The following is a 144,179-nucleotide window of genomic DNA, read 5'->3' as shown; positions in this document are numbered from 1 at the left end:
AAAGGAAGGTAACAGGTCACAGAAAGGAGAAGGTGATATGACCAAAGAAGCAGATATTGGAGTGATGTGACCACAAGCCAACAGCTTTAAGAAACTGGACAAGAAACAGATTCTCCCCTGAAGCATCTAGAACAATGCCAACTTCTTGTTTTCTGCCCTGTAAAACCCCTTTTGAATATTAGGCCTCCAGAACTGATAAAAGGAAAACATTTTTATTGTTTTAATTCACTAAATTTGCAGTAATTCATTACAGCAGCAATAGAAAATTAACACACTTCTTTTCGGAAAAAAGTGATCGACATTTATATATATAAATGTTTTAAGTAATTTAAGGTGAAAATCTATAGGTGCAGTTATTTTCTAAATATATGCTGAAATATATATTATATATTATACATATAGGCTGAAATATATATGATGAAAATATTTGTAATCTCTTTTGGCACATTATGAGTAGGAAAAACTTAAAACGCTATTAAGGTCTACTTCCTTATGATAGAAGTATTCCATAAAACAAAAGATAATTTTTGAGATGGAGCATAGATAGTTTTATTTAAAATCCACTGTACACAATTTATTTTTAATGATTTCATAAGCATATTCATTGAAATATATAACTATTTTGATTTATCATCTCACAGATTAGAATTATCTAGATATAATCAATCTTAGTAAATTAAGTCAATAGTTTGTTTAAAAACATTTCTCTTTTGTCTCGATCTTTTTCATTTTTTTAAACTGTAAGCATGTCTGAATTGGGGAAGAGGCGAAACAGAAAATGACTGTAATAAGAAATAATGATATAAAGAGTGAATTTTCTAGATATAAAATATGGTAATTATCATATATTAGCAAACATATTAAAACTTGAAAGAAACTAATTTACACTGAATAAAATCAATATTTACTGTTATATATGGGAAAAATCTTACTGATATTGAATTTTAACATCACTGAAATTATATAGCAGTTCTTTCTACTAAGGTTGATTATTCATTTTATCTTTTGAATAATAGCTTCCAGTTAATATGTATTTTTAAAAGAATAAATTATGAGCCTTTGTCTATTGGTAATTGCCATAATGAACAGCTATAAATTTAATAATACAAACAGTTGAAAACATTTTATTATTTCAAGTGTATTAACATAGATCCTACTGAGAAAGCCAAAAAATTGCCTTTACGAATTATGTTTCTGGAGAAACAAAGAGGAAAATGTTTGAGCAATCTGTGGAGAATCCTGTCTGAATCTATGAGGTAATGAAATTAAAAGCGAGTGTTTTAAGAAAGGAGGAAGACATGAGTCTGTTCAGGGCAGAAGAAATGATAAATGACCAAGAAATATATTTTAAAAATAGTAACAACCTTACTAGTAATGAAAGAAATACAAAATTTAAAATATTTTAAGATCTAATGTGTTGCTTATCAAACTGGGAAGTGATTTTTAACATGATGGTGAGCAGATTTATTATAATCAGATGGAGAGTGACACGTTTCCATTGTGACAGTGGTGGAGGGAGCTTCAAACTTTACAGACTATCTAAGGATGAACTGGCAACACTTTGTGCCTCCAGTTCCTAGCAGATATTTACTTTGAACATGCAACAACACGGCCCTCTTAATGCAGCAAGGAAAATCTGGGAAAGTTTCCTGAAAGGTAGGTTCCAATACCTTCTTTTAGCTGGATATAACCATATTCAGTTTCTATGAAGAGTGTGAACAATTCAGTGGTGGTCTTTCTCAACTACTGTATGAAATTATTTGTAAATATGATGCCTGAGGAGGATCATGACAAGCAGTTTCATTCTGTGTCATAACTAAAGGATAACCACAGAAAAGAGTTAAGAACCTGACACAGTGTTTGTAATGAAAAAGAGGTAATGGAGAGTGCAATACTTTCAATAACAATCATAAAAAGCCCATTGGCGGTAACTTGATGTGTGTGAAAATTATTTGTTTTCCACTAACATGAAACATAGACCATGTCTTTCAAGTAGCTGGATTTCATATACCTCCTGCCATGCTGTGTACACCACAAGTCCCTTGAAGTGCTCACATTTCTCCATGCAGCAGTAAGTCATTAGTGTTTCTGAGAGAGAAAGATGAAAAACTGGCAGGGGAGGAAGCATTAGGAAGTACATTTTTTAGTTATTAAAATATTGAACCAGAAAATCTAAATTTCATGGCATTTTATTTTTTTCAGTGTGAATGTGTATTTTTTTCTTTTGAGCATGTCTATTGGAGTATAATTGCTTTACAATGGTGTATTAGTTTCTGCTTTATAACAAAGTGAATCAGCTATACATATACATATAGCCCCATATCTCCTCCCTCTTGCGTCTCCCTCCGACAAGCTAGTTGATATGATTTCAATTTTCCTATATTTCCCAAGGCTTGATTTCTGATCCAAGATATGATCTATCCTGGAGATTGTTCCATGAGCACTTGAGAAGAAAGTAATTCTGTTGTTTTTGGATGGAATGTTCTACAAATAACAATTCAGTTCTTGTTGTTTAATGTGTCATTTATAGGTTGTGTTTCCTTATTTATTTTCATTTTGGAAGATCTGTCCATTGGTGAAATTGGGATGTTAAAGTCCCCTACTATGATTGTGTTACTGTCGATTCCCCCTTTTATGGCTGTTAGCATTTGCCTTATGTATTGAGGTGCTCCTATGCTGGATGCATAAATATTTACAATTGTCATATATTCTTCTTGGACTGATCCCTTGATCATTATGTAGTGTCCTTCTTTGTCTCTTGTAATAGTCTTTATTTTAAAGTCTATTTTGTCTGATATGAGAATTGCTGCTCCAGCTTTCTTTTGATTTCCATTTGCATGGAATATCTTTTTCTATCCCCTCACTTTCAGTCTGTATGTGTCCCTAGGTGTGAAGTTGGTCTCTTGTAGACAACATATATATGGGTCTTATTTTTGTATACATTCAGCCAGTCTATGTCTTTTGGTTGGAACATTTAATCCATTTACATTTAAGGTAATTATTGATATGTATGTTCCTATTACCATTTTCTTAATGTTTTGGGTTTGTTTTTGTGGGTCTTTTCCTTTCTCTTCTGTGTCCTGCCTAGAGAAGCTCCTTTAGCATTTGTTGTAGAGCTGGTTTGGTGGTGCTGTATTCTCTTAGCTTTTGCTTGTCTGTAAAGGTTTTAATTTCTACTTCAAATCTGAATGAGATCCTTGCTGGGTAGAGTAATCTTGATTGTAGGTTTTTCCCTTTCATCACTTTAAATATGTCCTGCCACTCCCTTTTGGTTTACAGAGTTTCTGCTGAAAGATTAGCTGTTACCCTTATGGGGATTCCCTTGTATGTTATTTGTTGCTTTTCCTTTGCTGCTTTTAATATTTTTTCTTTGTTTTTAATTTTTGATAGTTTGATTAATATGTGTCTTGGCGTGTTTCTCCTTGGATTTATCCTGTATGGGACTCTCTGCATTTCCTGGATTTGATTGACTATTTTCTTTCCCATATTAGGAAAGTTTTCAACTATAATCTCTTCAAATATTTTCTCAGTCACTTTCTTTTTCTCCTCTTCTTCTTGGACCCCTATAATTTGAATGTTGGTGCATTTAATGTTGCCCCAGAGGTCTCTAAGACTGTCCTCAATTCTTTTCATTCTTTTTTCTTTATTCTGCTCTGCTGTAGTTATTTTTACTATTTTATCTTCCAGGTCACTTATCTGTTATTCTGCTATTGATTCCTTCTAGAGAATTTTTAATTTCATTTACTGTGTTGTTCATCATTTGTTTGTTCTTTAGTTCTTCTAGGTTCTTGTTAAATATTTCTTTTATTTTCTCCATTCTATTTCCAAGATTTTGGATCATCCTTACTACCATAACTCTGAATTCTTTTTCAGGTAGACTGCCTATTTCCTCTTCATTTGTTTGATCTGGTGGGTTTTTATCTTGCTCCTTCATCTGGTGTATGTTTCTCTGTCTTCTCATTTTGCTTAACTTACTGTGTTTGGGGTCTCCTTTTTGCAGGCAGCAGGTTTGTAGTTCCTGTTGTTTTTGGTGTCTGCCCCCAGCGGTTAAGGATGGTTCAGTGGGTTGTGTAGGCTTCCTGGTCGAGGGGACTGGTACCTGTGTTCTGGTGGATGAGGCTGGATCTTGTCTTGCTGGTGAGCAGGACCATGTCAGGTGGTGTGTTTTGGGGTGTCTGACCTTATTATGATCTTAGGCAGCCTCTTTGTTAATGGATGCAGTTGTTTTCCTGTCTTGCTACTTGTTTTGCATAAGGTGTCCAGCACTGTAGCTTGCTGGTCGTTGAGTGGAGCTGTGTCTTAATGTTGAGGGGGAGATCTCTGGGGGATTTGATATTATGTGGAGCTAGGAGGACTCTGGTGAACCAATGTCCTGAACTTGGGTCTCCCACTTCAGAGGCACAGGCCTGACACCTGGCCAGAGCACGACAACCCTGTCCACCACATGGCTCTGAAGACAAGGGAGAAAAAAAGAAAGAAAGAAGGAAAATAAAATAAAGCTATTTAAAAAAAAATTATTAAAAATAAAAAAATTAAAAATAAAGAAAAAGAAGGAAGGAAAGAAGAGAGCAACCAAACCAGAATACAAATCCACCAATAATAACAAGTGCTAAAAACTATACTAAAAAAAAAAAAAGAAAAGGAAAAAAACCCAAAATAACAGACAGACAGACCCCTAGGACAAGTGGTAAAAGCAAAGCTATACAGTCAAAATCACACAAAGAAGCATACATATACACACTCACGAAAAGAGAAAAAGGGAAAAAAGTCTATATATAAAAATAAAGGAAGAGAGCAACAAAATCAACAAACAAATATACCAATGATAATAAACTCTAAATACTAAACTAAGATAAACATAAAACTAGAAACAAATTAGATGCAGAAAGAAAACCCCAAGTCTACAGTTCTTCCCAAAGTCCACCACCTCAATTTTTAGATGATTCCTTGTCAATTCAGGTATTCCAGAGATGCAGGGTGCATCAAGTTGATTGTGGAGATTTAATCCGCTGCTCCTGAGGCTGGTGGGAGAGATTTCCCTTTCTCTTCTTTGTTCCCACAGCTCCTGGGTTTCAGCTTTGGATGTGGCCCCACCTCTGCGTGTAGGATGCGTGAGGGTGTCTGTTCCCCGCCCAGACAGGACGGGCTTAAAGGAGCAGCTGATTAGGGAGCTCTGGCTCACTCAGGCTGGGGGGGTGGGGAGAGTGAGGGGTACGGAATGAGGGGCAAGCCTGCAGTGGCCCAGTGTGACATCGCAGCAGCCTGAGGTGTGCCCTGTGATCTCCCAGGGAAGCTGTCCCTGGATCATGGTACCCTGGCAATGGTGGGCTGCACAGGCTCCCGGGAGGGGAGGTGTGGAGAGTGACCTGTGCTTGCACACAGGCTTCTTGGTGGCTGCAGCAGCAGCCTTAGAGTTTCTTGCCCATCTCTGGTGTCTGTGCTGATAGCCGTAGCTAGTGCCCATCTCTGGAGCTCGTTTAGGTGATGCTCTGAATCCCCTCTCGTTGCACACCCTGAAACAATGGTCTCTTGCCTCTTAGGCAGGTTCGGACTTTTTCCCGGACTCCCTCCTGTCTAGCTGTGGTGCACTAGCCCCCTTCAGGCTGTGTTCACACAACCAACCCTAGTCCTCTCCCTGGGATCTGGTCTCCGAAGTCCGAGCCTCAGCTCCCAGATCCGACCTGCCCCTGTAGGGGAGCAGACAAGCCTTTCAGGCTGGTGAGTGCTGGTCGGCACTGATCCTTTCTGTGGGAATCTCTTAGCTTTGCCTTCTGCATCCCGATTGCTGTGCTCTACTCTGTGGCTCTGAAGCTTCTCCCCACCGACCCCATCTCCACCAGTGAAGGGGCTTCCTAGTGTGTGAAAACTTTTCCTCCTTCACAGCTCGCTCCCAGAGGTGCAGGTCCTGTCCCTATTCTTTTGTCTCTGTTCTTTCTTTTTTTTCTTTTGCCCTACCCAGGTACGTGGGGAGTTTCTCGCCTTTTGGGAAGTCTGAGGTCTTTTGCCAGCGTTCAGAAGGTGTTCTGTAGGAGTTGTTCCACATGTAGACGTATTTCTGATGTATTTGTGGGGAGGAAGGTGATCTCCACATCTTACTCCTCCGCCATCATGAAGGTTTCCTCCCATGACATATTTTAGACTCTTAAGATATAGAATGTTAGAAAAACACCATTCATTTCAGTAGTCTTATTTGAAAGATACAATCTTCTTCTTTTCAGTTTAAGAATTTTTCATGTGCTTTCATTATCTGCAGAATCTGTCTATATGGGTAGGTAGGATTTAGGGGATTCAGACATTGCATACAAATGAAGTGTTGGTGGAAACAACAATATCTGAAAAACTTTCTAAAAGACTTATGCCAATTGCATGGACATGTTGTATTTAACAATACTAGCACTACTTGAATCAGAACAAACCATAAAACCTGGCACTCAAGGAAACTATAGAAGCCCAGGTTCTTTCTTTGTGCAAACCATTTCTCACAACCTTACCCTTTAAGATCACCAGCTTATGTTGTCTTTCTTCTTTGGGTTTAATATTGCATTGATGTTCTCTTGCTGTATAACAAATTATCACAAACTTAGCGATTAACACACAAATGTACTATCTCTGTTTCTCTGGGTCTCTTGTCTAGGTATGGGTTCACTGGGCCTCTGCTTAGCGTCTCTCTCACGAGGCTGAAATCAAGCTGTTGGTTGTATTTCTTTTCTTTATGGAGCTCTGATCCTTTTTCAAGCTCACATGGATGTTGGCAGAATTCATTTCCTTGAAGCCATAGGCCAGATAGATGTTCCCGTTCTTTTGCTGGCTGTCAGTTTTTAAGCCTTTGCCATGTGGTTGCCTCCAATTTTCTGACTTCAAGAAGGGCCCACCTGATTACAACAGGCCCACCCAGATAATCTCCATTTTGATTAACTCAAAATCAATTGGTTAGTAGCCTACTTATGAGATTAATATTACATGTTCTTCCATCACTCAAGGGGTGGGGATTTTGCAAGATGTGCACATCAGGGGGTGTGAATCCTGGGCTATCTGCCTACCACAGATATGTAAGTGCATGTTTCTTGCTTGGCCTCAATATGCCATTACTACTTGAAATTCCACCTTGATATGAATGATGATACATTTGTTGTGCTTTATAGGAGGTGTTAATCAAACATTAATTTTGCCAATAAAACATAAAATTGGCTCTTTATAAAACTGCTGCCTCAAACTTTAGGGAAGGATCTGAAATTTTATACTTTGATTAAAGCTCTTGGTATGGTGTTTAAGTTTCCTTTTTGGCATTTTTCAGTGTAGAATAAAACTATCCATAAGATCCACTGGTGTGAATAAGGGGAAAAATGAGATTTTGATTCCTGTATTGTTAATAATAACTTGATTAAAAGCTTACTCTGTGATAAGTCCTGTACACGATGCCAAGATTTCTGCCACATAATCCTCATCTCAGTCTTTTGAAGTCAATATCATTATCCTAAATTACAGATGAAGAGGGAGAAGTTCAGAGAAGATGACACCTCTGAGAAGTGTCTAAGCTGGGTCTATATTCTTCCCTGTCTGCACCACATCCCTGATGATAAATTCATTCAGACAGAAACTGCTGTTCTAAAGCAGAAGTTACCCATGGAACCACACAGTCTTTGATCCTTGCATGGCATATTAGAGCAACTCTGAAATGGTTACTTTTAAAGTGTCTTCTGTGGAATGATGAAATTCTGGAAATGTGTTATAAGGGCTATCTGAGAGATAAAGGAAAGACTAAATAAATGACATTATCTCTTCAGATACATTGTGGCATTTGGGACAAGGGGAGGTTATTTTACTAAAATATGGTAGAAAATCAGCCCTATTGTTCAGCATCCTATTGTTTAAATAAATAAGAAAAAATATATAGAGAAAGAAAAATAAATATTTTTCTCTCCTCTCCATGTATATTTATATTATATACAGATATATTTCTTCCTCTCTCTCTCTATATATAGAGAAAGATATATATATATATATATAGAGAGAGAGAGAGAGAGAGAAAGATATATATATATATATATATATCCTCAATATTTCAATCATTTAGGAGTAAGTTGGAGATATTATTATGTCCCTTTACCTCTGAAATGCAATATATTCTAAGGCAGATCTAACATTTAAATAAGTATTCTTTTTCCTAATTAGGTAAAAATTAATTTTTGAACATTTGTTCTCTGGCTCTTTTTTGGCTGCTGTGACCAAACAGAGTAAACACACGTCGTCCACAGACAACGCTCTTAATTTTTTAAAATCACTTAGTAACATTTAAAAATCCTTCCTTGGATCTTATTACTGTTTCTTACATGGCTCAGGGTAAGGATACTGATCATTTTCTATGCCTGTGATAGATTGTTGTTATTCCTCAATGTGTTATCATTCTTGAATTTTTACCACCAGGTCCTGATCAACATGTTTTTATCCAATGGAATTTTCACATCCCTTCTCCTGGACCCTGTGCTGTACCTGTGTTGCTGCCTGTCTAGAGTATGCACACAGTTGATTGTAAGTACTACTAATAAATTATTTTCCAAAGTGTTTGCACAGTATCCACTTGTTCTATCAGTATATTGGTTCACCTTGCTCTATAATTGCAGCAACATATTTAAAATTTTTCAAATCTGTTAACTGTGAATTATTTTCTCATTGTACTTTTATTATGCAGCATTTCCTGATGTTGAGCATCATTCCTATATTTATTGTTCATTTGTGTTTTCTTTTGTGTAAAATTTTTTTTTATATAGTTTCTTAAGTTTTCTATTAGAGTGCTTCTTTTTATCTTAGTGATTTGCAAAATTTGTATATTTTCTCTACACTAATAGTTATCTGTTACATCTGCTGAAATATTGCCTCCTGGTTGAGGACTTGTCTTTTCACTTTCTTTATAGTATCTTAAGACAACAGAATTTTATAATTTTGTGATTTAATTTATCACTTTCCCCATGATAGTTTGCTTATCTTATTTATAAAATGAAACAAAATAAAACAAAAATCTTTCCTTTCCTCAGAGTCATGAGTATATTTCCTATATTGTTTTGAAGAATTTTAAACATCTGCATTTCACATTTCAGCTCGAAATCTATCTGGAATTTTTTTTTTTTTTTTTTTTTTTTTTTTTTTTTTTGCGGTACGCGGGCCTCTCACTGTTGTGGCCTCTCCCGTTGCGGAGCACAGGCTCCGGATGCGCAGGCTCCGGATGCACAGGCTCAGCGGCCATGGCTCACGGGCCCAGCAGCTCCGCGGCATGTGGGATATTCCCGGACCGGGGCACGAACCCGGGTCCCCTGCATTGGCAGGCAGACTCTCAACCACTGCGCCACCAGGGAAGCCCTATCTGTAATTTTAAGTACTTGTTAGATAAGTTAAAAAATTTTTTTTGCTTGTTTTATTAGGAAAACACCTTTATTAGGAAAGATTTATAGCACTGCTTTTAATACCTTTCTTCACTACTGATCATAAATACTGCCTCGTTTTATATGTGTAATCCACATATGTGAATCTATCTCTGACGTCTACTTATTCCTCTTGATCCATGTGACCATCCAATATGCCAATAGGAAGCTACCGCTGGCTCCCAACATCCAAACTTCCAGCAACAGAGGCCAGTGCTTAGTCCTCGATATGACACTATTTGTTGAGGAAGCCAACCAGAAACAAACCAGCTATTGCTTAAATACCATCTTTCTACCCAATACTTCTGTCTCATGCTTTTTTCCACAGGTAACAGACCTGCATCACAATTTGAAATCTCTTCCTAACCATTTCTTCTCCCAAGCTCTTTATATTTCACAAGTGTTTTCTCAAATAAATCTCTTGCCCATCTAATCTAGTCTTTCTGTCAGATGTCATGACCTGAAACATATGTTCCTTCTGAGAGCATCAGCTTAAATTTCTCCCAAATATCTGAAATCACTACCATTGGATAATTATTTTAGACCAAATTCTAAGCTCGTGTTTTTTTGAACCATAAATTTTGCTTTGCATAAATTTTGGTTAATGAAAATATAATTTCAGTTCTAATTATTTTCCTCTCATCTAAGAGACAATAGCCAAAGAGGTAAGTTTCCATACCATCTCCCTTTGGAACAATATATTATCTTTTTTTTTTTTAAGATTTTCAATTTTAAAATTTATTTATTAATTTAATTTATTTTATTTGAGTATAGTTGATTTACAATGTTGTGTTAGGTTTAGGTGTGCGTATGGCCGCTGAGCCTGCACATCCGGAGCCTGCGCTCAGCAACGGGAGAGGCCACAACAGTGAGAGGCCCGCGTACCGCAAAAAAAAAAAAAAGAAAAAAAAAAATTGGTCAAAGTTCTGACTTGACACTTCACCAAAAATACTACTACAGACACTTCATCAAAGGAGATATACAGATGGCAAATATGCAAATGGAAAGATGCTCAACACCATTATTAGAAAAGTCCAAATGAAAACCACAAGGAAATAGCACTATAAAACTATTAATCTGACTAAAAATTAAAAGACTAGCCATAAAAGTGTTGACAAAGTTGTGGAGAAAATGGAGCTCGCATCACTTCTCCTGGGAATGTAAAACGTTACAACCAGTTTAGAAAACAGTTCTGCAGTTTCCTAAAAAGTTAAATATACCCCTACAACATGATCTAACCATTCTGTTTGTTAGGTATTTACTTAAATGAAGTGAAAGCATATTTCTATACATAACCTTGTACATGAATGTACATTGCAGCTTTATTTGCAAGAGCCCCAAACTGGAAACAACCCAAGTGTATATTGGCTGGTAAATGGATGAACAAACTGTAGGATATTCCTACAATAGGATAATATTTAGCATAATAAAGAATGCACTATGCATACTTCAACATGGATGAATCTCAAAATAATTACTCTGAATGAAAGATATCAGACCAAAAAAGGGTACATATTTATGTTTTAAGATGGATAAAATTCCAGAAAGTGCAAACTAATCTATAGTGACAGAAAGCAAATCAGTTGTCCCCTGGGAAGGGAGGTAAAGGAGGGACTACAAAAAGTTCACAGGGAAATATCTGGGGAGATAGACAAATTCATTATCTTGAATGTGGTAAGCTTTCCATGAATTTATATTGTATATTTGTCAAAAGTCATAAAATCATGTACTTTAAATAGGTGCAGTTTATTGAATGTCAGTTATACATCAATAAGATTGTTTAAAACCCAGTTAAAAAAAAAAAACCAGATCTGGCTTCTGAGAAAATTAATTTCTTGCTTTACAGTCTTTGAATTAAAAATATGTTTAACAATATTTAGCCATTACTTTAGTTGCTTTTTATTGATAAGAATTTTCAGGATTTGTAGCCTCATAAACAGCCAGAAATGGAATCCGCTTCTGAGATTCTTTTCCACACAATCTCAGCCATGAGCTGTTGAAGAAATACTGATTTCTAAAACCAGAATATAAGAATACAATCATACCTGTGAGATCTCCCTAGTTTTGTTCCATAACAAAAATGTGCTGATGTAATTATGAAATCCTTGTTTACTCTTTTTCTTTTATTTTAAATCACACCTTATTAACCTTTCCATTCTTTTGGAAGCTACATCTATACTCAATGTTCCCCCTTTAACTGTTTTCTATTCATTAGAAATATACTAACCAGGACAGAGATATGGAGAAAAATCTTCGTAATTCCATCCAATGTTATCCTTAGTTGAAACTGAATCATCAGAATATTTGTTCAGCCTAATTCCAATTTGTCTAATACACTCTTGCCATATCCTTTATAGAAATTTACTTATCCTTATCTTGCTATACTGATTTATTAATTCTTTAAAAAGAAAGGATATTCAATGCTACTTTAACAGCTTCTAAGGTGCCTTCCAGTCCCTCCATTTATTAACAAATTCTAGAATTTTGGAAATTTTAGAAGCTAAGACTAAACCATTTTTCAAAATTCATGGATGCCTTCTTCCTCTACTAAACCCATATGTGTTTTCTTCAAAGATTATTGATCATGTTTCTATTATCATCTTAGCTCTTTGCCTGGAACAAAATTAACCAAGCTCATCATATGTACCCCATGAGGTTAACTCAGGGCTCCAAGTCTGAATTTTATGATTTCCTGAAAACTCTCGAGTAATACTTAATGGCAGTTACTTCTCATTTTAAACACACCGTTCTATCTTAATACCAAACTTTTAATCTCCACCGTATATTGAACATGGTACGAGATTTTCAATTTAAAATTAATGATTGTATCTCCCAAGTTTGGTTAGATAAGTATTTTAATTTAAATTTACTTTATAGAAAGTGTCAGATTTACAAACATGACGATTTCCTTTTATGCTAATGGATATTTTGATGTGAAAATCTGCTATATAAATTTTTTACTTGCTATATACTGACAAGAATTTTCATTTTAAATGATTTAGAGGGGGTGACAGTTTATTTTATGTGTCTACTTGATTGGTTCATGGGGGGCCCAGACAGTTGGCCAAAATATTCTGGGCGTTTATGCAAGGGTGTTTTTGGATGAGATTAACATTCTAATTGGTAGAATAAAGCAGATTACACACTGGCTTTTCCTGCCTGACAGCCTTCAAACTGGAACAACAGTTCTCCCTAGGTCTTTAGCCTGTCAGCCCACTCTGCAGATTGGATGTGCCAAGCCTCCATAATTGTGTGAACCAATTCCTTATTTTATATATATGTATATATACACATATATATATAATAAATCTATACATATTTTAAATGTATAAAGTGTACAATATATAAATAAATATAATATATTATATATATTATAATATAGAATATGTATAGCCTTATTATATATTATATATATTTATATATATAATCCATATATATATATATGTGTATATATATATATAGTCTCCTATTGATTCTGTTTCTTTGGAGAACCCTGACTAATACATAGGGATATTACCAAACAGGTGCAGAAAATACTGCAAGGTCTTCATAACTTGGGATCGTGCATTTTATCATGTATCTAATTCAAATTTCCTGAGTAGAATCTTTGTTTGGAACCGATTTTGTCCAGGCTTTCCTCTCTATTATATCTTTACTCTCCAGTTTGAGGATATTGACTTTAATTATTTTGAAACTTTTATTCATACTTAGACTCACATTCCATGAGTGTAAGTTACGGAATTTGAGTTATAGCATTTTCACTTTTCCTGTCTAAGGAAATTTATTGAATAAAACAAACCATTTAGAAAATAACATACAGCATATTTTGTAGTTTTGTAAAAACTATTTTAATGCTCAGCCCCAAGCAGAGATGGTATCTGTGTTTAATAACTGCTACTTCAAAGATATGCAGAAACACATTTGCATATGCTACGACTGGAAGAATTTATGTGTTTAGTTCATGGATATTAAAATTAATTGTAAAATGCCACTAAGGGAATTTGTCTTTTGATGTTGTCTGTAGGGGAAAATTTACATTTTGAGATTAAACATCGAAAAATGAAAAAACTGAAAGAATCTATGTTTTCATCCTGTGATTCGTGGGAAGGGCATAGATACATCTCAACACATTATTAATTGAGTGTTTTCAAGGATCTGTGTTTAGAATATGCCAGAGGAACACATTCTCAGTACTTTATGAAGAGCTCAATTTCTCTTCTTAATAAATAATGCTATGCCGGCTGCCTTTTGCTCTAAAAGAAATTATACCAGGTATGTGAATATTATGGAGATATTTACTGGTCATTCATCATTTAAAGGTTAGAAAAGGCTTTTAATTAGTAAATACATAATAAGAAACTTAAGGGAGTTGCCTAGCAAATTTCATCTCAGATAAAAGGACTTTTTTTCCATATTAATAAGAGTGAAAATCAGAGGCACAGTTGACCTCCTGCCCTAGAATCATCTCATCCTTTTTCGTAATTAAGTTTCCAAGTAATTTCATGGCCCTTAAGTAACACAATCTTCTGGGTTCTTAGTTCATGTCTAATTTTCTCCATTCAGTATTTCTGAAGAATGCTTCAGTCTCAGTGGACATGCCTTGCTAATCCTCCCCACAAAGTACTACCACATCACTGGCCCCTTGAAGTGCTGCCGACTCACGCATAGTGCTAAAGTAGCCTCATTTGAAGTGTGCTGAGGGAACAAAGAGAGCCACTTTATTGCCCAGTGGTTGCACAATAAAAAGGAACACAGATAACAGAATACTTGGGATGGTGTTTATGAGAAGGAAAATCATCTAGTTGAGAATTAGAAAGCACAGTCAGTTTTTGGGCTAAATTTAAGTGCACACCTGCTTTATCCTTAAGAGCCAGATACAGAGCTTAGTGGTTCCTATGAGTTCACCAGGAAGGCATAAACATTCTGAAGGAAAGGAGAAAATGAGAAGGTTTGTAGAAAGCAAGAAGAAGGTAGGGAGGAAAAAATAAAGGAATAAAAGAGATAGGTGTACAAATGAAAATGGTAGTGCGACAGCCTTGCAGTGGATATTCTGGTAGAAATGTCTGGCCCTTGTGTTACCAATCAAATTAAATAACTTACTCATGCCAATAAGAATAAAAATAACCTCAGTTTTGCAGGGCTCTTAATTGAGTCCTCTGATAAGATAATAGGTTATATTAAATTTTATCAGAAAGAGGGCAGTAAAAAATTGATGAGGATTGTCTCTGACAGTTTGTAAACTGTATCAAAGGCCTTCTATACTTATCTTGCTGGTAGGTATCAGGGATAGGAAATTAGTTTCCTAATCCAATAATGTATCCTTCTACTTAAGATTTCCATATACATCAAAGATATATCCTAACATGAAATATATGAAATAAAGTATGTCTGGGGAACACCAATTTATATGTCACATCTTCAGACAGGCCCTTCCCTCCTCTCCCACTGAAGGCCTTCTCTGGTCAATTTTTCTGGGAATTGGGATGGATTCCTGGGAATATAAGATCTCCTCAATCTCCTTTTTTGAAAACTAAAGTTCATTTACTCATGGAAGAGGAATCAGGCCCTAGAATGGGAGTACTTACTATGAAGGAGAACAGGAAATGGAAGACAGCTCACTGTGTATGAATTCAGAAAGATAAACGGTAGTTAAAACATTGGACTAAGCCAGCTTGATGAGTAAACCCTTTATTTACTGAGGAAACAGAAGATAATGAATTCATGAATATGCATTAGCTTTAACTGCACTCTTAAGATATGACTTCATGACTGTTGGACTAATAAGATGTTCAATTTTTATTTACTTGAGGAGAACCTAGTAAAGATGTGGGCAAATGGGCCTAGATCCAATCCAAGACTTTGTTTTCATGTGGAAAGGAGACTCGATTCTTTCTCCTTGTGATAAGAGGAAAAAATGTGAGAAAAAATCATAAATGTCTCCAGTATCTTGTACCTTATGGTGAACCCTGTGAGGGGTCACACGTAGGAAAGAAGTGTCTTGTTTATACAAGTCAAGTCATCAGAGGAGTGAATATTAGCCAGGGATCATCATCGAGTTCTGACTTACAACTTTGTCCATTTCATAAGTCATTTATTAAATATTTCATACAGTGGTGCCTACAGTAGTGTTAAGTGCTGAAATGAAAGAGAGCTCCTTATTCCTGTGAAGGTTACACTTCATCGGGGAAGATGAAGTATCCTAATATAATCCTCTTGGTATCTCATCAAAGTTTGGTAGGTACCAATATAAGACAATCTACAAGTAGGCAACCATTGATAAAAAAGAAAGTACATATTGCAAAACCTTTTATTATTCTTCTATGGTATTCTCTTTGAGTCCAAATGGGATAAATCTCAGACGGGCTCCTGGAGGAATACTTATCTCCATGATCTTTCCTTTCATCTCTTTTCTCTCTTGCTCCCCATCTCCACCATCATATTTTGTTTGTTTGTTTGTTTTTGTTTTTGTTTTTGTTTTTGTGGTACGCTGGCCCCTCACCACTGTGGCCTCTCCCGCTGCGGAGCACAGGCTCCGGACGCGCAGGCCCAGCGGCCATGGCTCACAGGGCCAGCCGCTCCGCGGCACGCAGGATCCTCCGGGACCGGGGCACGAACCTGCGCCCCCTGCATCGGCAGGCGTACTCTCAACCACTGCGCCACCAGGGAAGCCCTCCACCATCATATTTAATTAGTTTTCACAATGAAGCAACTAGAAGGCAAAGTTCTTCTTGCTAACATTGAATGTTTTCCATAGCAAAACTTCAATGTCTTATTAAACTAGTGAATCTTGTTTTATTTACTTTATCTTACTAGAGTCAAAGAGATGAATAGAAGGAAGAAGAAAATTCCATTTTCTCACATAAATAACTAAATAAAGACATTGAAGAAGGAAGTAAATATGATAGTAAAGTACATAGATATCTGATGCCTAAAGGATATAAATGAGAGAAAGATGGATGTGGGATGAAATTAATTGAAGAGATTTGATATGAATGTTTCTATTATAAGTTTTATTTTAGAAAAGGTAATATTTGTGTTGCTAGAAAGGAAAAAATTGAGGCAAAGGGAAAGAAAGATAAAAATGAAGGCCAGGAATGGCAGTTGAAGAGAAGCAAGTTATATAGAAAAGATTAGAAACTCTGGATGACTGGATTGAAAGGCCAAATGGAGAAAAAATAAGAAATTGACCTTTATTAGACAAAGTGATATGACTTTATAAAATGTTTTATATGCAATTTGTAATCAGTGAAGGTAATGGTGTTTTAGCTGGGTACACAACTACCTAGCTGAAGACTGCCAGTTTTTATCTCCTTTGTAACAATATGGGGTCTTACAATTACATTTTTCCCAGCGAAAATTGAGTGGAATTAATATGGGTAGTTTTCAGGTAACCTTCTATGACAGGAGCTTTTGTTATGTCAACTTGCCTAAGCTACAGTTCCGAAATGTTTAATCGAACACTAATCTATATGTTGCTGTGAAATGGCTTCTCAGATATAAATAAGCTCCCTAATCAGTTTACTTTGATAATCCTGGATAATTTGCATTTGCATGGGCCTGACAATCAGCTGGAAGGCCCTAAAGAAGAGCTAAGACTCCCAGATTTTCTGTGTGTGTGTGTGTGTGTGAGAGAGAGAGAGAAAGACAGAGAGAGAGAGAGAGAGAGAGAGAGAGTGTCAAGATAGCTTTTCAGATCTCTGAGGCATTCCTATAAGTAAGCATTGTAACCAATTGGGATTGGGTTAAAGAAGGACCCAGGCACTAGACTCTAGTATTATTCTGTATTGTATGAAGCGTATAACCTACTGGGATGCCTGTTGCCTATGGATTATCTGTGATTGGGCCACCAGGACTGTCTGTTGAAACCTCAAGTAGAAACAGTGACATGTTAAGAAGTGGAATGCAAATGTGTAGTTGTGGTACAGCAAAAATTCCCTTAGATAGACCCTTGAGCATTAATGCAGCACTTTCAGCCTAAGGTGGTATAAAAGACAGCAAGTCCTCAGTTTGGGGCTGCTCTGCCTAGAGGGTTTCTTACCCCTTATTGCATGTATTTAGAACTTTGAGCTCACATCCACAAGGAACTAGAAGGAATTGATAGTCATTTTCTCTTACAAATACTTTTATAACCTCTTGTATATTCTCTGCTGGTTTAGAAACAAACAAGTGAGAAACAATACAAAACAAAAAAAGCAATCAGCAAAACCTAAGTTATTATTTTTATCAATGGCAGCCTGCGGAGTTTGTCCTGGCTCATTCTGCTGAACCGTAAGGCTCCAGCAGAAGAGGAAAGGTGGGTTTTGTTTTAGTCATTGTCATATCACAGGTCTTGGTCAGTGTCTGTCACATTGTATGTTATATTAAGTATTTATTAAATAATTTGTGATTTAATATGGCCGTACTCCTCTTCTTTCCAATAGCTTACTGCCAATTTCCATAAGAAGCCCTATTGGCATATCAAATTTAATATTTCCCAAATTTGACTTATTATCAAACCTCTGAGCGTTCTTTATGATTTGCTATCCCATTAAATGGCAACTCAGGACCTAATAGGTCAAACTAAAACCACAGGAGTCTTCTTTCCCTGCTCAGCCACCTCCTTCATTTAGTCTCTAAATCTATCAACTGAGTTTCTCTATCTATCTATCCATCTATCTAACTATCTATCTATCTATCTATCTACCTATCTATCTATCTATCATCTATCTCTCGTCTATTATCTGTCATCCATCTGCCAAAATTTCATCTAGTTCACTATAGAATTCATACTGGGTACATTAATAGCCTCTTGGCAGGAAAGTTAATAAGCATCAGAATTGCTACCTTCCTAGGGAGTGTATAGTGTTTTGCACTATAGATCATTAGCGCTTCATTCTACTTCTCTTGCTTTGAGAGAGAGACAGAGAGAGACAGAGAGAGACAGAGAGAGAGAGAGAGAGAGAGAGAAGAAAATGGCATCCCAAATGCTTGCATAATGGGCTATCCCTTAAAAGTAACCTTAGTTAAATTTGCATCTAACTAGCAACACTTGTTACTGCTTCTTCCAAATTCCCATTAAAATTTTATAAAAACATGAACAAATTTTAAAAACTAAGGATGCAGCTCCAAAACTAGATCTGAGATTCAACCTATTAATAATATTTAGGAAACATTTCTACTAATGCCAAGTACAACGCATCTGATTTCAAAATCAACAAACAACCAAAAAAAATTCCATCAGATAAACATACAACAGTGGCGAAAGTGACATTCCTGTCTCCTGAAAGTCTATAAGAAGTGGATCCACTTCTTCCTCATGTATGGTCTTTGGCTCAAAAAAATAGGAGGAATGAATATAAAAAAATGGATACTATTCCTATAGTGTATACACTGTATTTTGAGTGACCCATAGTGCTTTGTCCTCACACCACCATCATTACCTTCATGGTACCTCTAAATAACCACCTGAAAATGCTAAATAACAAAATGCATCTGAACAAGACACAGAACAGTAGATGGAGGGTTGGGTGTGATGGCTAAGTCACTTCTCTGAAGGTATGGGATCCACAGTTATTATGCTATAGGTTGGCGCAGAGGTCATTGTACACTTGAGACTATCCTTTTTCTTGTCTAAAAATAGTAGTCAACACTTTTGTAATATTTCCTATGTGACAAGTGTTATTCTAAGCACTTTATGCATCTTAACTCAGTTAACTCTCAGAACAACCAATAAAGTAGGGATTATTATTTTTTTTTTTAATTTTTAAAAGAGGAGATTGAGTCATGAAAAGTTCAAGTAACTTGCTCAAGTTCAAATAGCTAGTAAATGAACTCAAGCTCTGGTTTCAAAATCCACACTGTTAACAACTACGTTATACTAATAGGATAATCTTGATCCAAGAACGCTCATTAGACACTAGAGATCAAGCTGGAAATTATGCATTGAAACATGCTTATTAAGCTGTGTCTATGAAGGAGATCTGATCAGGACTCAACTGAATGAGGACTCAGACCTCTTTTGTTAATAAGCAAAGCAACCAGCAAACTATACCGAGCACCCAATCATGGAAATATAATCTTGAAGAGTTACGGAAAGGATCATATAGCCCTCTGAAAGTTATTTACTCAGAGAATTATTCAGAAATCTATTAGCATCCTCAATAACACATAGAAAATCTACCTTGAGAGAAAAACAAATACCATGAAGAGGATATACACTGAGATGAAAAAATACCACTTTAATTTTATGTGTGGCATGGGTGACTGAAAAGAAACTAAATATATCACAACCGAATATAAATATCAAGGCACTATAAAGATGAGTAAACAATATAGAAAACTGAATGAGTAGTTTAGAGGTATAATTTATTTCCTACAGATTGCTTAAGAATGAATGAAAATAATCTGTGACAAGCTGGTACATATGGCAAAAACAAATATCTGAAACAGAAAATTTGGGATGAAAGCCATAATCAGAAACATGATTGAAGAAAACTGCAGTGAAATAGCCTCAGAGTATGGAAACCAAAAGAACTCACTGTAGTTCACACAAAAACTTTTAAAGATACCTTTCCAAGATATGTCCCAATGCAGAAAATTTGCTAAATGAATAAAAGCATAAAAACAACTATGAAACTACCACCCAGTGAAAACTGATACTAATATTATATATATATTAGAAATGAATACATTTTATTATTCTCCATTTATTGTCATATAGACTAGCTTCTTCACTTGAATTATTTAAAATATTTTCCTATTTACTAAATATACACTTACCAAAATAATTTCTAAGGTATCAGGTCATTAATTAGTCAATGAATCCTCAAATTTTCTTTAATATTAGCAAGGGTATAATAGACATTCTTGTAGCTACATTCTAGCATATAGCCATTAGTGTATCCTAAGAATAAGTTGAAATTGATGATTTATATAGTGTGCACATTCTTAGGAATTTTGACCTTAATCCTGAATATATTTAAAATGGATCAACTGGTTAACAAAAAGATTGTCTTAGCATCCAGTTTTCATGTGAAATATAAATATATATACATAAAGGACATCAAAATATAGTTTTCATTGTTATTTTGTTGCTTAGGACAAGTAGTTTCAGAATACAGGTTAAGGCTAAGTGTTTATATTCATCTTAATATTATAAATTCTGTAATAATAGGTATAATCAATTCCTATGTACTTCACTATAGTACTGGACTTGATAAAATGTTTTTGTACTCCTGTTGTCAGACCATAAACACTCCATATATCTTTCTCATAAATCACTTAATCAAATGCAATCATGTATTACTATGCATTATGCATTCAGGAAATTTTCTCATACATTTGTATAAATCCTGAAAACATTAATGTATCTGTTATATAGTTGCTGTCTAGGAGGTGCTATTGGTGTAAATACTACTTGTATATTTTAAAGGGACCTGGAAGTACATATTCATCTATATGTCAGGTTTCCACAATAGAATATTTAGTAAGTAGGGCAAAAGACGATTTTGATATTTTGAAATATATATTTTTTCTTATAACCTTATATTAGGTTGTAAAAAAATATCAGAGCGCATATCCTCTGTCACCCCAGAAAGCAGAAGTATGATCAAGCATATAAAAAAAAAGTAAGGAGAAATATGTTGGCTCATGGTAAAAAATATCACTTTCATTGTCTCTGCTACAACCGAACCTATGTGCCTCTCCATCTCTGGCTTCATCCAACATTTTCTCAAACTCCTCCAAAATTAATATCCCTGAACTTCACTCTGATTATGTCATTTCTGTGCTCAAAACTTTTAATAGCTCCTCAATAATCACCACACACTGTGGGCGGTTGGTCTAGCTTCTCTGTAATCTTATAGCAGCCGATGTTTCCTACCTATCCCCTCTCACTCATCTTTCTTGAAATTGAAACACTTTTAATGTTTGTGATCTAAGATTTCTTTCTGTCAGCTTTTGTCGATTTTATTCTCTCACTGTGAATTTTTACCCCACCTCTAATTCTACTAATCATCCTTTCCCTTTAAGATTGGCAGAATATCATAGTGCGGAAGTGTTGGTTTGAAACAGACTTTGGTTAAGGTTCCAGATCCACCACTGACATGCTATGTGGCTTTGAGATAGCATCTGACATTCCAAGCTTTGATCTCCTCATGAGTAATATTTAGAGGATGACAGTCTCTACTTCCCTGAGCACTTTACCACATCACTTTTCCAGGGACAGTATCTGGCACAGAGATATGGCTCAGGAAATGTTAGCTCTTGTTACTTTATCTAAAGCCTTAATGGAACACATCAGTTTTAATTTGTATTATGCTTTTGTGCATACAAGCCTTGCTTCTGTCCTCTTGTAGACTATGAACAACTGATGTCACCAATTGCGATTTATTACTTTTTAAATTGTCTTAATGCTTAGCATATCACCTGTCTCATAGTAAACCTAAATTAAATACTAGTTAAATAAAATAATCACTGAATCTATTAGAGTTGACTGATAAAGGAAAGTTTGCCTCACAGAGTTCTCAGCTACTGAAAGTGTTCAAGGAGAGGTTAGCTGATCCACACAGTGGAATAATGCAGAAGGTTAAAAAACTACAAGGAAGATAGTACAAGATGAACTCTCAGACAGAGTCTAATTTTAAGACTCTTAGAAAAGCAAAGAGGATGACACTACAGTTTAAAAAACAGACCAGAAAATAATTATTGAATGGCTTTACATCATCACAGTTTATTATGAGTGCACTGTGGTAATCTGGGTGAGGTGAGTGGGTTAGAGGGAAGTAGGAATCATGGATTTTGCGTTATTTTATCTAGGAATTATATTAAGAAAACATCATTTTCAAACATGATATTTGCTTAATAATGCCTGCTAAAAAGCTGCTGTCCAGTGGTAATCGGAAACAACTGAGAATCCTGAAATTTAGTTTTGTAATGAACTAATGGTGTGCCTTTGCCAATATCCCTTAAACTCTCAGGATCTGTTTTCTCATCTGTGAAACTTCTGCTTGAACCAGATAATCTTAGACTCTAAAGTGTAAAGAAGCAGTGAGAAAACTCCCAGCTCTCTAATATACAGAATGCTAAGTAGACCAAAAATTGTATTTCTTAAGAATAGTAGAAATTTAGAAGCACATAAATATTCAGCAAAAGATGTGGCCAAATTCCTGACAAGCAAACTCTGGTGTGTTTTCTCTTCAACCTAAATTAAACTGCAATTGTACCCCAAACAGCCTTATATGTCTGTGGGCTCCTGCCAATATGCAGTTGGATCTCTCTTCTGCAGCTGTCTGTGATGCTCCAAAGAGACAAGTGAATACTGTTGTCAAACAAAAAGTGGAGAAAATGGCATCATTAAAGCAGAATGAATAAATTACATTGGCCCTATAAGAGCATCTTTAACAAATGAACATAGACAACAGTTAAAGTATACACTTTTGATTTTGCAGGAATACAGCATCAAAGATTTTTAAAAGTGGACATTTTAATTTAATAATACATAATTTTATTTTAGTTCTATACATTAACTTTGCCATCGTTAGGCAGTTTTTATTAAATAAAACACTTTGAAAATTGAGTTTAATAAAAAGAGTCCTGAATGTGAAATATCTGGAATTTTAGTTCTCCTATTAAGGGTCTGTGTTATACAACTTTATTGGATCTTGATATCTTCATGTGTACGTAAATTAAGACTAGATTACATCTAAGGTCTTTCTAAAACTCTATGATTCTTTGATTCTGTAAGTGTTCCATTTAGTATTGTATATATATGCCAAAAATATTTTTTGTGTTGCATTCATTATAAAAATGTGTATATTATTATTTTCATATATTGTAAATTAGTTGAGGTTAAGATTATTAATAAAGACTGCTTGGTGCACACAGAGAATTTAAATGGTTCTGGGAAATGGAATTAGAAACTGAAGCAGGTGAAAGATTTGAATGTTAGCTGCAGGTGTCAGACAGGAGCAATGCAGATATTATTTACTTCAGTGCTGGAGTCATGGGAACAAATTAAGCACTTTTATGTTTGTCACAAGTGTATTTGAACTGTGTACTCACCTCAGATATTTAAGTTAAGATACGGCAACAGCAGCCATTGTTAATAGCAAGAATATGGGAACCGGCAGCAACAATTTAGCAGGTAGGTAGACACCAGTACAAAGAAGCACATAATTGGCACTGAACATTTAAATGAACAGGCACATGAAGTGAGCCTTTCAAAAAAGCTGTTAGGTTGTCATAACTTAGATGACTTCTGAAGGTTATGTTCAGAGAAATGACAAAGGCTCAGGGTGGCAGGTGGTCAGAGTGGGCAGCAGAAGTAGTTTTTTTTTTACTTGGAATGATGCATAAACAGGCAGCAAAATTGCAACCTGAGCCTGTGGTGCAGGTGCTAATTATTCTTTCAGTGGCACGAATGGAGTCAAAGAAAGGAGCCTGATTTATAGCCTAGTTTCAACAGTACTGACCAAAAATAAGTAACTCCAGATGCCCAATGCAATGGGGACACTGGAGGGGCTCAATAATAAATAGCTGTGATAAATTTTTGGATGAAAATTGTTGCACCTCTGTCCTATTACTCTTTTTGCTAAGTAAGGATTATTCTGAGTTATAGAATGTGGATTTGTGCTGACATTGACTTTAAAACTTGTACTGAATTTCAGTATAGCTTGGCCAAATTTATTTGTCCTCTTCTCATCCACACCCCACCCAAATATCTCACAGTCAGCCTAGATCACATAGTGATAAACACCTCTTATCATAAAATCAATCTTCTAACAATGAAATCTTTACAATTTGCACATTCTTCTAAGCAAATAAACATTAAAAACAAAACCAAAATGTGTTTTAGAATTCTCTTCCCTACTTGGCTCACTTGTTGAATCCGTACTTATAATTCAAGCATTGACATCAACACTATGTGTCCCTTGAAGTCAGAACAAGTCTTTTTCCCCAACCCTACACCCCAAATTAAACACATTTACATTATGCTGAAATTTTTGTTTGTTAGTCTTTTTCATGAGACCCTGAAATCCTGACAGTAAGAAATTCATCTCAATTGTTAAGTGTTGACTGAATAGGCGGCTACCTAAATGACTGAATTAATGGATGGATGATGTGCTTACAGTACTATTTTGATGACCAAAGATAGCAGGTCCAGGCTGTGGGTTGAAAATGGTCAGCATTGCAGTGAATGGCAAAATCAGTAGCTTTTGAAGCCAAGCAAAGGGTAACACCAGAATTCTCAACTCTTGGTATGATTAGAATCATGTGAGAACTTTTTATAAAATACTAATATCAGTGTCTCACTCTAGTAAGTGTCTACTAGTTCAGTAGTTCTCAAAAGCGTTCTCTGGACCAGAAGCATCAGCATTACATGAGAATTTGTTAGAAATGCAGATACTTGAGCCCTACTACAGACCTACTAAATCAGAAACTCTGGGGATGAATCCCAGAAACTAATGTTTTATCAGGCTCTCCAGATGAATCTGATTCATGGTAAAATTTAAGAACAATTGTGAGATTCCCATTCAATTTATCTGAAGTGTAGGCATTCATATTTTCTCTACAGCTCGTCAGTTGATTCTAACATGCAGCCAGAGCTGTGAACCGTGGGAATAGCAGAAGAGAATAGGAAGAAATATATGCATATATGAAGTCAAATTCACAAGGAACTAGAGCAGAATGAATAAAAACAGAATGAAAAGAAGGTGTGAAAAATTGTAAGATATTTAATTAGCTAAGTGTTTGTTTGTTTCTTATTCTGACAAGAGAAGCACATTACAGAGAGAAATGTTTTCTATACACGCCTACTAGGAGTGATTTAATTATTCTACAAAATTTCATGTCAATTCTGGATGCCATGTTATTCAGCTTTATGAAAGAATCAAACCATAAGACTATTTCCTTCAAGAATCATCATCAATACATGCATAGGTGTAACTGTGAATCAAACTCAATCTTATTTAATCCTTGAACAATCCTTTGAGGGATAAGCACTATTACACTGATTTTTTTACACGTAGGTAAGTGGAAACTCAGGTACTTTAATTAACTTGCCCAGAGTCATATAACAAGGGAGTGACACAGCTGGGACTGGAACTCAGCTTTCTTTAACCAACCTTGTTTCCCACAAGCAAGACACTGGGATATTCACATTGTTAAGTATGAATCATAAAACTATATTCTTAATGCTGTAATTAAAGCTCAGGGTGGGAATTTTGCTCTACATGGTTTATAATTAAGTTTACCTATTTCTTTACTTGTTCTGAGTCATAAACAAGAGAAGAAAGGAAATAATGTATCTTAATGCCTCTTAGTGGTCGAGCACTTAACATGCACTGATACATTTATCTTTTAAAAATCCTCGGTTGTAAGTATTATAATAACAATTGGCTGAAAGTGATAAGAATGGTGACTAAGTCTACATATCTAGGCAGCACTGGACGTAAAATCCAAACCCAGATCTGTCTGATCACAAAGTGTTTTGACCACATTCATTCTCACTACACTGGCACTTTCCTCCCTCAAACATCACGGAAGAGAAGAATCATGATTGAGTAATTCCTGAATTATCCTGAGACTGAAAAAAATGACAGTGAGATGAAAAAAAGGTAAGTTGGAAGTAAAAATAGCATGAAACTATGAAGAAATGTGAATGTCAATTTAATGGCACAAATTTAAACATTTTTAAAATGGCAGGCTTTTCAAAAAGTGAAGGGAATCTAAGCAAATTTAATGCAAATGAAAATAGAAGTGGAAAATTAAATACAGTGCTGTGGACACTGAGAAGAGAATGAATATTACGACCTAGAAAGTCACCGATGAATTAACGAAAGAAGCAGTCATGAAAGGAAAGTGAGGGCAGAGATTGTGCATCTTAAGTGGAAGCAAAGAAGAAAATGCAGGGCATGGTCTGAGAAGCAAGTTCTAGGTGTGCTTGGAAATGAAGGTTCGGGGGATGCTGAGAGGATCAGCAATAAAAATGGAAAGGGCAATAAGGTCCAAATATTTCAAGGTGTGCAATATCCTCTGAAATTTGTTCTGTACTATTAGGTGCTGTTGTGCAAAGGGGTGACTTGAAGGCTGGAGTAAGGACAAGTGTGGCTCTTCAGGCACTGTGGAGGGCAGGGCCTGGATCTGAGTGAGAGGTAATGAATGCTTACGTGGATAGTGGGTACCACAAAGGGGAAACTGATCCACATTTTTTGAGAAAATAAAGTTAATGTTTTTGTTGTTGTTTCTTTTCTGTTTCGTTATGTCATGTTTTGTTTTGGCACCATGTATGGGACAATGAGAAGAGGACCAAAGATACAATCTTGAGAAGTATGCTAAAGGCAGGTAACGAAAGGAAGCCACCATCAAGGATACAGAAGGCATTATATGACAGACGGATGAAGCAGAAGAGTAATCCTGGTTGGGTTATCACTTTCCCAGATTTAGTGTCTTCAGTTAAAACAACTAAGTTTTTTTTTTTTTTTTACCATATCTCTATACCATCTATACTTTTATGAACAATATTTTTATTGGTTATCTCTGTTTTTACATACTTTAAAATGAACTTTATATCATTACTATGTATAGGATGTCCTTATTTTTCTAATTTAAATTAAAATAGATGTGTAACTGGGTTGTCACAAGGACGGTAGTGATTAAGAAAAAGATTCCAAGATCCCCAGGCAAATGTTTCTATTTCAAATGTTCTGATTTCCCTTGTATGTGGGAAAGAACACACAGCAGTGCCCCGCTGAAAGGACAGTCTCCCTGGCTTTCAGGTCCCACTGCTCTGATGTCACCTGATTAGGGTGAGAATCTCATCAAGCCGGCAGGAAGTCTCCTTGCCATTCTCACAGCTGGGATTCTACCCTCCCAACTGCTTATCCTCCAAATGCATTGCAGACTCCGCTTTCCATCTCTCTGCTTGCCCCTTGGAACAAGTCAGTGGTTACAGCACCAGGGACACTGGAAGGTTTCCCCTTAAAAGCGAACTACCCACATTTACCATTCTCCTAGGCTTCCCCGACAGGCTTTGGGGCTGGCTGACTCTCTTCTTGAAATAACGAAAATTGTCCTGTGTATCACAAAGCCACACATCGATCAAAACAAGACCTAAGGGCTTCCCTGGTGGTGCAGTGGTTGAGAGTCCGCCTGCCGATGCAGGGGACACGGGTTCGTGCCCCGGTCCAGGAAGATCCCACAGGCCGCGGAGTGGCTGGGCCCGTGAGCCATGGCCGCTGAGCCTGCGCGTCCGGAGCCTGTGCTCCGCGGCGGGAGAAATCACAGCGGTGAGAGGCCCGCGTGCCGCAAAAAAACAAAACAAACAAACAAAAAACAAGACCTAAAATGATAAAGCACCTAAACTCAGAGGAAAAGAAGTGCTAGGCTTTTAAAGGAGAACTACATTGTGGGCAAAGCACTGCTTTAGTTAAAGCGGGTTCAGTGATAAGAAATTCATATTCTAAGGGAACATTTAGACTAAGTTTATAATCTTGGGTTAAGTAGCTTTAACAAATCTTGTAGTTTCCTGTTTATTACTTATAAAGAAACTATTTCCCCTAGTTATTTTAAACAAAAGCCTTGTCTTAAATTAAGAAGTGAAAATAAAATCTTCAGTTTTTGGTGTAGGTATTGATTGTTTTTACAATTATGAGTATTTGTAATTGACATCCATACTGACATCCGTACTGGAAGACAGACACACTTAGATTACAATCTCTTCTCAACAACACAAGACCTTACTAACTACTGGGTAGTGTTGACTGGAATTGAAGACCTTGTACACGAGACAAAAGAAAAACCTCACTGTCTCACTAGAGAGGTTTTAGGGGATTGGTGAACATCCTCAAACTGTATGGAAATTATTAGGCACAGTTAGCACTTTTTTTCTGAAATTAGGGTATATAACTTTCATCAGAAATGCAAACTGACCTGTGAGTAACATACACATGTGGGAGGGGAGGGGAGAGAGAGAGAGAGAAACTGCTCAACCCACTGCTTTTGGATTACTTTCTGCAGTTCTAACTCATCTGAATGTGATTAATGGCAGGATTTGTTGGTCTCTGAAGTCAGATTTTGAATTGGCATAGTTATGCAGTGCCTCGTCATACAGTAGGTTAGTTTAGATTTTATTCTATTTTCTATAGTTTTAGAAAAGCACGTATTTCCATTATGGAACTAAATTCACAGCTTTGCCTGGGTAGTATATCCTAGGACAGCCCTGTGAAAATTGTATTTTAGTTGATGCTGTCATGCCCATCCTGGTTCTCTACAGTTAATGAAGTAAAATGAAATACTTATTTTTCTGTATTATTCACTCCTTTTCAGTCTTCTCAAGGGCACTCTAAGAGTCTTAAGAATGGGTGTTAGAATACTGGTATTAGATCATTAGAACATGGTCCTCGAAGAGTCTCAACAGGCCATGAATATTATCAAGTGTCCTTGAGTCAGTCATCACATACAAATGAATTTGAGATAAATGTGCCACTACTTCCCAAATTAGTGTAGGTAATCAAGAATTGATTGCAACATTAGGAGAACAGAGATCTAGTATTTTGTAGGACAGCTGCAAATCGTTTTTATTTTAATGTTTCTTTCCCTGGAGAATTCTGCTCAGGCCTTTTCTATCATTTCTTTAATATATATAATGATTTAGTTCACCACCTCCAGAGCAATTTGACCTTTGCCACCTCCACCTGTCATTTTTATCTGCCCCAAACTCAAGCAAGAAACAGGAGAAGATGCACTATAGAAAAAGGCAGTGAACTGTGAATTTCTCCTATTATGTGATGGAGACCTCTCTTGGGGTGAAACTGACCTGCTTTTTTTTCCATTAAAAACTCTATTATAATGTTCCTTAAAGAACTTTCAAAGCATTTAGTCGATACAAGTTATGAGTTAGCTATAATGTAAAGTAGGATAACTAATATTACATTGATTTTTTATTACTTCTGACATTTCTAAAACAGGCAATATTTGACTTTTAAGAGTTTACTATAAAATATCCAATTTATACGAACCAAGATATTATTTTTTATGCAGTTACATCCTCCTACCTTGAAACTCATGGGAAATAATAGTTTTTTAAAAGTTTATTAATATGGACCTCTTATAGCCATCAAATTTATTTATATGCACCTGGTTTCTTCCTTTTCTATCTATCCCACAAATGACTGCCACATTAAACATTACAAAGCCACTTAGATTATGACCCTACTGCTCACAGACCTTCAGATTCTTTATACTATCAAAGTAAAGTGAAAATTAAGAATAATTTACAAGGCTTCCAGGATCTGACCCTGTTGTGACTTGTAACCCCTTTTCTGATTACTCTACTCATTGTTTCTATATCTTACACTCTGGCCCATACCCTTTACTGTTTCTCCTAAATGCCAGTGCACATCTGTTAATTCCATCTCAGTTGCTCTCTTGCTCATAATCAACTTGTAGATTTCACTTTTTCTTCTGACCACAAATGACTTCTTCCTTTGAATTTTATACCTGTCAGTTATGTGCATTTATTATGCCTCCTTATAAATTAGATATGAATACGCTTGCCATGGCTCCCTGTCTATACTCTGTAGTCTTTGAGGTCAGAGCTGTATCCATTTTACTTTGTTATCATCAATAGAACCTATCAGAATACTTTGAATATTATAGGTACCAAAGCAACATGTATTCAAAGAAAGATTGAGTGTAATGTGTTACTTACACTGGTGAATGATGACAATATCATTAATTTATTCATTAATTCAACAAGTTTACGAGGTTCCCACTATGTCGTAGGAATTGTTTTCCGTGTTATTTGGAACCTGGCCCTGAGGCAGATTTTATCTAGAAACCTTGACGTTCTCACATATTTCTCTGCTTTCCAGGACCTTTCCTATGATCACTGCCATCTTTTGGTATGCTTCTAATTAGACCAGATAAATTTTCCAACCTGAAACTTGAAAACATTGCTGTTGTGGAAAATGACCATCCTACAGAAATCCCTCCATGCATGTTACTCTCTACCACCTCAGAGTGAACATTGCTGACCACTGGTAGAGTCTGGATGCTATTCGAACTCTCTATGTCTTCCTCTTGAACTGATGGTCTGATACGGTGGAGAGACTAATACCCCTCTATCAGCTTCTCTGATTCCCATCTTGTGGCAATCATAACTTAATCTGCTCTTTCTTACAGGAAACTTAAGCATGGCATGCTATTTATTTATGTCATCCACTGTAATTTTCTGAAAACACTATTTCAGGCAATATCTGTGCCTTTAGAATTTTAATTTAGTGAGAATTAGGAGTCATAGCCTCATGGTATAGGTAAAACGTGATTTAACATAACCTTTATTTCAAAGCATGGTCCTGCAGGTTTATTTGTTTTAGAAAACAAATACTTGAGCAGACACTGTATTTGCTAACACTTAACAGAAAGCCTGGTGTATGGTATGTTCTCAATACATGTTTACGGAATCAATGAAATGTGGTGCTTTTGTGCATTAAACAATGCAAACAAAGAACACCTGAAAGTAGGGCTCTTTTGTGTGTGTGTGTAAGTGTGTGTGTGTGTGTGCATGTGTGTGTGTGCATGTGTTTTCTTTAGCTGTAAGACTGTACAGACTCTGGTTCCTCTGTGGTTCTGGCTTCCACTTTCATTGGAATATCTGTGTCTATTCCTGGCTCTATATGTGCGTAACCTATCTGGGCTTTTCTTATCTTCAAAATGAAGGGAATTGATTTAAATAATCTCTAAATTCCCTTCTAGCTCTAAAATCTGAGATTCCACAGATTAGGTTTCCTTATCTTATTTTATTCTTTTGTCGTTGTTATTCTTGGATGTATTTTGCATTTCTTCTTTCCACAGGACGCTAAGGCACTATTTACAAATACATACATAGTAGAAGGCATAGACACTGATTAAAAAATATTCTGCTATATAAACGTAATGATGCATGAATAAGGTAGTATTTTTAGGACTTCTTATTTCAAAGTTTGCTTTGGAAGCAGGTCATTAACATATTGCTCTTAACAGCTAGCTTCTTGTAGGAGAAAGGCAGAGGCTGATGTTAAAATGGTCTCATTAAAGTGAGATTTGGCTTTATTCTGAATGTCAAGTGTATAGATTCAGGCTTAGAGTAAAGCTGGGCCCTTTGACAGTTGCAGTATCTATGGCTTTGCTCACCCCTCTGGACTTTTTTTCTTCTCTACTCTGCGCTGTTATTTATTTCCTCACAGCTTTGCACAGCCTAATTATGAACTCCTCAAAGATATGAATCACGTCCATACTTTAATTAAAGCTTTCAGTAAATTCAGGATGCTTGTATAGAATAGCTATCATTCAAAAATGATGTAAACTATATGAACTAATGTTAAATTTTTAATCCTTAAAACTTTGCTATTAGCAATTTTATTTGAAGGAGTTCTATTTGCTGGTAACCAAAATCCAGAAATCTTGGGAAATCTTGCAGTTTGATTTGGACTCCACTGTTTTGGCTCTGTTTCTTAGTAATAGGCCTGGAGACTCAGTATTTCTGTCTTTAGGTACATTGTCATTTGCCTCTTGGCAAGGATTCACAGCAATGGTATTGGGTCACAAGACACAGAATCTCCCCTCGCCATTACCCAGAATGTCTTTCTTGATCATGGTAATCTCACAAAATCTCATATATCTGAAGGTAGGAAAAAAGAGTTTCTTTTTACAAAACTAGCTTGTATTGTGAGTTCTTAATTATTCTCAGGTGGGCCATACCAAAGAGAATAAGATTTCACTAAGCACAACTCTTTACCAAAGTATAAGTTCCTTCTCAGGGAAAAGATTTTTGTCAGTTTACTTGAGTGATATTTCCCTAGTTTCTAGAGCAGAGCTCACACATATCAAGACACTTGATATATATGAACTGGTGACCTGATATCTTTCTACTAATCACTTTAAATCTCCCATTCCAGTGGTTCTCTAGCATGTGCCTCAGAGAAAATAAGCAATATCAAAAAGACTGGTATCTGTCAACCCACTGTGAAGGGATCCTTACTAGGATCCACCATGCAGCCAGCTACATTTTGAGATGTAGCTATTTTTTTTTTTTGTATTTGGGAATGCATTACAAAAAATAACCAAATAACAGCACCACTTAAATTAGCTTAAGAATGATGAACTTATAAATAATTATTCTAAGCTGTCCAGTTGAAGTTGAGGATGGGATCTGAGCTAGACTTCAGAGAAAAGTAGAATCCAGTATTTGAACAATGTCAAGACTCTTTCCACCTCATTTCTATCTTCCTTGTGCATCTTCCTTCTTATCTCTCTCCTTCTGTAGACTCTACTCTCTTCAAATTTTGGTTCACAAGAGTTTTCATGGTCAGGAACCGTTCCAGAATCTTTATCTTACAGCTTCAGCAATTTGAGAGTTTCTCCTATTTGCCTAGGCTCAATCAGGGACATGCCATTGAAATTCTCAAAGTACACTTTGCAAAAAGTTAAAAGTACAGTTTTTGTAGAAACATAGAATAAGCATGTGTCAAAATGTATTAAACTTCTTTATGAGAAACCTTGCTTTTAAAAAATTAAGAAAAACCAAAGTGTTTCTATTCAAAGTATTTCTTTCTTTTCTATTTAAAAAGATAGAGAGCTGGAATAGGATTTCTAAATCACATACAAAACAGGTTGATGTCCCACTGGACAATAAAAAAATAAAACTTTGGGGGGGAAATCTTTAGCATGCTTGTATCTCTATTTGCATCTCAACATTCATTTGCATTGCTATTTGACATGAAGCATTTACAATACTATCAATTTTATACAAATCACTAGCTACATTTACAGAGTTCTTAAATCCTCTATCAGTAGTAAATAAAATAAAATAAAATAAATTAAAATAAAATAAAATGTATATAACACTAGAAAATTACAGAACTCCTGGCTAGTCCTGTCAGATAATGCTCAAGTGTGACACTGAATGGACATGCAGTCATCTTTTACTTATTTTCAAGTTATGGATATTTTAAAATAATGCCATAAAGATTGTTTACTCACATTGCGAAGATTAAATGAGAATATGTATAGAAAATGCTTAATGAAGTGCTTGGAACAAATTAACTCACCATAGAGTTTATTTATTTTAAACATTATATTTATTAATGTTATTTTACAAAAATACAATCCCCTTTGAGTTTATGAGATGTTACTTCAGAAAATTTTTATATTAATATATATAAAATATATTTAAGTAGTATATACTTAAATATACTTGCATAAAATATATACAAGTAGTATATTTGTTCCTTCTTTCTTTCCTTCATTCTTTGATTCCTTCTTTGCTTCCTCCCTCCCTCCCTCCTTCACTCCTTCCCATCTTCCCTTTGTCAAAAATCCAGAAACAGTAAATGTTAAAACCAGATCAGTAAAATAAGTATTTGGCAAGAGTTTATTGAACATAGAAGAACAGCTCATAAACTGGGAGTCTTCAAATCCAAAAATGATACAAAGCTTAGAGGTATGTTATTACAGGATGACTTTTAAAGTGAAAATAAGGAAGTTTTTAACCTTTACAATGATACGTTATTACAATGGTGGTTCCCGACATTATGGGATTCGTTAAAAGTGACTATCTTATACCACTTTAGAAAGATGACTTAAGTTTCTTTTATGATTATCATCAGAAGCATTTATAAGAAACAACCTAAGTTAAGTTTTGCTTGTTCACAATATAAGCTAGATTGAGTTTTGCTTACATGGCTTAAATGGTTTTGTCTGTTTGGGGATTTTCAAGCCTGGTCTCCATTTTATTTTAACACCTCCTTCCCCCTCCCTCTCTCTCTTCTCTCTTTCTCTCTCTTTCTTTCTTTCTCTCTCTTAAATTCTGGCATGCACCTGATTAGCCAAGCTATTTGTCTCCACAGAATTAAATCAAAATGAACAGTCCACTTCATCCCTCCGTCTTTTGTTGCTGCTATTCCTGCCTTGCCTTACTCTGCTGCAGACATATTGGCTTTGGGATATTAGCGATTTCCCACTGGCTCTTATCTCCTCTAGGAACTCTCAGCTTACAGCTTTTTCCAAGGCAAATTCCCTAACCTCCTTCAAATCTTTTATTCCCAAATCATCTTCTCAGTGAGATCTACTCTGTTTGATTTAAAATGGAACTTCCCCAACTCCATTTCTCCTTTCTCTTTTGCCTTGATCTTTTTTTTTTCCATAGTATTTAACCCTTCACAGATATCATGTTATTTAATTTTATATTATTTTTATTTTTTCATATCTGTCTCTATCCCCTCCCATCAAAAGATACACTAGAATATAAGCTTTGTGAATACAGAGATTTTTACCTGTTTTGTTTACTATTATATTCCAAGTGTCTGGAAAAATTCCTGGCACAGTAGAGGTTCTAGATAAAGATAGATATTTGTTGTAGATTTGTTGAAAAAATAAATGTCACAACAGGGAAAATAAACAACAAAACTTCAACTCCACTCTCAGAAGGTGATCCTAGTAGACTCTATATATGGAAAAGTCTTCCAGTGAGAATAAACTGCTAAGGAAGGCAAGCTAACAAATGGAAACTTGTGAGATTCATTATTCCTATTTTGGAGGCTATTAAATATTATATTTTTGAGGCAGTGGTCAAGGCACTATGCATCTCTTTCCTTGGATAAGTTTTTAACTGTGGTTATTCTGGATTTCTTCCACAATTTTGGTATCAGGTATTTAGAAAATGGTTAAATTTATTAATTAGACCAGAAATTGTCAAACTATAATCTGTGAGCCAAATCCTACCCACTGCCTGTTTTTCTGCCATCTGTGAGCTAAGAATGATTTTTACATTTTCATAGTTGAAAAATATTAAACAATAATACTTCACAGCATGTGACTATCATATAAATTCAGTTCAGTGTCCATAAATAAAGTTTTATTGGAACATAATCACATTCATTTCTGTGGTGTCTATGACTGTTTCTTGTGATAAAATAAAATTCATGAGTCCATATGATATAATAAATAACAAAATAAATTAATAAATAGAGGAGAGGGCTTCCCAGGTGGTGCAGTGGTTAAGAATCCGCCTGCCAATGCAGGGGACACGGGTTCGAGCCCTGGTCCAGGAAGATCCCACATGCCACGGAGCAACTAAACTAGACCCATGCGCCACAACTACTGAAAGCCACGTGCCTAGAGACGGTGCTCCGCAACAAGAGAAGTCACGGGAGTGAGAAGCCTGCATACCACAACGAAGAGTAGCCCCTGCTTGCTGCAACTAGAGAAAGCCCGCATGCAGCAACGAAGACCCAACACAGTCAAAAATAAATTTATTAAAAAATAAATACATAAATAAATAGAGAAGAATAGATAAATATCCCCTACAGAAGAATTTCAAATATTGGTGACAGAAAGAAAGCAGCAAATGGAAAAGTAGTAGGCATGGATGTAGAAATCAGCGGACAAAAGTTTAAGCAGAAATAGGGTATTTGTATAGTCTCAAGATACCTCCTACAAAATATCTGGTAATTAAAAAGGGAAAACAGCAACTTGACAAAACCCAAGCAAACACCACTTTTGCCAAGTGGTCAAGTGCAAGGTTAACATCACCACTAATAAGATACAGATATCATGTACCCCTGAAATGATGCACTAGGAAAGGCATATGATTTTCTGAGATATCTTTCGCAATAATGCATAACCTCAATCTAATCAAAATAAAACAGCAGACAAACCAAACTAAGGGACATTCTATAAACTGACCAGTACTTTTCGGAAGTATAAAGTTTTTTTTAAAGAAAAGTCTGAGGCGCTCTCCTATGTTAGAGGAGACTAAGGAGACATAACAACTGAATGCAGCGTGATATCCTGGACTGGATCCTGGGACAGAAAAGGACAAAATTTAAAAAAAAAATGAAATTCACATAAATTACATATTTTGGTTAATATTGAATAGCATTGTATCAATGTTAACTTCTTAGTTTTGATAAATATTCTGTGGTTAAGTTGTTAGCATAAAGGGAAGCTAGTGGAAATGTATATAGAAACTCTGTATACTATCTTTACCAACTCTTCCATGAATTTAAAATTATCTAATCATAGAAAGTTTGTTTTAATGCTCCATATTACTCTTTTCCCTTTTGTCCAAGAGGGCCCTAACAGTACTGAGGAGGGTGACAGTTACACCATAGTTCCTTATTGAGCAAGCAGAGAATGGAAAAACCAGCCCAGATAACACTTAAGCTGCTTCCTAAGCTTCCTGACACTTTCTATTCCCTTCAGGAACAGACATAGCCAGAAGAGAAAAATGAGCAGCAGAAGAAAGTCAGAGTGGCTTATCTTCTTTGCATGCCCAGAAGGAAGAAGAAAGGCAGCTCTTAGAAACCAGAGAGAAAAGCTGAATATGATGTATTATTCCCAAACTGTCTCTATTTCTTTTTATTTTTTTAACTTTTTAAAAAAATATCTTTATTGGAGTATAATTGCTTTACAATGTTGTGTTAGTTTCTGTTGTACAACAAAGTGAATCAGCTATAAGTTATATATATCTCCATATCCCCTCCCTCTTTTTTTATTTTATTTATTTATTTATTTATTTTATTTTTTGCGGTACACAGGCCTCTCACTGTTGTGGCCTCTCCCGTTGCAGAGCACAGGCTCCGGACGTGCAGGCTCAACAGCCATGGCTCACGGGCCCAGCCGCTCCGCGGCATGTGGGATCTTCCTGGACCGGGGCACGAACCCGTGTCCCCTGAATCGGCAGGCGGACTCTCAACCACTGCGCCACCAGGGAAGCCCCTCCCCTCCCTCTTGAGCCTCCCTCCCACCCTCCCTGTCCCACCCCTCTAGGTGGTCACAAAGCATCGAGCTGATCTCCCTGTGCTATGCAGCAGCTTCCCACTAGCCATCCATTTGACATGTGGTAGTGTATATATGTCAGTGCTACTCTCTCACTTCGTCAGAGCTTTCCCTTCCCCTCCTGTGTCCTCAAGCCCATTCTCTAGGTCTGTGTCTTTATCCCTGCCCTGCCACTAGGTTCATCAGTACCATTTTTAAAGATTCCATATATATGTGTTAGCATATGGTATTTGTTTTTCTCTTTCTTACTTACTTCACTCTGTATGACAGACTCTAGGTCCGCCCACCTTATTACAAATAACTCAGTTTTTTTCCCTTTTTATGGCTGAGTAATATTCCATTGTATATGTGTGTCACATCTTCTTTATCCATTCATCTGTTGATGGACATTTAGGTTGCTTCCATGTCCTGGGAACTGTAAATAGTGCTGCAGTGAACATTGTGGTGCATGACTCTTTTTGAATTATGGTTTTCTCAGGGTATATGCCCAGTAGTGGGATTGTTGGGTCGTATGGTAGTTCTATATTTAGCTTTTTAAGGAACCTCCATACAGTTCTCCGTAGCGGCTGTATCAATTTACATTCCCACCAACAGTGCAAGAGGGTTCCCTTTTCTCCACACCCTCTCCAGCATTTATTGTTTGTAGATGTTTTGATGATGGCCATTCTGACTGGTGTGAGATGATACCTCATTGTAGTTTTAATTTGCATTTCTCTAATGATTAGTAATGTTGGACATCTTTTCATGTGTTTGTTGGCAATCTGTATGTCTTCTTTGGACATACAGATTGTTTCTTTTTAAACAATAATTATTTTTTTGTGGGAGGAATACTCTTCAAATAACAAAATCTAGGCATCGTACTAATAGCAATTCAAACAAGTTTAGCATATTTATCATTTTACTCTTGCTCCTCATAGATGTTTAAATAGAATGAAAGCAAATGGCAATCTGATTCCCTCATTTACATGGAGAAGATGGGAACAACATTGCCTGGAATATCAATTAATGAAAGTTAGGTTTCCAAAGAACAGAGATGATATTATTTTAAAATCATCTTATTAGAACACAGGGGGAAAGGTTTTTGATTTACATGTATATTTCAGACCACAAATTATCAATAGTTCTTTGACTTCATTATTTTCATCTAAAACCAGACAGAATGGGAGTGGATATGTAGGAAAACAATGTGAGTGTTTGCATTGTGACCTATGACTATCATCAGCAAGTAGTTTAAGCAAAAGTAAAATCCACTAAGTAGCAAAGTAATTAATTACAAACCTCTACCTAAATCACTGGCAATTTCTTGTCATCTGAAGTGAGTGACCCTTTTCCCTCTAAGTCCCACAATAAGGATAACAAATTCTGAAACTTATAAGGGCAAGCAGATAAAATAATTGAATTAGGCAGTGGTAAGCACTGTGGCAAACAGAAGAGCCCTTATCTCAGCATAAAACTACAGCCACTAATAGGTGAGAGCTAATTGTTGCCTTACAGGAAGGTAAGTACAATGTTTTCGGATTGTTTTTTTTCAAGAGAAAGCAAAACCCCAAAATTTTATATGAAATCTCTTCAGCCTATGATTCCTTTTCCACAGGAGTATTAGTGCTACTGGGCATATATAGTCTTTGTTTCTTGTCCAACAGAAGAATAGGCAGCAGGGACACTGAAATCCTAGGGGAGTAAGAGGATGGGGATTCGTCCTTAGAAGAAGACTATACACTTGTTAGAATTTGTTTTTTAAATCTATGTTCAAAGAAGAATGGGTAATGAAAGCTTAAGAAAGGTTTTATTTGCTGTAGAACACCTTAAGGATATTGATACACTAAAGTGCATGTAAATCTCCAAGAGGAGATTATCGTATTCAACTTTTTCCTAAACCTTTCAAAGTATGAAGAGATATTTTATGGCTTTGAGAATACTAAAATGCCATGTATCTAAATTCATCTGCATTTATATATATTACATCTATTTATGAAGTTTTGTTTTCTGGGTATTTATGTACATTTGAGCACACATGTGGCCTTCTCATGTTTCAGAATTGCCATCTAAGTTTGATAAAGTGTGACCAGCAGATTGTTTTACCCCAGGCAAATGTGACCAGTAGTCTTGAGTTGGGGTAAAGCAGATGTTTGCAGAGCTTTTGCTCATATTTCTGATTTTGGTACTTCAGCCTGTTCTTTATGCTATGATTATATTGCAGTACTCTATAATCATGCCTCATCAATTCACGCTGGTTCAATGTATCCTTAGCGTGTTTCTTTTGTGAACTTCCCTTGTCATTGCCCTACTACAGCTGGGTAGGTTAGCCTGCTGAGATTCAAGTCTCTGCGTATGTCCTTCTGAGAGCAATTGCCATCTCAGTGTATTTACATAAGTATATGTAGGTATATGTACTTTTGATTCTTTTGTTTGAAACAAAACTTTTATGTTATTGATAGTCAAAATTTGACATACGTTACAAGTAAAAATCTCACTGAGTTGCAATGAAAGCCTTTAACTGGTAATCAGGATATCTTGACTTTAGATTTTGCTTTGCTATTTGTTAATTATAATAAACTCACAAGGCCAAACATAGATACCCTCTGTTTCTTTATCTGTGAAAAGAGAAAATCATACTAAATGGTCTGTGATCACAAAGGTTGTGATATTCAAAGGCAGTAGTTTTCAATTAAGAAAGCATTAAAATCACTTGTGGGGCTTGTTAAAACACAAGTTTCTGGGACCCAACACCAAAGATTTGATTTAGCAATGCAGGGGTGAGGATCGTGAATTCACATTTTTCACAAGTACTCAGGTAAAGATGGTTTTCCAGAACACAATTTTTGTAGCACTACTCTATGAAACATCAGGCATCAGGATGATGTTATGTTCAACTCTTCACAATACACTAGCTGAGTAATATTTCCTGATTCTATATGACTTTACTAATTTTAGAAGACTGCATGGGTTGGGAACATAAGGCACAACAGTATAATAAGAAGAATAAGGACCTTGAAGTCACTTATACTTGAGATTGAATCTCATTTATCTCTGTAAACATTTTGAACCTCAATTTCTTCATTTGTAAAATAAGAGGACCAACATTTGTTTCATAAAGATACTATAAGGGTTAAATACGTGTAAATATGTGCATTATATTTAGATTTTATTTCCTCCTTCCTTCACCACCTTCTTAATTCCTTGTTCTCATTTTACTACAAAGATCACTTGTCCACAATTCAGGTAGCTAACACAATAAGAAAATTTAGTTATTTCAATATTTAATAGAAGCCTATTTGTCTAGGCATGTACAAGGGATAGGGAGACCAGCTGATAAGAAAATATAATGAAAGTGATTAATACACACCACCTGTTCTCAGAAAGTTTCATTCTAATAGATATCGTAGAAGCACTAAGGAAGGGTACCAAGCCCAACTTTGCAATTTGAGAGGGGGTGAGATGGCAGTGTCACAGAATGCATCTTAGAGAGGATTCTGCCTTTACTTATCTTTAAAATGAGTTTGAACAGTGAGCTAAAAAAGGTTTTTCAGAAAGGTCTATAAAATATAACAGAGGCATAGGCATGAACTATCTGTCTTTGGAACTTAAGTATATGTAATATGTGTATATTTATGTGTATATATATATATATTTATATATAGCTTGTTAAGCATGTGTATTTTGATTTTCTATCAACACAGCAAACAAACTAACAGCAATCAGTTACTTGTTCATGATTATACAATTAGGGCAGATTTTGGCAGGGATGGTTCATCTGCTACACAAGCATCACTCATGTGACTGGCAGTTGGAGCTGGTCACTGGCTGGGGTCTCAGCTGGAGCTGTTAGCTATTAGGAGTTTGGATTCTCCTCCATGTGGACTTCTCCACGTGGCTGTCTGGTCTATCTCAAAACTGGATTCCAAGAATGAGTGTTATTGACAAGGGTGAAAGCAGAAGCAAAGCTCTTTAAGCCTGCCTTTTGGATTTGAATCTTAGCCACTTCTGTAAAGACATTGTGCCTCAATTTCCTCATCTTTTGAATGGGACTAGTAAGCTTACATCATAGACATGATGCAAGGGGTAATATATGTAAACTAGTTAATTGCATTTAGATCTTAGGTAAACAGCATGACTTCTGCCATATTCTAATGGAGAAATTCAGTCATGAGGGTATGGTGATGGTGACGGTGACTGGACTCTACCTCTCAATGGGAAGAGTACAAAGATTTTATGGCCACCTATCATTACCACAGGGAGACAAAGAGTAGCAGGGCTAAAGAAGGTGACAGAGATCAGAATATGGAGAACCTCATAAACAACGCTAAGTGCTTAACTTTCATCTTGAAGCTAAAAGAAAGTCTTGTGGCCTCTCCCGTTGCAGAGCACAGGCTCTGGACGCGCAGGCTCAGCGGCCATGGCTCACAGCCCTAGCCGCTCCGCGCATGTGGGATCTTCCCGGACCGGGGCACGAACCCGCGTCCCCTGCATCGGCAGGCGGACTCTCAACCACTGCGCCACCAGGGAAGCCCCAGAAAGTCATTTTAAACAGTGGAGAGACGTGCACATAATTGGTTTGTAATTAGATTATTTTGACAACATCGTGGGCATGGGTTTGAGAAGGGTACAACTGGAGTAAAGGAAACCAGTTTTAAGCTGCTGCAAGTTTTTAGATGCCTGGGTGTAAAAATCAATCTGGGAGAACAGTTGTAGTAAAGAAAGTGACAGAGTGGAGATAGAGATTTATAAATTGGGGATAGAGGCTGGAGACGAAGGGGTTTGTTTTTGGAGAACTCTAGGGAAGGCAGCCTGAATATGCCTGGTGGTGAGGGAGGAGGGTGAGCTGTGAGAAGATGATGTATCTAATTTTGGACATTTGGGTTTAAAGGTGAATGAGAGACTTCAGAGAGAGTGGTACTATTTTGAGTTCAAACTTGTTGAATTCCTGCTTTGAGGCAGATGGTCCAGAAAGAAAATATAGCCACACAAAATAGTCTACTATTTGTGGCATGTTAAAAGAGACTTTTTTTTTTTTAGAAAAGTCCATAAATTATTGAATTAAATTTCTAAAGGAGAACAGCTAAAATACACCTATGTATTAGAATTAAGAGAGAATATAGTACTTTCTCTATTTGTTTAAATGTTAATTGCTAATTAGAAATTCATGAATTTACATTAACCTATTCCTAGGAAATGAGTCTATATTCTTGCAGTGACTTCTAGTTTAAAGGTTCTGTGGAGGTTGGTACATTGGCTGGGTTTATTTGTCCTTCATTGATTTGTACATCTTACACAAAAGAGATACGAAGATTCTTGCCTCTGCTGTTTTTCACAGTATCCATGAGTAGTTTTCTGCTTCTTCAACAATAGACTCAAAAGGATTGCTATTGACATCCTTATCTCCTCAATCCATCCTCAGCCACTCCCCTTTAGTGATTTTTTTTTAAAGGAAAAACTCATGTAAATCTGTCACGTGTCAAAATAGGTTGATACCTGCTGTCTTTTAAATCTCTTAACTAAGAATAGAATATTTACATTATAGAATTGCTCTCTCCCATTTTATACTGCAAGTATTCCAGCAAAAACCCAGCTGTTTTTACCCTAAAATAATTTATATGTCCTATCAATATGTTTCATGCACATACTAATGAGTTAAATTATATCCGTAAGAACTTCTGTGAAATCTAAGACCCTTCTGCTCTGCCTTCCTCTGGCTCCATTTGCCATTCTTATTTAATCCCACTCAGGGGAAGTAAACTCTTTAGCCTGTTTTGAATACAATTCTTCTAATTTATATAACCAAAATGCTATTTTTATTGTATTAATTTTATTTTTTTCAAGCTTTATTGAGATAAATTGACATATCACATTGTGTAAGTTTAAGGTATACTACGCAGTGATTTGACAGACATATATACTGCGAAATGATTGCCACGGTGAGGGTAGTTAACAAATCTATCACCTCACGTAATTACTTTTTTCTGTGTCTGGTAAAAACTTTTAATATCTACTATCCTAACAACTTTCAAGTACAAAATACAGTATTGTTATCTATAGTCACTATGCCTTACATTGCATCCCCAGAACTTATTCATCTTGTAACTGGAAGTTGGTACTCTTTGACCACCTTCACCCTTTGCCCTTGGCAATAAGAATTTACTCTCTGTTTCTATGCGTTAGGGTTTTTTAGGTTCCAGGTATAATTGAGGTCATATAATATTTGTCTTTCTCAGTCGGATTTATTTCAGTTTGTATAATGCCCTCAAAGTTCATCCATGTTGTTGCAAACGGTAGGATTTTCTTTTTTTTTAATGGCTAAATAATACATATTTGCAGTTTTCATTCTTTCACCATTGACTATGATGTTAGCTGTGGGCTTTTCATAGATGGATTTTATTATGCTGAGGTAGTTTTCTTCTATTCCTAGTTTGTTAAGTGTTTTTATCATGAAAAGTTCTTGAATCTTGTCAAATGCTTTTTTTCTTCATCAGTTAAGATAATTATGTGGTTTTTGTCCATTCTGTTATGTGCTGTATTACACTGATTGATTTTCATTTTTACTTCATATGTTGAGCCGTACTCACATTCCAGGAGTAAATCTCATTTTGTCATGTAGTATAATTCTTTTAACGTGCTGCTGAATTCAGTTTGCCAGTGTTCTGTTAAGATTTTTACATAAATATCCATTAGGAATATTGGTTTGTATTTTTCTTGTATTGTCTTTGTCTGGCTTCGGTATCAGAGTAATGGTGTTCTTATAAAATGAGGACTTGTTTCTTTCTCTTCAATTTTTGGGAAGAGTTTCAAGAGTACTTTTGCTAATTCTTCAAATGTTTGGTTAATTTTTATAGTGAAGCCATCTGATCCTGGGCTTTTATATTTGGGGGGAGGGGTGGCTTTTGATTATTGATTGAAACTACTTACTAGTTACTGGTTTGTTCAGATTTTCTATTTCTTCATAATTCAGTCTTGGTAAGTGTGTGTTGCTAGAAATTTATGCACTTCTTTTAGGATATCAAATTTTTTGGTGTACAATTGTTGATAATATTATCTTATAATTCATTTTCCATCTGTGTCATCAGTTGTAATGTTTTAATATATTGTGTACCCATTAAGATAGATTTATAGTTTAAAAAATATTTTTGTCACTTAAATTCTAGGCACCAAAGTTACAGTAACACAGGTTACTATGTCAGTCCATGTATTACCTTTACTGTAGAACTTTATATTTCCATTTGCCTTTATGTTGCTGTCTAGCATCCCTTTGTTTCATCTTAAAGGGGTTCCCTTTAGTGTTTCATGTGGAGTTAGCCTGTGGCAATAAACTGCCTAACTTTTTGCTTATCTAGGAAAATTTTAATTTGTTGCTCATTTTTGAAGGACATTTTTTCTGGATATAGTATAATATTCTTTGTTGACAATTTTATTCTTTCAGCATCTAAGTGTGTTACCCCAATCTGTTTTGGCCTATAAAGTTTATTCTGAGAAATCTGCTGATAAGCTTATGGAAGTTTTACTTTTATGTGATGAGTTACTTTTTTCTTGATGCTTTCACGATTCTTTGTGACTTTTGGTAGTTTTACTATAATGAATGTGTATCACTGTGGTTCTATTTGGATTTATCCCAAATGGAGTCTTTGAGCTTCTTGAAATTATATGTCTATTTCTTTCATCAGATTTTGGAAGTTTTCAGCCATTATTTTTTATTTATTTATTTTTAACATCTTTATTGGAGTATAATTGCTCTACAATGGTGTGTTAGTTTCTGCTTTATAACAAAGTGAATCAGCCACTAGCCATTACTTTTTCAGAGAAGTTTTCTGTCCCTTTTGGTCTCTTCTCCTTCTGGGATTTCCATAATGTGTATTTTAGTCCACTTGATGGTATCTTATAAGTCTCTTAGATTTTCTTCTTATTTCTTAATTCTATTTTCTTTTTCCTCTTCTGATTTAATGACTTCAGATGACTTTTGTTCAAGTGTGATCATTTTTTATTCTGCCTGAACATGTCTGCTATTGAAACCCTTCAGTGAAGTTTTTAGTTTTTTTCAACTCCAGAATTTCTGTTTGATTCTTTTCATAGTTTCTTTTGGTTGGTATTCTCATTTTGTTCATGCATTGCTTTCCTGGTTTCAATTATTTGTTTATCTGTAGTCTCTTTAAGTTTGTTAAATATTCTTATGACAGTTACTATTAAATTATTTGTTAGGTAGCTCACAGATCTGTATTTTTTTAGGTTTGGTTTCCATAATTTTATATTTTTCCCTTGATTGGGCCATATTTTACTATTTCTTTATATGCTTTTTAATCTTTTTCTGGGATATGGGCATTTGAAGAAGACAACCTCCTCTGTAGTCTTTGCATACTTGCTTTATGAAGGGAAAAACCTTTGCCAGTCAGCCTGGCTAAAGGTTTTAGGACCTCTCAAATATTTTCTGATCTCTTGTTCCCCTTGGAATCTGTCTGTGGAACTGCAGCTCTTACATGCAGTGGTGCTTGCCTATTTTTAGTGGCTTCCAAATTCTGCCACTCTTCCCCAAGTGCTCCAAAACAGGCAAGATAAAAGCCATTCCATCAGGCAGGCTCCCAACAATCTAGAATGTTGGATGCACTCTTGTTTCCATCCAATGGGAGAGCCCAAGTATGGTATGTTTCCTCTGGTTGCATGCATTATACTGTGCAGGTGGACAGACACAAATGAGTATTTAAAACTCCATGAATTTTCAAACCTGTTTTGCTGGAATTCCTTCTTGATTTTACGTATACCTAAGTGCTATAGCTTGTCAACCACTCTCTAGGGTTCTGGTCTTATATACTGTTACCTCAATGTCTTTGTTGGGGAAGGAAGGTCTGTAGCATTCTATTCTGCCATCTTTCTGACATCTCTCTTCTATCAACATCTTTTGATTTCCTAGACTGCAGCCATAATTTCTTCTATTGCATAGTTTCTTTCTTGGCTTATTTTCTAGTGTTGGAGTAACCCTGAATTTACTTTTGTGGAATGGATATAGGGTGGAGTGTGGAGTATATGTGTGGAAGAGTGATGAGATTGACTATTCAGCTATAGATTTTCAAATAATATTCAGATTTCATTTCTCTCCTTACTGCTACCTGCCTTTTTGTATTCCCAGGCATCCTGGGCATTCTTTAGCTTTCTAGGGGTTAGAAAGTCAAATTTTCTGAAAGTTCTCCATCAGTAACTGCTTTTTCATTTACTCTTCACCTTCCAAAATGTTAATAAAATTATGTGCAATGATGTTCACATCTTGTTCATTTTTTTTGGTGAATTTTCTTATATATTTTGTTTTATTAATCTTATTTTAATGGGGTCTTGGGAAGGAGATACCATTGAGTGCTACTCACTCAATCTACCAACTTGAACTAGTTCTCATTTTTTCTTTGTGGACTTTTTCTATGAATTGTTCAGTTCATCAAATATTTATTAAGCAAGGTTAGCTTGCTTCATGCTTGGTAATATGAGATCAAAGATATTTTCAAATATGAGTTCAAAGATTATGTTAGAAAACATGAGTTCAAAGTTATCTGAGCACTTTGTATTCTAGTCCAAAAAAAAAAAAAAGCATGAACAGGTACTTGCCATTCAATATAGTACTAATATTAACTGTAATTTTGAGTACTTCCTATGTGTTAAGCATTGAAAGGTACATTATGTTAAGCCTCAGAATGATGATAGCTAGCCACATACTTTTTAGAATACATACAGGAAGACCTATGAATATTTTGTAATCAGTTTCAAGAGTTTCATTGAACTCATGAAGCTAATCTATGGACTTGCATAGATCCCAGATTAAATGTCCTTAACATAAATATTTTCCATTCATTTGTTTACTAGAAAATTCTTATTGAGTACCTAAAACAAGCCAGGCATTATTCCAATATGGGGGAGATATAGCAGTCAATGAAACAGACAAAAATATCTGCTTTGTTGAAGTTTATAATCTAGAGTATATAGTATGGCATATCAGAGGATGATGGGTGCTATGGAGGAAAATAAATAAGGAAAAGAGTTTAGTGCATGATCGGGGGAAGACAGAGAAGACAAGACTGAGAAAATGACATGAGCAAAGGCTTGAATGAGACAGGGAGCCAGCCTCCTGGCAACTGGTGCAGAGCATAGCAGGGGATGGAGCAGCAATGACATAACCCTGAGAAAAGAGAATGCCTGGCATGTTTGAGAATCAGCAAGGAGACCAGTGCGACTGGTGGAGTAAGAGCATGAGATACTGAGGTATGTGATGTTAGAAACTTAGAATAGACACATGGATCTATTCAGTAGAGATTTGCACTTCAGCATTAGTGAGACGGGAAGGATTTAGGTAGACGGGATAGAGTACTGACATCATCTAACTCTTTGGGGAAGTAAAGTTTAAAGAGATGCATGCCTGAAAAGCATTAGCTTGGCAAAGGAGAGAGTAAAAGCATCCCAGGTAGATGGAAGACCATATATGAAAACACTGAATTTTTCCCTGTAAGGGAATGATCATTACTGGTGATTTCTCTCCACTTCCATTCAGTGGGGTCAGCTATGAGATAAGACATGAAAGACTTTCAGTGTTTTTTTTTTTCCTGTTGATCATGGGGGTTAGCAATCTAGCATTAATTTCCTAATGACAGTATTAAGACAACCTCTTAATTAAATGACAGATGCTTTTAAAAAGAGAACCAGACAAAAGTTCTAAAATCCTAGGCATTATTACTTGGATCAACATAAAACAGATTATTTTTTTCAGTGAAATTACTTCAAGCACAAAAATATGACTAATTCCAAACTTCTAACAGCCAAAGCAACATGAGGATTTCTAATGACCAAGCTGTAAACAGCTTATAGAACATCCACATATAGGTCAATGCCCAGAGATGATTTTTCATTTTGTTTTGTTTTTAATTTTCAGAAGCTTTAGTTTGACATCTTAGGCTTCAAACTGGAAAAAAAAAAAAAAGGAACATTTTTTTCCTTTTCAAATAAATGACCTAAAGTCTCAAAAATTATTGTTGAATGGATGAAAAAATAGTAACCTATTTAAAAAAATAAAGCTCTAGAGGGACTTTTAGTATAATCACATGCTAATAGTCCAATACCAATAAAAAACATTTTTGGTTTCTCGGGTATTAATACTCTATAGCTTAGAAAGGTCTTTTTTATATACTCTATGGCACAACATCACCAGTATTTCATGGAAGCTCTCTTAAAGTCAGTACAAGATCACACAGAGATGAAAAAATTCCAAAACGAGTGTGCCAAGCAGATTAAATTCCATTAAGGATAGAAAATACTACACGATCATACTGAATACTGACTACTTCACTTTTATTTTTATTGAAAACTCTGTGGCACAGATGTACATAAATATTTTCTTTTCTACTTATAAGATAGCAAGGATATTGCAGAAAATTCCCAATTATGTTGTTGGTACTGAGGCAGGAAGTTTCAATTTTCTTTTTTTAATCAAAAAAGTTTGCTATGCTTCTTGTAGATATATTTTTAATCTTACGTTTTGTTTAGATATATTTGAAGTCACAATGAAAAGTATTTGACACATTGCTCATTTGTGAAATAATAATAAGCTTAAACTTAGGCAAAATTGTGTTACTTGGTAATTATTTTAGTAGTCACTAAATTTATATTTTCATGTGTGTATGTACATATGTACAAATGGAGTATCTATATCTATATTTATATATAGAGGGTTATATATGTATATCTGCATATGCACACCTACTTTTTATATATGTATGTATGTATATATATATATATATATATATATATATTTTTTTTTTTTTTCTAGAAGCTCATATAAGCAACTATTAAGCATAGTTACCTCTGGGAGAAGGTCAGATTCCAAAGCTAGGAGTACAGAATTTTCATTGTATGCATTTCTTAGTAGTTGAAATTTTTTAATCTTTTATATAATGTGATATATATTTTATATATTACTTTGAAATAAAATAATGTAACAATTTTAAAGGACTTACCATTAATTGATATATATATATATATATATATATATATTTAAAAAGCCAAAGGCTGCTATGTATTATGGGAGCTGGAGGGACTTTATCTAAATTCCTGGATGACCCTTTATAACAACCTCATATTTATCTTCACAAACAAGACAGACAAGAAGACTGGCAGAGTCAATAACAGAGTAGAAATTAATGTTTGCCTCTCCTTTCCACCATACTTTTCGGAGACCATGAAACTTGGCTAGGGAAGTGTTTTCCTTTCCTGTCTTCAGTGGCATGGTGTTGTATTGAAGGAGCTAGATATAACTACATTTCTTTCTGAAATCTTCATTACCAGCTGTGTGTTCTTTGGTACATTAACTACTCTCTTTCAAGAGCAATTTCTTTACACAAAAAGTATGAATAATAACACTGTATTGGTTGCTGCTATGATTAAACAAAGTAATGTAGGTAAAACACCTGGAAAACCGTAGTATTTAAAAAATGTATTTTATCCTGAATTAAATATAATAAATATATTATATTGCTTATGTCATTGGAAGGTCCTTAAAATAAATGTACTATGTCTTACAAAGCCACAGCCAACATTGTCCTCAATGGTGAAAAGCTGAAACCATTTCCACTAAGATCAGGAACAAGACAAGGTTGCCCACTCTCACCACTATTATTCAACATAGTTTTGGAAGTTTTAGCCACAGCAATCAGAGAAGAAAAAGAAATAAAAGGAATCCAAATCGGAAAAGAAGAAGTAAAGCTATCACTGTTTGGAAATTACATGATACTATACATAGAGAATCCTAAAGATGCTGCCAGAAAATTACTAGAGATAATCAATGAATTTGGTAAAATAGCAGGATACAAAATTAATGCACAGAAATCTCTTGCATTCCTATACGCTAATGATGAAAACTCTGAAAGTGAAACTAAGAAAACACTCCCATTTACAATTGCAACAAAAAGAATAAAATATCTAGGAATAAACCTACCTAAGGAGACAAAAGATCTGTATGCAGAAAATTATAAGACACTGATGAAAGAAATTAAAGATGATACAAACAGATGGAGAGATATACCATGTTCTTGGATTGGAAGAATCAACATTGTGAAAATGACTCTATTACCCAAAACAGTCTACAGATTCAATGCAATCCCTATCAAACTACCACTGGCATTTTTCACAGAACTAGAACAAAAAATTTCACAATTTGTATAGAAACACAAGAGACCCCGAATAGCCAAAGTAATCTTGAGAAAGAAAAACGGAGCTGGAGGAATCAGGCTCCTGGACTTAAGACTATACTGCAAAGCTACAGTAATCAAGACAGTATGGTACTGGCACAAAAACAGAAATATAGATCAATGGAACAGGATAGAAAGCCCAGAGATAAACCCACACAGCCTCTTCAATAAGTGCTGCTGGGAAAACTAGACAGCGACATGTAAAAGAATGAAATTAGAACACTCCCTAACACCATACACAAAAATAAACTCAAAATGGATTAAAGACCTAAATGTAAGACCAGACACTATCAAACTCTTAGAGGAAAACACAGGCAGAACACTCTATGACCTAAATCACAGCAAGATCCTTTTTGACCCACCTACTAGAGAAATGGTGGAAATAGAAATAAACAAATGGGACCTAATGAAACTTAAAAGCTTTTTCACAGCAAAGGAAACCATAAACAAGACCAAAAGACAACCCTCAGAATGGAAGAAAATATTTGCAAATGAAGCAACTGACAAAGGATTAATCTCCAAAATTTACAAGCAGCTCATGCAGCTCAATATCAAAAAAACAAAAAACCCAATCCAAAAATGGGCAGAAGACCCAAATAGACTTTTCTCCAAAGAAGATATACAGATTGCCAACAAACACATGAAAGTATGCTCAACATCATTAATCATTAGAGAAATGCAAATCAAAACTACAATGAGATATCATCTCACACCAGTCAGAATGGCCATCATCAAAAAATCTACAAACAATAAATCCTGGAGAGGATGTGGAGAAAAGGGAACCCTCTTGCACCGTTGGTGGGAATGTAAATTGATACAGCCACTATGGAGAACAGTATGGAGGTTCCTTAAAAAACTAAAAATAGAACTACTATATGACCCAGCAATCCCACTACTGGGCATATACCCTGAGAAAACCATAATTCAAAAAGAGTCATGTACCACAATGTTCATTGCAGCCCTATCTACAATAGCCAGGACGTGGAAGCAACCTAAGTGTCCATCAACAGATGAATGGATAAAGAAGATGTGGTACATATATACAATGGAATATTACTCAGCCATAAAAAGAAAGGAAATTGAGTTATTTGTAGTGAGGTGGATGGATCTAGAGTCTGTCATACAGAGTGAAGTAAGTCAGAAAGAGAAAAACAAATATCGTGTGCTAACACACATATATGGAATCTAAAAAACAAACAAACAAAAATGGTCACGAAGAACCTAAGGGCAAGACGGGAATAAAGATGCAGACCTATTAGAAAATGGACTTGAGGATATGGGGAGGGGGAAGGGTAAACTGGGACAAAGTGAGAGAGTGGCATGGACATACATACACTACCAAATGTAAAATAGATAGCTAGTGGGAAGCAGCCGCATAGCACAGGGAGATCAGCTTGGTGCCTTGTGACTATCTAGAGGGGTGGGATAGAGAGGGTGGGAGGGAGGGAAATGCAAGAGGGAAGAGATACGGGGATATATGTATAGCTGATTCACTTTGTTATAAAGCAGAAACTAACACACCATTGTAAAGCAATTATACTCCAATAAAGATGTTAAAAAAAAGAAAAGAAAAGAAAGAAAAATAAAGAAATAAATAAATGTACTATGTCTTTTATGTCATTCGGACACCCTTGCCTCTGGGTCTTCTATCTCTACATTTCTCTTTCTGATTTTTCTCCAGTGAAAGAATACAGTGAGATTGTTATTTTTTGAGCCTTGCTTCAGGCACATGCACACAACAGAGTTGTGTGAAATTTATTCCCCGAGATCTAAGGGAAAGATACACTAGAAAGCAGGCTATTGTCACAGGATGTTGTGAAACCAGCTTGTTCTCTTTCTCTTCTGACCCAAGAATGTGTGTAATCACAGCAATGTCTGTAGTTTGAATCATAAGATGAGACATCAAGATGACTCTCATATTTACTTTGGCACCTTTTCTGGAAGCTCTGCTTGTTCTTTATTCTATTGACGTATTTACTGCTTGCTGTATATCACTGTATATTTTAATGTTTATTCTGTGCCCTAGAGATTTTAGGAGTCACATCCCAAGTTCTATCACTTTGTTATTGTAGTAAAAATGCTTATCTTTTTACTGATATCTTTGTAGGTAAAACTGAGATTATGACAAATAATTCTCATACCAAATGTTGTGCACTCAGCCTTCACACTGTTTTAATGAAACTGAACAATTTCTAATAATTAAAAACAGGGAGATTTCATATGAAAATGAAGGAGCCGCAAGCACCCAAAGCAACAATGACCCAAAGCTCAGTGGCAGCTGCCCTTCTTGAGAAAGCATATGCTGTCCTGTTCACTGTTACTCCTGCCCTTTCACTCCTTTATGCTACTTCCTGCCTGGTGGGGCCAGGCATTTGAGTTTATGACCATTAATGTGATGCATTTAGTCATTTCAGTACAGAGAACATTTTGCTTAATTGGGTTTGTTAAATTTCTTAATGGTCTTTGAGAACTACATAAAGATACTCAGTACCCACAGGGCACTGAGTATTTATGTAAAAGGAAATGGATAATGCAAAGAACCAGCTTTCTCCTTTTGCATTTCGTTTTTACTTCCCAAACAGAAACCTAGAAGTCAAGTACATCCTTGACACTCGCCTCTCCTCTTTGATGCTTCATATGTAACCCATCACAATATGCTGTTGATCTTTATGTTCTAAATATTTAATAAAAATTTCTCCAGTTTTCTTCATGTCCTTAAACCTAATGCAAATCATTTCTATCCCCTTTGATATTTCAATACTTCCCTAGCTGCTTTACTTGACCTTGAACACTATGTTTAGTCTCCCTCCGTTTGTATGTGCTCCCCTTCAGTTTATTCTCAACACTTCGGCTGCAATGATCCTAGTATTATAAATGGAAGCCAGTTCATGTCAGTTCTCTGCTTAAAATTCTCCAATGCTCCATAAATCATTCTGAGTAAAACAGATATAACATCAGCAACGAGGGGGGTGTACATGGTTGGCCCCTAATTATTTCTCTGAACATGTCTCCTATTGCTCCTCTCTTGTTTCCTGTGCTCCAACCGCACCATCCTCTTACTGTTCCTTGAACACACCAGCCATGCTCAAAGCTTTAATGCACTCTTCCCGCCTGCCTGGAATACTCTCCCTGGAATACTCACAGGACCTCTTCCCCAGCCACCTCCAGGCTTTATGCATCCATTTCTTTTCAGTTAGGACTTTACTAGCCACCCTCTAAAACTACAAATCCCCCAACCCCATAATTCCTTTCCTTCTTCCCCATTTTAGTTTTCTCTTTAGCTTTTTCTGACATGTTTTACTGAGAAGGCCAAGTGTTTTTCTGCTTTGTTCACTGTTATATCACCCAGAACTGTTCCTGGAACATAGACATGGCTCAAGGAATATTTCTTTGAGTTCACTTTCATAGAATGAAAGAATAATAGAGTGTAAATAAGCAAATGGTAAAATATAAATTCTTAACGTGGACCTAAATAGATGTGGTTTTAAATTCCAGGCCCATCACTTTGAGACTGTAGGTAAGTGATGACCTAAACTTCAGTTTCCTTAGGAAAACAATTATAATATCTTTTAATAGGATCATTGTGATGACTAAGTGATGCTATCCTATAATAACCTTACCATAGCTCCTAGGATTTAGCAAGTGCTCAAAACTGTTGGCAATTTTAATTTACCTGTGGACTTAATGTGAATATGGTTAGACTGATTTTGGGGTCTATTACCATGTGTTTTGTTAAGGTTACTAAACTGAGAAATGTAATCAGTTTCTAAAATACATTGGCTTTTGAAAATTGTACAATACCAAACAATTTTTCTCAATTTCTGAAATATATGATTTTTTCTATGAATATATTTTTAAATAACATCTCTTGTTTTATTGAAGCTTTTATCCTATAAAATATCAGAATGATATGTGTTCCTCCATATAATCCTGTCAAGTTTTCTTGAGGTCAACCTTTATCTTTTTTTGAGCTTATTTTAAGAGAATCTCATCATATAAACTTCAAGTCCTCTTGCACAGAATATTATGTTTCTTTAGTTTACCAAAAATAAAAGTTTTAGAATTTTTTTTAAATTGCTCTCTTCATTACAGTCTAATGTAAGATTAAAACGCATTTTTAAAAAAAGTTACAATTTCTTCATACATATTTAATTTATAAACTTAAAAATTATATGTATAGATAAAGATAAGGGTTAAGAAAGGAAAATTTAAAGAGCATTTGTTTCAATATAAGTAGTGATTATATAATTTGTATTATTTAAATTGTAGAATGAGGCAAATATATCTTTTTCAACACCAGTAAAAAAGTCATTTGTGCAGATATATTCTCTTATCTGCATAAAGAACATTATAAAACAAATATATAATTTTCATTATGTGCAAAACTCTACTAGTCTACTTTTATTGTCATAACCACAACAAATGTGCAAAATTCATGAAATATATCACTCTTAATGAGCAGATATTCCTTAGCTAATTTTTTTCTATTCTCAATCTTTTTTTTTTTTCTCAATCTTTTTTTTAAAATAAATTTATTTATTTATTTATTTTTGGCTGCATTGGGGCTTGTTGCTCCATGTGGGCTCTCTCTAGTTGTGACAAGCAGGGGCTACTCTTCATTGCAGTGCGCAGACTTCTCACTGCAGTGGCTTCTCTTGTTGTGGAGCATGGGCTCTAGGTACGTGGGCTTCAGTAGTTGTGGCATGCAGGCTCAGTAGTTGTGGCTTGCGGGCTCTAGGGCACAGGCTCAGTAGTTATGGCGCATGGGATTAGTTGTTCCATGGCATGGGGGATCTTCCTGGACCAGGGCATGAACCCATGTCCCCTGCACTGGCAGGTGGATTCTTAACCACTGCACCACCAGGGAAGCCCCTCTATTCTCAATCTTAAACATGAATATTAAAACCAATTTGTTCTGAATAATGACCATTAATATAAAGAAAAATAAACAAATGTACAATGACAGACATTAAAATAAAATTTTAGAATTTTCTAGAATATAATAGCTTGTATTTGATCTTTAAAATAACATCTCAACAATGGGTTATGGTTTTCTTTCTTGGCTTTGGGCTGCACACAGGAGTGACCTATTTTCTCTTGCACCATCAATGAAGTTTTGAGGATGTCTGCTTTGATATGTTTTTCTTTGTATCTTTTTTTTATATAAACCAGAATTTTTAGTATCTTTTTATACTTTTGGCATCTTTCAAATAATCATCTTCCATTTTCTTTGATTTTTTCTTTACAAAAGGAAGCAAAAGAGGAAAATAGTTTCTGCTCCCTTTTTATATATACTATTTTCTGAGTTGGCATTTTCTTTTTCAGTTAGAACCTGTTACAACTAGTTCAATACAAGATCTTCAGCATCTTGGTTCTGGGGCAAGAATGAAGAATGGGGAATACAAAAACTAGAACATGAAATGATTCCCAGGTAGAAAAATAACATATAAATAAAGGCACAGCTGTCAGAAATTTTGGACACCTTAGGGTATTCTTCACTGACCTGCATTACGTGTACTGGAGAGAACAAAGATTAGCATGGAATTATAGGTTAGAACCATACTGTGAAGAGCCCTGTATAGGTTAGAGTTTATAGCAAACAAAAAAGAAATGTTTTCCAGATGGAAGGGTAGGAAAAGGTATGCATAGGTTGGTAAATCTTTGAAAGGGGTCAACATGACACTGCAAACATAGATGTGTAAATTCTCGGTGTATGAAGGCAAAAACAGCAGAGGAATGCGTAGACCATGACTCAGATTTTCCTTACAGAAAACGATATCAACACACTAAGTTTTCTAGCATATCTATATTCAAATATAGATAGAATAATATATTACTATGACTGGTTAATTGAGTTGTAGGAAAAATTGATTAGAATTCAATTAGTAACAACCCCAAAGTTTCACTGGCTGATGATGAAAAAAATGAATGTTTTCTCTCTTACCCGTGAATTGGTGAGCAGCAGGGGTGGTGATTAGGTTCAGGTGTCCTCCAAGTGTCTTTGTTCTCCTTAGACCAATGACTTCCCAGCACAAGCATTCTCAGAGCAGATGGCAGAACCACTACAGGGGCAAGTGGGAAAAGGTGATGCCTATTAAATGTTGATCTTGGTACTAGCACTTTGTCTCTTCTCCCCACATTCCATTGGCTAAAGCAAATCATGTGGATACACCCAACAGCAATGGGGTAGGATTATATTCTCAGTTAATGGAGGTAACTAATGATGGGGAAGAAAGGAATAACTGTAAAGAAATAACATAAACTTTCAGCCTGTTGGAGGGACAATTTGTGGTGAAACAATATTCTGTGCTATCAACTTTACAGGTTAATATTTCCATAAAAGCCAAAACCTAAGTACAGTTATTAAGCCCCACCCAGAAAACATGTGCATCCTAATTTTCTATCCTTCTAGTTTCTTCCACAGAAAACTTCAAGTGTGATTTGACTAAGGTATGTTTCCTTTTAGTCTGGTATAAAAGCTTAGATTTAAGAAACAAACTTCTAGCTATTAAATTTCCAGAATTATTATTACTTTTTAAATCATGAGGACGTCTAAAATAGATTAGGTACGTGGTCATGTATTCCACTTGCTTGTATGTCAACCTTAATGGTGTCCCTTATACCAATAGTTTCCAAACAGTGGTGAGTAAACAAAAAGGAATTTCAAAATATCTTTATAAATATTTTAAGTGTTCATTATGGCCATGTTTAATATATGTATGCCTCATCACTTCGTTTTCAAGTGATTTATTAAAACTTCAAAAAAATTGGCATTCCAGAGAAATACATCCTCAAAAATAAAAGAACCATTGTTCTTGGCACATTTTTATACTTTTATACTTTTGGCACATTTTATACTTTATACTTAAATATATGTTATGTTATACTTAACAAGCAACTTATCAGGTATTGTGGTTTCTATCCAAATATATGTTGCTTTTTTCAGCACAGACATCTTACATTATGAATGCAATTTTTGTTCTCTTTTAGATAATTCTCCTCTAAAACCTTTAATAACATATTTATTTTTATTAATAATAATATAACCTTTAATAACGTATTTTCAAAGCTAAGCAAATTATAAATAAAAGAAGTCTACTTGAATTTCCCAAATGCAAATTATAATGTAATTGGATACATGGATCATCAGGCCATTCCATCACAAAAATGTCCTGTGATATTAAACAATAGACTGAAAAATTTCTCAGAGTCAACTTAAAGTTAAATATTATATCTCTGTGGTCTTCTAATATCAAAACACAGTTGAAAAAAAGTAGAGTACATATCTACAACATAAATCAACGTGTTCATCTTCACAGTAATCTGTATAATCATTTTGAACACAGTATAAAAATATTAAAGAAAATTTTACAGTCCTCTGCTAATTTTTAAAAGGTAAGCGCTATGTTTTATTATGGCTGAATACATAAAGAATTCTCTCTCTCAGCACATACACAATATTTAAAAGTTAAAAGTTACTATATAGAAGCATTTCACATATAGGTAAATAGTTATATAAATAAAACTACTAAACAAATATATACTATTATACAAATTAAAATACCCTCTAAATATTACTTTATACTATATATAATAAATATAATTTTATATAAAATATTTATTATATTATAACTATATATTATTTTATACATCATATATGATCATATATAGAATATAATTGATTATAAACATAATAAATAAATATATTTTATGTATTATATATATATTATATTATATTATTACAATATATAATAATATATATTATAATATATATAAAATATATATTATGTATTATAAAATATAAATACATTTATTATAAAAGTACATTATAAATATTATTAAAGGGGCAGTATTATTTGAGAGTAGCATATCTAGAACATATCTAAATACAAATGAAAATAACAAATAGTCAGTATTAAGATAATGGATATCACAATTTTTTGTTGTAGATAAATTCTGCAATCTTGACATTCTAATGGTTACTCCTAAATCGGTGAAGACAAAATCAACTCTGAATATTTACAAGGTTTCACAATAATACATTAGCTCAATTAAGGAAAATGCGAATTTTCACATTGACACCAAAATTAGTGACTATAAGGAACTTATTGTCTACTGTTTCTCATCTGGGTTTCCCCGGAAATCACCCCAAAGCAAAAAAGTGAACAAATACAAAATAATTGTGAAAAAAACTTTATTTAAGACATTTTCCTCCCCCAAATTTGCATGATAAATTCTTTCTAAAAACGTTTACTCATTCTTCAATTATCACATAATGTGAGGAGTTCCACTGCAATGAGAATATAGATATTTTATCACATTTAATAAAGACAAAAGTAAAATAGATTGATATTAATCATCATTATGCATAAAATTACTTATTTTCATTTATACTTATAAAAAACTCATACACTAGTGGGAATATTTTCTATTAATTTACCTCAAAGTTAATTTGAAACCTCTGATTCTAGTAATTCACATTACCCATTTTATTTATTGGTGCTCTGACTTTCAATGGTTAGTTTGAGAAGGTAATTTTTTAAAATTCATTTTTAATGACATTTGTGTTGATGAACCTTTTTAGTGTTTTTGTTTCTACAAAGCAGCAAATTGTGAAAAAAAAGTGAATTTTTTAGGAAATTTATACAGATTTGTTTAAAAAGTTAACAAACATGACGATAGTAACATTTATTTTTTAATAAATTAAACCTACTGGTTTCAAGTTGACTGATTGTGGCTAACATTTTGCTATTTAATAAAAGACAGTAGGAGTCCATTAAACAGTCCTATTAGGTATATCTATTTTTTATTACAGAGTATATATTTTACTACTATTATTTATTTATGTAACATGGTTTTGAAAGCTTGAAAACATTATTTTTTCTGCCAGATTTATTTATTTTTATCTGCTACTCAAGAAGGATTTATATATTTTTTATTAGAGCTAAAAAACAAAGCTTGATAGTGCTGAAACTTGTCAAATTTAGCTTGTGTATTCTGAAATGATGTGATTAAAAACTTTTTAGAGGTTTAAATTAGAATATAGGAAAGCTAAATTGAAGTTTTCTGTTTCAAAAATCAGAGATGTTTCTGCATTAAAAAATCTAATTTGACAAATATTTACCATGCTCCTCCTAAATACCAGATTCTTGAGGAGTTCACAGTGAAGGGAAGGATATTTTGTACCTTACCGTATTTGCAACTGGTTCCTTAATGTTAGAAGTTTACCACCAATATACCCAGTGATTCACTGCTGCTTGTTGGTACCTGAAATTCCTACTAAGAAGTCCCTTATATGGGCTTATCCAATGTCCAAGTCAAGTGGGTGACCAGGGAAAGTTAATGATTTGCTGTTAATTAGAACTAAATTAGTTCAATGCATGCTAAGGAGAAAGGAGTCGAGGAGCTGCTTGCAATCAATTTTGCTCTTATTCCTGAGGCTGAGGGGGGCAAATTCAAGGAAGAAAGAAGGCGGGTACGTGATCCTGGTCTAATCTCCTTATGAACATAGTAATAACTGACCTTTTGGCAAACAACTTAATGCAAAAGAGTCTTTCTGTAGCACAAAAGATATGCTATATAATATCTTTAAAAGATATGCTGTATATATATATATATGAATATAGATTTATATTCTATAAATATACTGAATGTCAGATGTCCATGATCTAAGATTACTTAAGACAAACACACTTGGAATCTATGGGTGAATTAAGCATGGCTCTCTGGAAAATGTCACATAAGCTGTATAACTATCTGAATAGAAAATTGAGGTATTTTGTAACTGAATCTGGTCCTGACTGTGACGAGATGTACACTTTCCTAACTTGAGACCTCAACTTTTACTTGGGCAAGAGGGTGCATCTGTTGTAGGTAGGAAGGCACACTAAAAATCCCTATACCTCACCCTTGGTCACTCATGACTCTTAAAAGCCTATTTACTCGAAATTATTAATAAAGGCTAAAACTGAATAAGATCTCTCATTTGTGTGAGTCTGATTTGATAATCTGATCCTTCATGTTAACTCATGCTTAGCAAGGGTTTTGTGGGATTGGCATGAAATTTATTTCCTAATGATGAAGTGTACACAGAAAGAGACTTGCTTCCTTGTCCATTTCTAGCTAAAGTGGAGAAGATACTGTTTTTAAGAAAATCCATAAAACTTTTTTGACAGTTTTTATAGTTTTATGCTCTCTTCAGATCTCTTTAGAAAGTTTCCAACTAAGATAACATTTTGGAAGCATAGAGATGTCTATGATTTAGGTAATAAAATCAATTGGCTTGTTTGTTTTCAGTTTAACTAAAATGTACCATGAGATATTTGGTTTAAAGATTCATTGTGAATTTATATGCTCATTGCAAAATTAATCAGACAGAGGTGAGTTTTCTCTAGGAAGCTTTGCTCTTGTTTGTTTTCTTGTGCTTATTTTATTTTACTTATTTTTGGCTGCGTTGGGTCTTAGCTGTGGCATGAGTGATCTTCGTTGAGGCATGCAAGGTCTTTAGTTGCGGTGTGCAGGCTTCTCTCTCATTGTGGTGTTCGGGTTTTTTTTCTCTCTCTAGTTGTGGCGCAGAGGCTTCAGGGCACGTGGGCTCTATAGTTTGCAGCACGCGGGCTCTAGTTGAGGCTCCTGGGGCCAGTAGTTGTGGTGCACAAGCTTAGTTGCCCCGTGGCATGTGGGATCTTAGTTCCCCCACCAGGGATTGAATCCACGTCCCCTGCATTGGAAGGTGGATTCTTTACCACTGGACCACCAGGGAAGTCCCTCTTGTGCTTATTTTAATTTCAGTGTAAATGCAGTGTCTCTGTTGTTGAAAATGTGCACTCTTAGCACACTCGGTACACGTATTCCCTGCATTCAAGTGCCCCTCAGGAATACTGGGCAGCTGCCTTTCCTTTATTGGTTCTGCAACTTCTCTGGGCTTTCCTCCCACCTGATGTACTTTCACTGCATATCTATTTATATAAGTATTGCCATTTGAAAAAGGACAACTTCCATTTATTCTATTTGCTTGGATCTCATACCTACATTCCAAAATGAGAAATCTAAATGTCTAATATATTTGTAAATTGTTATCAATGATCTAAAAATATGCAGTGTGGTGTAGAAGGAAGATAACTGTTTATGAAAAATAAAATATGTGGTATAGAGTACAAGATATGACACTCACTTCAGAAATAATTGCAAGCTACAAATTTCAGGGAGATGTTTTCCTGGATAAATGAGAGGATAAAAATCATATTTTTAAATCAGTCATTGCTATTAAGCTACCTACTTCTGAAGAAGATGCAAATACATAACTAAATAAATGATACAAGTGACAGGAATTACAGGTACTGGTTTAAAACAGTGGGTCAGGTATTGTGACCAAGTGAGGCCATTTATTCAGTATACTCAGATGGTCTGTCAACTACCATGAAAATTTAACCAGATAGTTTTTCAAGCTCAAGTTTTCCAATGCCATTTTAAAATAATGAGTGACAATTTAAGGAAATGTTACTGGTAAAGTTTTTATTTCTCTCAGTTACCAAATGCATTTTGACTTTGTAATCAGTACTCTGAGAGATTGCTTTTCTCTTTTCTTTGAGATGAGCCAGATGGTGGCATTATTTTCATTCGAAATGTAGCTTTGAACTTTATTATCTAAATATTTTGGTTATTTCTGTCACAGTGGATTTTGAGCGGTGATTTCATGCCGATTTCCATTCCCACAAATTTGTCAAACGTCTATTCTAGTTTGGACATGTTGCTAAGGAATAGGGATAAAAAGATGAATGCTGCCTACCCTTGAAAAACATATTTTGCTCCAGGAGGCAAATCATGCAAACAAATAATTAAAATTATAATTTTTATATTCTTCTCTAGAAATACATAGAAACTACAAAACTGTTACAAATTACAGCAATTACCTCCATCTATTTCTGTCAGGGAAATAAGGTAAAGCATAAAGGGAAAGTGACTTGGGAAAGTGACCTGACTTGGATTCTAAGGAATAGGTGTTTACTGAGCAAAGGTAAAGGATATTCTGGACAGAAGAGAAAATTTGTGTAGCCTTGGAGGGAAGCTAGAATGCTGGGCTGTGAGTTTACCTGTAGAAAAGTATTTTGAAAAATGAGCAAAAACAACTGTGAATATAATATCAAGTGAACAAGGTCAAATAGATGTCAGAGAACAAACACACACATCAGAGTTGAGTTGATGGAACAATTTTGGGGGTAAACTATGAGTCTGAGTCAATGACAGAAGTGTGGATCCCCTGTAACCACTTACTTTTTGGGTTAGAGCCTAGGAATAGCGCAGGAACAGTTGCTAGACTCTGGCAGAAGGACCAAACCCTTAGACTGTGGGGTTATTTAGACCGCATGATTAAGAAATCATCATCCCTTCCCTGGCCTGATTAGAAGTGGGATTGAACAGCACTCCAGTGGGCAGGCACTCGGCTCCAGTGCTGATCTCCCAGCTCAGCGTACATAGTCGGAGGGACTATGTACGCTCATAGTTATGTATGAGCTATGTATGTATGTACGCATGCTCAGTGTGGGCAACCATCGTGGTGTAATCTGGAGGCTAGGTTCCCAGCCTTGTCTTGCATCTGCGTAACATGTCAGGCCAGTTTCACGATCCTCCATCTCAGCCTCATCCAGCCTCATCCAGAACAATGGTTGGCCTCCGTGGACATTTGTAGGAGACCAACCTGCAGAGAATCCACTTTGTAAAAGTTAACCCTTAGTTCCTACATATCCCAAGTGTGTAGAACACATCGTGGCATAAGAGAACCTCTGCATACTTTCGTTAGTATTTCCTAATGATACCCAGGTAGTTTGTGGCGTAGCTAGCATTTAAAATCAGGCCTGCTAGAACGCAGCGGCGAGGGCCCCGGCACCGTGTTGGGGCCGAGGGGATGGCGCAGAGGCGCTTGAAGTGGCGGGAGCGGGTCGGACCTGGGCTGGTAGGAGCCCCACCCCTCCCGCCTCAGCGGATCATGACCCGGGCTGCGGCTGCGGAGGTCGCGGTGGCGCGGACGCGGCGTGGCGGGGCCAGCGCTAGAGGTGACGCTGTTTCCGGTGACCACCCCGGGATAACAACAGACCCCGCCGCCGCCCAAGCACTATGGCATCCCCTCCCCCATCAGTTTAGCACCCCCCCAGGGAGACTGACTGCGTACTCACCCAGAAATTAATTGAAACCCTTTGGGGTTTTTGAAGAGGAAGAGTAACTGTAGCGTAGGGTTTTAATTTTGGAGAAATTAAATAATCTGGTAAAGGAACGGATACGAGAAATCAGTGAAAGCAAGAGTTTTCCACAAGCTGTAATTGAAAATGTTGGAGGGAAAATCTTTACATTCGGTTCTTCTAGATTAGGGGTGCATACGAAGGGTGCAGATATTGACACGTTGTGCGTGGCAGCAAGACGTGTTGATCGAAGCGACTTTTTCACCTACTTCTATGATAAATTGAAACTACATGAAGAAGTAAAGGTTTTAAGGGCTGTTGAGGAGGCATTTGTACCAGTTATCAAACTGTGTTTTAGTGGGATAGAGATTGATATTTTGTTTGCAAGATTAGCACTGCAGACTATTCTGGAAGATTGGACCTAAGAGATGACAGTCTGCTTAAAAATTTAGATATTAGATGCATAATAAGTCTTAATGGTTGCTGGGTAACTGATGAGATTTTACATCTGGTACCAAACATTGACAACTTCAGATTAACTCTGAGAGCCATCAAGTTGTGGGCCAAATGCCACAATATCTATTACAATATATTAGGTTTCCTAGGAGGTGTTTCCTGGGCGATGCTAGGAGCAAGAACTTGCCAGCTTTACCCAAAGGCAATAGCATCAACTCTTGTATGTAAATTTTTCTTGGTGTTTTCTGAATGGGAATGGCCAAATCCAGTGCTACTGAAAGAGCCTGAAAAACGAAATCTTAATTTGCCTATCTGGAACCCGAGAGTAAATCCCAGCGATAGGTACCATTTCATGCCTATAATGACACCAGCTTACCCACAGAAGAACTCCACTTACCACGTGTCTGTTTCAACAAGAATGGTCATGATTGAGGAGTGTAAGCAAGGGCTTGCTATCACACATGAGATTTTGCTGAGTAAGGCAGATCGGTCCAAACTTTTTGAAGCTCCCAGCTTCTTTCAAAAGTACAAGCATTATATTGCACTTCTAGCAAGTGCACCAACAGAAAAACAACATCTAAAATGGGCAGGCTTGGTGGAATCAAAAATCCGAATCCTGGTTGGAAGCTTGGAGAAGAATGAATTTATTACACTGGCACATGTGAATCCTCAGCTGTTTCCAGCACCCAAGGAAAATCCTGACAAGGAAGAATTTCATACAGTGTGGGTGATTGGTTAGTGTTAAAAAACCCGGAAAACTCTGAAGTTCTCAGTATTGATCTCACTTATGATATCCAGTCTTTCACAGATACAGTTTATAGGCAAGCGATAAATAGCAAGATGTTTGAGATGGATATGAAAATTGCTGCAATGCATTTGAGAAGAAAGGAACTTCATCAACTACTACCTAATCACGTGCTTCAGAAAAAGAAAACACACTCGATGGAAGGTGTCAGATTAACAGCTTTGGATGATGGCAGCCTCGACCTGTCTGTAGACAGTGAAGACAGCACATCTGTGTCTTCACTTCCTGGCTCTATGAAGACTGGCCCAGTGATTGGCAGTGCTCAGGGTAGAAGTAGTCCTGCCCCAGCTGTGACGGCAGCATCTGTGACCAGCGTACAGGTTCCCAAAGTTTTTTTTGCAACAAGCAAATCCCAGTGACGGCCCAGGGGCGCGTCCAGCAAAAGCATCCCTCAGACTGCCCCACAACCAACTATTTCTCCACCACCGAAGCCCATGGTCACCAGAGTTGTTTCCTCAACATGTGTGGTCAACCATCCACCCAGGGAGCACAGCAGCAAACATAGCTAATCCTACCACAGGAGTCTAGAGGACATTGTCACGTTACAAAGAAGAAAGGACCAAGGAAACCAGAACAGAAGATGAACTTGTCTCATCAAGAGACAACTGTGACTCAGTTGGAAACTATTCAGACAGCAGCTTCTCTGTTGGCCTCATGGGGAACATCCAGTGCAGACCTTCTCAGTACCCCTGCTCTCCCTGCAAATCTTATATCTATCATCAAGAATTCACTGAAACAGATTGAACTGAGAAAAACAACCTCAGGCATCCATAAACAGTATCTGCCAACTCAGTCTGCTGTCTTCAAATGCTAAAGGAGGAGGACGACGGGTACCAAACTAGATATGGTTCAAAATAGAATTGTTAGGCTTATCGGATGACTTCCTTTATTGGGCTAATCTTGATCAGAAGCCCAGGTTAGTATGTGAAGCTAGAAGTACTGTTATTAATGTGTCAGATTATTTATGTGTCAGCCACAGTGACGCTAACTATCTCAAAGGACTCCTGCCCTTTAAGAGGAAAAAAACCCTCCAGCTATATTTGTACCCATGACTGACATCGGTCCTGGATTGATGTTTGATGCATTGTTGGGGAAAGTTTGCAATACAAACTGGTATCAGGAAAAAAATAAAATCAGGCCTGCTAGAATTTTCAGCACACATCTTTAAATACTATGCCATGATGACCTTAGCATCAGTCACTATATATTCATTCATTATGAGCTTTATCACTAGTCACTACTGGAAGAACAAGGATAAATAAGGTAATGTCTTTTTTCTGCTGTTTCCTTACACAGTAGGACTAAATATACCAAGAAGCAGAAGAAAGGGATTATTTATCCTTTCTGTTGCAGTAAATAAATGGAAGAATCACATACAACACATTTTATAAACATGTGTTGACAAAAGGTAATATTCAAAATCAAAAATTATAAAATATGCTGAACATATTTTTGAAATAAAATATATTTATTATAACTAGTACAGTTGCTGAAAATTGTGTCTGCCTTTCTATTCATTCTCCTGGTTACAAAACTTACACACATAGCCGTGTTAATTAGCCTATGATTGTGGGTATAGAACTAAGTCAGGTGATCAAAGATCTTCCCCAGCGTATTTCTAAGCATGGATGATAGAAAACAACCTTTTTCTAATGCTCTTAGACTATAAACCTAGGGTTCTAGGAAAGTGTTTCCACAACCATTCAGAGTATCTTTATCATGCTTGGAGAATTAAGTGATATGACAGGGAAGTAAAGACAAAAGGGAAATAGAAACAGAGTAGAGAAACCTTGGTTCCAGTAGTGACATTGGGTCAGTTTCCTACAGTTTCCTACGTTTGAAGTATGCTAATCAACGATCCTCATACTGTAGTTGAGGGTTTTTTCCCCACTTGTAACTCTATTCTTGACCAGTACAAATATATTTTTTGGAATTTCTGGGCTAAAACTTGAAAAAAAAAAGAATGAAGACTAAATGCAGTGGGCATGAAGTGATTATTGAACAAAGTGTCAGAAGTTGTACCTAGGGGATTATCTGACAGAGTTCGTGCAATTGGGAGACATTTTCAGTTCAGAACCACCCTGGGAGTTATTTCCCCCCAAAATTCCCAAAGCATTACAACTAGTCTATTAATGCAATGGAGGAGATGAGAGTGCACAGGATAGACTCCATTTCTGGACACAGGATATTCAAAGCATGCTGGAGGCTGTGGGTGCTTTTAGAACATGTGTGACTGAAAACAGAGATAGTTAAAATAGTGAAAATACATTTTACATAAACGTTGAACTAAGCTTACAATTTCTCTTTCTTTGTTATTAAAGGGAATATTGCCAAGTGAAGTGGAGTAGACCAAGATTATCATAAAACAGAAATTATAAGTGAATCAGAAGCTCTGACTAAAATAGTGGAGTAAAGATGAATGTGGAATTTAGGATTTTACTCAAGTTTCTGGACTTGGTGACTGGTTACATTCTGAGCACACCAGCCAAGATAAGAAATGGATAGAAAGGACATATTTTGTTGTGAAAGTGATTGGTTCCATTTGTGGTATTTTGAGCTAATTTTGATTACTAATAAAATGCATTCATTTGGATACACTCATGCGTCAATCCAAAGCTGGACAAAGAATCACGACTAAGCTTTATGATTATTGGAGCATATAGTATAAAAGAAATAACTTAAGTCCTACCAAGCCTTAGAGGAGCATGGAAATCCAGGGAAGACATAGGTTTCTACTTTAGGAAAACACAATATGCTGAGACCTCTGTATACATTTTAGATGATTAAATTCTCATCATTTTAAAATATTCTTGATTTTCTACTATTGTCTATAATTTGTATCTTAATGTGTTCTAAAACATAACAAACCCAAACATAATGCTTCATTTATAAAAACCACTACTTAGCTGGGCTAACCACTCTAAGTTTCTAAAATGCTTTGTACTTATTAGTTGAAATCTGTCTACCTGGTCAATCTTTGAATATATCTGAAAAAACTGAAACACTATAAAGGCAAATAAATTAAAAAGACTGAACCCTCAAAAAATGAGAATTTGGTAAATTTTGAGTCAATTTAAACTTTACTATATACATATGCATATAGATACAAATAAGCAGATAAATAATCCATATTTATTCAATATGTAGATATATACTATGTATCTATAATACATCTATGTATACAAACACTAGACAGAACTAATATATACTGTAATCCTGTTACTAATATTAAATCTTAGACCAAGATATTAAAAAGACAACACAGTTAGGAAGCTACTGAAATTCTTTCTGTTCTGAGTAATTCTGTATCCCAGTCTGGTTTTGTTATTGTTCATGGTCTTGACACTTCTCATTCTCATCCCAGATGACACTGGCTGTTACCATTTCTCTTCTGGTTTATTGCAGTCGCTTCTACGATCCTCCCTAACTCCAGTCTTTCTTTGGCTTAGAAACTTTCTCCACTTAACTGAGGAAGAAGTTGCCTAAAACATAAATCTGTTATAGTTATAAAATCTAACTCATTAACAATGTTCCATTCCCTCAGAGAGGGAAAAGAGTGAACATTTGGTAAGTAACTGCCGTGTGGGAGAAATACAGAGGAGTCTTATAGGGATTAACTCAACTTCATTGCCTCATTTCTCTGAAGTTGTTATGGAAGAACAAATGTAAACAACAGGCAAACATGGAAACAGAAACACCTGTAAATAAAATATATTCTGTGTGTGTTTATAAACCAGATGTTCGGAATGCTTCATTAAAAAAATGTATTTGAAGATGACTCAAATTGTGTTAAAATCACAGGAACTCTGGTAAATTGTATGAATCTATCTCAGGATAATCTTTCCATTTTTTTGCTCTGTCTTAAATCTCTTCTCTTTCTTACGGACTTTACACTGTAGATTATTTGTTCTCCCTCTATATTTATCTCCCGTCCCTTTCAACAGGATAACTCTTCTTCAAGTTAAATTCATTTTGCTCTTTCTAAAATTTTTAAAAATAAAATAGATGATAGATAGATAGATAGATCTTCCACTTGACCTTCATGGTCTTGAAGCTACTGCAATCTCTCTCCTTCCTTTCAAAACCAGGAATCCATAATGTTATGTTCATTCTCCAATCTCCCATTAGTTCTTTAAGCCACTCCTTTCTAGCTTACACCATAACATGCTTCTGGAAATGGGAAGTATCACTAAACCCAGTGGATATTTTGACTGCCTCATCTTACTTAGCTTCTCAGAAGCACTCAAACCTGTCCAGAGCTCTCTATATTTTGAAGTTTTCTCTTCTTGGATTTACGATGCAAACTTTTCTTGGCCTTCATAACTATTTTACTTCTATTGAATGATGACATTCTGCAAGTCTCAGCCTAGCCTGCGACTCTTCATCTAATATTTTTATGTACATCTCTCTATAGACAAATCACAAACTGAAGTTTAATCTAGATCAGTCCAGCTCCACAGAATGTTCCACTATCATGGGATTGTTTTATATCTGTATAGACCAAAAGAGTAGTCACTAGCTACATGTGGCTATTGAGTACTTGAAATGTGGTGAGACTGATTTTTTTCATTTTATTTAAATAGCTAGAGGCTACTGATTGGATGTATTTTGTCTTACCTCTTGGAATCACTGGAAACTACCTACTACTAACGAAGCAAGACTGAATTTTCCTTCTATCTGCATTTCTTCCATATTCTGCCACTTGTCTAGTTACATAAATTGAAAATCCAAGTCATCATGGACATTGACCTCTTGTGTTTCCCTATAGATATTCCTTTCTAAATATCTCTCAAATCAGTCCACTTCCTCCATATTTACCACCCAGTAGCCACCCAGTCTAAACCACCGCTATTCCTGTGTGTTTTGGCAGCAACAGCTTCTCTTACTCTTCTCTAAATCCTTCTCTAGACAGCCACTTTAGGCTTGATGAAATCAAATCTGCTTGTACTCATTTGCTCTGTCCTCACCCCTACATACCCAATTTGAAACTTTCTAAAAGTTGTATTTGCTGTAATGTGAAGAAAGAACACCTTAAAACGGCCTGTGGAGCCCTACGTTTCCTGACCATCTCTACCCCACTGGCGTCTTCCCTAATCATGCTTTCCCTTGCTCAATGTCTAGGCAATGCTAAATATACAATTATTTTCAATATCTGTATACCCTTTGCTAGCTTATAGAGCAAGTTGGTAAAACTTATCAAATTTAATGCCCACATTCTCCCGAACATCCCCTATTATAGCCACACGGTTTTGTTTTGTTTTCAGCTCCTTGAACATACCATACTGCCTTCAATCACAGGGTTCCGGCACTTATTTTCCTCTTTTTCATTGCATCTATCCTTATGTAGCAAATTCCTTCTAATCTACCTTCATTTTTTCATCAATTTTTCAAGAATCTAATGAAGTTTAAGTTGTGGAGACTCTCACTTGCATGGGCTACTTCTAAGATGCCCTGTGCCTGATTTGAATTATTTTCCTTAAAGTGGGACTGCAAATTGTGTAAGATTTGGGTCATAATAAACCTGGATCCAACAATGGCCACAATATACAATAACTTTACTTCTAAACTTTTTTTAAAAGCCTGATGATTGCTCATTTGCATGAATTCTGATAATGAATTGGGAGGAGTTTCAGTAACCTAGTCTTTAAATTTACAAGTTTGTGTAGAACTCTTTTTGTGTAGCAGGTTAGATGAAGAAACTGGATTTTGAAGTTAAGATATTGGGAAAATTGGGTGAAATGGATGAATGTGGTCAAAAAGTATAAACTTCCAGTTATAAGATAAATAAGTCCTGGGGATGTAATACACAGCCTCCTGACTATAGTTAACAATACTATATTGTATATTTCAAAGATGCTAAGAGAGTATGTCTTAAAAGTTCTCATCACAAGAATAAAAATTATAACTGATTGTAGTGATGGATGTTAACTAAACTTATTGTGGTAATCGTTTTGCAATACATACATTTATCAAATAATTATCTTGTACACCTAAAACTAATACAATATTATATGTTAATTACATCTCAACTTAAAAAAAAGGAAGTGTTCCCTAGGCGATCATCTAGTGATTCCCTAAGAAGAATCCTCTTCTCCTGCCTGGTAGATGGCTCCTTCATGCTTTATACCAAAGAAGACGGGAAATTTTGAAAGTATTAGTACTCTATTATTTTATTACAAAATGATATTACTAAAATATTTCTGTTGCTAAAGCTTTATTTTTTCTGAAATAATTTCTGAAACAAAAATATAATAAATGTAATATGCATTTGATTTATGATAAAATGTAACAGTGTGTATATTTCCAGAGTAACATGCATATATATATATATATATATGTTTGAAATAAGTAAAAAAGAGAAAATCTGCCCACTAATGATCATTGAGTGATACAGCAATTTTACTCAAAATATGGGTTCAAATATTAAAAGAAAAGAAAGATCAAATATATTTCTTCTATCTTGTTTTAAAAAATCTGAAAAGTAGTTTGCGAATTCAAAACAATAAAATTTGGTATCCTTTAATCCATCAGATTACATATCCGTGACAGCATGTACAATGTTTCAATTAACTTTTTCTTTCAGTGTAAAAGTTGAGCATCCTCTCTTACACTTTGGGAAAAGTCTCACATATACCATAAAATGTATGTTGTCTAATGAACATAAGGGACAATTTTAAAGAAGTGATTATCAAGGAGCAATAACATGGATTAATTTATCTATTTTGAGAGTAAAAGGCAGAACATGAGAGCCATAGGTTAACAATTTATTTAAATCCTTATGTATCTGTGAAATGTGTAAAAGTGCACAACATAATTCTTTACTGGCAGAATTCTGTGAAGATGTAAATTTAACATGCAGAAATGAGATAAAATCTCTCCAAAGATTGCAAGTTTATTTAGGAAAAAAATAAAGCCTTCAATTTTTGTTTTGTTAAAAAATATGGCAACACTCCTTAAAGCTTACTTATCTGACAGCTACAGTTTTCTGTACTACTTCAATGAGAGGATTAAGCAAAAAGTGGGAAAAGAATTAAAGTATGCTAAAAGAAACTATGGAATGAATTTTAAAACTTTTCTTAACAAACTTCATCCTTCAACGTATTTTCATTTCGCTTTATATGATAAATTTATAAAAGATTGTTCTAGTTGAAAGCATCATCCTATGTAAAACCTGAACAATTATCAGTTGCCTATAATGAAATCTAAATGGTAACATATCAAATTAATAAAGGAAATGAACATTTCAGGGAATAATATGAGACATGGTATGTCGTCTTTTATGGGCTCATCTATACATTTACTCATGAAATACAATTCAAGTTTTCACTCACAACCATTTCCTAAAGTTAAAATTTACTGAGCAGTATTCAATTGACCGAGATTGCTTAATATTATTGAACCCATGCCTTTTGTTCCTTACGAATCAGTGCAAGAATCAGCTTGCTTGGTGCTAAGGAAACTACTCAGTCTTCTAGTAGCGGAGAGAGAGACCCAATGTAAAATATTGTTCATGGAATGTTCATCTGGAATAATCCCCTCATTAACTAGATGATGGACCCTAAGCACAAAAGTGTTAAGAAACTTGCCCTGTGGACCAGTGTCATCCAGGTGCTACTCCGGGCATCTACTAGAGTACATATCGCCAAAGGGATGGACAGTTCTAGGGCTCTTTTAGGTAATATAGAGAGTTATTGAGTTGACTACCAGTATCTATCAAGATAAGATTAACAATTTTGTATATTTAACTCCTAGACATCAAAATAATAGCTCAGGATGAAGTTCTGTTTTAGTAGAGAGGACTGATGATTTATCATGATAAAAGTTTCTCTGTATATTTGGTAACTAGCACAGTGCCAGGTACACCACTGATGCTTATTATTTGTTGAGTTAAATTGAATATATCTCCCAGAATTCTAAAATGTGAATGTCTATTTTAATGTGGTTATAAATAACGTTTTAAAACTAAACCTACATTTATTAACATTGCATTAAGGAGGATTTAAACAATTAGCATATTCAATGAGTCTTCTTATAAGACAGTGGAGATTTGCTTAAGAAAGCTAAGAATCCTTAAATCTCTATAATTATGTATTTCAGAATTTAAAATTACATTCCATTTAAGCATTTCAAAGAACACAATAAGCAATGATGCTTTGCAAAGTATACACCTTTAAATAAGTCAAATTACAAGAAATAAAACAAGATCATAGATAATATTAGGAACAAATTGGAAAGACAGATATGAATATTGTAGTCATTGTTTTTCATGTAATCTTGGCACTGAGGATGTACCAATGCTTTTTTCCCCCTTAGTTGAAAAGGAAAAAATAAGATGGGGGATTTCCCTAAGGTCAGTATGTGAGAGAGGATCATATTGGATTTATTTGTAAAAAGTAGAAAAGATACATTCTATACCTGTTCATTATTTCAAATTGCCTTAAATTACAGAACTTTTTTTCCCTTTGGAAGGAAAAATAGGTTTTATTTGACAAAAAAAAAAAAAACTTTTTTGTAAAAATAACTCAAATGTCAAGAAAATGATGAGAAGGAAATTGCTTAGAAAACCACAAACAGAAAGCATCAACATAAAACCTGAATAAGTTTTAAAAATGTCATAAAACTTTAAATTAATGCATATGTGGAGGTTCTACTAAGTTTTATCTCACTGTTTATATACATAAAAATTAATTTTAGAGTCAGTCTTGGTCAATGTCTCATTATTAACTTTATTATTTGCCTTCAGGATATTTGCGTAGTTGTTTTCTCATTCAGTGTTTACTAATATATACATTTGTACCTTATTAAATGAAATATGTGAAATTTGATTTGCTGAATTTGAGACAATACGGATAATAAACCTTGTCAGAGCTTTCATTTGGCACACTTCCCTGGCTTATTTTTAGGTTCAAATGAGGCAAAATATGTTAATAACATTTGTGAAATACAATAGAAAGCTTTTTTGAGAAATTTGTTTTATTATGTTAAGCCTGAATATGTAAATTTTAAATTGCAGTGTTCATTGCATCAGTGGTCATTATGTCTAAATTGGTTTTAAAGAATATATAATATTAAATAAAAATTTTTCATGACATTATTTTTTTCCAAAAGATTAGTAAACTAATGGGGATTTTTTGTGAAAATATTAGAAATTTAAATATTTTTAATTTTTTTCAAAACATAAGATACAGGTAAGATACAATAAAAGACAAAAGATAAGAATATAAATAAGTTCAACATTAAATGACCTTCCTAATAAGGTTTCCTATTCTTAATTTTCCCCAATCTATTATTCTAGGTCTTTCTTGTTTGCCTATATTTTCTCTCTTTTTTTTTTTTTTTTTTTTTTTTTTTTTTTTGCGGTACGCGGGCCTCTCACTGTTGTGGCCTCTCCCGTCGTGGAGCACAGGCTCCGGACGCGCAGGCTCAGCGGCCATGACTCATGGGCTTAGCCTCTCCGCGGAATGTGGGATCTTCCCGGACCGGGGCACGAACCCGTATCCCCTGCATCGGCAGGTGGACTCTCAACCACTGCGCCACCAGGGAAGCCCTGAGTAAACATTCTTTTAAATGCGTAAGCCAGGACCCCAAACTGCAAAGTAGAAGGACTTATAGGTATCTGCCCTGTGAGCCAGGAGATCAGCAACATATTGTATGGACTGCAATAATGCCTATAGCTCTGTGCTCATCACTGGGGAAACTGTCTACTGCTTTATTTCCACCTTCTAAATCTGGCACAAATCCCTCTTGTGACCAAACCTAACCCAGAAACATACAAGATATGGAAAACTAGGGAATATGTTTCCAACTTAGCTTCAATTTATCATAAAACAATTTAGAGTGCCTTGCAAAACCTCACTATTCTATATTACTATACCATTATGATTCTGTGCTTACAAAATTATACTGGCAAAGAAATATTCTCTCAAGTTCTGCGTATTAACGTATTCTTATGCTACAGACACAGTATGAACACATGCTCAGCCCATTTAAAATCGTGGCAGGAATGAAACAATGTTTTTCATTTTAGTCTTGGAGGACAAGTATCATCGACACAGATAGAAAATCAAACAATATCTTTCTATTTCATTAAGTAAAGGCTTTATTTGCTTTAATACTAATTTTAAATTATCTGCAATTTTAAATAATATAAGGCTACAGGCTCTTTAAGCTTTAAGGCTCTTAAGTTCAGCAAGAGAACTTTGCTAAGAAAGTTTGCTTGCCAAGCAATTTTTCACCAGTTCTCACTGCTATCTAAATGTAGTTCCTGTTTCAGTGTTTGACCTAAATGTATTTTCTTTAAACAGAAAGAACCTAAAGAACAAGGCCTCAGGGACATGGTACTGCCTGAGTCATTCACTCTGAGCCAAAGAAAACATAAATACATTCTTTCCAAGGTAGTGGGGTTTTGTGAGGCATTGTAAATTGTTTTGTGATAGATGAACCCTAGGAAAATGCATCAACTCTATTAAAACAATCAAGGAAATAATATTCGAGTAAAGAAATACACCCCAGGGTACTCAGGGACATTATGTTATGAAGCTAGGGGTGTTGACCCTTCTATCTATGGCACAACTGAAACCACAGTTAAAATACTGTACATGGTGCCAAAGAACATGAAAGATGCCAAACCCTTACAACCAGGGAAATGTCAAAAGATGAGAGGTGATCAGATGGCCAGAATACTGCTGCAAGGTAGGATGATAGAGATTGATTTAAAATATAAATGAGTATATCAAAATCTCACAATTCAGGGAAAAAATACACTTTCGTATAGTGCTTGAAAATTGTCATACATTTGGTGTGGTAGGGAGAAGAAAACATTTATCACTCACCCCAGATTTCTCTTTCTGGATTCGTAGGTTATAACATTCATTATATCTGATGGAAATAGAAGAAGAAGTAACATTTTCCTCTACATTTTTCCTATGTTGTCTCTTTGAAGCAAACAGCAGCTTTTGCTGTGAGATTGGATTGTATTTTATGCATTTTTCACCTAAGTACACTCACATAACATACTAATTAACTAACAATAAGAGAAAGGAGGAAAAGAGGATGGTAGAGATGCTATATATATATATATATATATATATATATATATATACACACACACACACACACACACACACACACACACATATAAATAGTATCCCATATATATGGAATAATATATACAATGCAATATAACTTTTATATAATTATATATAAATAAATATATGATATAGTAACATGAACAGATAAATGTATACATTTCTAAATATATATTTATATAAATGTATAAATATATTGTATAATACATATATAATGTAGAAAATGTATATTTTATTTCTTTTTCAACTATGCCCCTTGACATCTCTTTCTCTATTTTTACCTATCTCAGCTTGGGATGGCAAAGGAAGAAAAACAAAATATGCAGGGTCCTTGTGACTCTATTTCTGTCTATGGATTTATAGAGCTATGGTAAAGGAAAGCCAACTGATACATTCCAGAATGATTTTTCAGGTGCCACTTTGCTCTGATTTGGTTTTAGCATAAGTGTAACTAAACAGAAATGACTCTGTGTGTTAGAAAGAATATCGATAAGCATCCTTGAGTAGGAAAGAAATTTACCTTTTATTTTTTAACTGTGCTGAGCAATGTTATGTAACAGAAAGTAATGAAAACAACTTCTCCTTAGAAATGTACTAATAATATGATGTGGCCATAATAATAGTAAATAGTATAGTTTGGAAACAAACATTATTTCATGTAAAATTTTAACATGAGAGTAAGAGAATAATTATTGACCAAGTGAGTCAATAATTTGAGCGGGAAATAGATATCTAGGTCATCAGCCCAAAACATACACACGTGCGTAAGCACACACAAAATGCCAGGTAAAATAGAGTTAAAATTAGAATATCTCTGTGTGAATTTAGAAATTTTTTTGTATAAAAGCAGAATCAATCTCAAAGTAAAATATTGACAGATTCATCACTATAAAACTATAGAAGTTTCTGTTGAAACAAAAACCACAGAACAACAACAAGCTTAAAATTAAAAAAGCTAAACAAATTTAGGTGAAAAAATGTGCTACAAGTACAAAAATGGATTGATATTTTTAATCTGCAAATTAACAATATCAGTCGATAAAGACACTGATATAGGCTGAACTGGAAAAAAAATAGCAAAGAGCAAGAAGAGAATATTTATACTTGAAAAAACACAAAAGACTTCTAAATATTTTCTTAATGTTCAGCTTCAGAAAAAAAAAAAAACTAAAAAACCTTTATTGGCCTAGAAAATTAATAATTTTTGGAAACATTTTAATATTGTAATATTTAATTCCAGTTAATATGGTTAGAAAGAGACAGTCTCAAGCGATATTGGTAAAAGTTATATTGTTAAAGTCTTCCTGAAAATTTTGCAATCCGTTCATTTATTTCATTTGGTGTAATAATAATTTTATACTATTGAACTTGGCAGTTTTATTTCTAATAATTCTCCAAATCCATTACTGAAATTAATTTGAATTGCCAAAAATGTCAAGATCACTACATTAATAAAATGAAGTATGAAAACCATATGACCCTCTCAATAGATGCAGAAAAAGTGTTTAACAAAAAAGTTAAACATCTTTTTCATGATAAAAGCTCTCAACAAATTCAATACAGAAAAGGAAGAATGCAATATAATAAGGGCTATATATGACAAACACACAGTTAACATCATACTCAATGGTGAAAAGCTGAAAGCTTTTTCTCGAAAACCAGGAACAAGGTAAGGATGCCAACTCTTACTACTCCTATTCACCATAGTACCTGAGTCTTAACCAGAGCAATCAGGAAGAAAAAGAGATTAAAGTCATCCAAATCAGAAAGGAAAAGTAATATTGTCTCTGTTTATGAATTATATGAACTTACATATAGAAAACCTTAAATATGTCACCAAAAAATGTTTAGAACTAATTAACAAATTCAGTAAAGTTGCAAAATACTAAATCAATATATAAAAATCTGTTGTGTTTTTGTGTACCAACAATGAACTATCTGTAAAAGAAATAAAGAAAACTATCCCATTCACAATAGCATCAAAGACAATAATATACTTAGGAATAAATTTAACCAAGGAGGTGAAATTAACTGTACACTGAAAAATATAAGGCATTGATGAAAGAAATTGAAAAAGACACAAATAAATGCAAAGATATCGCATGATCATGAATCAGAAGAAATAACACTGTTAAAATGTCTGTAATTCCCAAAGCCATCTATAGATTCAATGCAATTTCTATCAAAATCCTAACGGCATTTTTCACAGAAATAGAAACAATAATCCTAAAATTTGTATGGACCCTGAATAGCCAAAGAAAAATTAAGAACAGAGCTGGAGGCATCACACCTCCTGATTTCAAATTATACTACAAAACCATCATTATTAAAACTGTATAGTTTTGGTATTAAAAACAGACACATAGACCAATGGAATAGAAGAGGGGGCCTAGAAATAAACAGATTCATCTATGGTCAACTAATATTTGACAAGGGAATCAAGAACACTCAATGGAGAAAGGATAGTCTCTTTAATACATAATATTGGGAAAACTGGATAGCTACATGCAAAAGAATGAAATTGGACCTCTGTCTTACACCATTCATAAAACTAACTTGAAATGTATTAAACACTTAAGTGTAAGACCCCAAACTATAAAACTTCTAAAATAAAAGGTAGGGAAAAAGTTCCTTGACATTTGTCTTAGCAATGATTTTTGGATCTGATATCAAAAGTGCAGGCAACAAAAGCAAAAATAAACAAGCCAAATTATATCAAACTAAAGAGCTTCTGCATAGCAAAAGAAACAACCAATAGAATGAAGACAATCTATAGAATGTAAGAAAATATTTGCAAACCATATATGAGAGGTTAATATGCAAAATATATAAAGAACTCATATAACTCAATAGCAACAACACAATCTGATTAAAAAAATGGGCAAAGTACCTGAATACACATTTTTCCAAAGAAGACATACAAATGGCCAACAGGTACATGAAAAGTTGCCCAACATCACTAATCATCAGAAAAACTGAAATTAGAAGCACAAGGTATCACCTCACACTGTTAGAATGGCTACTATCAAAAAGACAAGATATAACAAGTTTCGTTGACAATGTGGAGGAAAGGGAACCTTAGTGCACTGTTGGTGAAAACGTAAATTGATACAATCATTGTAGAAAACAGTGTGGAGGTTGCTCACAAAATTTAAAATAGAACTACCATATGCTCCAGCCATTCCACTTCTAGGTATATATCTGAAGGAAACAAAATCACTCTCTCAAAGATACCTGCACCACCATGTTCAATGAAGCATTATTCATAACAGTTGAGACATGTTAACAATCTACCAGCAGATGAATGGATAAAGAAAATATGAGATATGTATACACAAACACACACACAATGGAGTATCATTTGGCTATAAAAAAAGAAGGAAATCTTGCCATTTGTGATAACATGGATGGACCTTTAGAACATTATGCTAAGTAAAGTAAGTCTAAGGCTTCCCTGGTGACCCAGTGGTTGAGAGTCCGCCTGCCGATGCAGGGGACACAGGTTCGTGCCCCGGTCTGGGAAGAACCCACATGCCACGGAACGGCTAGGCCCGTGAGCCATGGCCGCTGAGCCTGCGCGTCCGGAGCCTGTGCTCCGCAACGGGAGAGGCCACAACAGTGAGAGGCCCGCGTACCGCAAAAAAAAAAAAAAAAAAAAAAAAAAAAAAAAGATGTACACCTTAGGAATTATTAGGATATAAGGGTGTGCACCTTTGACTGTCTTTCTAATGACTAGTCTATTTTACCACTTTGTAAGTGTACGAGTATTCTTGAATAATGGTTGTCATACCAATTATTTTTGCCCATAGCAATGCAAATAGATATCATCCACACTAGAGAAAATTGACTTTCTGTCTTCAGAGACATAATCCCAAGCATTATATTTTGTTGCCTCATAGAATGCTAACCAAAGTTGCATTTATTAACATGTTAAGTTCGGCATTCCTGATTGCTTTTATCTACTTCTGGTGTTCAAATTCTCCTTCATAGTGGTTTTAATATCTTACTGGTTTCCTCATTAATCAGCAAGCTTAATAAAATATTTGGCATGTATTTTATATTTCCATAATAATCATTTTTAACATTTTGAAAATGATATATTAACAAAAGTTTTATACGCTACAATATACATTGCAGTTTTATTTACAATAGATTTAAAAAAATAAGCCAAATGTCTAACAGTAGTAAAAAGGATAAAGGTAAAGTTTTGAGATGAAGCAACATACTTCTTAAGAATTTGCAATAACTTTGAAACATTCTTATGTCATCATGTTTAGTAATTAAAAGAAGAATATGACATTGAATATGTGAAATGAGGGAGTCTGGCAAGAAACATACCAAAGCTAATAGAGTTTTCCTCTTGTTGGTGAATAATTTTTCTTTTCTATATTTTCTAGTTAAACACTTCTATTTTAAGCATTTACTAACCTTATTATTAAAAAAACACTGTTTATTAGAAATACATTACTGGAAGCATAAAATATCATACAATTTGTGCTAAACAAAGGTTAAATAATATTTAAGCAAGCAATAGTGGGATCTCTGTCAGAGAAATTAGATGTTATATTTACATGAGAATATTCAAACTATGCACATTTTCTGAATGTACTAGTCTACATTATAGTGTGATTAAGAGACGCATTCCAAAAAGATCTCACTCATAATTCTAATAAATACACGCACTACTACATTATGGTTTTTAAACCCACATTAATATTTTAAAGGATGTTAATGACAATGTGTTGCCTCATTCTAGGGATTTGGCAATTTACAAGGAGTTTACTCTAGAAGATATCTGAATCCAAAACCTCAATCTTTTGTTAAAAGAGTAGTTTTATTCATTCAAATGTCACACATGATGAGAAGTAGTGGTGGGAGAAAATTCTCTGCAGCTAAGTTAACAGCTATTTTCATAAAAGATTAAACCCAGGTAGGAGCAAAAGCTATATCCAAACTTGAGCTTAACCTCTGAGTGAAACTGAGCTTGGTATTCTCTCTGTAAAATAAGACATCATTCACTCTCTTTAAGAACTTCAGAGTCTCCTGGATAGTTTCATACTCCATCACTTAGATCATAAATTGTACGAGGGCACTGGCCTTTCTATCTTGTTCACATATACCTTCCCAGTGTACAGGGTCTGGCATATACAAGAAACTCAACATATACTAAGTGATCAAAATATTTGACAGCAAATTTGAAGAAATTATATCTGTAATTCATAATATTTAATTGTGAATATCAACGGATTTTTAGGAAGAAGTCACAAAGACTATTAAGATAAAGAAGGACTATCCCTCAACTAAATAAATTTAGGCCAAGAGAAAATCTAAACTTATTTACTCATGTCAAACATGAATCAGAAGAAAATATATAGAATGGGAGAATCTTCAAAACATTTACATATTTACAGAGTGGAAAAAAGGGAATAAAGTGGTAAATAACATGGCATGCTAAAGAAAGGATCATTTCTAGAAGGGATATATTCAGTAAAGAGAATATTTCTTCCCTTTGATAAATTCTTCTAACTCTCAGCAAAATGGAAAGATGATGAAATAAGAAATACAAACTCAAATGAAAGTAAAATTGATTAGAATGAAAAAGCAAAAATATATCACTGAAAAATCAATTTGACTTCAAAAAGACCACTATGTAAAATTAATAGATAAAACCAAATGACATGGTAGAAAACTGAATCAGTTAATTGGAAAAATCTCCAAGTTATGACAAGAAATGCAGAACAAAGAACCAATTAGAGAAGATAGTTTTTGAAGTCAGACAACAGATATTGATCAGAGAGGTTGTTAGTGTTTTATAAATAGAGGGCTGATTAAATATACACCGACAATCTTTAAAGTATAATAGAAGAAAAATTTCAAACATAAATAACAGAATCTACAAATTAATATGCCATCTTACTACAGGTAAATTTTATCTAATTTAATCAACACTATCTAGATTTAGTCTATTGAAAAAATTTTAAAAACCTCAAAAAAGAAATATCATGTATATAAAAGATAATGTATTAGGTAGTCTTATATTCTATGCATACAGGTTCAATGCAGAAAAAAATTTACCGAAGATATGAATGAGGTAACATTAAATCCAAGATTTTTTCCAATCAGTCAAGATTTCTTCCAGATAGAAAGGCAAAACAGACTTTTAAAAACAGACAAGGTTTCAGGGCACAGCTATTCATTCACATTTCTCCTCTCATCCTTTTCTCTCTGTACTTTTAATTTCAAATAAAATGATTGGTTTCCCTTGTCTGGGGAGTTGGTATAGGTAGGGAATTAGAGACTCTTTCTGCTCTTGTGTTATTTCCATAGCATTTTAATCTATATTACAAATCCTCTGCAGTCCACTATAAATTAAGGGTTTTTGGACAGGAAATCCAGGTTTGTTTTTTGTTTTCTTTTAGCATTTATGTTCTGGTCATCCTTTCCCTGAGGTGAAGAATACTGAGTGATTTATCTGATTCTATGGGTGGTGGGGTAGGGAAAATAATTTTACAAAACAGCAACAGGTAGACAATTGTTGATCTCAAACAACTAAAGACACAATTTCTTACTTATAAATATTTGCATCCTTATGTATCCAGTCAGGGTCCAGTCAGTAGGCAAAGAAAATTCAATATAGATGTTTTCAACAGTAAAAGGGAATTAACTACTAAGGATAAAAATAAACCTATAAGAAATAAGAGTAGCAGATGTCAAAGCACAGTTACTACTTCTAGGGCTGAGATACAGTACCCAAGGAAGGAAAAGACTTGTGAGAGTCACCACACTCCTCCCCAAACCTGAAGGAGGCCAGTAGAAACCTGCCCTCTAGAGTGCTGCTAAGACTTGGGAATCATCACACTGGAGTATTGTCAAGATTCACTGGGAAGCCACTGGGGTTCCAGGGTCCATTGATAGTATTAAAAAGCAGGGCAAATAGGGTGTATTTGAAACTGAGAGCCAGTTTCTTGATAATTGGCACATCTATTGAAATATTTATTATATCCAGGCTTTCTTTTCTAAGAAATTAGAACATGGGAACCTATCTTGCAGTCAAATGCTCTACCCCTGAGCTAAAATCCCTGCTGGGACTTACCCTAAATTGTGTTTACCATAACCAAAACTCAAACCTAAAAACAGCACAAGACTGCATGAATATTTTTTCAAAGATCACTAGACACTGAGTTGATAAGCCAACACTTATAGTGAAAGTTTTTCCTTTTGAAATAGGGTAACTAAGGAGGGGATGCCCACTCTCACCATTTCTATTTAACACAGCATTGGAAATCCTAGCCACAGCAATCAGAAAAGAAAAAGAAATAAGAGGCATCCAAATTGGAAGTGAAACGGTCACTATTGCAGATGACATAGTACCATATACAGAAAATCCTAAAGTTTCCACCAAAAACAATTAGAACTAATAAATGAATTCATAATTTTCAGGATGAAAAATTAATACAGAGAAATCTGTTGCTCTTTTCTATACTAATAATGAACAATCAAAAAGAAAAGGTAAGAAAACAATTGCATTTAAAATTGCATCAAAAAAGAATAAAATACCTAGGAATAATCTTAACCAAGGAGGTAAAAGACCTATACTCTGAAAATTATAAAACACAGATGAAAGAAATAGATGATACAATGAAATGGAATGATACCCTGTGTTCACGGATTGGAAGAATTAATATTGTTAAAATTTCCATACTGGGCTTCCCTGGTGGTGCAGTGGTTGAGAGTCTGCCTGCCGATGCAGGGGACATGGGTTCGTGCCCCGGTCCGGGAAGATCCCACATGGCGCGGAGCGGCTGGGCCCGTGAGCCATGGCCGCTGAGCCTGCGCGTCCGGAGCCTGTGCTCCGCAACGGGAGAGGCCACAAAAGTGAGAGGCCCGCGTACCGCAAAAAAAAAAAAAAGAAAAAAATTTCCATACTACCCAAAGCAAGCTACAGATTAATGCAATCCCTACCAAAATATCCATGACATTTTTCACAGAACTAGAACAAGTAACCCTAAAATTTATATGGAACCACAAAAGACACCAAATAGCCAAAGCAATCTTGAGGAAAAAAGAACAAAGCCAGAGATATTATGCACCCTGACTTCAGACTATACTGAAAACCTACAGTAATCAAAGCAGTAGAGTACTTGTACAAAACCAGACACATAGATAATGGAACAGAATAGAGAGACAAAAAATAAACCTATGTACATATGGTCAATTAATCTACAACAAAAGAAGCAAAAAATATAATACAGAAAAGATAGTTTCTTCAATAAGTGGTGCTGGGAAAACTGGATAGCTACCTGTAAAAGAATGAAATTAGAACATTTCCTCACACCACATATAAAAATAAACTCAAAATGGATTAAAGACCTAAATGTAAGATGGAAACCATAAAACTCCCAGAAGAGAACATAGGCAGAACACTCTTTGACATAAATTGTAAGCAATATTATTTTGGATCTGTCTCCTAAAGCAAAGGAAATAAAACAAAAATAAACAAATGGGTCCTTATTAAACTCAAAAGCTTTTGTATGGCAAAGGAAACCATCAACAAACAAAAAGACAACCTACAGAATGGGAGAAAATATGTGCAAATGATATGACTAATAAGGCGTTAATATCCAAAATATGTAAACAGTTCATACAACTCAATATAGAAAAAAAAGACTGATTAAAAAATGGGCAAGAGACTTGAATAGACATTTTCTAAAGAAGACATACAGATGGCCAGCAGGTATCTCATGAAAAGATGCTCAACACTGCTAATCATCAGAGAAATGCAAATCACAGTGAGATATCACCTCACACATGACATAATGGCTATCGTCAAAAAGAACACAAATAACAAATGTTGGGGAGGATGTGAAGAAAAAGAAACTCTAGAACACCATTGGTGGGAATGTAAATTGGTGCAGCCACTGTGGAAAACAGCATGGAGGTTCCTCAAAGAATTAAAAATAGAGCTACCATTCTATCCAGCAATTCCACTCCTGAGTATTTATCCAAAGGAAACAAAAACACTAATTCAAAAAGATACATGTACCCCAATGTTCACAGTAGAATTATTTACAACAGCAAAGCCATAGAAGCAACCTAAGTGTCCATGAACAGATGAATGGATAAAGAAGATGTGGTGTATATAAACAATGAGATATTACTCAGCCATAAAAAAAGAATGAAATTCTGCCATTTGCAACAATGTACATGGACCCAGAGGGTATTATGCTAAGTGAAATAAGTCAGACAGAAAAAGACAAATGCTGTATGTTATCACTTACATGCGGAATCTAAAACATAAAGGAATGAATATAACAAAACAGAAACAGATTCACAGATATAGAGAACAAACTAGTGGTTACCAGAGGGGAGAGGGAAGGGGGAAGGAGGAAGATAGGGGTAGAGGATTAAGAGGTACAAGCTGCTATTCATAAAATAGATAAGGATATATTGTACAGCACAGGGAATATAGCCAATATTCTATAATAACTTTAAATAGAGTGTAATCTATAAAAATATTGAATCACTATGTTGTACGCTGAAACTAACATAATATAGTAAACTAACTATACCTCAATACTAAAATAAAATAAAATAAAATATGAGGATAACTACTTATTCCCCACTCTCCCACTAATGAGGAAGTAACTTCTCATAAAGCCTAGTTTCTTCATTCTCATGCAAGTCTTCCTTCTACTCCTTCTCTTTTTTTTTTCTTTTGCTATTCCTAAGTGTCTCCTAACTTTTGCATTTTTCACAAAGTATGAAATTTTGTCTTTACCTTTCTTTGACTCCTAGTAAATTAGGATTACCAATCCTCAGCTTTATTTTGGTGACTCTTCCTACCCTCTACTGTATTCTGTTGGTGTAGGGATAAAGGTTACAATATGTTCTCATATAGGCCAAGATTATTTATTGGGATCACTTTAACTGGCCTTCCCTATTCTCTTCCCACACTTTGTAAATAGCAAATCTTCTGAACATTTCTGAAGTTATGCCAGAATGCTTGAACACCTGGGGTGTCAGCAACACAATCTTCTCTTCCTCTGGAGCTTCTGGACCCTGTGTGAAACTAATAGACCAGAAAGGATTTGGAGTTTAGTGGTTATATATAATGGTTCAAAATAGACTATTTCTTCATGATGTTCAATGATCACCCACACAAGTCACATCTCAAGACTAGGGTTAAATGACCAGGACTCCGTCTTGTGTACCACAGTCTCCAGAACCTAGAACAGTGCTTGGAATACTTAGTGCTTAATTATTATACATTGAATAAGTAAATAATACTTATATTTTCCCATTTCTTCCATTTCCTTCTGCCACCTACTTTTCTAATCTTTTTCAAATTAGCTTCAAATACTGATGCCTGTAAAATTTAAGTGCTCTTTATCTCTTCAAGAAATGTCACAAACTAAAATAGAAAATAATCTCATTTACCATAAGTCATTAAATTTTTCATATTCTGTTATCCAGTTAACTCTGGGCTTTTTCTAAATTGGTGTTTATGTATATTTCATTTTTCTTTTCTTACATTACGGAGTAGCAGTGATAAGCCTGGGAATTGAGGCTTTGCACTTAGCCTTTAAAGGCCATTGACAACTCTTGATCCATTTTATTTTTTGCTTTCTGTATTTACTATTTGATTATATGTCCAGGGATTTCTGTGGTTTTTGTTGTTGTTGTTTTGTTTTGTTTTTTTTAATGAACATCTTTGTCTCCCAATATGTATGGTATCATTTACAGAAACCTCTGCTTTATCTTATTCTTGGCATAGATTATCCAACAATATGCATGCTCTGGAGTTAGCTTGGATTTGAATTTATGCAAAGGTACTTATTATTTTAAGACCTTGGGAAAAATAGCTAACATAATTTCTGGTGAAATGTGAGCTGAGGATATGCCCTTTCCTCAAAGAGTTCTTTTCATAATACATATTCCTGCCATATATTAATAGTCATTATTTCTTTAAAAGGCTGACAGTCTCATCATTTAAGAACATGTATTTAAATTCAGTTCATACACTTCTCTTATAAAGTATATAACGAGAAGTTTATAATTGGCTCTCCTGAGAACTATTTCACTGAGTTTTTCTTATTTTTTCTATTTTTTTCTCTCTGGAAATGAAAATGAAACTTTACTCAGCCTACACTGATCAACATTTAAACAAATAAACAAAGAAACAACTGAATGTCACTGAGGAGGTTTGAAGGAAAGCTCATAATTACATATAATTAGGGAGCTGCTTTGATTAAACTTCTCATACAATCAGTGGCAATGAAAATGTGTTAATAAACAACTTGATTAATTCAGATACAATGCTCAATGACAAATGAGAGTAAATAATTGCATTATTTAGCATTTCTCCTTACAAATTTGGGATACATTGGATGAAGGGGTACCATGAAGTCAAATAACAGATGGGAAACCTAGGTACATTGATTCTAGTCAATATTCTCCAAATGAGGGGCCAGAAAATTACTTTAGATGCAGCTTCAAAATAGCTAATTTCAACTACTGATGTCTAACTTATATACACTTCCTGAATGAAAAGTCATTAGCTTAATCACTTACCAGGCACGAAATTGTTGTAAGACAACAAGTCAAATATGATTCAGGGATCAGACTGTGAGTCTTTGTTAATGGTCATCCAAAATGCAAGTTATTGATGTTTGACCAACATCATATTGGTTTGGTTCATTGGGTTGTTATAGCACTAGGATTTTTTTTTTTTAATTTCCCAATATCTGCTTTGCAATAATCAAAACATAATAGACCATAAGAAAAAACAAACAAACAAACAAAAAGACTTCTGACTATGGATGCAACAATGTTAAGAAAATAAATTAAACAGTCATATACTAAAAGTTTTAACACCTTGAACTACTTTTGTTTGAATAATGCAAAAATGATTCACTGTGAAAAAAATCTATGAGTATAATATACAATGTCAATAATCTAAGAAAGTCCATTTTTATTTTATAATTAATAACTGCTAAAATACATTGAAATTTAGCAGCAAGTCTAAATTTAAATAGAAATTTGAATACAAAAAAATACAGGTAATTAATAAAGTTATGGACAATTAATCCCACTTTCCAAAAGAAGAATCCTGACAAATAAAATCTATATAAAGTTGGTTTATATTCTCTCAGGTTGAATATTTACTTGGAACATGGAATTCAGCCTTAAAAAATATATTTCGGGCTTCCCTGGTGGCACAATGGTTGAGAATCTGCCTGCCAATGCAGGGGACACGGGTTCGAGCCCTGGTCTGGGAAGATCTCACATGCCGCCGAGCAACTAGGCCCGTGAGCCACAACTACTGAGCCTGCGCGTCTGGAACCTGTGCTCCGCAACAAGAGAGGCCGTGATTGTGAGAGGCCCACACACTGCGATGAAGAGTGGCCCCCGATTGCCGCAACTAGAGAAAGCCCTTGCACAGAAACGAAGGTCCACCACAGCCAAAAATAAGTAAATTAATTAATTTAAAATATATATATATTTCACTAGAAAATATCTTTATATATTCTTTGGCATTGCTTGAAAGGAAATTTTTATTTTTGATTTCAGATCACTATTAGTGATGTTTTGAAAGAGGGGACTTTGAAGGTATCCTAATCTGGTTTTATGCAAACACTGTAATTCTTGTTCAGTTTTATTGTATAGTTAGTTTTTGAGTACATGAACCCTAATTTACCAGGTTCCTTAAGAACTATACTGAAGAAATCACTGAGCCACATCCCTTTAAAACTTGAGCATAGGCCTACATGAAAAACTGTAACTTTGTCCATTAATGCAAAATTAGAAATCCATTTTTCCAATTGTGTCTTAGGTTTCCAGCCATTTCTCTTTTTTCTCCTTGTAAGACCAAGTAGACTTATAGAAAACCAATCATTTAAGATGATTCTGGCAGAAGAGTTATAGAATGAGAGCAAAGAGAATTGCAAAGTAATATGGATAAAACGATAAAACCAAGCATTCTGAAAATGAAAGTAACTGATGAAGTTAGAACATTTTTATATCAAGTTGTTATTTAAGTGAAGCATGAAAAGTGTTAACGTTATATGAACTTTGAAATCATAGACTGACTATAGAACTCTGTATAATTTATAATTATTTTATATATAAGTTTAATACATATACTACAACTCTATACATATACACTATATTTATACATATACTGTCATATAATGACATATATATTTCCATATATATTCATCCTTATATATATATATATATATATGTATACACACACATATACTTCTATATATATTCATCCCAGCCTTCCCCAAGATATATTCCATGACATAATAGCTTGCATGTATTCAGAATCTGGGCCACTCTTTGTGACATAGGTAAATATTACCATGCTGCACTTTACTTACAAGATAATTGGGACTTGAATATGTTAAATATTGCCTAAAATTATACCTATGAAGTAATAAAGCTGTAGTTTGAACTTGGATGTGTGCACACCAAAGTCTATGAACACATCAATTCCACTGATCTCTCACATATTGATAGAAGTTTAGATGAAAGGTATCCATGGTAAAATTAGTCTGGGACACAGGCAGAGTTAAACGTTAGACACGTTGCTTTACTGCTGAAATGTTCAAAGTCTTTTATATGCTAATGCACATTGTGAATTAATGTACTTTATATAAGAAGGATCTAATATGACAATTTGCTCAAACTTATCGACCAAAGAATCCTTTTCCTTCTCCCAAAATAGTTTTACAATTTCAAGGAATTCATTTGTGAGCTGCTATCATAAGACATATAAAACTGTGAATACTGCAGTGCATTTATTCCAGAGCAACAAATAAAACAATTATGAAACATTTTTAAACAATACTATTTGATATGATGTACGTGTATAGACAAGTTGGGTAGCTGGGAAAAACTAGGACAAAAGGAAAATCAATCTTCTGCATCATTTCCCCTTGCTCCTGATCTCGCGCCCACTTATATCTCCATTGATTTTTTTTTTTTTTTTTTTTTTTTTTTTTGCGGTATGCGGGCCTCTCACTGTTGTGGCCTCTCTTGTTGCGGAGCTCAGGCCCCGGACGCGCAGGCCTCGGACGCGCAGGCCCCGGACGCGCAGGCCCCGGACGCGCAGGCTCAGCGGCCATGGCTCACTGGCCCAGCCTCTCTGCGGCATGTGGGATCTTCGCAGACCGGGGCACGAACCCGTGTCCCCTGCATTGGCAGGCGGACTCTCAACCACTGCGCCACCAGGGAAGCCCCTCCATTCATTCTTATATATGGTGCTTTTGGGGAAAACCTGCTATATTTCAGATCAGAGCTTTTCAAAGGTTATTGTATATAAGAATCACCTCAGAGGAAGTTAAAATGCAGATTCTGATTTGGAAAGACTGGAGTAGAGCACAAGATTGTGCATTTCTAGTGAGTGCCTAGGGTATGTTTGAACCACACTTTTAATAACAAGAAGCTAAGGCAGCATCCTCTCCCCATAAGTGTATTTTGAAAAGACTTTCAGAGTAATCAAAGTCTGTCCCTACCAAGCTTTGATCCGATGTAGTTGTTCCACTGGAAAAAAAAAATCTAAAATATTTCATAATTTGATGAAAGTGTAGGATACTAATTGCTTTTTTTCTTTCTCTGAATATTTGTATTTAACAAGATAATAACATGCTTCAAGAAGTGATTCTCTAACTGGAAACTTTTTTTCTGTTTTGATATGAATTATATTGCCTTTATGCTTGTGTAAAATAATAATTTTGAGACATATTAAAGGGAGAGAATCATATAAGAATAAATGAGTTCATTAGGATAGGCCTTACTCAATATAACTGGCATTTTTGAAATAAAAGGAAATTTGGACACAGACAGGCAAACACAGAGGGAAGACCACAGGAGGTGGTCATCTTCAAGTCATGGAAAGATGCCTCAGAAGAAATCAAACTTGCTGACCCTTTGATCTTGGACTTCCAGTTTCCAGAACTGTGAGAAAATAAGTTCCTGTTGTTTAAGATACTCAATCTGCAATATTTTGTTATGGCAGCTCTAAGAAACTAATACAAATGCAGTTTATCCAGAATTTGTGAGTATATTTTTATTAAGGCTTAATTGTGTCAAAGGGTTGCAAGATTGTACCTAGTAGATATCATCTATTTCTCATTATATGGAATGTGGCACAGATATGAAGGCTCAGATATGAAAATAAATATAAGATTAGTTTGAAAAATTGAGTTAAGTATATTTTGAAAATGTGTATGCGTGTGTAAAATATTACACTTCAAATTTTCACTATCAGGTTAGCACAAAGTTCAAACATTTCCTATTTAATTTCTTCACCTGTGAAATGAGGGTAATGACAAACAGCTAACACATTTTTGTTGGGAGATACAGACTAACTGTAAAATACATAGCATAGTATCTAGAAAAACTAAGTAATGAAATAGAGCTATTAAAATTCCTCCCCCCCCAACAAAAGCTGTTCTGCTTTTGTTTCTAATTAAACTCTAACTTGTAAATAAGATCCAGTTGTTTTTAGAATGTCCTCTAGCCAGAAGACCTGTAGACATTAAGCCAGTTTCTCTGCCACTGCTTCCTGTAAACATGCTATGCATGCTTCCATTCCCCAGTCATTTTGCCAACATGGCATTAGTAACTATGAGACTTAAAAATCACCCTTGAGGGATGGGACTAAATATAGGGAAATTAAAATAAGAATGCAGATTTAAAGAATGCAGCCACAGAGCACAGGGAGATCAGCTCAGTGCTTTGTGACCACCTAGAGGGATGGGATAGGGAGGGTGGGAGGGAGTCGCAAGAGGGAGGGGATATGGGGATATATGTATATGTATAGCTGATTCACTTTGTTATAAAGCAGAAACTAACACAGCATTGTAAAGCAATTATACTCCAATAAAGGTGTTAAAAAAAAAAAAGAATAGCTGGTATGCTCTTATCAGTCCCCTTCCATCCAATAAATATGAAATAATATTGGTAGTAATAGGGCAGCTGTAGATCAGTTTAATTTGTCCATTTGTATTGGTAAACTGATGGGAAAATAGCCACATCATCGTAAAAGAAAAGTGAGTAATATTATTTATTCTAATGTATCACAAAAAGAAAAATTAATGAAAAGTATTAATAATATATCTCTTTTGTAAAATAAGTTTAAGGAGACTCCTTGGACTAATCCCCTATATTAATACATAAAAATGCACATTCCCCAATATGTTTTTGAATTTTTTAATTGATGTTTTCCTGGTTTACATGGAAGTGATATAACTCTAGTGTGATTTTACTATCATGAGCGTCACTATAATTTATTAGTTCCCAAAATTCTTATCCTACTGAATTTTGATTAAAATGATGATGTTGCTGTTTTAAACTGCATTGTGAATTATTGTAAGCAGGCTCCATCATTTTGTAAAATCACAAATGTATTCCTAAATCTTCAACCCTACAGCATTTATTTGCAGATGAACATTTGTCATAAAAAGGAATAAACCATTATTCCTTGACTGGAACAGTTTTAAATGTTAGAATTAGTGAGCTGAGATCATTTAACGGAACAGTTTTAAATGTTAGAATTAGTGAGCTGAGATCATTTAACCTAGATAGTCTTACTTGCAATATAATATTATATAATTGTGAACATATTGATGTGATAACACATGGACCTGCCTTAGATGGATGTTTGGGTGGCACAGCTGGCAATTTTGACTGAGACCTCATTTAGAATCTTTAATTAGGGTTTAACTGTAAATTTAAAAGTCATTTTTAAATAGTTAGTCTTATATATTCAAATGCTCTTATAATACATTCTAAAAATTCAAATTCATTCTTGATTGAAGTCACAACATAAAGTTTAAATGTTATCTCATGGACACTCATTTTCTCCTCCATAACTAGTTGTGAGTCTCCATTTCAATTCTAAGGCTTTTTCCCTTTTTACTGTAATATATCTTGGAAGATTTAAATCACATATTCAAAAAATAATTGTCATTTTAAATTGAACTCAGAGCAGAACAAACCAATTACTGTAGTTGCATCAGTGTAAAGCATTTTACTCTTTTAGCAGCTGTAGAAGTGTGCATACTTCCTCTATCACAATTATTAACTCATTATTACTGCATTTGTATTCACCTCCTGAAGTAGACTAAAAAGCTTCCAGGGGAATGAATATCCTTGAAGTCCATATTGGATTTTAATGGTCTTATTTGACCCAATTTAAAATATGAGAAATCCATAGTTAAATTAATTTATATTCATCCACAAAATCTTTGGTTGTATGAAATTCCAGTTGCCCATAACCTCACCAATGCATGGTAGTATCAATTCTAGCAGGTATGTAATAATATTTCCTTCTGGTTTTAATATACATTTCTCAGGTGGCTAATGGTTTTTAGCAACTGTATGTGTTTATTGGCCATTTGTGTGTCTTCTTATATGAAGTGTTTGTTCAAATCTTTTGTCCATTTTTATTGGATCATTTGCCTTATTATTATTGGATTGTAAACTTTCTTTACATATTATGGAGACAACTGTCTGTTACATTGGTACCACAAGCCATAAGAGAGGCTACAAAAGCAATTAGCTGGCTTTTTATAGCCTCTAAAGTGGGAGAAAGGCAAGGTTTAGAAAGCTGGTTATAGCACTTGCATTAGCTTGTAACCAGTGTTTTCCATGGCTAGCAATCCATATTTATAACAGCTGAAAAAATTCTTATAATATGACATGCAACAATACATGGGGTTATGAGGGCATGTGTGTACAAACATGCATATATAGTTATTATATGTAGTATGTGGCATTGGGTGAGGAACTGAAAAGAATAGTACCCTGTTTACTTTCTGATTAAAAGCAAAATGTGCAAAAAAGCCAAACAAGAGAATAACAATTATTTTTTTTTTTTTACAGTTAAATCCCAATTGCTCTGTGATCCCTATCTATGATCATAGGTCCTGGATTTTCTAGGCTAGTTTTAATACTTCATTTTCTTTTCTTTTTTTTTTTTAAATTGAGATATAGTTGATTTACAATGTTTCAGGTGTACAACAGTGATTCAGTTATGTGCATATATATATTCTTTTTCAGATTCTTTTCCATTATAAGTTATTACAAGATATTAAATAGATTTCCCTGTGCTATACAGTAGGTCCTTGTTTTTTATCTATTTTATATATAGTAGTGTGTATCTGTTAATTCTAAATCCTAAGTTTTATTATGATCCCTAAAATGAGGAAAATGTTACATTGTTCTCATTTATTATTATTTGCTATATACTGAGGTAGAGATAAGTGGTGCTAGGTACAGAACACAGACTTAAACATCTACTTAAGGAGAAATGTGACACTGTTTAATTCCAAATGCTAAGTGTCATATAAAATCACAAACCATAAGATTTACAGCCATTCATAGTAAGAGAGACACCATCATAAAGGTGGTAAAGGAGGTGTAGCTTTAAATAAAAATCAGAACATACAAAAGAAAAAAATAAAGCAGAGTTTTTTATATAAAATGATGAGTACAAGCAAAGAGGAACACTGACCACTGAAAAAATTTTAAAAACATATACCACATTTCGGAGAACCAATTGTGCAAGTTGCTTGCCAGGTTCAAGGGTAATTAATAGCAAGGGCCATTTAGTACACATTATCTATCCTTTTGAGTGTCCAATGCCTGTTAATTCTTTTTTTGTTATAGTTGTGTGAGTGTGTTTGTTTCTTTCTGTGATGAAACAGAAAGGCAGAAGCAGCCATCAGTCCAAAACTATAGGCATACAAAGACTTGCGGGGTCAGAACTTTTTTACACACACACACACACACACACACACACACACACGTACACACACAGTTAGAATCTGATTGGCAAGACGATTCAAGCATTAGAAAAATTAAATGGCATTCAAAGTGACCAATTAATAAATATTCAAGGAAATCTTTACTAACTACTTCAAACATAAAATTGAATAAGACACAATCTCTAAATTTAGAGTTCACATCCTAGGAAAAGATTAAGCCCCATATAAAGATAGGCTATGTGAATACCCTTCCATGGTAGTACAAAGTAACTCTGATACTTGGGAGAGATGAAATGACTGTTCTTCACGAAGCAGATAGTGACATAGGACCTAGCTCTTGATAGATGTTTGGGCATTTGTGAAATGAAGAAAAAGATAGAGAGTATTCTATGTAGAAGGAAGAATGAACGTAAGGCACAGGTATGTGAAAGACTCTACTATTCCACATTTGGCAAAGTGGCTGGAAAAGTAAGTAGAGATAACTTGAGATAGCTTTTGTACTCCTTGAAGAGTACAGCTGACCCTTAGTATCCGCAGAGGATTGGCTCCAGGACTCCTCCATACCAAAATCCGTGGATGCTCTAGTCCCTTGTGTAAAATGGCATAGTACTTGCATATAACCTATGCACATCCTCCCATATACTTTAACTCATCTCTAGACTATTTATAATACCTGATACAATGTCAATGCTACATAAATAATTCCCAGAGTGGGGCAAATTCAAGTTTGCTTTTTGGAACTTTCTGGAATTTTTTTTTGGAATATTTTTGATCAACAGTTGAATCCACATATGTGAAACCCCCGTATATGCAGGGTGACTGCAGTTTGAACTTTATTTGCCTTTGGGTTTCTGTGAGAGAGTGAGATATGCAGCTCTACCTTTATGCTAGGTGACTCTAGCATCAGGGTAAATAATCTTGTAACAGTCGGGGCAAGAAAAGGGACTGGAATATGTTGTACAAAAAGGATGTATAAGAAGGATGGGTAAAATGTTTAATATAGATCTGAGATAATCTGTGACAGCCTGGATGAAAGAGAAAAACGACAGATAAGTAGACGAATTTCAGTACCTACTTATTGAAATACCTATTTATTGAATGAGTAGGATTTCAATAAATTTAGAGAACAGGGAGGACTTTCTAAGAAAAGAGAAAGGCTATGGACAAAAAAAGATGGCATTGGCAAGCTGACTCATTTGGCTCGAGCAGAGGGTAGGGTGCAAAGAAACAGAAAATTGAAGAGAGGGTTTTAGGCCCAGAGTTCAGACAAACAAAAGTATCAGATATGGAAGCAGAAAAACTATATGCTGAAAGTGCCATTCTGGGAAGATGTGTCGATGGCTCTGTAAAGGATAGTATTTGGGGATATGGAAGCCAGCCTTCTGCAAAATGACCAGAGTAGAGAAGCAAGGGTAGAATTTGATGAGAAACCAATAGTTCATTCACAAAGAAATTCACCAATCACTCCATTTAGAATCAGGGCTATTTCAAAAATTTTTTCACACATATGAGCACTGTGAACGATAAAACCAATACTGTGCTGGTAAATAACTAACAATCATTTCTTTAGGGGAAAACAGGGAAAAAAATGAAAAAATTGATATACTGCATCTGCCAAGTACATGGTGTAAATACTCAGACCATGGCTGATTATGGTGTAAATATACCACGGCCGATTTCAAACTACCAATGTGCTCACAAAACTCTTTCTTTCTTCCTTTCTCTTCTTTTCTCTTTCTAACTTTCTTTCCTCCCTCTCCTCTCCTCTCTCCTCCCTCTCTCCCTTCTTTTTTAGTTGAAGTATACTTGATTTACAATACTGTGTTAATTTCAGGTGGACAGCAAAGCTCACAAAAATTCTTGTACATTAACAATTGACTCTCAGATCCAATAGTAAGCTCCGAAAGCACGTCATTGCTAAATCTAATAACTTACAGTAATAAGGCTACCAAGAAACATACAGATTATCTAAATTCCTCAAACATTTCTATTTCAAAAGGAACAGAGAAGAAATATGGTTAGTGGTTTCATAATCTGAGTATGACTTTCAGATATTGGTTAAACCTAGAAGTGTTCTTTGTTGACAGTATAATGTGTGTTTTCTGGAGTTCCTAAACTTTGGAAAACAACTACTGTGGCATTATAAAAGCTATGTTTCGTGTCATTTTATAATCCCTGCAATAAACTGGTCTCCTTCCATACAAATTAAGTAGTTCCATTTTCGTTGTTGAAACTCTTTTTCTCTATATGAATGAATTTAGCAATCTAAAGTGCTTAGTGTTGCGGCCCACGGCAGACCTAATCATCTGGGAAATGAAAGTCTTATTATATACCCTTATAAATCTTGTTTTATACAGGCACAAGAACATATAACTCAATACAACATCTGTTCCAAAATACGTAATTTTAAAATTTTGAAGTAATTCAAAGAAGTTAGAAAAGTGAATTCTGTGGAACTAACCACCTAATTCTGAAAATTCTACTTCCAAATTAATGTAATTAAATGTTTTGAATTTTATATTTCAAAAATCTAAACTTCTATTATAGGTTCTTCTGGGTTTTTTTTTTCCTTTTAAATTAAGTCACTTTGCCAAATGCACTGAGCTAAAACTCCCTTTAGCTGAATTTTCTTATATCCACTATAGATGAATTTAGCAGCTAATTAGTCTTACTTTTAAATGTCTTTTCTATGCAAATAAATCATTTAAATATTAAATTTATGTTTTAATCTCTTGTATTTAGGTGAGTATACATAAGCGTTATTTGATTCATCATAGATCAGTTAATAAAACTTTAAAGATACATAATATTCTCAAACTATGGAGATTAAAATACAGATACCTGGTTTAATATGCAATTTAATTAAAGCATATGAGCTATTTGTTTAACACTTCTGCTAATTATATCTGAGGACTTTTTCTCTTTGTAAATTATCACATTTTTTAACACCATGAGATCTAGTCTAGTTAACATAAGACCTTTTATTACTTTGCAAGTGCACAGCAGGATATGTAGTCTGAAAACTAACATTAGATAAAAATAATCTTTGCCTAATTTTACCAAGTATGTTAACTTTCAAAAGCTGATTAGAGGTTTTATATCACTTAATATGAACTTGGGTCTTGTCTAGATGTAGAGTTAACTAACATTTTGTCATTTTCAAAAAGATTTATTGGTCTCTCACAATTAGATACCTACAAGGAGCATAAAAGAATAATTCAATACTTAAAAATGATAGTGTTGTGTGGGTATGCACTCTCTTGTGTGTGTGTGTGTGCATGTTGTATTTTGTTTTATTTTATTAGATTTGGACCGGTTTGGTGTAATTTTTACACAAATGCATTGGTATCGGTTTGGAACAAAGGCTTTAACTGTGAAGGAAAACCTTGCTTATTGAAATGCTCCTTCTCTTTGACTACAACTGTTGCTTGTTTCCAGTTCAGATTGAAAATTCAACTCCTAAAACATGATAGCTTTCACTAGGAGCACGAAGTGTACCCAGAATTTTAAAGGGCAACAACATAGCATTCATAGTTATTGTAGACTGAAAGTCTTGTGATTCCCAGGCATAGATGCTGATGTACCAAGATCACTGTGACTTTAGTCATATTGAGCTCACACAGACCATCTCAAGTGAAAGATGCCATCAACCCTCCAGCTTTTAGCTTGCTAGTGATATCCTCAGGAAGACACAGCTAAATTCTATTATCTGGGACAATTGTATTTCATCAATACTTATTTCTCTGTACTCGATAAATATTCTTGATAATGAGAAACAGGTGCTTGTTCCTATAAATCATACCCCCCTGGCACATTCTCATTTATGTGGCTCTGCATATGCTCTTAGAGAATTCTTAAGTTACTCTTTCAGGAAAGATTTGATGGATGTTCACACATCTCTAGAGCTAGAGGAAAATCTAGAAGTATCTGTTAACTCTTCCTTACTACTTGGGCTCCAGCACAAACCAACATAAGAGTGCGAAAAAATGAAATACTGAGGCTTCTGGGAGAAAACAAAAAGGGCAAAACAAACAAGGGATGAATTATATTTTGTGAAATAAAAAATATTAAAATCAAATAAAATTAGTAATAAGTATGTAGTTTTAAGAAATATAACGTCACCACAGTTTTCAATCATCAGAGAATGGGAAGTCAGAGCATTCTTGAGATTATTTCAGAGGTCAATATTAAATTTCACTGTCTTACTTTGAAATTACTTGGGTAACAGAGTTCTTATTTTAAATTAACATTTAAATGATATTTTAGACTTCAAAGACCATATTAATTTGGAGGTAGAGGGATTATAAAATAACCAGGATGCTAAACATTTGTAACAAAATAAAATACATCTATGCTCTGACATAGATGAAAACATTTCTTCACTACTCAAATTATATTGCTTTAATATATTATTATACAAAATAATCTATCATATTGTAGTATTTTTTGTACTAAAATGACCAAAGATATATATAAAAATGTAATCTTTATCTCCAGAAATGTAAATGGTTAGATGTTTCTCATTATGGATTATATATAATCCATATACAGACATATATATAACTATAGTTATAACTATAGTTATATATATGTCACTAGCATGACAGAGAAAGATAAAACAAAAACTACCCTAGAGGGAAAAAAGAGAGAATTTAAATGGGAGCTTTAATCAAATTCTAATTAATACACTCAGTGTCATATAAAGGCTTGCTCTAGTACCCTAAGTTTTGAAGCAATTCGTTTTGTAACATTAGTAATGGTAACATTCATCATAAGATAATAAACTATTATGTAATCTTTGATTTTCATCACATACATATAGGATTATTTTGATAATCCTCAACTAAACAAACATTAAAGTCATAAAGCAAAAAAAGTAATATGAATATACCTAATCATCTATGTTACAAGCCATCAACTCTAAGTCAAACCACAAACATTCCAAAATTTTAAATGGATTTTTTCCTTAAGGAAAGGATTATGACTAAGGGTTATGACTATTTCAAAATTATAGACAATTTTAATTTTCTTTTCATATTGACTGAATCATAATCTCTGTAATTGTTTCCGTCCAATTCTATTTATTTTATTCTTATTACACAAACAATGTAGAAATATCATCCTGGTTTTACCAGCAACATTTTGTTCAATTCACTTTCTTTTTTTAGTTGTTCTTCCTGTATTCTTCTGAGTTCTTTTTTTTTTTTTTTTTTTTTGCGGTACGCGGGCCTCTCACTGCTGTGGCCTCTCCCGTTGTGGAGCACAGGCTCCGGACGCGCAGGCTCAGCAGCCATGGCTCACGGGCCCAGCCGCTCCGCGGCACGTGGGATCTTCCCCGACGGGGGCACGAAGCCGTGTCCCCTGCATCGGCAGGCGGACTCAACCACTGCGCCACCAGGGAAGCCCTGAGTTCTTGATTTAATTTGAGATAAATGCTTTGTGGGTTTGTTAATCATCTCCCACAACGTATTTGTTAATATATACATACAGACTCATATGTGTGTATAAAATATGTATGTATGATTAAGCATATATATAAAATTGTATATGTATAACTTTACATGTATAAAAAATTTGTATATATATATTAATACCATAGTTGTGGACTTCCCTGATGGGTTTCTTATTTTCACAATGGTTGTGTGGAGTTTGGATTGAGGGGGATAGATTGAGAGGGATGCATTTGACAGGTAACTAGGAGAATATCAATTCCCGCCATTAGGAACTAAAATGATATGCTGAAGAATACAACTTTCCCAATTCAGATAAATAAAAGACTACTGTAGAAACTGGCTTTAGGAATTTAAAACAGTATTCTTTCCACAATTTTGATATATTTTTATTTTTATCTTTATAAACTCAACATACTTTTCCTACAATTCTGTATATTTTATATATATTTTACCTCTTCTCCATATACCCTTCTCATCTGGTCCAAGAATTTAAGTAGATCCTTTTAGCAAATGTTCTTCCCCATATCAATCCAGACTCCTCTATAAAACAAACTAGTAAAGAGCTAACCACAACATAATGCGATTAGTTCTAAATAAATGTCTGTGCATAGTACCATGGGATATTTCTTAATGGGCAAGTTTTATAATCAAAGAATCAGAAAATGAATGATCCTTATCCCCTGATCTGCTTTCAATAAGTTTTTCACTCATAGACTCTATGAATGGACATTTTAAAAGAAAAATTTAAGTTTGTTCATTTAGTTGAAAGAAGTATATGTATAACCATTCACATTCAGTCCTACTGTATGATTACTTAGGTAAATTAAGATGTTTGGAATTCCTTCCTACATGTAAATATTTATTGCATTTGAAGAGGTTATTTACAAATGAAATACTGTAAACAAGAAAAGCTGGTGGTGCACGGTGCATATTGACAAGGAATTTTTAAAACCATATTTAATTTTTCAGAAGCTATAGTTTTAAAAGTCAATTCCCATTTTGCTTATATCAAGCTTTGCCACATTAATGAATTGTTTATTTGCCTACTTTGTTTTTTGTGTGGGTTGCTTTATCATTTTTTTCATTGTCTAGTTCACTGAATTCTAAATAAGTTTTATGAATGTGGAAAATTCTGATGGTGTTCTGTGGATTACTCATTCATTGTCTCCCCCCCTTAATTATATTTAATCTCTCTTGATTTTTTTAATATTCCCCAGATGAAAGACATCTTATATGCAGATTGTGATGATAATCTATAATCTTCTTAAGCATTTTACTTTTTCAGTTCATAAAGTATAAAATCACTTGCATTCTATTTTTAAAGATGAAATGCTTATCTCCACAGATTTTGAATATAAAATCATATATGCAGTCAGAAACAGGTGAATAAATAGAAGTCCATGCCTCAAGAGAAACTGAAAAACTGCTCTTTTGGAGTTGACAGCTAGGTACGGCTGTCTCTATTAAATAGCAACTCAAGTGCCTTTCCTAGGAAGAGACATTTTTAGGATGGATTCAAACTTCTAACGAAGTACAAGCTTCTTAAAATACCGCAGCAATTCTTTTAGGAACGTGTATAGTCCGTCTAAAATCGCACTGACATGACTGGGGACCAATAAGCCAAACACTAATGCTGTATCTCAATTCAGGATCTGGAGAGGGAGAGAGGGCTTTAGTTTGGCTTTAGCTTTCAATTGGCTTTAGTTTTCAATCTTCTCATTAGCTCTGTAATGGATATTAAATTGTCAAGCAATTCTGATGAATGCATGTAATGGCACAATTTATATTGGCCTTTACTATTTCTTTTCCAGAGACTCATTGCCCCCCTACCCATCTTCTATATCCCATTTCCCCATAGTCTGAGTAGGGATTTTCTGCCACCTTCTCTCATGTATCATCTCTCAACTATAACCGAAGTTCTCAAGTACTTTTCCTGCCCTTGAGAGTGCTAACTTATGAGTCCTGTGAAGTAAAAAGGCCATGGTCTCCACATTCAAACCGCAAGTCTTTTACTTCTAGCTCTGTGAGTGTAGACAATTCATCTCTTGGAGCCTCAGTCTCCCCATCTGTACAATGTGCAATCCCTTTGCAGTGACAACACATTAATGAGACGAAAAGCAAAAGAGAAGGAACTTGGCACAAAGTATTTGATATTAAGATATTTTAAAAACTAAGCCTAAATTACTTATGGATAATTTGTTTCCTGAGACTCATACTTTGATTATCTGGCTAAGAATAGAATATTATGCTTCGAGTGATTTGCCCTTGACCCAATTCAGAATTGGAAGTGCAAATCTCTCTTAATTTTTTGGGTAATAGCCAAAGTAGTGACAAGAAGAAGGCATGGGAGACCCTAGGTGGTTTATGCCTATATTTTATGCCTTTGTTGGAGAATTGGTATCCCAATTAGAATTTTTAAATGTTGACTATGATGAAGTTGCAAATTTATCCACATTGTACTCAGATAAGCAAATTTAGCTTCTTTAACTCTTCCCGTAATTCATCTGATCCTTCTCCATGTACCCTCTTCCCTCGACTTACAGAGAAGTGTGGTGTTAAACACACTCACACTCACATGCATGCACACTCTCCCCACACAAACATATAAACACATGCATGTCCTGAAAGTGCAGTATAACCCTATTTGATAAGCTCAGAATGGCCAAATAGTTTTACCATCAGTTTATGCAATCTATTTGTTCTTGATAATTCAACATTTCAGGTTCAAATCACACCTCCAGATTCTTCCCCAGACAGTATCAGTATACGGAAGTTTGCATGATCATGTTTTGGGAAATATATACTGGTTACTGTTCCCAGAGAAGAGATCAGGCAGAACCTGTTCCTGGGCCCAGTGCAGGTCAAGTTGATGGCTGCTGTGATCTCTTCTCTGGCTTTTCAGAGGTCACTTAACCTCACCTTAGCTATGCCATACCACCACTGCAATTCCCCTTTAGTCTGACCCCAGGTTTCTGCTCTGGAGGTTTCAGTTACAAAGTACTTTCTCTTCCACTTCCCTGAAATCCCCAGTAAACTTGCGAGACAGAACCATCAGATTCATGTGACACAGGTGCTGAAGAGACCCTCAGGCCTTCCTTCTGCTTCAACAGGTCTCAAAGCTCATTTTATTCTCATGGCGGTTACAATGTGAAAGACACAGTCTACAAGTCTAGAAGTCTTCCCACAACAGCGCAAACAGAAAAGAAACAACTCCTCTGCCCTGGGCTGTCTCTTCAACCTGTTTATCACTCCTCAGGGACCCTGGGATTGCAGTTTAGCAAAAAATGAGTGGAGGTCACAGCATACCCTCTCTCTGCCTTCCTGAAAATCCCTACCCTTCATCCCACAATCCCACTGAGTGGCAGGAGTCAGCTTTTCCCCTTCCTCTTTTGACAGTCCACAGGAGCAGAAAAGATGTGCTTTCTCTTTTCCCTTTTTCCTGGTTAAGACACACATATGTCCCATCTTCTGATTTTCTAAAATAACATTTATTCACTCTGTCACTCTCATGCCTACCAGAACGGAAACTGGGTTACTAAATAGGAAGCATGAATCTGAAGGAAACTCAGAAATTAAAAGATCATTACATAACTTTTATTAATGGATTAACTATTACCTATCATCCCTTATTATATAAAAAAATTTAGCAAATACTGCAGGAATTGAACCTGATTACAAAAGTAAATTTGCGTTTCATTGTTTGGGATAAATGAAGACACGATTCATATTTTTGTGGCTGGGAATAAGATTTATATAAGATGTTGTTGTGTATGTGAATATATTTTATATATATATATTCTTTCTTTTCTTTATTCATTATCTTTTAGTCTTCTTCCTTTCAATCTTGTATCTCGGAAAAAGGAGGTTATGTAATTTTTTTGCCTGTATGTTTGTATTTTATTTCATTTGTAGAGAAACTCTGGCATTGGATATAACATTGAAATAGTTTTACATGGTTGTTTTAGCTCTTCACAGCTTGTTATCACAGTGACCTACACTGGACAAATAGGTTTCTTCACCTGTTGTCCAGAAGTCTTTCAATCCTTATTTGAATTAACAAATTATCTCTTAAAAAAAAAAAAAAAGCCTATGGGGCTTCCCTGGTGGCGCAGCGGTTAAGAGTCCGCCTGCCGATGCAGGGGACACGGGTTCGTGCCCCGGTCCGGGAAGATCCCACATGCCGTGGAGCGGCTGGGCCCGTGGGCCATGGCCGCTGAGCCTGCGCGTCCGGAGCCTGTGCTCCGCAGCAGGAGAGGCCACAGCAGTGAGAGGCCCGCGTACCGCAAAAAAACAAAAAAGCCTATGACTTCATCCTCAAATAAAAAACGTACTGCAAATATGAAAATGTTTTAGTTATTTATTTTGCTATGGATGCTGTATGATTAAATTCTTTAGCATTGTTAAATTTTGTCACTTCTGAGAAAAAATTAAAAAGACCTAAATGAAAGTGAGTTGGGCTCTTAGAAGTGAGTACAGATATACTGCTGGCAAACTAGTGCCAGTGAACAGGAAAAGAGAAAATGATCTTTTTACACCATTTAAAAGCTATTTTTTAATGGCCAGTGAGAATGACAGCTCTTTGTACCTGATAAAATTATCTGATTAAGAATCCAACTGCGCCTGAAAATTGTCACTTTAGTCGAGGCTGAATGCATGAGACATATGTCTTATCCCCTGCTTGCACTTCATGGTTTACAGTTTTATTGTTTCTTCACTTGAAATACAATCTGCTATATAGCCATTAGAGCATTACTTTTCCCAGTGCTATAATTAAGGTCTTCTCAGTACTTCTACTGTAACCCCTTTTTTCAAGGATTTTAAATGGTACTATGAAAAATTTTAAATTGGTATTTAATGTTTAAAGGGTAACTGTATATTTTTTTCCAATTAAATTAGAAAAGTAACTGGGTAATTTGCAGTGATGAAATCATTGAAAAAAAGGAGATATTTTCATGATTTTTTAAGCTACATTTTGAAGACGTGATATATTTTAAAATGTAGCAGCACATGTATATTATAAAGGAAATTCTATGGAAGATTCATATGTAGTAAATATAAAATTAACATGTAAATGCACAAGTCTGGTTTTCAGTTGTAATCGACACTGTTGATTCTGTTCCTCCCCATACCTTTAGCCGGTGATGCTCTCATACTCTGAGTTGCTACTTCCTCCTGGAGAATAGCTCTCAACAGGCCAAGAACAGCTCTATCTGTCTTACTGGGGACTATTAGACTCTTCACCAAAGGAGTTAAAAAATATGGTCCCCTGGCATTAAATGGGACAAATTTTATTTATTTTATTTTTGCTAGGTTTAGGGTTTAGACATTTTGGTCTTCTGTTTACATAGAAAAATGATGGGGATGGAGATTATGAGTTTATGTCCTGATATATACACAGCTTGAGGGTATTAAACTAGGGGATTGTGGGCAGGTTTCACACAAAAGACTAGGAAAGGGAAGTCCCTCAGGGGAGAAAAGAAAGTCAGACATAAAGCTGATGACTTTGGAAACTGATAAGGATTTTTTTCTATGAACCCCCCTTTTTATATTTAGAATTAACAATTTGAATGCCTCACCCCTTGTGGTAAATTTGGTGCTTAAGTAATCAGAGGGGGTGGGAAAAAGAAATAGGAAAATCATTGTGGCACCAGGCCCAAGTTAATCGCCTGCCAAGATAACATCCTTTTTTACCTTTGATCCCATAACCTTCCCTGTTTCCTACACTCCTCTTCTCCTGAGAGCACTCCCTCAATCAATTCCTTTCTCAAAAACACTCTCTCTGCTTTTAGGGAACCCAATCTAAGGCATTAGTACGCTTCCCTTTGTCTTTTAATGGAAATTCATTAAAAAGCTCAGAGCCAATATTGCAGAATGAAAGGATACTCTCAATTTAAGACTTTTCCTTATATATATAAATATTTCAAGCCAAATATTTACACAGCTACTATCTTTTTGTCAACAGCTAGAGTGCTTTTCTTGCCAATAAATATTTTTATGAGGCAAGAAAGCAAAATGTTACCTGTATGCTTCTTTTGAAGAGTTTGCCAAATTCAAGTGTTGAAAAATCATAGCCTTATCCAATGTATTCTATTTCACTGTAGAATATATGTTTATCCAGTTAAATACAGGAATTCCATTAAAGATTCTTCCCAAATGTTAAGATACTCCAGAGTGCAAATAGGGACCTTCTGTCTGCATTTCCTACACCTATTTCATGTCCTCTGAAGGTATCTTTCCACGTGCCCCTAATGACTCCATCACAGTCTGGTGAATTGTGGAACTCATGCAGTTCAAGTCACTGTTCACTCTGGTTCAACTTACTGCTACACCAAATGGCAACCAATGTTTCACTTAGCACCATCAACAGGAAGTGAATCCTCACTGGTCACATTTTCTTTCATGTTTATTAGTGAAGACCTTGCTTGCTGCTCTTGAAAGAGAGATGTTGGTTACACTGAGTCACAAGTGTAGGGGAAAGAGATAAGGTCTGTCTCACATTTTACCACATGTGAATGTGAAAACTCTTCGCCACACCTGGGTTGCACATATTACTAGGTAAGACAATGTCAGGGCTGGAAGTACCAAGTACCAAACCCATTCTGGCTTATATTAATAATTTTTTTTTTTTTGGACCCACTGCACAGCTTGTGGGATCTTAGTTCCCTGACCAGGCATCGAAACTGGGCCCTCGGCAGTGAAAGCACAGAGTTCTAACCACTGGATAGCCAGGGAATTCCCTTTACTAAAATTATTAATAATAATATTTTGATAAGAAAATAAATAATCCGGGCCAATTTAAAGCTCGATGGAACCCAATATCCGATCCATATAAGTATGATATATTTAATAAAATATAACTTGTACCTCTGCTTTCAGTCCAGTTCCACTCCTATGAATTATCCATGCTGCTGCAGATGGGATATTTATAAAATCCAAATATGATCATACTACTCCCTGTAAAAAAATTCCTTCTGTTCTCCAATATGCCTCAGAATAAAGAACAAAACCCTTCCTTCTGCGTCCCCTCTCAAGTTCAACCTGGCCTCTACCTTTACTTCCCCAAACATACCAGTTCCTTATGACGTTGTTACATCTTCCTGAATTGCAATTCGTCTTTCTCCCTTTCATACATTACTCACCAATATTCTATTATCCTTCCTAACTCAACTCAAGTGTCACCTCCTCCAGGACACCTTGACCTCTCCACTCCAGCAAGAATTGGTGTTTCTTCCTATGCCCCCATACAGCACTGTGCTTACCTCCATTATGGTAGCTATGAAAAGGTATTAAACTGATGGCTTAATTGTCTTTCTCTAAGCAAACAGACTGCAATATCCAGATGCAAAGGTTTAGCTCCTTGGAAAGTACCTAATACCATACTCCCTAAATATTTGACATAAACTATTGAATAAATAAAATCTGAATGTACAAAAATGGATAGAACATGGTTCCTTTTTCTAAGGAGCCGGCCATCCAGTGTGAACAGATGCTTTTCAACTTATTAAGCTATGTGCAACAATTATAAATAGATTATATCCACATAAGAATTTTTTTTTTAGATTTTAATCCAGAACCTACCTGAGTTTTCTGGGGATGTTTTTGGATGAAGAGAGGAAAGATTTAAAGAGTATATTTGTAACAATGTTTCTTAGCCTTTTTTTGGCTGAAGTTTACATGTTGAAGTGCCAATATGTGGATCAGGTAACATCCCATTCACCCTGCCCAGAACTTCCATCTTTTCTGAGCAGACAAAGCCTTCTTAACTGTCAGTGTACTTGAAACGCTTAAATGGGCATCTAGTCAAATGTCTTCATTTAACAGTTGGTTTTACATGCAAATACACAGACTGTAGAGGGACAATAAAAGCCAAATTTTAGTGAAGGACAATGGGAAACGTGAAGGAAGATGATTTGCATGTCATGTAGGAAGCTGGCCTAATGAGGTTGTGGTGGACACAGTATGAGACTGAGCACAAACTCTCCTTTGAAGTTCAGAACTCTTTCCTTATGCTTCTACCATTGCCTATCAGTGACTCTAAGGCAAGGAATTTTATCAAAATTACAGTGGCAGTGGTGGCAATGAATGTTTCAAACAATGCATACACCTTTGTGAAATAAAATTCATATTTTATGGCAAGACAAGAAACATTTAAACAAAAAATTTCTTCTCTGCCCTTTGGCCTCTTCTCTCTCCTCTATTGTGCATTATGTATCTGCATTATGCATCGACGACCAGTCCTCCCCACTGGCGGAAATACCTGCTCAGCCATAAAGAGCAACATTCTCCTATCACCATCAAGACAACTCCTTAAAAGACAATATTCCTTCGTGACCTCGTAAGGGTCACGATGACCCACCACTTTGTACTTACAGACCTGGATTGTGCAAACTGTCAATAATACATCATTTAATGTACAGCCCTCTGTCTCAGAAAACCCATATAACTGTACTTCAACTTCTAGTGAGTGGAACTGTTCTCAGATGTCTCTCAGAGGCTGTTCCCAGTTTATAATCCTCAATTTTACACAAATAAAAAATTCCATTTCTTTCTTACATTGACTGATTAATTTTTTGTGGACACCCTGGAGATACAGATACATTTTATAGGTCATTTTCCTCTTACCCATCAATTTCTCCCAGTCCAATCACCCCCACCCAACACACACAGAAACTCAAACACTGCCACAAAAATCATTAGTGATTCAGTGATAAAGATAGGGATATGTCACATTCCTCAGATGCAAAGCTGTAGAAAAACGATGGAGTTCCACTAGCCTATACGTCCTAAGAAAGAGGAGAGAGTGTGGTAGTAAAATAATGTAAAAAACAACAAAAAAGAAAGAAAACAACTTCTAATTTCTTGAGCTACTCTGCAGACACAACCATCTAAAATTAATGAACAGTAAAAGGTAAGGCGTTTTTTGTTTATTTTCAGGTGTCTGCACCTGGACCCTGGGAAGCTGACAACATGGTTAAATTGCAAGACTAAAAGATCAGGAGTGGGCCAGCCCACTTCTTTACAAGGCCAGGGAATCTGCAGACTTAAAGCAAAGGACACCAAAGAGTGTGAGAAGATCTGCAAAACTGCAGAAGGCAAATGCAAGTACTTTAATCCATTGTCCTGCCTCATCCTCATTTCTAAAGAGCCACAATTCAAGGAAGGGAAGGGATTAAGGTTTTTAAATTGTTAGGAAATCCATAAGTCTATTGGATTTAGGGACAGACTATTAAGGCAACTCCTACAGGAACCACAGATTGATGAGATGTAGGGGACATTTTGTATATATCCCGATAAACTTGTAATTGCATTCAGCACTGATTGAGCACCTAATCTGTGCTTTGTCACATGCCAGTTATGATATAAGAATTACTAGTTCATGAAACTATTTCTTTATCCTTTTCTCTTTTCTGGCTCTAGAGATTGTTATTGAAAAATATCTGTACTATGAATGTGACAAACATTTATTTATTATTACTGTGTGGTAAATTCCATAAAAATAACCCAACTAGCTATGCATGTAGAAATAGAATAGGGAAGATTTCCCAAATCCCTAACATACAGTATTGCCAAAAGTTACAAATAAGTTCTTTTAATTTTTCTCTTTCATTCTTGTAGCTTGCCATCAGTTGAACGGTGATACAAGTAACTGAAACAAATAAAATGATGTATATCCAGCATGGGTAGAAGTAGAAACTAGAGATATCTGCTCAGCGGCCATGGCTCACGGGCCCAGCCGCTCCGCGGCATGTGGGATCTTCCCGGACCGAGGCACGAAACTGTGTCCCCTGCATCGGCAGGCGGACTCTCAACCACTGCACCACCAGGGAAGCCCCAAGTTAGCATACTTAATTGTGCTTTTTAATACATAAATACAGCACTCATTCTTTAGATAATGTCTCCCAAGTTGCTTAAATCTTTTTTTAAGCAACTGATGAAAGATGTTCAAGTAAGCACTAAAAGAAACAAGTCTCATTTGGAGTTGAGACTGCACTATTAACCACAGCTCTCACTTTCAACTCATCTCTTTTATTGCTTGCGTTTGTATTTTTTTTAATCCTTTCTATTACCTATGATAAATCTCAGTCCATTCTCTTTTTATGACCATAGCTTTTGCTTACATGCACCTACCAGCTGGAATAAAGGTATTACATAACTTATTATTACACATTTGCTGCTGATTCTGAGCTTTAAATGCTCTCGCAGCTATTAAATTTTCTCAGAATAAAGGGTCTCTCCAGCCTTTTGAACTTATATTTTAAACCGCTGGCATCTGCTCTCAGTTTTTAACACTACCCAGCTCTACACTTCGGTATCTACAGTCAGCTTCTTCTCACTTGTGGGTTTCAACCATCATAAAAGGCAAGCATATCCTTTTGTTGTTGTTGTGTTTTTCCATATAATATAAGATAAAGTTGTAATTCTTCCAGAGTGCTAGCCTGTTCACTTGGAGCTTCGTGTTTTTATTTTGGTTTAGAAAAACAATGAAATCATTAAGTCACTTGAATTAAAGCATGCCTTTAGACAGTTAAAGCATATTACTTTACCATGATTCTCATGTAAAGTACATAGCTAGATAAACTTGCATCAGGTAGGAAATGAACCTGTGCCATCTGGAAATTTTAGTTGTTTAACTGTCGATTTCAAAAGCTCTGTATCATACAGTAACATTTTGACCCATAAGTCTAATTTTGTACATCAAAGCTCTCTTTCCATCTTGTAAAGTTTTCAAGTACGTATTTATCATCAAATTATTTGAATCTCCTTTAGTTCATTGAGAATAGGCCACATTAATTTCTTTAATATCCTAAGTATCTCTTGCCATGACTATGTGGTTCATAATACTATTATCTTATAATAACATTTACACAGCTCATGACTAATCTTTAATTTAAAGTAATTAACTGCAATGTGAGTGAGTAAAGATTTCAAGAAAAACTCCTTTGTTGTTTGGTTATGAGAAAAAATATGAAGCCAAAAAAAAGTTATGCCAAAGAAGTTGTGCCAAAGTGACTTCTATATTTCATTTCATTATCACATTTTTAAGAGCCATCATGCTCATTAACAACGTTAATCTTTCATAAGCTTCTTTCATTTTCAAATCAATTGCTTGTCAACATAATTACTTTTTATAATCATAAAAACATTTACACATACATTAAGAATCACCTGTCTTATACATTTTAAATGTGTTAATGTCTATGGGAGAATTAAAAATATCCTTATAGGAAACAAAAGATTTTAAGAGTACTAAAATGTAACAAGATTATGGGCTTCCCTGGTGGCACAGTGGTTGAGAGTCTGCCTGCCGCTGCAGGGGACGTGGGTTCATGCCCTGGTCCAGGAAGATCCCACATGCCGCGGAGCAACTGGGCCCGTGAGCCACAACTACTGAGCCTGCGTGTCTGGAGCCTGTGCTCCGCAACGGGAGAGGCCACAACAGTGAGAGGCCCGCGTACCGCAAAAAAAAGAAAAGACAAACCAAATCAAAAAAAAGTAAACACACACACACAACTACTGTTTACTTTGACTCATGTTATGTTCCATCCACTCTGCTGAGCTCAATTTGTCTTCCAAACATGAATATGAGGAAACTGAGGCATAGAAAGTTAAGTAAACTGTCAAAAATTACACAGCTACTTATCGACAGAATTTGTGAAACAAAGAACCAGACAACCTCACTTCAAAATCCAAGTCCTTAACCACTATGATATATTGCCTCTAGAAAATGACATCTGAAATATAAAAGAGTGATCTATCCAGTAATGTTTTTTAATGTTAAGAAACTACTTGACTTAAGAGGTCTCCCAGTCCCAGTTTTAGCAAATATAAAATTAAATCTGTATACATATCACTGGATCTAATGCATATACTGTAAACTGTAAAGGATTTACAGAAATAGTTGTAGTTGTACTATCATTATTGAGGTTGGCACCATGGGAATGTTTCAGAATAGCTGTATTGCTATTCCTCAGCAATGGAATAATGCAATTTGACAACGGGAAAATGATGGATGCCTTCTCATTTGTTTCAGCCTCAATTTAAAAAGTAATATTTATTTATGTTGCACAAACATGGAATTCTGACCATCAATCTATAAAATAAAGGCTAGAGTTTACAGGTGTATTGTAATTTAATTATATCTATTACTTTTAAGTGTATTTCTTTTAAGCAAGTATCAGGAGGGAAGCCATATAAATTATTTCCTTTGTGGACTCATCATCAAAAAAGATATAATAATACAAAGCCTTTTGTAGTTCTACTTGGCAGAATAAACTAAGACCTCAAAACAAATAGGAGCCTTCTTAAGCCTTTTTGTTTGTTTCCTGAGCTGAGGTATAAGCAGTGAGCAAGCTCTGTGTGCTAGAAAAGCAGTACATAGCAGCCGGTGCTTCATGCCTTGTCTAATACATATGGATGTAGCAGCTTTTCATGAAAGGAGTAGTTCTGCCATTGGTATAAGAGAGGGAATAAGTTGTCTAATTCTAAGCTAAGGGCAGGAAGGTCAGCAAGAGAAGCATATTTTACTTCACTTTTAAGACTAGCTTGAATGGTAGCAATTGTGGCTGGAAGCTTAGGCTTCAATCCAAGCATGAAAAGAAAAATATAAAAAAATAAATAACTAAAAGCGGAACAGCAAAAACTAGGGAGAAATCAATAGACTAAATGAGATAGTGTTTGTTTTTCATTTAGTTTTGTATATTAAAGAAATTGATTTGTCATCCAAACTATAAAATCTGAGAGCTAATTAAATACAAAACCTTCCATTACCTAAATTTTCTCTCAACAAACAATGATATTAAAATGTTGGTAACAATAACAATCTAAGAAGCCAACAGAAATGGAATCAATGACTCACATGTTAGAGTGGAACATATCAGAGTAGTTTAGATGGTCAGAATTTCTTCTATTATTGAGGGATTTTATCTCATATCTATTATACATTATTTTAAAAACAACTCAGAAGGAAAAACACTGCCAGAAATTTATTTCAAGAAATTGGTGCTTGGGCTTCCCTGGTGGCGCAGTGGTTGAGAGTCTGCCTGCCGATGCAGGGCACATGGGTTCGTGTCCCAGTCCGGGAAGATCCCACATGCCGCGGAGCGGCTGGGCCTGTGAGCCATGGCCGCTGAGCCTGTGTGTCCGGAGCCTGTGCTCCGCAACGGGAGAGGCCACAACAGTGAGAGGCCCGCGTACCGCAAAAAAAAAAAAAAAAAAAAAGAAATTGGTGCTTAGCATAAAATTTCTATATTAGTTAAAAGGAGATTTAAAATTAAAAAATGGTAAACTTCTTTGAGTAACAATTGCCATAGTTTTGTCAAAATGTATGTATCATAATGTATAATAGTTCGTATCATAATGTATAATAGTAAATTTGATGTAGATATCTCTAATTTTTAGAGCACTGTATTAGACCCTTGGGAAAGTTTTATTCTTCAATATATATTATGAAATCAATGTTACGTATTTGACACAATAGCTATCTATAATGATTTTTAATTGTTTTTTTAAATTCAATTCAATGCTTAAATAATAGCATACTAAAATGTTTAAGAATAAATATTCAGATGTACATATTACAATGTGCATATTATTTTTCATATATAAGGTATGATAGCAGACTAAATCTCAGGAGTTCAGTTGCATACAAAAAGACATTAGAGTTTAGAAAGTGTAATAAATAGTTGAATAAAAAACTAGACTATGATAGAATATCAATTGTGTAATTATTATAGAAAAACATATAGGGGATCACCAAAACCAAAACAAATCAAACAAAACAATGGATTATTCCTGGGAAGTTAAATGAAGCTTCTCAGAAGGAGTGCTATTTAAATTAAGCCTTGAGGAATAAATAGCTTAATCAGACCTGTGTGTGACTAAGATAACTCTGACAGCAATGTAAAGAATGACAGAGATCTAGAGAAGCGAGAGAGGAATATTTGTTTTCAACATTTTAAAATAAATTTGAATTCATTAATAATTATAAAATTTATTTTTAAACATTTAAATTAATAAAATTTCATTGAACATGTACCCCAGCTAGATTCAGTTTTTAACTTATTACCACATTTGCTGTATGTACATAAAACAACAATTCAGCATGCATCTACAGAAATTAGAAGTATTTTCTAAATGAACAATACCATTGAGCAAAAAAAAAAAACACACACACAAAAACTTGAAATTCCCTAGAACAGTTAACATTCAATCCATATTGAAATTTCATAATTGTCTCAAAAATGCCTTCTTCAGCTTTTTTCAGTGTGCACACGTTGTATACTGACATCTCTTTAGCCTCCTTTAATATTGAAACAGATCACCCTCTTACATCTTCCTCATGGTATTTACTTTAAGAGACAAGTGCTATTGTCTTGTAGAATGTCACATAGTCTGGATTTGTCTGACTGTGTCCTTGAGGTGTTATTAAACTGATCTTCACCTCTTGTATTTCCAAAAAAAAGGCAGGTTTAAAGAACTGATTATAGTCATGTGAAATTTTATTTGGTGTAGACTCTTTGCAAGTGATGTGACATTAGGAAACTCATTAAGTCAGGTGGCCCCTCCATTAGCAATGCTCTACTATTACTTGTTTGGTGCTATGGTTTATTTTCACTTCTCTGTAATATTATTTTGTTTTTATCTTTTCGAAGGAGAGCTTTGCGTCCACAACTATGCTATCATGAGCATATAGCATATATGTATGTATATGTTTATCTAGGATATAAATCTAAAAGGGGATCTCTAAGTCATAAATTCTGTTCATGTTTCATATTAAAAATAATGAAAGGTTATTTTCCAAGGTAGATGTACCAGTTTACATTCTTATATACTCTCATCCCTTTAATCTTCATTCATATTTACTATTGTCAGATTTTGTCAATTGCTTAATATTAAATAAGATGCCTTTCTAGTTTTATATTTCACTGATACTATAGATAAAGGAGTAGATTAAAATAGAGCACAAAGGAATTTTGGGGATGACGGCTATGGTAATTATCTTAATTATGGTGAATGTATCAAATTGTATGCTTTACATCTATATACATAGTATGTCAGTTATACCTCAATAAAACATAAAAGTCTTTTGCGTTCATAAAGTAAGCCACTTTTTCACAATGTACTATTTAATATGGTTTCTTATTTTTGCTTTGTTTTATTTTAGTGTATTTACTTCTATATTCATTCATAAATAAGATTGATTTCTATTTTGTTTTTACCCCTTGTCCAAAAACATAACCAAGACCACAACTTGTCTGCAGGTAGTTTATTTGGGAAGAGTTCAAAAACATGAGAGAGCAAAGAACATGAGAAAGAGAAAGCCAAAAACAAATACAGATGGAATCACTAAGCTGGTTGGTTACCACAGCGTGTTAACTGTGGCCCTGTCTTGCTAAGGACTTGCTGAATCAGTTATGAGAATTATCTATTTATTTTCTTAGTTTTACTTTTCCTGATATGAACATGTTTAATTTATTATTATTTGCAAAAGAACAATTTCCCCATGATTTGTGAAATAGAATATACATATCTGTACCCAAACCACAAAAAAAGAGGTGGAGGGAGAGAAAAGCAGGGAGCAAAAGAGCAGGTGAGGCACGCAGTGAGAACTTGACAGACAGACTGCTTGCAGCATGTAAAGGACTGGTCCATGGCACATAAAGCTGAAATCAGAGGTAGACCGAGGGGATATGGCATGGAGCACGAGTAATACTGTGATTGTAAAATAGGACTACATCTTTTACTCTCCTCCCAATAAGAGGTGAGTTCTATACACTAGTTACTTAAACTTTCAGCCTTTGCTTTGTTCTTGGAGCCCTCAGCCACTATATTAAAAGTTCAAACATTTAGTGGTCACCGTGCTGTGAGGAAGCTCAAGTTACACAGAGAGGCCACAGGTAGGTAAACATTCCTAGCTGATCCTGATCTATAAGTCATCTCAGCCTAGATGAGATGCAAATGAGTATCAAGATAATTCTTGCCTTCTGTTGCACTCCTCACCTGCAGGTATTTTAAGAGAATGTTTCATAGAAATAGCTGATGCTTTCCAGATGGGCCAGATGTTTCTAAGCTGGGTCACCATATACTGCTACCAGAGGAGTGCAAATAGAAATAGGAAATAGAGATAACGATCCAGATGTGCCCTATCAGAATGCCTGCCCCACACAATGAAATGGTTGTTGTTTTATGCCACTTACTTTGGGATAATTTTTATGCTAAAAACTGAAATAAATAATACCTGTCATAGCCATTAAATTTACTTCCTTGTATAGTTCTTATTTGTAGGTAGTAATTAGGTCATATAATGGGTCATATAATGAGTTAGAAGAGTGTTTCTCCATTTATTTTCTCTGTTAAGTTTCAGGCTTGAACTCTCTGTTCTTAACTCACTTAATTTATTCATTATTTATTACGTTTGGTCTAAATCATCTTGTCATTTATCTATATGTTTTCCTGCCTATTGTTTCAGTTACATTTCCCTGTATTATGAAATTTCACCTTTCAAGTTCTTAACCTTCTGAGATTCAAGAAAAAAGAACAAAAGACTCATAATAACAGTCAGCATCCTTCTGCTTTTTGAAGTGTTTTATGCATGTCTTGAACATGTCTAATCATAGGGGACATTTTTCGAGACTTGGCTTTCTTTAGTTTTTTTTTTTTTCTTCCCTTTGGACAGACATTCAGTATTGACTCAATTATGTGTAGCATATTTATGAACTAACATCCTTGCTTATATAATTTCCCATCAAGTAACCCCTAGCTATTGGCTACTTTTGAAATACGTTTTGGTTTTACATTTTAAGTGGCAGCAACTTTTAAATACGCATATCAAAACTCTTGCTTTTTAAAAATTAACCAGGCTTCAGCCTATTCTTACAGGTCAGAAATGTTAATGAAGAGAAATAACTTTTTTGCTAGGTGTTTCCGTATGTATTGTTTCATTTCATTTACACAACCACACTTCTTGCTATTTGTTATTATAACCACACTTTGGAGATGAAGATCATGAATTTCATAAGGGTTACGTTATTGCGTTGGGTCAATATGGCTAATAAGTTGCACACTTGAAATCTAAACCTAAAATCTCTGATTCCCATGACATATATAAAACACTTAGCCCAGTTCCTGCTGTATACAAAGCAGTCAAGAAATGTTAACTATCATTTATAATGTTTTTATTCAAGACAATAATGATTATGCATATTTTAGATAGTGTCAGCATTTCTAATTTTTCTAGAAGTCATCTGACAAGATATAGGTTATGCAGTCAAATGGTATTTCCATGTTTTTACTTTTTTAGAAATTTCAACCAATTTAGAGTCTCACAGGCAATATAGATACGTGTCTTTTATACTTTTTACATTGTGTAATTTAATGTTTTATGAAATGAGTAGATGTATACAAGTTTATTTTAGTTAGAACCAAAACTTTATATCAGAAATGCTCTACATTTTCATTTTATTGGTGTACAACATCCAGAGCCTAACTTCTTTTTTTTAATTGTTTTGTTTCAGACTGTGTAGAGGGAAAGAAAATTTGAAGATTTTGTTATCACTGAGACATTGATTATTCTCACTGATCACACTTAAAAAATTTTTTTTTCTATCTGGAGAACATGTTTCTTCTTTTTATGTATAATTACACATAAATCTGTTTTTAAACTTTCATTATTGCTTTCATTCAGAAATAAGGATCTTCTTATATTTAAGTTTATAACTGTAAATCACGTTTATTTTCCTAGTTATGAGAAACTGTTTTGTTATGATTTTAACATTAGCAGGAAAACTTAGCAAGCCAGTATACAAGGATAAATTAAGTGCTTACACTAATGAGAGGAAATATAGTTTGGAGTAATCTATCATTTTTTGTTTATGTGGAAGAGAACAAGCAAGGAATGTTAGGATAGAAAAAAAAACCCAAAAATTATTTGGATAAGTAAACAGAACATTGAGAATGTCTGAAAAAGGGCAGATGAGAGACACTGCCTTTAACCCAACTCTCTCAGATACTTGCAGAGAGGAATAAAATCCTCTAAGGGGCAAAGTCTATTATTCTGGGCATTGGTTAACAGCAAAGGGAGCAACGGACTGCATCAAAAAGAGGAGAAATAGGACAAGATTGTGGTGTTGAGGAGAATCTTCCAAAGGGACATTTAAAATAAACTTATGATCCAACTTTTAGCTCTTTCACTCAACACTAAAGTTAGCCTTTGAAAAGTATGAGAGTTTCACTTACATATTATATTTCAGTTCTATCATCTTTAAAAACAGTATCTTAAACTAAATTTTATTTTCCTATCTCATATGCCCTATCAAAGCTCTTTATTGTATTGGGAATATTTATACTATACAACCCTGGTTTCCATTATTTTTCTCTTATTCTCTGAGTGTTTTTTTTTAACAGTGGTGTCCGTCATGAGATGACCTTCCAGTGTCTCTTGAAAATTAATTTTATGAAAAGACTTTAGATATTTCAGATGTATTTATCCAGTAATTATATACATAATGAATTCTGTTAGAAATATGTGATATATTTCTTCTTTTTTCCAATTTATTTTGTGTCTCTTTGATATAGAATATAGTCTTGATGAGGGCCAGGAATTGTGTTGTTTAACACTGTATCATCAGTATCATGAAAAAGCATCTGACACATGATAGCATTCCTAATAAATATTTGAGAACTTAGTAGCATATGCAATTTTACAAACTAAATGTTCACTTATTTTAACACAAGTGACTTTTTAATCTTATGCAAAACTTAGTATTCTTAATTCTTAATAACTGTATACCACTGCATTATGCGGATTTATCTCTCTCTCTCTCTCACACACACACACACACACACACACACACACACACACACACTCTAAATACAAAGAGAACTTCATCAGTGTATCAATGAATGATACATAAGTTTTTATATGATTTGTTTTTTCTATTTTACTCCAGCTTTACTTATATCTTAATTTTATGTTCCAGGAAAAACAACTGCTTGGATTTTTTCACATTCAGATTTATGTTTTAATGCTGCTATTCATGTTAGATCCTCTGCCTGGAATGATTTTCTTTTCTGCCATTGTTAGGGCGATTAAATATTAAATATTGAAATGTTTAAGATCAACAGTTTTAAATCCAAATTGATTTGGCTGGAACAAGTATGGCCCCACTAAATATCTCATAAACAGTCCTTTCTAGTTAGTAGACATTTAGGCTTTCCTTTCCCCTATATAAGAAATCCCTTCAAGCTCCTAAAGGGGATGGGAGGAGACAGAAGTGGCAAAAATTACTCTTGCAGTATGCTAAGATTTTTCTCTTCAAAAGCCCAGGCCAGTCTTGCCCTCAGACTAACCCCTCTAGTGGACAAGCACAGAGCAGCAAGAAACTACCTCCATGTATGTCTGCATTCTCCCTGTGATCCACCATTCTTACAGTAGGAGGTATGAGTCACTCTGTTTGTGTTTATATTTATATTTTTTTAGCATTGGAAAACAACACATAGACATTTATCTGAAGGTTCAGTTTTTCCCAGTGAAAGTCAAGGGAACAAACTTTTTAGTGAAATGAGAATCAGTGTGGAAATACAAATCTATCTCCAACTCAAAAAACAAATACAAAATTTGTATTCAGAATTGAGCAAAATCATAAAGAGAAAAAAAAAGCAGGGCACAGACTAGGGTCACTACGGTCAAATCATTTTGTGAGCAGGTAATAACAGAAAACTTATTTTTGTCTTAATGTTTCACACATATGAAAAAGATGGATTAGATTACATCACAGAGTGTTCCATTGTTGAAAATACTTCACTGTGACACCTGGGTAATTCCTATCCATCTTTTAAGACATAACCCCTGACTAGGTTGAACTAGGTGATACTATGTTTAAAGAAAGGCCCCAGTGCATTCACTTTAGTATTCACATGTCTATTACATCATAGATACTAAGTTTAAAAAATTGTTAGTACTTTATATTTCTAGTATGTAAAAATGCAGGCTATGTGTCTAATACCAGTTGAAGATCCAGAGAGTAGAATCACCATTGGAAAGAATACCTTCCCTCACCCTTGACAAGGTCTCATGAATGGTGATGTCCTGGAGAAACAGGACCTTCTTCTAAGGTCATGTTTCTCAACTTGTGGGGCCTGGGCCAGCCACATCAATAGCACAAAGAACTTGGTAGGAATGTAAATTCTCAGGGTTCTCACAGAACTACTGAAATAGAAGCCTCAGGGTAGGCCAAATCTGTATTTTAACATGGCCTCCAAGTGATCTGACTCTCACTAGAGTTTGAGAAATAGTGTTCTGGGGCAGTGACTCATTGTGTACAGATATTGAAGCCTATTGTGATGTTTTTGAAAATTGTGTATGTGCCCCATCTTCTCCGAAGAGGAAATTCTCATATGCTCCCCTGTCGGTTTTATAGGTCACAGTAACAACTAATAATAATGTTCTGCCCTGTCACAGCATGGGTTTCTCTGATAACTGACATCATGTATGTCTATCACATTTAGTTCTTCTCTGATCAATAATACAACTTGTGCATTTTATTCACATCTTTACACTCCAATACAGTTGGCTTTAGTAGACAAACATAATGTAAAGAACATTCTATAAAATGAAACAATATCAAATAAGTTTAAAATCAAGATTTGATCTAAATATAAATATTTTTATAATATACCTGATAGTAGGTCTAATTTTTAAAAGAATGAAGAATATAGTTTGTATGTAGGCACAAACAAAAGAAAAATAATATTGAAATCAGTCATTACTTGATATAATACATTGTTTCATCTACTTTATATAGTTGTCTGAAAGGCATTAAAAACTACTTTCCTCAAAGACACAAATTTCCTACTTAGCCTTTAAATAGTGGTTTCACCATGAAGAAGCTTTTCTGTTGATGGTGATATTATAATATATTTATATTTCAAAATGTGTGCTTAAAGTGAAAAAGAATATCCAGGTGACTTATTGTATCACAAAATTGTAAATGTCATCTATTATGTTTAAGTGATGAGTTTGCCAATATGTATTAATTTCTATACTTTTACCTTATTAACAAGGTTTTTTAAGTAACCTGGAAATGTAGATAAGACAGAGGTCAGAGACAAATTTAATTTATTGGCAGCATTCCAAATGAAGCAACAACACGTATATCTTCACATTGCTTTACCAACTATGTAAAAACTAACATGTAAAATATTGCTGTTGCTGACTAATATTTTCTTGTTCAAAAAGAAGTAAGTTTGCTTCATAATTTTAGATGTTTTTACCTTTTAACATATTTTGACAGACTATATTACTATCATTTGAATTAATAATGGTATTGCTTTTAATTTTTGTAGATTGAAAGCAGGCAGTAGAGACAGAAGTTACAGAGACATTACTGTATTAGAATCAGCATCTACTCTAGGTTAATCTGGGATGTTTACACATATTTCATTTTATTCTTCTTTTTTCTCTATATGTTTTCAACATTCAATCCCTATATGAAATTAACTTTGAGGCAATGTCTGTGTATAAAATTCATTAATACATTTCTTTATTCCTCTAAAGATTTTTTACTTTTAAATAAAATCTATATTCTTTACAATCTTTCTAAAAACATATACTAGAGAGTACTGAAGTCATATTTAATACCACATGAATTTCTTTTAAGCCTGAAAATGCACTGTTACTTTTTCACATAAAAGACAGAAAATTTAATAAGGAAGAGTGTCAATGCCATAGTAAACCATAATATTTTAGTCTAAAGAGTATGCATTCTTTATTTATCTCACCTACGATCAAGGTTGTATCACAGTAAAATTTTAATTTGACCTGCAATAATTTGCCTATTTTTAAATAAACGTAAAGATCAAATTCCTCATATGAAAACAATTGTTAACTTGCACATCATTTCCCTTGTTAATTATATCTTGCTTCACATTTCGAATGAAATTCTCCAAACTTGCATTATTTTAACTACAAATTAATAATAAAGCTCATGGCAAGATGGTTAGTACTCCTAAAACAATGGAATTTAGTTAATATGCTTCTTGTTTTTGGGTGAATTCAACATAAACTAATATTTAGAGGGTCCTGACTATTTTATAATTTCACATTTAATGCCCAATTTGATCCACTTATGATATTTTCAATAGACAAACTAGATATGTAAATATACATCAGGCAGCCTATTAAAATATTACTGTATGTACTTCTAGGCTTTTACAATTTAAAATGCTTTCCTGTTTGTATCCTATGTGCTTAAAGTAGTGATTTATGCAGAAGGCATATAATTACGTTTTCTTTATCTGTAAACTATGTATCATATCTAAGGAAGTTGTTTTTTAGAATTTAAGTACACTGACTACGTTAATATGGCTAAAATTTGCATAGTTCAGAGGCAAACACATTTCACTCCAAATGTATGGCTCGTTTCCTATAGGGCATTATGTCTCTGTGCCTCCACTTAGCACTTTTACTGGTCACTAGAAAGAGTCCAAGTCTTAATAAAGCCCAGGAGAAGGATTTCCTAGAAGTTAAAGCACAGGAAAAAAAAGAGACCAGTTTGGGTATGTATGTATGTATGCAGTAGCATATAACATTTAGGCAGTTTTAGATGGATATATTCAAGATAGGTCACTCCCAAAGAAATATTCTTAAAATGACAGAAATATACCACTACTGCTAAGGTGAAAAATCATTTGGTTTTCAATTTTAGAACATTTGGATGAGGAAAGAAAACAGACTTATTGAATTACTATTGTTTCATACTCAACTTTTCAAGATGCCCAAGAAAATAAAAGTTAGTGAAACTGATATTGACATGTCTATTATAAAGCAACGGACAAATATTGTGGCTGACAGGAAAAGGCTTGATACTAAAACTACGGAATGTATTTTTCCATTGTATACTTTTGAGGTGGGTCAGAATGTAAAACAAGGTTTTGGGGATTTTTAATACTTTGAAGCAGCATGAATCTAGGGTTAAATTGGTAGAAGAGATTAAAATTGTGTTGACATGTGTTTAATTGAATATACTTCCTATAATCCTATGGTTCAAAAAGTTATTGATGAGCAGCTGCTTACATAAAGATCAACAATCTGATGGAAGTTAATACAAGGAAATTTACATGGCGAAAAGAGTAGGCAACACATATATGGGTCAGTTTCTTTAAAAAATGCAAATGACCCTAAACCACCTTATAATATAACCTCAAGCATAGATCTCAAGATATACTCAAAGGATTGCTTTTGAATTCATGATCCTGAATAATGTATTACCAGTCTATAACCTTGGATCATCATTTCTAACATTTAAACAGCTCTGAAAATGCTACTCATCTTTCAATGGAGAAATATGATGTGGTGGATTACACAGTGCCAATGTTCACTGGGACTTTCACATACACGTTTTATATATAGTAAGTTCATCAGAGCTCAATTCTGTTTGCTTTATATAATAATAATAATAGTAGTAACAGTAATAATGCAATTATTATTCTTCATGTGCTGTTTGCTTTGCAACTCCAGCCACATATATTCTCATATATGGGAATTATCTTCTCCCTTTCGCCTTCCTTTTTCTCTCACACTCTACCCCCAACCCTTTTTTTTTGGCTTTGAGGTGCTAAAATTTCTGAACTGCTATTTTCCTTTGAGCTTTCTCTAGTGTGAAATATTTTTAAATTTGTTATAAACGTATAATATTTAATAAAAATTGTGTATATATTTTAAATTCAATAAATCATTAAACAGAAGTTTGAGATTAATTATGCTTCTATCATCTTGCATTTGTCTTGATTTCCCATTTAAAAAGTGAATTCATGGGCTTCCCTGGTGGCTCAGTGGTTGAGAGTCCGCCTGCCGATGCAGGGGACACGGGTTCGTGCCCCGGTACGGGGATATCCCACATGCCGCGGAGCGGCTAGGCCCGTGAGCCATGGCCACTGAGCCTGCGCGTCCGGAGCCTGTGCTCCGAAACGGGAGACGCCACAACAGTGAGAGCCCCGTGTACTGCAAAAAAGAAAAAAAAAAGTGAATTCATATAACTCATCTCATTCTATCTTTGCACAGTCTAGTTAGTTTGATTAGTTTTTCCATTTTGCTTATACACATTCTGTACTAGGAGCATAGATTGCCTTATTTATTGTCCTCATCAGGAATATTAGTTCCTCTGCTGCATAAGTGGATGCCTAGTGAGTATATCTAGTAACTCAGAAGACAAATAGGCTGTAAGCACAGAGCAACTGTGTTTCATTCCCAAAGTACCTGTTAGAGTAAAACAATCATTCAGTGTTGCTTATGACAAAAAGGCATTTCATTTCATAGTCATTTTCATCTCTGAACATATTCAATAATTAAAATGGTGAAATGTAATAACAAGAGAAAAATAATCTGTTTAACTTCAAAATTAAGGACCATAAATCAAAAAAATTCTGCTTTGCATACAGAATTTTTAAAAGTGACATTTTAATTTTCCACATAAGTCATTTCTAATTAAATGGTGTCATCATAATAAAAAAAGATTATTAAAGATTAATTTTGAAAGCCTGATATTACCATAAATACTAAGAATATTTGCATTTGTTCTTAGACTGTAATAATGTGACACTAAACTATAATAAGGCTCCTTGTAAAAGTTTTATTTGTCAATATGTTTTGAGTGTCTACTATGTGGAAATCACAGTATTAAAAGCTTTAGGGTCTCAAAAAAACACAAATCCTCAAGGAGCTTAATTACTTTTTGGTAAAAGAAATGATAAAAAAGAGGAACAAAGAAAAATTCTGAGAAGTAAATACTTGCCAAATATGTGGTAAATACTATACCCATCAAAAGCAACTTATCACGAATTGTGTAGGATGACATAGAACACAAATCTGGAAATCTTGGGCATATAGAGATGAATACACAAAACAGAAGAGTTTTAGAAGGCACAGATTTTAGAGACTGAGCCAACAGAATGACGCTGGAGGAGAAAATTGATCAGAAGCAGTAAGAGCTAAAAGGGACAGTTGATCAACAACTTCAAATACTCTGGAGACACAAGTAAAATAGGAGCAGAGAAGTGCCTTCTCAGCAAAGCAATGCCATGGTCTTTGGTGATTTTAATTTCAGTTATTGTAGCTTCAAGTTCTAAAATATATATTTGATTCTTCTTTTATAGTTTCCAGTCCTCTGGTGAAATTTTTAACATTGTTCTTTATTCTTTCGATCATATTAACCATACTTATTCTAAAGTCTCCATAATGATGACTGCATTATCTAGATTACTTATACATCTATTCTTATTGTCTGTTGTTCTTCATAGTCTTTTCTGTTTTTACATCTTTACTGGAGTATAATTGCTTTACAATATTGTGTTAGTTTCTGCTGTATAACAAAGTGTATCAGCTATACATATACATATATCCCATATCCCCTCTCTCTTGTGTCTCCCTCCCAAGCTGCCTATCTCACCCCTCTAGGGGGTCACCAAGCACAGAGCTGATCTTCCTGTGCTATGCAGCTGCTTCCCACTAGCTATCTATTTTACATTTTGTAGTATATATAAGTCCATGCCATTCTCTCACTTCGCCCCAGATTACTCTTCCCCCTCCCCATGTCCTCAAGTCCATTCTCTTTGTCTGTGTCTTTATTCCAATCCTGCCCCTAGGTTCTTCAGGACCATTTTTTTTTTTAGATTCCATATATATGTGTTAGCATATGGTATTTGTTTTTCTCTTTCTGACTTACTTCACTCTGTATGACAGACTCTAGGTCCATCCACCTCACTACAAGTAACTCAATTTCGTTTCTTTTTATGGTTGAGTAATATTCCATTGTATATATGTGCCACTTCTTCTATATCCATTCATCTGATGATAGTGCTAAGTGGACACTTAGGTTGCTTCCATGTCCTGGCTATTGTATATAGTGCTGTGATGAATATTGTGGTATATGACTCTATTTAAATTATGGTTTTCTCAGGGTATATGCCCAGTAGAAGGATTGCTGGGTCGTATGGTAGTTCTATTTTTAGCTTTTTAAGGAACTTTCATACTGTTCTCCATAGTAACTCTATCAATTTACATTCCCACCAAAAGTGCAAGAGGGTTCCCTTTTCTCCACACCCTCTCCAGCATTTATTGTTTGTAGACCTTTTGATGATGGCCATTCTGACCAGTGTGAGGTGATACCTCATTGTAGTTTTGATTTGCATTTCTCTAATGATTAGTGATGTTGAGCATCCTTTCCTGTGTTTGTTGGCAATCTGTATATCTTCTTTGGAGAAATGTCTATTTAGGTCTTCTGCCCATTTTTGGATTGGGTTATTTGTTTTTTTGATAATGAGCTGCATGAGCCACTTGTAAATTTTGGAAATTAACCCTATGCCAGTTGCTTCATTGGCAAATATTTTCCCCCATTCTGAGGGTTGTCTTTTTGACTTGTTTATGGTTTCCTTTGCTGTGCAAAAGCTTTTAAGTTTCATTAGGTCCCATTTGTTTATTTTTGTTTTCATTTCCATTTCTCTAGGAGGTGGGTCAAAAAGGACCTTGCTGTGATTTATGTCATACAGTGTTCTCCCCATGTTTTCCTCTAAGAGTTTTATAGTATCTTCCCTTACATTTAGGTCTTTAACCCATTTTGAGTTTATTTTTGTGTATGGTGTTAGGGAGTGTTCTAATTTCATTCTTTTACGTGTAGCTGTCCAGTTTTTCCAGCACTACTTATTGAAGACGCTGTCTTTTCTCCATTGTATATTCCTGCCTCTTTATCAAAGATAAGGTGACCATAAGAGCATGGGTTTATCTCTCGGTTTTCTATCCTGTTCCATTGATCTATATTTCTGTTTTTGTACCAGCACCGTACTGTCTTGATTACTGTAGCTTTGCAGTATAGTCTGAAGTCCAGGAGCCTGATTTCTCCAGCTCCGTTTTTCTTTCTCTAGATTGCTTTGGCTATTCGGGGTCTTTTGTGTTTCCATAAAAATTGTGAAATTTTTTGTTCTAGTTCTGTGAAAAATGCCACTGGTAGTTTGATAGGGATTGCAATGAATCTGTAGATTGCTTTGGGTAGTATAGTCACTTTCACAGTGTTGATTCTTCCAATATAAGAACATGGTATATCCCTCCATCTTTTTGCATCATCTTTAATTTCTTTCATCAGTGTCTTATAGTTTCCTGCATACAGGTCTTTTGTCTCCTTAGGTAGGTTTATTCCTAGGTATTTTATTCTTTTTGTTGAAATGGTAAGTTGGAGTGTTTCCTTAATTTCTCTTTCAGATTTTTCATCATTAGTGTATAGGAATGCAAGAGATTTCTGTGCATTAATTTTGTATCCTGCTACTTTACCAAATTCATTGATTAGCTCTAGTAGTTTTCTGGTAATGACTTTAGGATTCTCTATGTATAGTACCATGTGCTCTGCAAACAGTGACGGTTTTACTTCTTCTTTTCCAATTTGTATTCCTTTTATTTCTTTTTCTTCTCTGATTGCTGTGGCTAGGACTTCCAAAACTATGTTGAATAATAGTGGTGAGAGTGGACATCCTTGTCTTGTTCCTGATCTTAGAGGAAATGCTTTCAGTTTTTCACCATTGAGAATGATGTTGGCTGTGGGTTTGTCATTTATGGCCTTTATTATGTTGAGGTAATTTCCCTCTATGCCTACCTTCTGCAGGGTTTTTATAATAAATGGGTGTTGAATTTTGTTAAAAGCTTTTTCTGCATCTCTTGAGATGATCATACAGTTTTTATCCTTCAATTTGTTAATATGGTGTATCACATTGATTAATTTGCATATATAGAAGAATACTTGCACTCCTGGGATAAACCCCACTTGATCATAGTGTATGATCCTTTTAATGTGCTGTTGGATTCTGTTTGCTAGTATGTTGTTGAGGATTTTTGCACCTATGTTCATGAGTGATATTGGCCTCTAGTTTTCTTTCTTTGTGACATCTTGGTCTGGTTTTGGTATCAGCATGATGGTGGCCTCTTAGAATGAGTTTGGGAGTGTTCCTCCCTCTGCTATGTTTTGGAAGAGTTTGAGAAGGATAGGTGTTAGCTCTTCTCTAAATGTTTGGTAGAATTTGCCAGTGAAGCCATCTGGTCCTGGGCTTTTGTTTGTTGGAAGATTTTTAATCACAGTTTCAATTTCAGTGCTTGTGATTGGTCTGTTTATATTTTCTCTTTCTTCTTGGTTCAGTCTCAGAAGGTTGTGCTTTTCTAAGAATTTGTCCATTTCTTCCAGGCTGTCCATTTTATTGACATATAGTTGCTTGTAGTAATCTCTCATGATCTTTTGTATTTCTGCAGTGTCAGTTGTTACTTCCCCTTTTCCATTTCTAATTCTGTTGATTTGTGCCTTTTCCCTTTGTTTCTTGATGAGTCTGGCTAATGGTTTATCAATTTTGTTTATCTTCTCAAAGAACCTGCTCTTAGTTTTATTGATCTTTGCTATTGTGTCCTTCATTTCTTTTTTCATTTTTTTTCTGATGTGATTTTTGTGATTTCTTTCCTTCTGCTAACTTTTGGGTTTTTTTGTTCTTCTTTCTCTAATTGCTGCAGGTGTAAGGTTAGGTGTTTCTTTGAGATTTTTCTTGTTTCTTGAGGTAGGATTGTATTGCTATAAACTTCCCTCTTACAACTGCTTTTGCTGCATCCCATAGGTTTTGGGCTGTTGTGTTTTCATTGTCATTTTTTTCTAGGTATTTTTTGATTTCCTCTTTGATTTCTTCAGTGATCTCTTGGCAGTACTGCGGCCTTGGCTGCGCATGCACATGCACGCCCAGGCATTCCCATAGTCTTTTGTCAGTTTTCACTGATTGCATGTTGAGTTATCTTTGTTATTGGTCTTTTAAACATTTTAATTTTGAAATAATTTTAGATATACAGAAGAACTGCAAAGACAGTATAGAGACATCCTATATACTCCTCACTCATCTTCTCCAAATGTCAACATCTTATGACAAACAGTTCATTTATCAAAAGTAAGAGATAAACACTGGTACAAGACTGTTAACTAAACTAACACACTGCATTCAGAATTCTCAAGTCTTTCCTCTGATGTCCCATTTCTGTCCCAGGATACAATCTAGAAGACCACGTTGAGCTTGATATCATGATATCTCCTTAGTTTCCTCTAATCTGTGATAGTTTCTCAGGCTTACCTTGTTTTTGTTGACTTTGATGATTTTGAACTTCAGTGGTCAAATTTTGTAGAATGTCTCTCATTTGAATTTTCCTAATGTTTTCTTATGATTACACTAGATTATATTTTTTGTAGAAGAATAACACAAACGTGATGTGCCCTTCTCATCATGTCATATCAGAGGGTACATGTCACCATGACTTACACTAGTGATGTTAACATTGATCATTAAATTAACATGATATCTTCCAGGTTTCTCCTCTCTAAAGTTACTATTTTTCACTTTCCATAATTTATCTGTTAGAGCAATTCACTAAGTCCAGCCAGCTTTCAAGGAAAATGTATTTAATGCCTACCCCTAGGAGGAGAGATATTAATGATTTTGTGAATATATGTTAAAATGATCACATCAATTTATATATTTTTGAAAAGATTATATGAAAGTATGCAAATATCTTATTCCTCCTTAATGTTTGGCTTGCTAATTTAATATTCACGAATGGATCTTACCTGCAGTACTCATTATTGTGGAGTACTAATGGTGATTTTCTACGACCACCTGCCTTCTATAAGTTTTATTGGAATTCTTCTATAATAAAGACTTCCTTTTTCTCTAATTTCTTTATTTTTTCAACCATGTCTCTATTTTATTTTGGTTTCAAAGATGTGTGGATGTTGTTTATTTTATTCTTTGAGTTATAAGAAACATTATTTATTTTGTTGCTCTAATTGGTCCAGTTTTGACCATTAGGAGCTCTTTTGAGGTTGGCTCCTTTGTCCTTTGACATGACACCAATCCTTTTTATTTATTTATCTTTTTGACGAATTTTTTACCTTATGGCACTACAAGAGGCTCCATGCTCATCGTATGCTTTCCTTTTCCTAGCACGAGAATCAGTGATTTTGTCAAGGAATCTTAGTTCTTTTTATTGGAGAATAACTTTTAGAAACAAAGATCTGAGAACTAGATGTGTTCATTACTATTAGGTTATCACTGGTTATTTGCAGACCCTCTCAAGAGAAACAGCTAGAATATGTGTGTGTGTGCATTTATATATATATATATGTATATATATATATATATATATATATATATATGCCTTCAGAGCATTTTCTTCAGAAAATGCCTTCAGAGCATTTTCTTATCTATAAAGAGCAAATTATTTTCTCTTCTGTACAAAATCACACACACATATATATGAATAGATTTTGTACAGAAGAGAAAAATATCTAACATCCCAAACGAAAATTAGAAACAACATCTATGGGAGCCCTTGGCAGAAAGACATTGGCTTTAGGTATTTGGCTAATTAAGTCTAGTGCATAAGCTTGACTCAGAAAGATCTCAAAAGAAATGGTTAAATAGCTATCCTTCAGTCTTTCCTCTAACATCAAGAATGCCTGAGAATCTGATTCTCCTTAATATTCCTTACTCATGGATAGGAATATATCAGATTCAAATTAAATGACCATACTACTGAGGTTGTTGTGTAGCCACCTGGTTGTTGAAATTGATTATTTATAACCTAAAATTGATGAGTAGTCATAAATTGATGGGATGTTGCTAAACTAAAGGGTAGGGGCTAGTGATGTCATTGTGAGGGGGTCATGTGACCACCAAAGTAAAAGATCTAAAGGGATGCCAGAGGTGATAATTCCCTAAACAGAAGAGTTTCTTATCCACTTGGCTGCATCTATCTTGATCTGGGTGCCAAGTGAGAGTACGAAGTTCACTATTCTGTTGTGTATATGCTATTGGCTGCCTTCTATGTTTTATTAAAGCTAAATAAACTTGCTTTATTGTGTTGCAGGAGTGTGTTCATCTATTCAAGCCCAAGACTACTGGTGCTGGCAGAGAATAGTGGACATTTCAGCATATATGGCTTTTAATCTCAAAGGTGTTTATAGTAAATTTTACAAAAATATGTATTGAAAAATGCTCCCTTATCTCTAAATCTATTGTCTTTTATTATATACTATAAATTCTAAAATTAATTAAAACTACACATGCAATAAAAATAAAGTCCCCAAACTACAAGCATTTGTTTCAATGTCAATCTGATACACTAATATGGAATTTTATAACATACTTTCAAAGATGAAAATAACTTCTGTGGTACACTTACATTGGAGTTTTATATTGGGGCTTTTTGTGGAATAAAAATATATACTGTTTATAGAAGCATTCATGTGTAAAATATAGTTCAGGAAATATTCTATAAACTTAAACAAGAATATAACTTTCCATTTTAAAATGACTAGTTCCAATTTTTCTACTTTGTGGAATGGTTAAAAGGGCCAAGCATTTTAAAAGACTACAGAAAACAGCATATTAATTCTTGATTTATTTGCACCATTTTTTTCTCTTTCTATCAGTATGGGTCATAAAAAATAAAAAGTAACATGTAAGTATTTGTATAGCTCTTACTGTATCTCTTCAGGAGTCTAACTGACAGTGGTGCTAGCATCCTAGCAGTTGCCTGGGGTTCTGTCAGAGGTTAGTCTGTTGAAGGATAAACTATCTTTAATACATTGCTCTTTCATAATCTCTTAGATTTCTATGATATTACATTATAGTGCAACTCCTACTTCAAAGATCTCAAAGTGCTTCATAGATTTTATACATTTTATCCTCAAACTCCCTCCAAGGTCAAATTGATAAAGAATTATTTCCCTTTTTTTTAGCGATGGGATTACTCTAAACACATAGCAACCACAATGAAGTGTTCAGCGCAAATAACACAACCTGCAGTAACAATTATGTGGAGGAATATGCAAAGTAAAATAATCATAACTGGATTTTTAGTTAAAATGAATCTTCCATTTACATGACATCATCATAATTATTAACATAATTGATAAGAAAACTTTACAAAACCTTCATTATTCAGATATATGCATCTTTTAAAACTAATTCTTTTTTAGTATTTAAAATTTCTTTTTTAATTGAAGTATAGTTGGTTTACAGTTTTGTGTTAGTTTCAGGTGTATGGCAAAGTGATCAGTTTTTCAGATTCTTTTACATTATAGGTTATTACAAGATATTGAATATAGTTCCCTGTGCTATATAGTAGATCCTTGTTGTTTATCTATTTTATACATAGTAGTATGTATCTGTTAATCCCAACCTCCTAATTTATCCTTTCCTCCAACCTTTCCCCTTTGGTAACCATAAGTTTGTTTTCTATGTCTGTGAGTCTATTTCTGTTTTGTAAATACATTCACTTGTATCATTTTTTTAGATCCCACATATAAGTAATATCATATGATTTTTGTCTTTCTCTGTTTGACTTACTTCACTTAGTATGATAATCTCTAGGTCCACCCATGTTGCTGCAAATGGCATTATTTCATTCATTTTTATGGCTGAGTAAGACTCCAGTGTGTGTGTGTGTGTGTGTGTGTGTGTGTATATATATATATATATATATATATCACATCTTCTTCATCCATTCATCTGTCGATGGACATTTTGGTTGCTTTCATGTCTTGGCTATTGTAAATAGTGCTGCTATGAACATTGAGGTGTGTGTATGTTTTTGAATTAGAGTTTTCATCTTTTCCAGATATATGCCCAGGATTGGGATTGCTGGATCATATGGTAACTCTATTTTTAGTTTTTTAAGTAATCTCCATACTATTCTCCATAGTGGCTGCACAAATTTACATTCCCACCAACAGTGTAGGAGGGCTCACTTTTTCCACAGCCCCCTCCAGTATTTGTTATATTTGTAGTCTTTTTGATGATAGTCATTCTCATCGGTGTGAGGTGATACCTCATTGTAGTTTTGACTCTCATTTCTCTAATAATTAGCAATGTTGAGCATCTTTTCATATGCCTGTTGGCCATCTGTATGTCTTCTTTGGCAAAGGTATATTTAGGTCTTCTGCCCATTTTTTGTTGGGTTGTCTGATATTGGGCTGTATAAACTGTTTGGCTATTTTGGATAGAAAGCCCAGAAATAAACACACACACTTATGGTCAATTAATCTATGACAAAGGCAGCAAGAATATACAATGGAGAAAAGACAGTCTCTTCAATAAGTGGTGCTGGGAAAACTGGACAACTACATGTAAAAGAATAAAGTAACATTCTCTAACACTATACACAAAAATAAACTCAAAATGGATTAAAGACCTAAATGGAAGACCGGTACTGTAAAACTCCTAGAGGAAAACATAGGCAGAACACTCTTTGACATAAATCACAGCAACATTTTTCTGGATCTGTCTCCTAGAGTAATGGAAACAAAAGCAAAAATAAACAAATGGGACCTAATTAAACTTAAAAGCTTTTGCACAAAAAAGGAAACCGTAAGCAAAACAAAAAGACAACCCATGGAATGAGAGAAAATATTTACAAACAATGCGACCAACAAGGGCTTAATTTCTAAACATAAATTTCATATGCACTGGGGAACCAAAATATTCAAGTAACTCGCTTTATTTTTGATCTTTGCTCTACTGCAATGGTTCGGAACCAAATCGGCAACATCTCCAAGGTATGCCTGCGCAGGTAAAATGATTCAATGGTGTTTGAAGTCAGAATGAGGTATTGTTTGGGTCCTAGGGGCCAGGATTGGCTAGGAAAAGGCACTAAGGAACTTTCCTGGGTAAATATGTATCCACGTGTACATATTTAAATGTGCATATGTAAATATTCATTGAGCTGTATACTGAAATTAATACATTTAACTCAGTTTACTGCATGCTTGTTGTATTTCATAGAATGTTTTAGAAAGAATACATCACAAGAACATCATGTTCATTAAATTAGATTGTATGTGTAACGAACTTTAATACTCCTGTTTCTCACTCCTTTGTATTTTACAAACAAGGACACTAAATCTCAGGTTAAGTAGTCAGGAAGGCATGAAATGAAAGATCTTAGAATTAAGATAATGGCAATGAGACTAGAAGTAAAAGAAGATTTGACAAAACATAGTGACTGGTTATGTGGTCAGAATAAAAACAATTACCCACACAATGTTTTATGTAGATAATGGAGACAAAAGTGATATTAATCAAAAGCAGGATAAACATGTACAGAAGTGGGAAGCTGGAGAATTTATAAATTTGTGTTAAGGCTTGTAGCATTTGTAGTGGTAATAGACTGTTCAATGAGATGTCACGTGCACAACAGAAACTAAAGGCTGTGAGACAGTAGTCATGTTATAACTAAAGTGGCTACTTTGGGAGTTAACTGCATATTTGACTATGTGGATGTCATACATTTTACATTAAATATTTAAATTTTGAAATTTTTAAAAAGTTCAGGTAAACCTAGAAAATGTGAAATACTAGATTTACCTTGAACTTTTTAGGAAAGGTCTGATAGAGGAAGTGAGAGTCTTAAAATATTAGATATAAAAATACATTTGAAAACAGCTTGATAACTAGGTTTAATTTTTATAATTATTATATATTAATTTCTACAAAATGCATTTAAAATATAAATTTGGCTTACACATTATCTCTTCTTTAATATCTGTTTTTGGTGAATGTATTAGTTTCCTACTGCTGTTTGTAACAAGTTATCATAAACTTAGCTACACAAATTTATTATCTTTATTATTCTTTAGGTCAGAAATCTTACACGGGTCTGTCTCACTGAACTAAAATCAAGGTGTCAGCAGCACTACATTCCTTTCTGGAAGATCTAGGGGAGAATCCAGTTCCTTTTCTTTTCCAGGTTTTAGAGGGTGCCCACATTCCTTTGGTTCAAAGTCAGCAAAATCTGGTGGAGTCTTTCTGACAAAGCATCACTCAAACACGGAAACTTCTGCCCCCCTGTTTCGCATTGAAGACCCTTGTAATCACATTGGACCCACTGTGATAATCTCTCTATGTTAAGGTCAGTTGATTAGCACCCTTAATTCCAACTGCTACCTTAATCTTCCTTTGCCATGCAAGGTAACATATTCACAGATTCCAGGGATTAGGATGTGGACATCTTTTAGGGGCCAATAATCTGTCTACCATTCTGGGTACATGAGGTTCCTCCTTGAAATTTTAGTCTAGAATATCAAAGACGTAGCGTGTCATAATTCATATACAAAATTTAATTTCATGTTGTCAACTCTAGGTGCTGTCTGTGGCTTAGGTAATTTGTTGGTCATGCTTGTGGAAGACAAACTGCACTATAAAATTTTAATATGTACCACTCTGACTTTTTAACATGAAAATATTTAAACAAATTGAGTAAAAGAATAAAAGATCTTAATATATCTAGCTAGAAATGGTAATTTTGACCTTTATATTTCTTCTTCTGTGTTTACCACTTGTTCATTTAGATTTATCTCTATTATTCCAATCTCCCTTGTTTCCATAAAACAGTTCACAAAGATTGCTAATCATAAAAAAGATGCTATGCGTGTCACAAGAATATAATAATTATGCCAAAGGCCTTAGATTTCTCTATAAAGACCAAAATATATTTGTTTATATACAACTGTATTAATAATGTTTTTAATACTAGATAATTTCATTCAGGTGTCTTTAAGAAAAATATATGTTTCCTAAAGTTCCCTTAAAAGTATTCATTTCTTGAAAACCAGACACTTGCCACTCTGAGCTTTATTTCCAATTTTAGTTAATTGTTACTCAGTTCCAACTTGAAATTGATGAGAGCTTCTCAATAAAAAGCAGTACTGAAGATAAGACAGAAGACAGTTAAATGGGAGAATTCTAAAGTATAGAAAACCCCATAACAAAGAAATACTTTGTCTACATAATTACTCTGGAACTATTATTGCCTGAAGAAGTGCTAAATAACACTAGCGTAGGCAACAGTGAATAGTAGCATGTGGACCTAACTCACAGAACCGGGTACGGTTATATTTGAAAATGATAAGTAAATTCTTATCATAAATTCTTATATTTGAAAATGATAAGTAAATTCTCCAATTTGCTGAGTACACCTCAGTTTCTGGGAAAAATAATTTCATAATTATACATAATTTTTAGTCAGTGTACACTGGTGAGTATATATATGTATGTTAAAGTTGAGGGAACAATTGTATCAAAAACACTGTAATTATACTGGGGAAAATTTCACTGCTTGATTTCTTTTTTTTAATATGGTTCTTTCCTTTTAAGGTATAAATAAATAACTCAAGGAAATGAAATAAAACCTTAAGTTTTCTACTTTTCAAGTTTTAATATGTTCTACTATTTTAATATTTACCTATTAACTTACTATCAGCACATGATTTGCAATGTCTTTCTTCTTGTTAGTTTACATGTTTTACTTGGGAGTGGATAAAATGGATTTTCCTACACAGCAGAGGATAAAGAATCTGTTTAGGGATACCTGCATATCTCTTCTGATCTTTTCCCTCCTCTTTCCCATGCCCAGAGAAGAATATGTGTCCTTGCTGGCCCAAGTGTAGAGGGTTTGAAGTAAGAACTACTACAATATTTGACAGTTCAAATCTCCCTTAATGACATAGATTGTCATCACGGTAGGAAGTAAAACAGTAAACAATGAGGAAATATGTAAACTCAGATTAGAGATTAGCAATTCAAAACCTTAAGAAGATATTTTGTATGTTACATGGAGCACTAAAGATGGCATAATATAGGTAGAATGTAATACTGTTATGGTCATATGATCATCCTAGCTGATGCAGCAGGACATCAAAATAAATGAAAAGAATAAAGAATCTGGTTTATTCATAGAGAATATGACTGTGCCTTTAGAAAATCTTAACTAAATAAACAACCAGAAATAACATGGGAATTTAACAAGCCTGCAAAATACCAGGTTATTACACAAAACATATTATTCCCGAATACTAGTAATAAAAATATTGGCAAATGAAATGTCAAACATACCTTTAGCAATACCCTAAACATGAAATATTTAGGGTTAAATTTAATGAAATATGTGTGAGATTTGTACACTGAAATCTATATAGTATTCCTGAATTATGTGTTTAAGAGTCTAGATAATTACAGAAAAAGAGATACCATATTCATGAATTAGAAGACTGTAATTTTAAGATGCCAGTTCTCCCCAAATGAATCTACAGATTCTGCATAACACCAATAAAAATTCCAACAGGTTTCTCTTTTTTATTTTTTTAAGAAATTGATCATCTTACTCTAAAATTCATATAGAAAGGCAAAGAACCAAGAATGAGCCCAAAACTATTTTTTACAAAATAACATATTTTGAGGATTCATAATGCTTTATTTGAAGACATGCTATAGAAAGATCCAGCTATCAAGGCAGTGTGGTATTGACATAAGGGGAATCATGTATATGTACGGAATAGATTGGAACATATAGAAATGTGAGAGTAGACTTCTCTAGCTTATTCTCCATCTTAAGAGAAACCATTTAGTCTTTCACCGTTAAGCATGTTGGTAGGTTTTATATAGTAATCTTTAATGAGATTCAGGAAGTTTGCTTATATTCCTAGTTTGTTAAAATTTTATTATGAATGAGTATTAAACTAGTCAAAAAATTTTTATCTATTTATATGGGCATCTAATTCTTCTCTTTTATTTTTTTAATATGGTGAATTACATTGTTGTTGTTGTTTTTTAAGTTAACCCAAACTTGCTTTCCTCAAATAAACCCACTTGGTCATGACATACTGTCCATTTACATATAGTTGCATTTGATTTGCTAATATTTTGTTTTTGATTTTTTTGTTGAGGTTTATGAAAGTTACTGTTCCGTAGCTTTCTTTTCTTGTGAACTTTTGTCTGGTCAGAGTGATACTGGCCTCATAATATGAGTTGGGAAGTGATCCACCTTTCTCTAATTTCTGACAGAGTTTGTGTAGATAATTTTACACATTTATTTTTTTCTTATATATTTTTCTTAAATACATTTATTTTTGATGAAATTTTTATCAGGGAATCCATCTGTGCCTGAAATTTCCTCTGTGGAAAGTTTTTAAATTATAAATTTATTTTATTTAATAGATATAAGACGACTCAGATTTCTATCCCTTACTTTTGTTTGGTAGTATGTACATATCAAGTAATTTATTTCATCTTTGCCAGAGGTCAAAATTTTTTTTTCTCTAAGTGTCCAGATATAAATATTTTAGGCTTTGTGGGCCAAGACAACATCAAGGTAATTAAGTAGATACTTCCATACAAGAGAGAAATTTTAAATATGATAATAGATTATAATTTTTTGTAATATACATCTACTATACTTTGTAACACAAGTTGACTAACAAGAAGAATTAAAGTCTTTCCTGGGGGATTACATTTCACTTAATTGGAGTGAAACACTATAGAGTTATAACTGTTTTACAGCAATTTGTAGTGTGCAGAAGAGCAGTGATGATGAGAGCATATATTCAACTTTGCCGTTATAGCATGAAAGCAGCCATAGACAATATACAAATGAATGTGTGGCTGTGTTCCAATGAAACTTTAATTATGGGCACTGAAATTTGAATTTCATGTAATTTTCATGTGTCAAAATATGGTTCTTCTATTGATTATTTTTCAATCATTTAAAATTAGCCCTTAAGCTATACAAAAATAGGCTGTAGGCAGATTTGGCCTATGGCCTGTAGTTTACTGACCTCTGTTGTAGGCTGCCAAAATTATTGACATAAATGTGTTCTTAATATTGCTTTATTGGGATTTTAGCATCTGTAGGTTCTCCTGTGATGATGCACTTCTCCTTCTTGATATCAGCAATGTATTTTCCTGTGTTTTACCCATCCAAAAGAATCCTCTGAATAAATCTTGCAATTACAGATTAATTCTAGTAGAATACAATTTATCAAATTTTTCATCAATATTTTAAAGCAAAATAAATGCAGTTTTTTGATTTTCAAAGTGTGATGGTTAATTTTATGTGTTACCTTGACTGGGCGAGGAGATGCCCAGATAGTTGGTAAAACATTGTTAAATTATTTCTGGATGTGTCTGTGAGGGTGTTTGTGGAAGGTTAGCATTTGATTCACTAGACTGAAGAGATCTGCCCTCACCAATGTGGACCTACAAGATCCAATCCACTGGGGACCTGAATACAACAGAAAGAAAAAGGAAGGGTGAATTTTCTCTCTCGTTTCTTGAACAGAGATGTCCATCTTTTCTGCCTTCAGTTATCAGAGTTCTTGGTTCTCAGGCCTTCAGCCTCAGGCTATGAATTACACCACTGGTTCCCCTAGTTTTCAGGCAATTGGACTTGAATTGAATTGTATCACCAGCTTTTCTCTGTCTCCAACTTGCAGACAGCAGATTGTGGGAATTCATGGCCTCGATAACTACATGAACTAATTCCTATAATAAATCTCCTCATATATGTGTGTGTGTATTTATATATATCCAAATATATCTTACTGATTCTTTGTCTCTCTGGAGAACCCCAATATACAAAGTTTTGTTTGGGGATAAATATTTTCAGTAATTGAATATTATTCAATAATTGAATATTAAATAAGACACACATTTTCAAAGTTATTTCTTTCCATGGGCAGAAGCCTCTAAGAATTATAGAATATATCAATAGGAAAAGTTTGCAGCAATGCAAGTGCCAGGAGGTAAGGTCATGTGCTATAGCAGCAGAGGATTGAATGAAGAGATGGAAGCAGATCTAAGGATTATTTTAGAGGTAAAATCATATGCATAAAAGCAGGTCTCTAATGCTTAAAATTAAAAAGAACATGTGGAGTTGATGGCAAAATCTGGAAGGCATATAAAAATTGAAATGAAATTATCATTCAATTAAAGAACACATTGGTGAGATGTAGAATTTGTTTCATCTAGAAAACAGGAAGAAAATACTCCACTAAATTTTTTTTATATTCTGTGATAAAAGAATCAAGTTGACATTTTAAATCAAGTTCTTCTGGATAAAACTAAATTGATAGCATTACTTAAGCTAATCATGTTCATTAGTCTTTTAAACTTGATGTGGTATTGAAACTTGTGACCATTTCTAAACATTTAAAAACCTAGAGACATATTTATTTGAGAACACTTTAATGTTATATTTTAATACAAATAATTATGCTCCCCAGGGGAATAGAATTTCTTAATTATTTTATTATAAATTTTTTAAAGCTTAATTTCCTCCAAATAAGTACAGAAATATATTTTAATTAAATAGTTCATTAATCTTTATAAAGGTTATTGTTTTTAGTCCATGACCTTCACACTATATTATATATACTTTGAGATTAGCTAGTTTTTCCCACAGGTAGGAGATGTCAGGGATAGATTTCCATTTTAGGGATTAAGCATGTGAAACACTAAATGGCTGATTACGTTATCTAAACCAGGATATTACCTCAGAATTTAAAACTTTGAACTTTTATGCTTGTACTCTAGCCACTAATCGTTTCCTTCCATTTTGCCTTGTTCTATCTTCTTATGACCTTAAAAGTAAATTCCAACAAGTTAATTATTTCCAGTTTGATTTAATATACCATATGCAGTACAGGGATTATGTACCTACATTTCTAATCCTATGTTGAAGCTCTTGATTTTCATTTTTACTTTGTTCACTGCATTCTGATTCTCAAGAGATAAAGATCCACATTCTTTTTTTCCTGCAACTGATTATAGAGTGCTGTGTCATATATTGCCAGGATTGCTAGGTAATAACATTCATCATGTTACTTTCCTAAAATCTGAAAAAAAAATCTGAATTCCAAAAGATATCTCTTTGCACATGGTTTGGGCAATGGGTTGTGGATTTGTGAAAACAAATCTATAGCCTCTGTACAGAGTGTAGACCTTGATTCCCTGCTGAGAGTTTCTCTGTCATAATGACCTGTGTTCCATCTGCTTTTTCTATACCTCTTAAAGTATCTCACTCTCATGACTCAATTCCTTATTTTAATATTTTATTCTCCCTACCTTTCATCAAACAGTAATAATGTTCCCAAGGGATCACATATCTGGTAATTTTTTTCAGAGAAGACCTTTCTGTGATCTACCATTGTTTATTCATCATCACAGTTCCCCCAATTTTTATTGTTTTTGCATTTTAATGGTGAAACCATCCTGTTATACTAGCCTCTGCTGAGTTCTTCATGCACTCATTCATGAGCTCCTCTGAGAAAATGAGCTATGACTTGAAGGAAGAGTAGGAATCAACATGAAGGTAGCATATGCAGCTGAATATTTCAGGATGATGGAAAAATATTTGTGCAGTTCCTGAGAAAATACTTATCTTGGTAGCTTGGTTAAAAGTGAAAGAATGTTAACATGATTGAAACATAGGGGCTAAGGGTGGGCATCAGCAAGATACAGACAATATCACCCAGGGAAATAGTATAGAGTTAAGAAAGGAAAAATAGAATGTTATACAGAGAAACAAGTACTGAGGGTGTAGTAAGAGAAAAAGAAGCTTATTTTAAAAATTAAGAAGTAGCTGGAGAAATGGCCTGAAAATCAGGGTTTTGTAACTGGAGTAAATCGAAGTAAAAACATCAAGGCAATTAAAACTATCAAAAGCTAGAATGTGGTCTGATGACAAAATATAAAAGTACTAATTAACACCAATTGCATTAACCGTAAGTAGGTAACTATTTCAATGAGAAAGTGGTTGGATAAGGAAAGGAAGAAAGTGAAGTATTTGAGGACTTCATTAGGAGTGTGGAAGTAGAAAAGTTAAGGAAAGATAATTTCTGAAGGGGAGCAGAGAGACAGGCTGGCACTTACAGTATGGTACAGGGTAGAGGAAGAATCTGTTTTTTCACAAAATTTGCAAGAAGGTTTGTGTTTAAATGTTGATGTGAAGAACCAGTAAAAGTGAGAGGTTGAAAAATGAGAGATTTGGCATAATTTGTCAGATTTTTTGGAGTGAAGTGGAGGCTGACATAGATGGTAGCCTTGATCTCAAGCACAAGTGGAGGGAGATACATTTCATCTATTAGATATGAAAGAAGGATGGGTGGACAGATGGATGGAAGGATGGCAATAAGTTTCCGAAAGAGTACAGAGGAATGAATGATGATGTGTTTGATAGAGGCTATCTTCTCTGTCAGGAAGGGGCCGTCTATCCAGAGTGAGTAGAAAAGTAGTGGATAAAGGGATTTGGGTAAGTGAACACATTTTGAAAGAGCCTTGAAGGATAATGGGAGATGGACTTACTGGAAAAACAGAACGATTGCCTGGTAGCTCTAAAGGGCCATGAAGATGGGAGACTAGGAATTTTGGGTGCTAATAATACATTATATATTCAACGATATTTTTTCTCTGGTCAAGTTCAGCTTGTTAAAGGGGTGAAAATGGCATATATTTTGGTTACTCTGGACTTGCAATTTTATATATTGCAGTTGTGGGTATAGGCAGGGCCTTGGTTGGGGAGAATAGCCTATATAGGAAAAGAAGAATATACAACAGGGTTTATAGACTGAAAGAAAGGAGAGAAGTTAGAGCCTGGATGTTTGATAAGATTAAAGAACAACTACAGAGTGAACAATTGGTAAGAATTAAATGAACAGTATTATTTTCAGATATTAATTTTGATTTTAAGATTTACAAATAAAAGATTCACTCAAAAATATTTATTGAGCAACTCCTGTATAAGAGAAATTGTCCTTAGCATTGTGGAAATGAAGGTGGGACAAGTTTTATGCTCTTACGAAGCTGACATTCTAGCCAAGTGGATAATATCAAAATAAAAGAATAATGTGGTCTGATAGTCTGCACTGCAGAGGTGACAGGGTGGAAGAAAACACTTCCCACCTCCCTCAGTCAGGGCAGTTGTTTAACAATGCAACACAGATAGCCTCAGGCATTTCGGTGTGTGCTGTCCAACTGGGAGAGTCAATCATCAGCTTACAACACAGCAAGGTATTTCTATGCTGAACAGGATGAGAATTAATCCCTACCTTCACCACAGCACAGGCCAGACCCGGGATCCTGACCCTGGCTCAGAACTAAGATCAGAAAGCTGCGGGGTCACAAAGATACACAGAAAAGCCACTCTAAAGCTAACTGGTAATAAGTGGACAAGCTATTACAAAGAAAGTGTTAGAAGCAGTCAATCTGCTTTCAATTTGATTGATTGAAACTCTATTTTTAGTGAATACTGAGGATGTCTATTAACAAAGACTGATAATATGGGTCTTATACATGGGAGGGATATCCTAATATAAAATTGCATGTGATAAAAATCATCAAAGAAAGGACATAAGACAAAGAACAAAACTTAGAAAAGATGTGAATATGATCAGAATAAAGACATTTTCCCTTGGTACGCCATATTTAGGATTTTTGATAATTCCTTATTAAGAAGATAATTATAAATTATTATTAGAATGCAAAAGTTTTGGATTTGTTTGTGCTTATATTATGAATATTTTAATGTGTTTATAGTCTAAGTTCACTGTACGTGTTAATCATTCTCAACCATACTTTTTATTGACTTCATAGCATCTCTACATCTTCTCGATATTGTAATTTAATAAGTATCTAAAATTGTCGACCTATGTGGCTTTTACTGTCTAAAATGGGCATATCAGTAACTCTGTGAACTGTGTAACAAATTACTTCAAAACTTAGTGACAGGAAATAATCTTTCATTTTGCTGGTGTCTAGTGGCAAATGTCGAGAGAAAGAGCCAGTTCAAGCATGAGAGCCATTTCACCTTTATGACTTAGACTAGGAAGTATTATAATACAGCATCATTTTTATATATTCCTCGAGGCATAGAATTCTGCACCAGTTCAAAGGGAAAACAGATTTTGACACATTTCTGGAAGATCATATAAAACTGCAATATTCCTGTGGCCGTTTTTGAAAAAGGTAATCTGTCCCAGTGGGTAATATTAAGCAGTATTCCTTAGAGTTGTTTTAAAAGAGGTTAATTTTTTTTTTTTTTTTTTTTTTTTTTTTTTGCGGTACGTGGGCCTCTCACTGTTGTGGCCTCTCCCGTTGTGGAGCACAGGCTCCGGAC

General features: G+C 34.7%; 1 pseudogene; it reads left to right on the top strand.

Annotated features, from left to right (window-relative positions):
• The first annotated feature begins 63,020 nt into the window (after positions 1 to 63,020).
• LOC132530486 (poly(A) polymerase beta-like) lies at positions 63,021 to 65,666 on the top strand (annotated as a pseudogene).
• Positions 65,667 to 144,179: the final 78,513 nt, after the last annotated feature.

The sequence above is a fragment of the Lagenorhynchus albirostris genome, chromosome 12, assembly GCF_949774975.1.
Source record: "Lagenorhynchus albirostris chromosome 12, mLagAlb1.1, whole genome shotgun sequence".
NCBI lineage: Eukaryota > Metazoa > Chordata > Mammalia > Artiodactyla > Delphinidae > Lagenorhynchus > Lagenorhynchus albirostris.
Note: the sequence above shows the minus strand (reverse complement) of the source record. Positions and strands in the feature narration are given on the sequence as shown.